The following is a 144179-nucleotide window of genomic DNA, read 5'->3' as shown; positions in this document are numbered from 1 at the left end:
CTGACCCAGGAACAACAGGATGCACTTGGTCTTGTTGAATCTCATGACATTCCCATGGGCACAATTCTCAAGACTGGCCAGATCCCTCTGGATGGCATCTCCTGCCTGAGGCGCAGAAACTGCACCCCTCAACTTGGGGGTCATCTGAAAATTTGCTGAGGGTGAACTTTGTCTATGTCATTGATGGAGATATTAAATAACACTGGTCCCAACACACACCTGAGGGACACCTGTCGCCACTGACGTCCTATCTGGACTGAGCCATTGTAATCAATGTTTTGTATGGATGTGCACCAAGTTAGTATTTGCAGTTGATACATGGAGTCTTTTGCTTCTTTGCCTTTTTTTTTTTTTTTTTTTTCTTCACCAAAGTCTTTAGAAGCAGCTCAGAGAGAGGATAGTTCAGAGCAAGCAGAACAGAGATATTGCAGTAAAGACTCCCTTGCTGACCTCCACTCTAACCAACAAGCAATCTCCATTTAAGGGAAAACTATTTTGTCAAGGGGAGACTGTCAACAAATTCATTAAATCTAGCAATGATTCACGTCAGGTTGCCAATCAAGATGAGGAAGAGGAACAGCAAAAAGGACTGGAAATGGACTTGTTTGATTGTCAGTCATGTTCAACAGTTAAGGCTGAGGAACACCATCTGCATCCAGAAGAGGGCTGGGGAAGGATCCTTAGAACAGTCACAACACCAGTGTGCACACTGTTGAGCATGAAGCCCTTTGTCCTTGAAGGATTCTTGCATTTTTGCCATCGGGTGAAACAGAATAAACGTGTTCCTCACTAGCAGCCCTTCAAATGGTTATTGCAAGACACTCCACCATATTTACCCTGCTAGTCTTGTCTCTTTATTCGTTAGGTTTCCAGGTAATACTAGGTAGTTGTTTGGTTTGGATCAAAGATAGTGATGCTAGGTGCTGTTGGAAATATTTTATAATTGTCCATTTCTGGCTGCCTTAAGATGCTGCTTTCTTTGCTCTAATTCTTACACATAATTTATGTTTTCCCACGTATTTCCTATCCCATCAAGCAGCTCCTTTTGTTTTTAGTTTTCCCTCTCTATCTCCTTGATAGACTTCCTTTAAGTGCAGGATCGTTAGATCAGTGTGCACCAAACACAACATTAACTGAATGAGTGCAAGCCATGTCCATCCTGGAATAATATTCTGATGGTTCATAAATAGTGGTATTGCCAGAAAAAGTGCAATTTGCATTGATTTGTCATATAGTGAGTGGTTAAATTGAGTGTATAATAAGTGAGCAAGAGATGTTTTCTCAGGAAATGCAGCTGACAGGAGGAGGTGAAATAATCTTCGGAAGGAAGTGCTAATTTTTTACACACTTATCTCAATTTTTCCATCATCTGCAACTCTAGGATCCAATTTATAGCTGACATTACTGTTTGCCATCCAAGTTTTACTAAAAAAATAAGCAATTTCCATTTTTTCTTAGCTGCTATATTAGATCAACATTAAATTCAAATGTTTTGTGGACCCGTGGAAATATGAAAGACACAACTTTTTCTACACTGATCCCCAAGCCTTTTTCTTCCTTTTAATGTACAGATGTAGCATATTGCTTTTATGTACATGAGCTGTTTAATTTAGTTTAATCCCAGTGATAAATTTTTAGATATAATAGAGACACTTGCCATTGATGATTGTAGGTTTAAACCATACAAAATTTTCAGTTGAAGTTAAAGATACAGTAAATATATGTTTAAAAAAGAGTGATAAAACTATAAGTTCTAATTTTTCCTGATTCTCATCTGAGTAGTGAGTTGAACCTGGCTAGTGGCCAAACACCCTTACCACCTCCTGATCATTCTCCTCTCCATTGGGCTGGGATAAAAATCAAAGGAAAGGGTGAGGTCATGGATTGAGAAAATGACAGCTTAATAAAGAATGAAAAATCTGTGTTTGCAAGCAAAACAAAATAAGAAATTGATTCACTATTTCCTATCAGAAGGCAGATGTCCAGCCACTTCTGGGAAGAAGGGATTCTGCACCTCTTAACGTTTCTTGGGAAAAGAGCAGAGCTTTGAAAGTCCTGCCTTCCTCCCCCTTTCCCTGAGCTCTTGCTGCTGAGCACAACATTTTATAGTTTAGAATATCCCTTTAGACAATTTGGATCAGCTGTCCTGCCTCTGTCCCTTCCTGACCTCTTGTGCCCGAGTCTGTTTGCTTTTGGTCAAAAAGTGGAAAGGCAGAAAGCTTTGATTCTGTGTAAAGACCACTGACCCAAAATACTGGTGTGTTATCAACAGTTTTAGCCACAAAGCACAGCACCATGTGGGCTGCTGTGAAGAACCTTAATGCCATCACAGCCAGACCCAGTACAGAGCACATTTTTCTGATGAAATTCTGTAGCTATATACTTACTCTGTAGTCTGTGTCCATGATGACAAAAACGAGCATATTTTTTTGCTGAAATTCTTAGCTATATACTCTGTAGTCTTTGTCCATGATGACCAAAACAAGATGATGGTGTTTAAAGGCAGCAGGGACAAGTGCGAATTGTTTACTCCTTCCAAGTAAAGTATTCAGTAATTTCATGTAAATATGATTTGAATGTATTAATCATACTCTTGCTATGTGTTTTGCAATGCAGGATTAGATTTTGTAAATCACAGTGGCATTTATTACATAGCTCTCACAGTGGCATTTATTACATGCATTTCCCAGTGCATGTTATGTTCATTTGACCTTGCTAGGTATGTTATTATTTGCCTGCCAGTTAATGTATGAATTGCTCAGGAATTAATTTATATTTTGAGATTAAAGCATTTGTCTTATGTTCTTGATTTCCAATTATTATTTTTTATCACTTTTTATCTATATCAAATATATGAGAAACAACATTTTAACTGCCTTTCTTAAAGACCATAACTACTTAGCTAATACTGTATGACAGTAATCCCCTTATTAAATTGACAGTTTCATTCTATATTAACATCATCTCATTTGAAACTCTACCTATTTTACCACCATCTTCTAAAAGCAGTCAGGATAACAGTATTATTTCACAGAAATGTTTCTTTTACTCTGTTGTTTTTGTAAACTTGTGAGTGCAAATTTGTTTTTCTAAGAAAAATCACATACTGAACATTGTTCTCATGCTCTATGGTGGGGGGGAGGTGGGTTTCTTAAATTTGTACTTCCACTGCAAGTAAAAATAGGCATATTAAGAAAAAAACCTCCTTAAGTGGAGCAGGACGGTGTATTATAGAAACACAGTCTAATTTTAATGTATTCCAGGAATACAGGAATAATTTTACCTAATAAATATTCTATTTTTTTTAAGTCAGCCATAATTGCCTATAACTAGCTTTTGTGATGCTTATTTACATTTTTCAACTTTTACTGCCATTAAAGATACTCTCACTGAAAATATTCAGCTTTTACATAAAATAGCTTTCAATAACATACCATTCTCCCTCCTTCCCTTTCATGTTTAAGTCACCAGCACTTTATATACTAGGCCTCATAAACTGGGTATGACTGGACCTGATTGAACAGGAACAGATAGCGGGTGAAAGGAATTTTCAATATCAACTCTGTTGCCAAAGAAAATATATAATTTAACAAGCTCCACAGAAATATTATATCCAGATAATATTTTCAAAATGCTTAATTTCAGTTATTTCTTTCTTGAAAACTTAGTATTTTTATTACATGATATTTTAATTTCCTTTATACATGAAAGATATATCAGAGTGCTATATATCTGTTACATGACAGAAGACAATATAAGTCAGCTCAGAGAAACTTCAGGCAATTATGAGGACTGTGATAGGGCCATAACAGGCAGTATTCAAATAGATGTTGATGTCTGTTTCTTTTTTCACTACTATGTATTTTTCACCATTCTCTCTATGACTCTGAGTATGAGCTATGATAACAATACAGGTTTTTAAAGCTGGATTCTTGTTCTTTTTATTTATAGGTTCATAAATATACTGATCTATGCATATGTTTTTATAGGTATATATATATACATATGTGCATAAATACATACAGAAACTATTTATAAGTAAATATATATGTATAGATGTATACATATATATCTGTATTTTATTTATATATATATATATTTTTATATATATATATATATATATATATATATATATATAAAAAAGATAACATTGGAATATTTTGGCTAATAATTATATATGTATATTATAAAGACCAATTTTGGGAAAAGCATAAAGTTGTTCTTCTAAAGAAAGCAAAATGAAAATTATTTTTTACATCAATTTCTTAAAATTAAAATTACAGAGTTGTTAGGGACACTATCTATTTGCTATGCATTTATTAGTTTAATCAGGATTTGTACAAAAGGCCAAAATCAAAGTTATCCCTGAAATATGGTTTAGGTGCCTGAAAGTACCATAATCGATACTCACCATTTTGATTCAACCATCTCTAGATATTCATGTCAGTTTTCTGTAGTAGCAGTAGTAGTAAGACTGAACATTATTTAGTAATAATTTAGTAAGTAATTATATGTTGGTTAAGTTATACTTTGGGAGAGATGTTATTTCGTAGGAAGAAGGATCAAAGTTCAGAAATCGAAACAGGGTGAGCTCTTGTAAGCCACTGTAACCCACTGTTCCACAGGGGATGTATACTCAGATGGGGCAGATGGGAACACTCCTAGAAACATCTGTTGTCCATCATTCTTCTGCTCAGCCACCCAGATGCTGTTGACAAGTTGTATGTAAATCGTGCTGACAATTTGTTCAATGTCTTTCCTGCTGTGACTGAGGTTGTTCTGGTGATACCATCTATCAGATATACAGAACATTGCGGTCCTGCGACAATGGCTCCAACTGTTTTGTTGGTCAATGAGAAATGGTAGTCATTAAATCAGTGAAAAATTTTCCCTACCTAGAATATGTCTCTCTCTTTCAGAAGGAATAGTTACATCTTTCCCCCATTCTATGTGAAATTGAACAATAGTTGCTGAATATTATGCACACTAGAAAATTTTAAATTACTTTCTATGCCTTTTTCCTCTACTTTTTTAGTGAAATTGGCAGATATTTCTCTACTCTTGTGTTTTAAAATTATTTACATCTCAAGCATGTGACATACAAGTGGGAAATTATGCATACATTATTGTATAAATGTCAGACTTTTTAGTTTGGAAATGGTGCTATAAAGTCTTTACACCGATATAAACGGGATTTATATATACCGCTTATCAGGCTTAAATTTACATCTTCTTAATTTTTTACCCTGAATGAATCAAAAAGATTTTGATGTTTTGATTTTGATTTTGATACTTGTGTTAGGGGTAGGGGAGGAAAGAATGTTATTTTTTTATTATTTTATTTTTTATTTTAGGTTCCCCAAATAAAGAGCTAAATCACTGGATTTTAATAGGTCAATATAGAACTTCTATAGATTGTTTAAAATCCCCTCCATTGTGAATGAAAAAAAAAAGTGTATAATGTTATCCTACTTAAAGACACGGGAATATATTTATGGACTTTTTATGAGATGGATAATGCATAGAGTTCTTGTGTGACAAATAAAGCCTTGCAGATTAGTTATGATTGGGTTTAGTATACTGGCATTAATGGATTGGTGGTAGGACTCCCATGGTCAAATGTGAATGAATACAAGTTTCATAAAAAGGCCAGAAGAATCACAGAAAAAAATACATAATGATCTCTGAGTGCTCCCTGAGAAGTACTGAATATACTGCTAAAATTATGTAACCCTTAATGCATAATATTCCAATAAACTTGCAGGAAGCTGTAGAATAAGAAAGACAGAAAATACTGCATAACTGCAGACAGTGTCTCTATATTGAATGAAATCTATTCTTTATAATTAAGTTAAATTTATGTCAATTGGACTATACTTTGATTAATGTAAATTTGCAATGCTTCCCATTTAATGATATTAAAAAAAAAATTGCTCCATTCAGAAAGATATTCAGAAAGCCAGAAAAAATAATCAAAATGGTAGCATAGACCCTAAAACTTCACAACAACATCCTTAAAGAATGCACATATACGGGACTAACATATTTTTTTAAAAATGCCCTGTACTTTACAAACTTTATTTCAGTTTGTTAAAATCTTTTAAAAAGTTAAAATTGGCTGGTTTTAGTCCAAATTTCTCTAGTTTTATTTCCCCTTATGTACTTTTGTTACTAAAAATCTTTTTATCATCAATAACAGATGTATTATTTCTAAATAAAAATTAATCCATTCTAAAGTAATTCTTACTAGAAAGGTAGAAAATAATGGTACTTATTCTGAAGTGCCACAATTTATTGGTTTTCACCATGATTGTAATGGATTTAAAATGTCACTAAAATTATTTATTTTGCAAATAAAAAATCAATAATGATTTGGAATCCAGCTTGCAAGAAAATTAGAGGTAAAAAATCAGGCACTTTATACTTTGTGACAGATCTTTTTCATAAATTTATCCTTTTAATAGAGTATTTCATCACACTGAATAATAATATGTACTTGTAACAAGATACACAACAGAAATAGCTCTTGAGATGGAAGATTAATGCATCAATATGGTTCTACATCTTAGTTCTAAGTCTGAATGACATGCATTATCAGGAAACAAGTAAAGAGGTCTGCATTCTGAAAACTTCTGAAATTAGGAAACCATGTCTTCCTATGTTTTCAGCTCCAATCAGAAATAATATTTAAATTGCAATAATACAATAATAATAACAATAATTACAATAATAATAATAATAAAATTGCAAAGGAGATTGAAAATAAACTGCATGGAGCAGTGAAACTCTGGTTTATTAAATGTATGTATATCATATGGTGTACTTAATTTCTGTTAAATGATGCAGAATACCATGCAATAAAAACATTCATTCATTGAAGAAAATAGAAAGTTCAGTAGGCACACAACAACTTGTAAACTTCTGTCCAGTAATATACCTAAAAATAATATGCTAGTTATGTCTGGGAAGATAAAAGCCCAAACAACAAAAGCCTAACCAACAAAAACAAAACCAAAAATACAATAACAAAACCACAAACAAACAAACAAACAAAAACAAGCCAGAAAAACATCCGAAAATTAGAGTTTATTTCTGTGTGCTTCTAATTAATGAAAGATTTCACAGTTTATTACTTTCATTTTTTTTTCTGTTCCAAAAACTGGAGTTGGCACATTTTATTTCTCTACTGCCACTCATCTGACCTCTTCAAATGACAAAGGCTAAGGTATTTTTACAGTCTTTTTAAGAAACCAGCAAGTACCTTATGTGTGTATTTTGGGTTTGTGTGGCTGCATTTTGGTAGTGGAGGGACTACACGAGTGGCTTCTCTGAGAAGCTGCCGGAAGCTTCCCCTGCATTCAGTAGAGACAAAGCCAGAGGGCTCCAAGGCAGACCTGCCTCTGTGATAACATCTTTAAGAAGGGAAAAAAGTTACTGCATCAGAACAGCTGGAGCCAGAGAGGAGATGAATGAGAATATGTGAGAGAAACAACTGCAGACACCAATATGTTAAAAGAGCAAAGCATGAAACAGAGCTCTTTCAAAGGTGCTTCTGTCACTTCTGTATTCTGGTGAAAGGGTGTTCAACCAATGTTATCAACTGCATATACAGCAGCTATAGACTCTCTTGTAAATTGGACTAAGTAAAACATTGTGATTTTATTTACCTTCAAACTTCTGTTAACATTTAAACATGGCCATGAACTGTTACTTGCTGAGCTGAACAGCTCCAGTGCAGGCACATCCTGCAGCTGAGCAGAGAAGAATTTCACAGCAAGCACAGCAACCTTCTGGAGCCAGGGAATCTGCAGGAGATCACTGAGGCCCCCATGGAGACAGCAGCTTGCCCTAAGGTGGTGTCAATGAGAGCAGAGCCAGCACTGACAGTGGCTGCTCCCACTCTGTCATACAGGGCCCACAGGGAGTGCTAGTGACCAGGAATGTGGTGAATGGAGCAGGCAAACAGGGCATGGCACAGCAGCTTGCTCAAGTTTGTGCAACAGGAAGGGCTCACCTTTCACCATCTGGGAGCATGTAACAGAGGCAGCAACCAGACCTAGAATTCTGTGACAGAGCAGTCTTTTCATCACCAGTCTCATTCCTGTATACTTTCTCAGCTCTGGTTTTGGCAGGCTGAAGAGTTCATTCTCCTGTTCACTGCACATGCCGTATCAGAGGCCTCCAGCCAGATCTTCTGATGGTAGATGTAGCTCTCTAGATCTCAGGCTGCCCAGCATGCCTGATGTCTCTCTGGGCTGAAAATCATTCCTTTTTGCAGAAGGTGTGCTGCTGTTGCTGAGCTGTGTTGTCACATGAAGGAGCAACAGAAGGAAGTGATCAGGCTGAGAAGCATTCCTGAGAATGAGTGAGAGACAGGTAGGCTCTCCAGGGAAATACTGCAGTCTCAGGAGTCTCAGACTGCCACTGAAGCAGAGACACAGAAGGACTGATAACCCTGACAAGTAAGTAGTCAAGGGTCTTTTTGAACATGAAGGCTGGAAGCTGGCTGCTGCCCATACGAGGAAGAGGACTCCTACGGCTGAAAACTTAGAATCATATATTCAGTTCCTTGGTATCTGCACAGAAGTTAGGAAGTGCATGTAATTTTTATTTGGAAACTGAAAAAAACCCACTGGGATCAGGGTCTAAAATATACGTCTTCCCATCAAGGTGATCAGTTAGTAACAAACTAAAATCCTTTAAGTCATGTAAATCTTGCATTTGTCTCTGTACCATGATCAATTTCCACTAGGCAAGGAGAAGAAGGAATGTAATCTATTGTAGCCTCTCTCCCACAGCCACGGGGGCTGTACGGGAGCTCGGCTAGGTGCCCCCGGCCCGGCTGAAGATGGCCACATGAAGTGCCACTCCCGGATTCCCTCCGGAACCCTGGCAGTGGTTACCGCCTGCGGCGTGGGTGGCGCAGGCGGGATCTCGGCTTCGAGGTACCAAAGCAAAGAAAGGAGGAGGGACACCTGTATAAGTACCAAGGATCTTTTAATCTTCGTTCTTGGTGGGGTCAGGGACAGGCGACAAAGACACAGTCCCGGGGGGATGCTGATAAAGGGAGTGGGTGTGATAGGAGGATGTTGGGATGTGATCCTGTCCCTCAGGTGTGCCAACTTCCTTCCCCTCCCCCTGCCCCCTTGCCTTCTTTCTAAGTGCTATCTGTCAAGTTCCACATTCCAGTAAGGGCATCGTGTGATTGGCAGAAGTTCAAAAGATGCTTCTCAGACCTGGGGTCATTGGCCAGTCCTGGTGTCATTGTCCCCTGAGACCCTCCCCCTCCCACCTGGTTGGTGGCTCACCTATCCTCTCCCTCCCCCCGCCCTGTGAGCTTAAAAGGCACTGAAACCATGCTGTCGGGATTCTGTTGGAGCTGTTACCGAGATTCAGGACTCTGTCACCCTGGAATAAATTCTGGATTTAACCCTCTGGCGGAATCTGCTCTCTTTCTCTTCACCATCGCCTGAACTTTTTCCACTAGAGGTAAACTGAGTTTCTACTTTGCTTGGAGTCATTCTGAGTGCCTGGCTGCCAGCCAGCCAAGGGTGTCTCTGAAGTGAAACATCCACAGCTGCTGCCTTTGAGCACTAGGGCTGTACGAGCCCAGGCACACTCCACTTGGCAATATTGGGATTTTTTTATTCCAATAGGAGCAGACACAAAGCTTACCAATAACGAGGACTCAGGGAGGAGCGTGAGTTACAGCTAAGCCACTGAGGACCACACAAGGGAGGGGAAAAACCCCAGGGGCAAATCATACATCAAATTAAGGAATGACTGACACAGAGAATTCTCGAGATAAGGGGGGTGGTTACCGTGACAGACAGGGGAGGGGGGGCAGCTCCAATATGGAGGAAATGAGGAGAAACCATTGTGAGGGAAGTACATGGGGGGAACCGAGGACCAAACCATTATTGAGTTACAAAAGGAATAACCGATTCTAAAAACACACAATGCCACAATCTATGACTGGTTCAAAACCAAATTATTCTTTTTATACTTTTGCATTTTGAAGACTTTATGTATTCTGAGCAAATTCACTCAGTGTTGAGGACTTGCTGCAGTTCTAAGATATATTATTGCTATTTCTCTATAACAGGAAAGGTAATTAAAATAAATCACTGTTTGAACTATAAAATCAACTAAATTTTGTTTGGAGGCTTCAGATGACTTATTTCAATGATATTATCTAATTGTTGCCCAACTCTATGGCAATATCTATGCTACTTCCTCAGAAAGACTGAAAGCCTCCTATAAGTACCCAGTCTGGGATGTGCTTGTGGAGCAGGTCAGTACTCAGGTTATTTCCAAAATAAACACATGGATCTTAAAATGGATTAATCTGCATATTTTATGCCATGTTGAAAGTATTTTTGTTTCAGAAAGTAAAAAAAAAGGAAACTGAAAAATGTTAATATACTACTTAATATTTTTGCAAAGCAATGAAGATTTCCATTTTCCTCACCCCAAAATGTAGGGCAGTTGAATCAAGAAAACTTATCAGACATCTTAATGTCTGAAAAAAACATACTAATGCTGATATAAGCTACAACGTCAGCAAGTTTATAAAGATAATGACTGGCATGAAATAGTTCCGAATAGTTATTTAATATTCAACTTTTTGGCTCATGGTTTTTTGCTAAATTCCTAACATCCCCTTTTTGAAATAGCTTTCACATAGAAGTCAGAGCAATTTTGTAATCTCACACTTTAATTTCACGTTTTTAGGATAGTGATGTTAGTTCATGATTCGTTTCTTCAATATAGCCAATGCCAAGAATCTTGGTAGAAGTGAGAAGCATTGCTTGCTTTTTTAAAAGTCTTTTTTCTTTTGTCCTATCTTTTTATAGTTCTTGCTGTAATCTGTGAATGCCTTTAATTATTCAATTCTTTATATGACACAGTAACAACAAAACTATGCTGCAAAGGAAAAAAATATGGGAAACAATGTGTATCTATGGAAAATTTCATCTATGGATGAAATAAGGTTACTTTAGTTTTTTAAACTATTATTTCTCTACTGATATACACCAAAGCTTTAGAGTACATTCCAGACTTGATTTTGGTATGTATTTTATTTGGCTTACTTGTTTCCTTCACAGTCCTTTACCTATTAAAATATTCTTACTATAATGCCATTTAGTATTTAGGGAATTGGTCTTGCAACTAAATTTGAACCCAGAGTGCTTCTTACTCTGCAAACCATTTATGCCTGGATTTAAATATGATAGGTTTGAATTTGTTTTCTAGTTTAGACCAGGTCCATTACATTCAGATTACTTCATATTTCTGCTGTGACATTAAATTCTTTGCTGTAATGGTGCTCATTACTTCAAACAATTTATATAAGTATCATTTCAACAACGCTGTTTTTAATTTCAGTAATGTATTTTTTTTTCCTAAAGATGAATGCCAAAGTCTTTATTTCAGTTTGTTTTATTGTACCTGTTAAGGAAATGAAAGCATTTGGGAAATTATAACACGTAGCCAGATATTTGTCGTAATAGTGTGAACAGTTAGGTTTCCATCACTTGTTCTCTTTCTAAAATATTTAGAAGAGTTTTGGGGGGACGGTAATATTTTTAGCCCAATTTAGGACATAAATGATATAAGGCTAGTTAGGAAACACAAAATTGAGGTTATAGATCAGTACTGATGACAGTAATAGGATTCACAAGAGTGAATTTTCCAGCTTTGGATATATAAATGGGGTAAAAAAAAGGGTATTTTTAGAGGCTTAAATCTATGTCCACATTTAGTAGGTACTAGAACATGAATACTTCCTATTTCAGTTTGGCATGGGGTTTTTTAAAAGCTTTCCTCTGAAAAGTTTGGTAAAAAGGATGCTCCAAATGAGTTACAGTCAGATTGTCACAACTGTTCCTATCGGGAAATGTACAGTGGAAACTATTTCATGCAGATCTTCTTTCTATTAAACTTAATTTTTTTCAGGAATAACTCTGAAGGTGAGAAACAGATGGAAATGTCAAATTGGCTGGAAGTCCATGGATGGATTTAGTTCTGCAAGTGTTAATGCTTGATATACTGAAGCATGATTTACAATACCAAAGTTCTATAGAAACTTGTAATATTTCTTGTTGCCCTCATGATGGGGAAGGGAATCCCTGCAGTCACATGTAATTCAAATTGAGTGAACCTCCCACCAAACAAGTCACAAGGTCAACAGCTCTCTTAATAAAGATAACATTTTTGTTTTGTGTTTTTTTTATATTTTACTTCGGAAAGCACAATTATTATTTTAAAATGTTAAAGGCAGAAGCATGTTCTTTGTGAAATGTTCTCTGAAAGATAAGCAGAGCAACTTGAATCCAGAAAATGAATAGTTAAAACTTAGAGATAATTAAACTTACAGTATTTGTTCTAAGTTCTGTTTAGAATGGTTTCAAATTAACTTTTGGTGGGAGGCTGCTATTATCAGAAATTTTTGATGATTTTCTAAAGCAACAAGAATTAATAGATCAGTGTCAGCCTTCTACCTTTCAGTTCCCATTACAGATTTTTAACCCCTGAACACTTAGAACCAAATGTTCTAAAGATGCAGGAGTCATAGAATTAACTTCATGTAAGTTATACAGTTGGAAGACAGGTAAAAAAGGAGAAAGCTTCTGTGACTTCCAGAGCAATGCCTGGCCTGTTACTTGGCTTCTGTTGATCAGGAATGAAAAAGGTGGATACTTTGATAGAAATGGGTGGACGAGGTATTGGAAGAAATACAGGAAATACAAGTAAGAGGGACAAGGTCCCTGCAAAAATGAAGAAGAGAAATATGAGTAATTTTTTCATCTCTAGGAAATAAGACAATTATTTCATGTGCCCTTGCAACAGCTTCTTTATTGTTAGGAAAAAGAAGTACTGGAGCTGCTCTGGAAAGTGAAGTCAGTTACGAGAAAGATTAAATAAGACAGGTACCTTCCATTTCATGAGAATCATTTTATGACCCTGGGCATCCAACCATGATTTTCAGCAGTGATTATTCATGTTATTATCTTTATTCTTCTAATAGCCAATATGAGATGCAAAGGACCTAATGGTCAGCAATTACTAAACACAGCCTTTGAAATGTAGAACCCTTTTTTTTTTTTTAACTGAGAGATTATAGGTAGAATGCTCCTTCCTTTTAGCCATTGTCATGAGAAAATTAAAAAGGCTGGTTGCTGTCAAATGAACCATGTGGTGCTTTTATGTTCATTCTACAACTGTCTTGTTTAGTAATTAGGATTCTTTAATTGGTGAAATATTCCCCAGAGACGTGGTTGTATATTATACTACCTACAGCTACACTTAACAGTTATCTTCCCTGTGTTTTCTTCCTGATTATTTATTTTTAATTTCTATAATAAATAATTAAGTAGTGCTCAGATTGCCAGTGTAAGGGCTTAATAGTGTAAGCTAAAAGATATAAATTTGAAATGCTGTTTGTAATATAAATGGAAAGAGAAAATAAATTACCTGGGACTTCAATATGCAAAAAATTAACAGACTGTAAACATTAGTAGGGTGATAGTATCTAGTCACTTAATTATCGATCAGTCTATAAAGCTGCATCATAATTTTCAAAAATCTCATTAAGAAAAAAAAAAAAAACAAAGCCATATCAAAAGTAATTCATTATTAAATGAAGTTCAGTACTGTCCTAGTTTTAGCCAGAACACGGTCCATTTTTTCAGTAGCCAGTAAGGATGCATGGTCAGACCCAAGCATCATTTAATGCCATATCATGGATGAGATGCAAGGGGCAGGAGTAGGGGACTTAATCCAGGTGGGAGAAAGCAGGATGTGGTGGGGAAGAGCCAGTCAGTATTTTGCCACAGTTTTTCTATGTAAATAGTGTTTTACTCTTATACATTTTTAATACTGTTGCTGTTATTGTTATCTTATTGCTGTTTCCAGTAAACTGTTCCTATCTCAAACCCTAATTCTCACATTTTAGACCCTCCAGTTCTCAACTCCATTCCTGGAGTGGGAAGGTGGGGGAGAATGGGTGGGGAATGTGCAAGCAGCATCTCTTTTGAGAGGGCCTTGATTGCAGGGGGCACTAAGACGAAAAATGCCATTCCTGAACCATGACAAGTACAAACACTGGAAGTGTTGTCTTACAAGTACTGGAAGTCTAAGGTTCATGTCTGCTAGTGCCTTTTGTGTCTGTAGCCATAAATAATGAGGAAGGTTGCTAAAATGTGCTACTGCCATCTAGTCTCACTCACTTGTCTTCTTGAAGTGTCAGAAAAAGTTGTCATGGAACTTCAATATTTCTATAGCCTGAGTTTTGTGTATTATTTTATATAATATTTCATATATATGTATATTTTATTTCTTCATACTTACAGGTTAATACAGAGAGAAAAAAATACTATATAAGTAGGTAGAAAATGAAATTAAAATTTTAAAAAAACCATTAAGATGCTAAGACTGATTGTGCTTTTATTAGTTATTAGACTTTGATCATAATTATGATGAAGCCAAACTGTTCCATATATGTTGTTCAAGAAGGTATACCCACAAGATACTTCAGGATGTTCTGAATATCTCTATTTTATTCTTAGTCTGGTGATTGTGCTTTAATTGTCAAGTAATTTCATTTCAGTATGTCACTGTTGTATATTTGTTAAAACTGCGCTTAGGAAATAAATATATTTCCATCAATTTTTGCAAACGATTACTGGAGAAAAGGATTTTTTTGGAGGATAGCTTTTAATGGAACTTTATGCCCTGAATACAGATCAAGTGCTTTGGCCAAACTAAGTGAAGGGTATGTGCTATTCTTAGGAGAATCCCTCTGTTCCCATCTTTATAAAAGGAACCTTAGAAAGAAACACACCTAAGATGTGTGATGTGGAAATCTGTGTAATAACAAGCCTTGTAATTATGTAGCCATTATTCAATCATGCATTTTGCCTCTAGAGGCACAGGAAATGGGTTCCTATGCATCCATCCAGGAAGGATAAGGTTGCCAGGAAGACTTTTGCACTATATGACACTATATTATCATTTTCTACAAAGAAATATTGCAAAAGATAGGCTTAATTCTTAGAAATCTGGAATCTAAATACTTCTAATCTGTAATAAACTAGTAGGCTTTCTATAACTGTGAAATGTTTCCCAACATTTTATTTTTTGATTGCTCACGCTTAATAACAAGATTTTGTGCAATTGCAATTTTTGTTGCTCTTATTTTCTTCTCGTTCATTGCTCTCCTTGAGTCTTGTTTTTAAAAGCCTGTTAGGGTGTTAGTTATGGATGTTTGTTTTACATTGGGCCCTTCTGGGGGCTCCCTGGATGGGGAAAACTCTCCTGTAGCAGTTCTGTGCCAGGAAAAAGACTTTTTCAGTCTTCAGCTTCTTGTTTATTGTTATCTTAAGTTTTGCACGCTGTCCACACCAGGCTCAGCGCGCTGCAAAAGCACAGCAAAATGGCCCCAAAATGTATAGTTTCAAGGTCTTTTAAAGTTGTCTCATCCAATTAATTCTTTCAAGATACATTATTTCTACTTACCTACCAATGACTCATACCTTGACTGTCCACATAACCTTTGCACTGAGCTTTCTTTGACCAATCACCCTGTGCCACCAACACTGAAGAAAATGGAGTAGATGAAGAAAAAGAGTACTACACCCAAATTCCTCCATCTTTCTTCTTATCTATGCCATACTAAAAATCCCAAAACCAAGTGACATACTATACTACTCTCTATTATCTATTTCACACTTTGGTAGACTCTAGTCTATCTCAAGGTCTTAGAAGCCCTCTCCATGGGTGAAGGTTAAAGCCAATGTTTCTCAGAGGGGGTCAGAAGCCCTCAGAGCAGACAGATAAATATTCCCTGTGCCCCAGATTCCCACAAAAGACTGCTTTTTCCCTTGTTGTTTTTTTATTTTTATTTAAAGCCTGATTTCTTTACTTTGCCTTTTTTTAAATTAAAGGTATATTCTATCATATTACTTTTTTATAGAAAAGAAGTTAGAACTGTATTTGAGACTGGAGAAAATGTTAAATTATTTTCTTGTTATTATGAATAAAACATGCATGAAAAAAATTCTTTAAAAATTCATAACCTAAGCAATCTTGTAGTACAAATATTCAACAACTATAAGAATGCTGTATGGCTCTCATTTATTATACATAATCACTAACATCTCTATGCTATGCTATACAGTGTTCATTGGAACAACCTATTATGTAGTCAGAAAAGTTCATACTACCTTTCCATCATTTAAACATCTTCTATATTGTCTTGGTCACCCTAGGACATATATATTTTATTTAAATGCAGTAACCATTACAGAAATTTTGTAAATATATTATTAATATTGTGATAATAATTTAAAAGATTTTTTCTATTATAGGTATATAATTAATATGTCCATAATAACGAAAATATTTTAATATTAAGAATAATGCACAAAAATGCCATGGTAATATAGAGTCCTAGCATCTAGTTCTTACATTCATATGATATGTATATATTATATATATATAGTATAATTACTACAATGTACAAATAAAAGAAAAATTTTGTTCCATAAATATAGTAGACACATTTTTATGTAAAATGAAGAACAGTTTGAAAGAATTCCTACTATCCAACAAAATTTAAAAGCTCCATGTATAAAGATCCATGCTATATTTAGGTACATATTCTTCACATCTAGATTTCTTCATCAGTGACAAAATTTCTTAATAAATAGATTTGTTTAGGTTGGAAAAGGTTGGAAAAGATCTTCATGCTAAACAGTTAAGCCAGTACTGACATGTCCACCACTAAATCATGTCCCTGGGTGTCACGTCTGAATGTCTTTTAAATGCCTTAGCTTCTCCAGTCCTTGCCTTGAGGTCCTTCTGCTCATTAGATGTGGGAAGAGAGGTTGCCAATGAAGACTGAGGCAAAAGTGTTGTTAAGTACTTCACTCTTCTCCTTGTCGATTGTCTTTGACCTTCATTTTCTGGCTGACATACCTCTAGAATCCTTTTGTTTATTATTATTATTAGTAGTAGTAGTAGTAGTGGTGGTGGTGGTGGTGGTGGTGGTGATATCCTTTCCTGAGCTCTAGCTGTGCCTTGAACTTCCTGGCTTTATTCAGCCATGCCAACGTTTTACCTTCCTTTTCAAATTTCCTGCACAGGGGCATCAAGGGCTCTTCACACTATGGAAAGGATCCTTAAATATCTGCCTTCTCCTGCTCTTCTTTCTAGTCTCTCAGGCAGTTTCCCTAGGAGTCCTATTGACTAACTCTATGAACTCTTTGAACAGCTGGAAGTCTGCTTTCCTAAAATTCAGGGTCCTGACTTTACCCTTTGCCCACCCTATAACCCACAGGTCTATGAACACCACAAGTGCATGATCATTGCAGCTCAAGATCACCCACAAATCATTGATCAACTCACTTGCATTGGTGGCCATCAGGTCCAGTATTGCATCCACTCTTGTAGGGTAGTCTACTACCTGGCATAAGAAGTTATCTTCAATTCACTTCAGGAATCTCTCGGATTGCCTACAGCTTATTGTGCTATTTTCCCAGCAGATGTCAGAATGGTTGAAGTTCCTCACCAGGACAAGAGGCTGCAAATGTGACGCCTCCCACAGCTGGAGCAAGAAGGCCTTGTTAATTGGCTTTTTGTGACCTTTAGTAGACACAAACAACAATGTTCCCTTTCTTGCCTCAGTCTCTAGTTCTTCCTCACAAGCTTTCAATCTGCTCATGGCTGTTCTTCTGAGACAGTTTTTTGTATTTCTGTTCATTTCTGGATGTAGAGGACAGCCCCTCCACCTTCCCTTCCTTTCCTATCCCTTCTAAACAGCCTGCAGCCACTAGTAGCCAGACTCTCAGCTTTGTATTCATACCATCAAGTTTCAATTATGGTAACTAGATTGCAGCTTTCCAGCAGCACGGTGGTTTCCAGCTCCTGTTTGCTGACGATGCTGCGTGTGTAACTCTGGGGGCACTTCAGCTGTCACCTTCTTAGAGGAATGCGTCTTAATTCCTTTGAGGTATTTCAGCAGTATTTCCCTGTTGGTTCCCATTGCTCCGTGAGCCCCTTGCCCATCTATGTAAGATGCCAAGTGTGCTCCAGCATGACTCAGAGCAGTAGATGCTAAGAGTCTTCAAAGCAGCATGTCCCTCTACCCCTTAAAGAAGGTGATTCTCAAAACTGCACATCCAGTACCCAAAAATATTTCACAGACATGAAGGTACTTGTAATATCTTAACTTTACATAGCGTAAAGACCTATTTTTTGAATCTTTTTTAGATTTTACCAATAAAAGAAAACATGAAAGGAAATATGGAATGTGAAAGCTGGAATACTGGAATAGAATGGATTATCCCATTTGAAAGGAACCTACAATGATCATCTAGTCAAAGTACCTGACCACTTCAGGACTGACCATAGGCTAAACCATGTTATTGAGGACAGTGTCCACATGCCTCTTAAACATAGATAGGCTTGGTGCATCAACCACATCTCTAGAAAGTATTTAAGTGTTTGACTGCCCTCATGGTAAAGAAATGCTTTATAAAGTCCAGTCTAAATATCCCCTAGTGCATCTTTTTTTTTTCCCTCCACACCCGATCAGGGAGAAGAAATCAGTTCCTTTCTTTCTCTCTACTTCCCTTCCTCAGGAAAATGTAGATAATTGATGTCAGTCGTCAGCTTCCTTTTCTCCAAGCTAGGCAAGCCCAAAATATCCAGCAGAGAGAAGTGCTCTACATAGCCAAATTTTGTTGATTGGTGGAAATTTTTATGGATAACATGCCATATTTTACCAGTTTGGATAGCCCTCCAGTGATGCTTATCCAGAAGCCAATGTAACATATAACCTTCCTGAAGCAGCAGGGAGGTTTGGCCATGGACAGTCCTTCCCCTAAGAGATGGCTGCTAAGAAGACTGGCACCTGTTCAGGTGTCCTGCAATTAGCATAACTTTAGTAGCTGTTACATATCCAACATCTTCTGTACAGGCAGTTTTGCACGTGGACTGTCAATTCAAAGATTTCCTTGATGTAAAGTTTTTGAAAATGCACTGAAGTGGTGATAAGTGGAAAAGTATATCCCACACAGTGGAAGAATAAGTAATATTTTGTCCTGACTTCATACTTCTACAGGTTGACAGAATATAAAGATGTATTGAAAAGTGCTTGCAGGCAACTGAGAACTACCTGACAGTACTGAGGAGATTAGGTCAGTGAATATTTGATTTTTAATCTAAAATATGAATTTTTGTAATAATACTAAGGAAGCTGTAATCTTCCCACTCATATATACTAATATTCTGACGCTGGCATACTGTGTGAATTATATTTTTGTCAGACAAGGGATAGTGGAGATTCTATGAATGGATAGTTGCAGAAACTTCCTTAGAAGATAATAAATGAATCTAATTTTAAAGAGAAGCTGAGATGATCCTAAGTAAGGTACAAGCTTAGCCTACTTTTTCTCTCACATTTTACTTAGAATGTTTTGTGCTAGCTAATCAACTGATATTAATCATTCAGGTACCATGAAATACGTACAAGCCCTAGGGGCAGTACTGTTACATTTATCTTATTGTGACAGAACTGGTGCAGAACTGCCTTAAGATATCTGTATTCCTACAGTGTGTGTAATGTCACCTGGAGCTACCCCATGAACATGTGGCAGACTAATCAATTCTGTGAGCTTGCTCCTTCTCTCCTTGCTGGTGAAGAGAATGTAGAATGGAGGCAGAAAGAGAGGAAAAATTATGACTTTAAAGTAAATGTCTCTGGAAGGGTGGAAAAACATGGAGAACTCTCATTTGTGCAGGAACTGTCATATTTCTACCCTATGTCATAAATGAAAAGCGAGAGGTATTTCTTTCTTTCTTTCTTTCTTTCTTTCTTTCTTTCTTTCTTTCTTTCTTTCTTTCTTTCTTTCTTTCTTTCTTTCTTTCTCTTCTATTGATCATCAAGCACTTCTTAAAATAATTGTTCTTTTTCACTTACTGCTTGATGTTTTTCTTGTGAAGAACAGGCATGTGAGAGGGGTTGTATTTACTGAGTTAGGTTTACAACAAAAGCTTTTCATTTCCTGGATAATCCATTTAGTATTTTAATGCATTCTTTTGCAGTCTCTTCCTTCTAATATATTGAAGGGGCCAAAGTACATGGAAACCTTTCCTTAACTACCATGTGTCAAAGTGAAAAACATAGCTTGAAATAAGGCACATGAAAACTCAAATGTTAGTGATGTTTTTATATTTGGCTTGTTTGACTGTTTGCTCCATTTCATTATTATTCACAATAAAAAATGCAAGTGTGTGGTATTTCCCAGGCTTTTGCCAGATGAAAAGCTGTGGCCTTGTTCATATCAATTCTAGGTCAATATTATTCTGCTTGGGGCCTGGCAAAATATTATTTGATGTGATTTGATCTTCATGGGTTAGAACAGTGTTCTGACCCCTTGTGAAGGTTGTATATTTATTTTGTTCTTCTAGTACAATTTCTTGTTTCTAAATGTGTTTGTTCATAGACACACAATAAATTTGCCAACTTTTTCAATTCTCAATAACATTGGAAAACTGAAGATGGATTAATCTAGAGTCTGATTTTAACACTCTTTTTTCCTTTAAATGGGACTTGAAAATCAAATGACAAGTTCTGTAGTCCTCCTTTTATTTATTTGTTTGTTGGTCATAACAATATGCACTTATTGCAGAAAATTATAAGTCAAGAGAAATATTCAGACTTGCAGCTCTAGAAATTGCTTTGTACAATGGTAGAAAAATCTTAGTGAAGAAAAAATTCAGGATTTAGTTCACAAGAATGAAACACATAGAAAAAACTGAGAGAAACAAGAAACTGATTTCCCTTGCAACATGTTTATACTACTCTTTTGATCCTTTTTTTTTTTTTTTAAGCTTTAGCAGAATTAATCCTGATATGTAGTAACTCAAGGGTAAACAAAAATCATATCATATGATAACCTTTCAGAGAATAGCCTGATAAAGGTATACTCTGGCACTCTTAGCTTCAAGCAAGTAAAGATTTGGAAACAAAAGTATCAAATTCCTTTAAAAATTACGTCTATTTAATAGGGAAACCAGAATTCCTTCTTATTCAAACAGTGTGTATTAATCGTATGAAAATTCAAAACTCTTTTGATTGTTCTAGCTACATATACTGTTCATATTCAGATTAATGCTTCAAGGGAATATTTAGGTGGTTCTGATTTTAAACGACTGGAATTAAGCAAAAACTGAAGGTTCTTTGCCATATAACAATCTCATTGCTACTCTTGGATCTACACTGCATGGGAAGGAATGGTATGGTTTAGTAAAGACCTGCAGTCAGTGGAGTGGAAAGTGCATTAGACCAGAAATAGTAGCCTCTAAAGGAATCATGCCATCAACACAAAAAGTATAAATGTTATATACAGCAGAGTATTTGAATTTCTCTTGTACATTTTGTACATACAAACATACAAACCTGAAATATTGTGAATGCACATATATAAAAACAGAGTTTAAAATAGAATATAGCTGTTCATTAAGCGATGCTTAAAATAAATTGCATCCAAATAGCTAACGTGTGCTACTTTTCCACATAGCAAAATGAAAGTTTTCCCTGCCAGACTTAAAATGGGTAATGGCTTGTTTTCTAACGGTTGATGGAGATAGATTAACCATCCAAAAATTTCTCTTAATTCTTGTGATGGACCTTAGTCTAAGTCAGAGCATCCTAATCCTGTCCGCCACCTTTTTTGTTGTAATTTCAATTCACCTAGTTTCTTCATGCTTAAATATTTCTTCAAAGTTTTGCTTTACCTACACTTGCTTTACCTACACTAAGAAAGAAAAATACTCAAAAACACACATCAAGCTCAAGACTAATTTTGAGATTCTTGTTGTAAAGTCAGCTTCTCCTCCAAGTAAGTCTCTTTCTATTATACACATCTCAAACATTAACTGGGTATTTTTGCATTGCATTACATCTTATGTGAGCTACCAGATCAGATCCTGAGTTCATCTTAATCTTCATATAACTGTTCTCAGACAGAAGCTTGCAGCCATTAAAGTTACCTTCCAACAAACAAAAGCTGAGCATGTTTGCTTCTACTTGCTACCTTTCCAATTGTTCTGTTGATCCTATGATTTTTTTCTGACACAAATAGGAAAGAAAAGGTTCTGCAGGGTTGCTGCAATTAATTTACTCTCTGTTTGTTCCATTCCTCAATACTTGGGTTCAAGTGTCAGAGTTGGCATGTAGGAGTTGCCATGTAGGTTGTAGAATGTTGCAGAATTTAAGGAAATGCACAAAAGAACCTTGTGAAGAATAAAACCTCTGGTTTTGGTGTCAGGAAGCTACTAAAAGGACTCACCTCTATATTTGAGCCATAATCCATTTCCCTGTTTGCTAGGCAATGATTTCAATAGTCTTACATAAATAAACATTTGTGGTGTGGTTTAGACTTTTCGTTTGTTCTACCTGTGAGTTTAAAAGGCTCTCATAAATACATCTATGATTTCATCAGACAGAAGAAAACCACACACCAAATAATTCAGTACCTTGCCTGTCTTGATAACACAATTAAGATATTTATATTGACATATTTCCTAAGTTCATTATCACTGTTATTCTCCTGAAAGATTAATGTCTTCACAAACTCATTTGGACTCATTTAACACACAAAAAAAGTATTTTTTACTTCCATCTGTGCAATCTGAATAAATTAAATCATAATATACTCAAATTATAAGGTCTGTGTTAAAACAAACAAACAAAAAACCCAACAAACCAAAACTTAAAAAAAAACCCCAAAAACCCACAACTAATTTCCATTGTTTTTCAGAGTTCTGATTTCCATTTGTGTCTGGCCATCTCCTCCAGAGTAAGACTAAAAACAGACATGTTAAGGGGAAAAAGAGGAGTAGAAGCTATTCCTATCCAAAATCCAAACAAGAATATGCTTGGGTTCCAAGCCAGGGTTCCACATGATGAGTAAAAGCATTGTTTGCATTGTTTAAATAAAAGACGTGGCAAAGTATTTAAGAGAACAGTCTTATTGTGGTAGCTGGATCTGTGTGCTTTAATTCACCACCTTAAGGACTCTTCTGGTCCAGTTATTCATTTGTCAAAGGGATGCAACAAAGAATGTACCAAAAAAAAAGTGTTTATCACCCATCATGTAAAGCTGCCTGACATAGTTGTTAGCTAGTGAAAAAATGATATATATGTAAATATAAATATATATATATTTATACAGAGGTGCCTGTATATAAGGAAAAAGTAAAAAATCAGCCAATATAATAATGCCCATCATCCATCCAAAAGGCTTTAGACTGACACATTATTTCTAAGTTTTAGACATCTAATAATGCTTTATTTCACATTTTTAAGTGTGTTAAGTTGGCATTTGGACAATTTTGAGGATACTTCTTGTATGCCTCTCATTAAGAGGTACTTTCCAAGGGTAAACACAAAAGCTGACAAAATTGACAATAGAAGCAGTGCATAATGAGCTAAGAAAATTCATAGGGAATGTTGGGATTGTCTCTAGGACCCTTGAGTAAGATGTTGTCAGCTGAAAATGAGCTAAGACAATTCTTGTAATTGCTGAAGAGATACTTGGGAGAGTTGCAAGTTATCACCATAATTTATTTTTTAATCTATGCAAAATGCATGTGTGAAGTGGCACATGCACATTAACTTGCCATAGCTAACGGGAATACCATCACCATATGGCAGTTTTCCATTACTTCTAGCCATAAGTAGGTAAGTACAATTCTACCCCTCCCTGCTGAAAGACTGCTCACAGTTGGAAAAGCAGAATGATGTGAAAAGAATGGCTGGAGAGACAGGACTCACAGCTGGAACTTGAAGAGTTTGAAGAAAACCAGGTTGAACCCGGTCAGTTTAATTACTGAGTTACCTATGTTTCATACTCGTAGAAGGTATCTTTATATCAAGAGTGATCAATGACTTTTTATTCAGTAATAAAACCCAGAAAAAAAATCAAGAAAGATGGAGCATTTTTTCCATATTACAAAAAACAAATCATAGAATCATAGAACCCTTAAGTTTAGAAAAGACCTCCAGGATCACTGAGTTCGACCTTTGACTGAACACCGTAATGTCAGCTGAACCACAATGAATGTCTTGAACACCTCCCTTGATGGTGGCTCTACCACTTCCCCAGGAAGCCTGTTCCAATGCTTAGCCACCCTTTCACTGAAGAAATTCTTCCTGATGTCTAAACTGAACCTCCCCCTGTCACATCTTGGGATCTTTTACTCTTGTCCTGTTCCTAGCTGCAACTGAAAAATGGCAACTCCCACCTGGCTATGGCCTCCTTTCAGGTAGTTGTAGAGAGTGGCAGGGTCTCTCCTGAGCTTCTTTTACTCCAGGCTGAGCAATCTCAGCTCCCTCAGCTGCTCCTCATAGGACTTCGTCTCCAGACCCTTCATCGCCTCCATTGCTCTTCTCTGGACATGCTCCAGCACCTCAATGTCTTTCTTTGTGAAGGACCCAGAACTGGACATAGGACTTGAGATGCAGCTTTAGCAGTGCTGAGTACATGGGGATAATCACTGCCCTGGTGCTGCTGGCCACATTGCTGCTGACACAGGCCAGGATGCTATTGGCCTTCCTGGCCACCTGGGAACTTGCTGGATCATGTTCAGCCAGCTGTTGACCAGCACCCCGAGATTCTCTTCTGCTGGGCCACTTTTCAGACACTCTGCTCACAGCCTGTAGTGTTTCATGGGGTCATTGTGAATCAAGTGTTGGACCCGGCACTTTCCTTATTGAGCTACATACAATTGGCCTTGGCCCGTGAATCCCGTGTGTCCATATCCCTCTGGAAAGCCCTCCTACCTTACAGCATGTTGTAAATGATCAAATCAGCAGCCAAATTTATAAAAAAAAAATTTATAAATTTATTAGATCGACAACCAGATAGAATATTATGAAATCGCCACAGCCAAGACAGCGTCTACCCCGGATTTTGATGCTGGGTGAACCCTGGGTCAGACCAACGTAGTGTCAGCATCTGCTCAGAGTGTCACCCCAACTGCTCCAGGTAGCCAGCTTATATACAGTTTATTCTGCCTGGAGCAGAAATGACCTAAGATTTTTGTAAGTCCCTACATATGTATAATGGGAACTATACAGATTCAGTCCAGTACAAAAGTCAGTCCATAGGTTTGGATGGCTGTCTGGGCTCCTCAAAATGGTCTTCTTTTCAATTGTAGCCAGGACGTCACTGTTCCTTGATGTAATCTCTTCCAGGTGCAGTTCCTTGAATGTTCTTGACATTCCTGGGAAATGGCGGCTGATTGCCCAGGAAGGACTCATTCATTCATTAATAGTCATGATTTTATCTGGGCGAGTCCCGGAAATCTTTGAATAGAAAGAAGGCCCTGCTTCTGGCCATGGGGGTCAGAGGCATGGTTGGATCTTATAATTTTTATACAGTTACAAAGCATGAATTATCTCTATCATATACTACACAGCAGATTAACAGTCCCACCAATTTAGTGCCGTCCTGCCTGGATGTGCTCGATCACATCAGACAGATCATTGACTGGCCCCAATCCTGAGACCTGGGGAATGCCACTTTTGACTGGTAGCCAGCTATGGATAACTTCATTCACCAGGTAGACTAAATCCACAACTTTTCCTTTACCCACTAGCCAGGTCATGAAGTTTTGTTTACTTAAAATCTTCCAAATCTCTATTCCAAACTTTGTCAGTTGCAAACAATATGTTGCAACATATACTCGTTTTATTGTTTTGGTTTGCATTTAAAAAAAAAAAAACAACCTACAACAAAAACCCCCCCAAACCTGTTTACAGTTTAGTGTCTCAGAACATATTTTATGCGTAAATAACAATGACCCAATTTTCACATTCCTATCTGGAAAGGTTTTTCCACGCTCACCTTGGCAATAGAGCAAAAAAGTTAATGTGAATCCCACAGAATAACAGATATGAGACCTCTGGTCACCAGCATTCCTTGTCCATACATTTAGGAGACATGTGTTTAATCACAAGCTAAACAAAATCTCTCACAAAAGTATTGTGATCTGATAAAAACAAGTTTCTAGGAAACATTTCATATGTGCATTTCATTTTTTTCTCCATGCTAGCGCTGTATGTTGGTAGATTCCACATGCAGTTGATCACAACTGTCTAATTCTCAGCCAAAATCTCAGAAATTATCTAGAGGAAAGAAAACAGCATGCAGACAGTCAAGCCCTGCATGACAACATGCACAGCAGTGGGTGTTCCAGAGAGTCAGAATTCAGGTTTTGACTTTTATAGAGAAGTCCTACCTCACAAGATTATGCCATTCACTTTATAGTGCATACCCTCTCACAGTCCCTGACAAATAAAGACCTGTGAAAAATGTGTGAAATAACTAATTAGCATGAAAGTAAGGAGCAGTTCAGAAGGTATAACATCTGCAGAAATGAGGTGTGAAACTCTTTTTCAGAAGGGTTAAATGAAATAACAATCAGTGGTTTTCAAAGAAAATTCCTGGCTATTTTCCCCCTAATTTGAATTTGGTCAACAAAGGATATTTTAAGGAAAAAAAAACAACACTCAAGGTTTATCTGAAAAAAGTATGCCAAAATTTGATTATTTCCTGTTAAAAACCTAAAGAAATTAATTGAAATGTGCTTGCTTTCTTTCAAAATTTGCATGGGGGCAAATTAGATCAGTTTCACTGCTGTAAATGTTATAAAGACAGAAGCTGAGTTGGCGAAATCAGGTGTTTTATTGCCATGAGTTAGAAAGCATTTTAGAAAAGATGAGATGCTATACAAAATTATATTTTTTCTGAACCTGAAAAATATGTGTTCCATAGCCTGCAAAAGCTGATGTAGCTTCCTTAGAGAAATAATATATCCCGACTTTAATACTGCAAGTGTCATAGTAAAGAATGCTTCACATTTAATGAGAAAGGAATAAGACTTCAGAAAAGCTTTGAACACCATTGCATCTTCATACTTTGTTGTTTAAAAAAACAGTACAGGTCCTTTACACATGAAATGAACCTTCCCGAGGGCTTAACATGAAAGAATGAATAGTTATAGCCTCTGGCATCAGACATTGGATTTGGCTAACCAAGACTGAGCAGCCAAGTCTTGAGTGGGATAACATGGCTGGCTGAAAAAGAGCTAAAACAGTTCTGAGACTTCAACCCAGAAGAGATGCTGTGGAGCCACAATTATTTTTGCCATATATACTATTTATGTAAAATATATTGAGAGGTTCCTAATAGAACATCATTCAAAGTTGTAGCATGGGATTGGGACATGAGATTTCTTTACTATATGTAATTTCTTTACTATTATGTAATATGAACAACAAAAAGAAAAAATGAAGATCATTCTAACAGATATTTCTCTAGTATGTAAAACCACTAAACAAACACCTGGAGTCACCTTTTTCTAATTCTTCCTAATGTTTTACATTTTGCATTGATAACATTACTACAGGACATCTAGTCTTGAGTATACTCTAAATAAAAGTCTTAAAATAATAGAGTTGAAAAAACAATTATTACAGCAATATAAATCTTCCATGCAGGGTCAGTTTAGGCCATCATTATGTGATTGAGTCCAAAACAGTAAGGTGAAAGCAGTTTGGCAGCATTTTTGCATAATATGCCTCTGCTTGAAGCATCAGTCCGGTTGAAAAGAGATAATGTCTGAAGGGGGGGGGGAGTGGGAAATGGGGAAAGGCAGATGACAGACACATAAATTGGAATAGGAGGATTTGTTGTCCATTAAAATAAAAAAGCTTTCCATTTCGAAATATACAGCATCAGATTTGTTGTGATTTTACTTCTTTTGTTGTGATTTTACTTCTTTTTCAGTAGGCACATCAGTTATACTGAAAAGCACTAAAAATGTTTCACTATGTACTGATGCATTAACCTAAAGCAAAACCTCACTAAATTTATAAAACATACAATAACACTTTTGAATATGCGAACATAACATATTTTAATTATCAATGTAACTCACTTTTTTCTCACACAAAACATTGTTGAAGTAAAATTTTATATGTGGGATGTTGTTCACTTGGTCATGAGGATTAATTGCCATTAATTCAAATAATGGTTAATTTTGTATTTGTAAAACGAGTTTGTCTAGAGACGAAATTTCAAATGCTCTAATTTATACTTTGTGAGCCATTTCCTATCTATCCATTAGTGAGATAATAATATGCATGTCCTATGTAGTCAGAAATCTACATGACATGTTTCTTGAGCTATTCCATCTTTGTGAAATGGATAGCTCTAATGATGTGCTGAAAAGTGTCAGATATGTTTCAACAGAGCAGCATAATCAGAGCTATCATCAGAGAGGGATGATACACCTTTATTGTGAAAATGTTATGAAATATACTAATACTTGTGAAAAATGATTTCTTTTATTCCTGTACAATTTTAAAATATGTCTTAATTAAGCAAAATGTGCGGTTAATATGGGAGTCAGGAGTTCAGTTTATACAAGCTCTTGGCAATAACAAAAAACCTAATTTTAAGTAGCTTTTTTTTTTTTCATGTTGTAAAAATATCATTGTTGCTTGCTGAATAGTTGTCTTTCTATTTTAGTATACTCAAGATGATATAACTGAAATATGCTGATATTTGCATATCATCAAGAAAACAGATGATAACTTGCAGAGACATTAGAAATATTTGGTCGTATAAAATATATTTTAGATGGCTGCATCTTGAATCCCTCCTGAATGGCTTAGGTGATACTTTTGAAATGTATACATTTCAGCAGAAGCACCAGCAAAGATCAAAAAAATGGAGGAGGTTTGTATAATACTTGCCATTCTTCGTAAGTCTTCTGGTTAAGAACCTGTAACCAAATATGTTAGAATCAAGTAATAGCTGTGCTCTGCTATTAACATATATATCTGATTGTCAAACTAATTGTGAAATATTAACAATGGAATTTCCCTGAAATATAGTAATAACAGGAAGAGATATGGGTCATCTTCTGTCACAGTAATGCCAAGCAGAGATATAGATAATTTTAGGTCTTAGTTTTCTGAAAGTAGTAAGTAAAAAAAAAAAAAAAAAAAAATCTTTATATTGCTTTTAGTTGTTTTTACGAATCAGGGAAGGGTCACAGACTTTGGACTTAAAATTATCTTTTCCCTGGTCTCATTTGGCTCCTCATCCATCTGGAACTGGTGCCTTTAAAGGAAATGAATGGTGCTTCTCTCCAGAACTGCACCAGGATATAGTGGTAGAATCTACTACACCTTCTTTTCAAATGTTATCCCCCTCATGCTCAGTACACAGCTTAGTTTATGCCAGGCTCTAATGCAGAAGAGAGTTAAAAAATCAATAGCTCATTGTTTTTCTTTTTTAAAAATCGGTGACTGTTCTTCTTTACTGAAGGACTAATGAGGGAAAAGTAGACTATCAGAATGAATAAACAAGCTGATTTTACCAGTACATACCGGTTTCTCAAAACAAATTTATTTTAATAGAAGGTTTTATTTATTCATATGTTTTTATCTTTGCAAGTTCTACTTCCTCGATTGTGCATGAAAAATCCCACTATAGTTATGAAAGTGAAGAAACACTCAGAATTCATAAAGTAAATGGTCCTGACTAACTCAAACTGGATCCTGCTGAAATTACATTAAAGTTTCTTATTACTTTAGGATTCTACTTTCTTTAGCATCAGCAGAGGAATATCAAGGTGCCAACAGGGACAATGGCCTAAAAATATTCAGTTAGGCTGTGAATGGCTCGTTTGTGCTTATCTGAACTGAACTGAAGCTGACTGAGGTACATCCACTGGAAGAAATAAAGCTGAAGTAAGGAAACATTGGCCATTTTTTCAAGTTATACAAGAAAATTTTATTGCTGCATTATTTTAATACTTTTTTTCCTGTAATAACACTGCAAAAAAACCCCACCAAGACCAAAACATTATTTAGCTTTCACTACTTTAAAAATAAAAATTAATTTGTATTCAACTTCCAGTGTCAGCATGAATTACTGTTAATTCATTTCACAGCATTTGGGTGGTAAAAAAAACTGGACCGCTCCCCTCTCCTGACATTTTACTTTAATATCTTATGTAAGATAATTGTGCATTAACTGGCTTAGACAGTTGACAGTGGCCAGGAGTAGTTATTTTCAGTGGGCTTAAAGAGATTTTATCTGCACATACGAATGTTGATTGCTATTGCTTTTACTTACATTAATTAAATTAAGGGATGTAATCACAGAAATATTTTGTTTTCATTGAAATGGACAGACCTAACAAATAGCTACAAAGCTGAATCTTAACTGTGCCGATTCCTGTAAGCTCTGTAGGTTGATTTGGTTTTCCTTATATAAAAAGTTTGAGAAAGGTTTCCTCTGTTTTTCAGTCACAGGTATTCAAACTTACTCTCCATTCTGGTGTTAGGCACCTTCAATGAAGCCTACTGGCATTCATTTTAACAGTGTTAAGGCATTCTTTGTGTGGTTTGTAACATGATGTACTTGATGCTGAAAGACATAGCATCCTTCTGTAACGAGCATAATCAGGCAGGTTTGTAGCTCTGGAACTACAAAGATTTGAATTTAGAAAGCAGATACACAGAACTGTTTGCATGCTGTCTCAGTCAAAAACCAGTTTCAGTTTGCAAGCGTGTTTTACATCGGCAAAAATGTGTACTGAACCAAAGGTAGAAGACTAAAGCACTTTATAAGAGCAATTTCACATTAAGTATTTGATTTTATTCTGACAGTTCTTAAGAGTAAGGGTAAGGCCTATGGTATTATTCAGAACATGCCTGTGAATAAACATGACAGCACTAAGTCATATTCTTTTTGAAGGTTTCTTAATGTGTTATCCAAAAGGAATAAATACTGAAAAGATTGCTAAATCTACTTTTAAAAATATTTACAATTTATTATTCAATCATGTTTTTACCCGATGAACTGGAATTTTAGGGAAATAGAATTTGCTTTTATGTCTCTGCTGATAAAAAGGCCTTTTTTAAAGTGTTTTATAGTTGAAGGTTTGAGGTATATTTTTTCTATTTTCTTATATGACTGATAAGAACTCTGAAGTTTTACTAATATTAATAGAAGATTCTATTTTTTTCAGGAAACAATAATCTGGCAGGCCCTTATTTATGCTAAACAAACAAAATCCCAAATTTGCCTTGCATTTTAAATTATATAAAACTACAAGGGAATCTTAGACCAGTCACATTTTCAAATTTTATGTATGAAATGGCTCCTTACACATTACAGTACTGGTATAACTGAATTTGTAAGGAAAAATCTGATTAACTTTATCATATACTAATGGAAATAATACTCAAACTTATTATTAGTTAACAAAATTAAAGCTGTAAAGGCAACTCCGAAAATACTGTTATTGAGGCTGTGCGTATTTCTTTATTTTATGTGTGTGTTATAGGTGAGTTTTAATCATGTGGTGGTTTTGTCAGGTTTCTTTTTCTCTGCTGAAGAAAAGCTTGCCTGCACTTCATAAGTAACTATTGACTTTGTCCAATGAGTAGCCAAATATTTAATTTGCCTTATTCTCCTTAGAAGGGGCTATCAAGTATTTTGCTTTGCTTTGACTGTTTTTTGTTTGTTTTTTTGGGGGGATTTGTTTGTTTTGTTTGTTTGTTTGTTTTGGCACTTCTATTGTTCTTGACACTATAGAAGACCAGCGTTTGACAATTAATTGAACAATAAAAATCCTCACCGTCTAAAAGGCTTATTTATATGTCTTTTACAAATAAGCCTTGAGGAATAACTACTAAAGTAAGAAAATACCTCCCAGCTGAGATATGTAGCTGTGAATTCTTGGTTTGAAGGACTGACAGTTTTGCCACAAGCTTGGAACTCAGAAATTCAAAACTATATAGGTTATGGTTCTAGATATTTATTTTATTTTAAGACTGTCCAGTAGAAGAAGAAATAGAAGACTGCTTTCTTGGGAAGTGGTATTTTGTTGGAATATTTTTACTACAAATTACTATCTCTGTATGAAATGAGGCAAATCTCCACAGAAAATGGTCATTTTACAGTAGCCTCTAACTATTCCCAAAACAAATTTACCCAGTGTGGAACTGAGGAAAATAGAGCAAGCAGAACTAAAATAGGGGAGCACAAGAGTAGCCATAATACTTGGAGTACATGGAAATTTGCAATACAGAAGAACATTTTTCTCTCTGTCTAAGTGCACTGGTATGGAAGAAGGCCAGACTGAGGCCTTAGCTACAAAGGAACACTTTTTTACAAGGACTGTTTTTTAGATTATATAATTAAAGGTCAGAAGACAACCCTAATGATATTCTTTTTTTCTGTCATCCAGCCTCATTTGTGCCAAGGCTGCTCAGGTCACTGTTTTGAGCTGGTGATGCAGGAAGGTTTATATATCTTTGGTATAATTGTGCAGAGCAGTTTCCTAAAGTTTCTCTGCTGGGAGTGTCATTCAAAAAGGTTACTGTGACATTTCCAAAACTGTGTCTTATTAATAGGAATGAAACATGTTTTTTTCCCTTTTCATGCATCAATATTTTATACACATTTATCTATGTTGTGATATGTTTATCTAGAACATTAATTCATACTTGTATGTATATATACATATACATATATATATATGGAATATTGATGTTAGAAATAGTATTTTCTTTGGGTTATATTTTTCTTTGAATGTAACATAAAGAGTAGTAAGTAAAACTACTTCTCAAACATGAATAATTTGGAGGAGAGAAAGAAGTTGGGCAACAATTTCCTGCCAATAATAGTTTTCAGCAGTCTCTTGAGTTACGAACAAGGTTTACCAACTTCCATTACTAAATAAAGTGATGCTTATGGCAGCTAAATTAAATATAATATCCTTGACTATGTCTGATGGAATTTCATGTCGAGGGAAATATTTTAAACTGCAATTTATATATCATCTCATTAAACCTAGTGTTGGCTAGCTGTTATGCCAGCCATGTTTTAGAAAAGTATCCACTAAATTTTCTTTGAAGAAATTTACATTCTGGCCCCACTTATATTAAAGTTCAACTGTAGTGAAGGGAAGGTGAGTTTAGTGGAGTAAAGGTAAAAGAGAGCTTTTCTGTCAATGCTATCTAACATTTTCCTGGTCTACTTGTCTTCTGCATAATGTTAAAACACTCTCTAGCATGACAATTTAGAAACAGTTAGAGATATATTGAAAGAATGTCAAGCAATTTTGATCCATTGAGAATTATATGGTGGAATTTGTTTCTGGAGACAGAGGGAAGGTCATAAAAATGAGAATATATTAATCATTGTAACAGAAATCCAAAAGTCTAGGTCATCAAAGCCTGTTTTTGATGGTGGCCAGCTGTGGGTGGTTAGGAAGAGTGTGGTAAGCAGGTAGTGATAATTACATATAGCAGTTTCTTCTATGATCACCAGCAGTGTAAAATTGAGGGGTATCTAGATGGATTACGTGGAGGGGCTTTTGAAACATTTCCTTCAACAGTTTTGTAATCCATTTAAGCAGCTGGCATCTACAAAATCTTGCAGCAAGGAAATCCACAGTCTAAAGTGTGTTTGGTATCTGAAAAATAACCTCTTTTTCTTTTTGAACCTGGTAAATTGTTTTTTATTATAAAATTCCTGATTCTGTTATTGAAAAACACAGTGAATATTAGATATTGTATGTAATTCATGTTTTCATAGACATCTATTTCCTATCAGCTGGAATATCCCAGCCTGCTTTGTTTTTTATAGAGAAATAATTTTCTGACTTTGATCATCTCTTGTCCTCTTTATTTTTTTAGATGGAGAATACCTTGTCTCAGGGAAGATCTGATCTTTTGATGACAACAACAAAACCTTCACTATAAGGACATGACAGTGAGTAGTATAGCATTTTTTTCTTCTTTTCCTAATAATTCTTAACATATTATTTCCTTTATTTACTTAACACTGAGGTTTCTAGATCAAAAGTTTAGATCTAGAAGAATTCAACTTTTGTCCATCCTCTATTAGGATTATTGAATATTTAATTAATTTTTCTGTATTTTGTTGAGGAGAAGATTTTTATAGCTTAATTTCTTTAGAAATGTTGATGATAGACCTTGTCAAATACCTTCTGGAAAGCTCAGCAGATTATGAAATCTGAAGCTTCCTCTTCAGATGTAAGAAGTGTAATTGATTCATAGCTTGCAAATGAAATTCCTATCAGTGGTTAAATCTTAATTTTTGACCTTGTGAGCAAGAAGGATTCCGCACTATCCAGAAACCAGCCAAAATTAAAAAAAGTTCATTGATTCTGTAATGTTTTATAATTCTGAAATGAGCAGGATGAGACAAACAGTAGCAACATGCAATATGATGGAGATATTTCTTATGCACCTATGTTAAATACACTGAAGTTCCTCAGTAAATAAAGTTTTTCAAAGTGTAATGACTTTCAAATCTTTTCAGGTATTACTGATTATTTAATTTGTATTTTCTGTACTTTCTGTGACTGAAAAGTTGCAAGTCATGCTACCTGTTTGAAACATAAAAGATACTTTCTAGATTCAGCTACTGACATTCCTCTGACATTCTAGTGAATATAATAAATTAGAATTTGTTCTCCTTCCCTCAAAAAGTTTTGATATAAGTTTCCACACACAGTAGCTAGACATGTGTGCAAAAATATTTATACAGTGCTTACCTTCCAAAACTTAATATTCAAACAAAATACCATTTAACAAACATTAATGGAAATGTACAAAATTCTTTTGCCAAATATAAGTTCAAAATATATATGATTTCTGCTTTGTAGTCAAAAAATAAAGGAATATTTCATTTTTCTTTTCAAATATATTTTCAGTTTGTCCTTGTTGACTAGGGTTTACATCAATTTAAAGACAATGAATTTTGTCAAATATTAAATGATTCTTTTGATTTTTGGGGGGGGGGGACGGACTCAAGAGAAACTGACATTCTGAAAAAAATATTGGTTTAAAAACTGTCATTTTGATTTAATAGTTGATTATATTCTTTTAAAATGGAAAGAAGGGTAGCCGTGAAGAAGGGAAAACAAAAGAATTTTAAAAATTCTGTCTGGCTTATTGTATTTGTGAATTCCCATGTATCTTCTGTCATGTAGAAAGTGACTTTTCATCCAGCTTAACCATATTAGAATATAGTTTAAATAAGCCTCTGAAAAACTGGAGAGACAATAGAGAAGCCCAGAATACTTTGTTGGAAAAATAAAAGTTGTATTCACATGTCTCCTTGTATTTCCAATTATCTCCTTATGTTTACTATTTATAGGATGGCTTTGAACATAATAGATAACATTGTTGTGAATAAGTGAAATTGTTTTAGATTGAACATCTATTTGTGCATCTTGCTATGAACAGATTACAGCTGAGTGATTTCTGTGCTGTTCAAGTGAGCCTGATAATGATAACATAGTGTTTGAAGGCTTCTGGTAACTTTTATTTCCTGGTCTCTAGTTCAACTTATTTGACATGAAGTAAGGAAACCTAAACTCTTTATATTCTTATATAACATGTATGTTACTAAGTGTAACATGTAATGTTTCTTTTGTTTTGTTTTGGTTTTTTTTTTTTTTTTTTTGTTTTGTTTTTTTATGTTGAGTAGTTAGTGATGGGCCAAAAGAGTGTTTGCTTTTTATTCAATATTGGATAAGCTTAGAGGAACACTGTCAAAAATTTTAATTCTGATAGAATAAGGGCAAACGAGTCTGAAGCAACCTGGAGAAATGATTGAGTTTAATTTTCTCCATCATTCATGATGATTCTTGTGAGTCCCTTCCAAATCAGAATATTCTGTTATTAGCATAATGAGCAGCCCTGTAGCCATTAACTAGTATTTATGTAGTTTACTCAGTAGGAGCAAATTATAGTAACAAGTTTGAAGGGAAATAATGTAGCAAAATTGCTTCTCTTTCTTCCAACTTCGTGTGACAGGTAGCACAGGAAGCATTTAAGAAGTAATACGAGCATGTAACTCAAAGGCAACAGAATCACACTGGACAATGAGTGAGAGGAATGAAGGGTAAACTCGACAGACAGTAATGCAATTGATAATAGTTTGGCCTGGAAATGTTATTACATATGATTGAAGGAGAAATGATGGTAATATGATATTCTGTAAGAGTGAATGAGAGAAAAACCACTGCATATATAGACATGGAAGCTGGTGGATATTACTTGATCTTTGCAACGTGAGGATTTTGTTGGTTTAAGTGCTTGTTTTGTACTCTGGGTATTTTTTACTCTCCTTAGACTGTTCCTGCTATCAACCACTTTCCTGAAGGCCCTATGAAATACTACCCTTTACATTGTTGTCACTAACATAAGATCTTGTGCACGTCTGCTTCCATAAAATCCCTTTAAATATACTTTTTTTTTTTTTTGCAACAGAGTCTAAGAATTCACTGTCAATTGCATGTCCAGTGGCTACAATTGTTTTTATATGCTTCTCACTTTTTAAGCATTCATAAGGTGTCTTGTAAATAACTTGTAAGTTCCAACTGAAACACAATATTAATGCAGTTTCTTTGTTTCTGTGGTCCTGTGGCAATTTTGTCTTAAGAACATTCAGAAAATTCATTCAGACTAAAGACTTGCATGATTTTGTTTACTAGATGTTGGTATGTTTTGTTCATTTTCATCAGATTTCATGTGGCTAAACTTAGCAAGTACTACTTGGGAAGCAGATATCCTGTTTGACAATGTTTCCACTTGGAGTTGTCTAGGAGTTTCACTTTCCAATGCCTCACTATTTTAAGGGTGTAAGAAGATATTGAAATAGTGCCCTTGATTCCTAAAATGTACTGAGAAATAAATGTGCAAGGATATGGCAACAAATAATAATGTAGTAGTATGTTTATATGTGGTTATATACTTTCACAATGTATACTCATATTTTATTTAATAATACGCACAGGATTAAATTTTAAACACCAGATTCAGATTCTGCTGATCAGTTATAAAATAACTTCCTCCAACACAGTGATAGAAAAATATTTCCTTATAGTTATTATTTGGAAATTAGTACTGTAATGCAAATCAAAGTCATAGAGTCTTGATGTTTGCTGATAGAGATAAATAGTGAAGGAGCTGTGTGTATCTGTTTTTTCCTCCTGGAAACAAGCAAGAGATTTTTACTGAGTTACATGTAGCAGTGTTATATGTAGAAGTATGGACCTGTTCAACCACTTTTTTCTTTTTTTTTTCTTTATTTTTTTTTTTAGCAAAGAGGTAAAGAACCCAGATATTTTACAGCCTATTTCATCTTCTGTCCTAGTATGTACTCAGTTAAATACATTGCATGTCACTGATCTCAGTGTTGCAGTAGACAAAATTTGTTTTAGAAGACTGTCTTTTGTCCATTTATATAGTTAATGGCTGGATATTATTTGTTTGTTTCTTCTTATTGAATGCTCTTGAAGGACTAATGGGGATTTGAAAGAAAAAAATTAGGTCCTGTTCACGAAGTGTTCATAAAGAAGATAAACTGTTTGCATCACCTGTAAGACTTTTAAAAAGCTTTGTAATGCTGACTTTGTAAGACATGTCTTAATATTCTTAGATCCATATTCTAGTAAGGAATATAAATAATCTTTAGTTCATAAAAGTACTATTGATTGCAATGAAGAAAAATCCATATTATTCACAGTTTGTTAATAGATCAAATAGTTAACTTGATATCAGGTCAATAAAAAATTTGGTCTCCATTGCACCAAAATAGATTGCTTAATGGTAGTGTATTCAGCTTTCAAATTCTCTGGGTTTTATCAGCCCATTAAGGAGAATAAATACTCAACTAAAAGAGAATGCAGCATTCCAATTTTCAAAGGACTAATATATTTCCAATATCTCTTGGTGTTATGCCAATAATTAGCTAAGAGAAAGTGAGGAGGAATAAACCCTCAGGTGTTTTTCTCTTACAGTAGCTAATACAGACCTTTTAACGTACTGCTTTGGCTCTGGAATTATTTAATCTCGGAAGCATTTCAAAATTGTCTTCAGTGCTTGTCTAGTACAAAACTTGCGTAACCTAAAGATTAAGGGAAAAGAAGAGGATTCCAAATTGTCTTTGCATACCTACTCTGTTTTGGGATAGATAATGTATAATTTTGGTTACAGTTGACTAGTTGCTCAGGTTTCTTTTTACCAGACTTGAGAAAACTCAGTAAATGGAGGGGAGGGGATGTTAGTTTTTGTGACACTTTCTCAGTCTTCAGATTGACAGCTTTAAAAGTGGTTGAAAAACAACACATAGTGCTTGTCAGCAAATGATTTGTCTTTGGAAAAATAGAGCTTAGGAAGGATTGAGCATCCTTTTACGCTTTATCTGTTGCTCTTAAAGATCACTTCTGATGATGTAAGTCTGATGATGATTCAAAATGGAGAACTATAGAATAAATAAACTGAGATTTTGAAACTAATGTTATGTGTTTGGATAAATATATTGTGCCAGCATGGTTTTAGAATAAGGCTATTCGAGGTGACACAAGATAATAATTCATCTTTCTAGACTAGAATATGATTAGTTTAGTTAAAAAATAAAACCAAAATAATTCTCACAAACATTGAACTGTAGAAAGTAGCACTTTTGAGCAAGCAAGTAATTGTATAACTTGCTCCTGTCTCAGTGAGCATAAGCACTTCAGACTGTGTTGTATGTATGGAGAATACTTCAGCACAGAAGTATTATCAGTTGGTTGTGATGTCACTGGAGAAATTCCATGATCTCTTATAGCTTGAAACTCATGGCCGGAACAAGCAGGCAAGCATTAACATAGTTGTAAAAACTGGTTTATTTTTTAAAAATAAATACAAAAATATAAATATAAAACATTGGCAGATAGAATTTGATGAAATGAAGTTGCACAAACTTTTTTTTAAACCAGCTGCATATTACACTTATTAACACCACGTGTACATTTTGTTTTATTTTAATGTACAGAACAGGACATATTGGATTTTTTTCTTCTTCGCCATCTTAAAAGCTGCACTTGCAGGAATAGGACATGTACCTAACAGAAGCGGCTTGTACATGAGGTTGCTTAAGGGATTATCACCCTGTTCAAATTTCTGAAGGTAAGATATTTTTTATTTTACTTACTAAAATGTACAACACAGAATTTCCATAGCTTTGGCTCTTGGAAGTTTGATTAAATAAAATGTTGTATATATTCCAAGTGGCATCCTACTAGAAAGAATGAATGACATTAATGGACAAGTTTAAAACAAATTTTAAAAGGAAACCATTGTGCTGAGTGGCAGGAAAATTTTCCTGAATGTTAAATACTGTTGAGTGCAGAAGGTGTCTGTAAAATTACTTCCGCTCAAAGGAAAAGAACAAAGTAGCCTACTGTAGGTTAAGAAGTGTCTTTATCACTTTCTCCTCCACCGTACATCTCAGCTAGCTTATTAAACCGAGGGCCCCACTCTCGGAGGTAATCATAGTTTTGGTCTCCTTCAGTAGTACCTGACTCCAAGGAGCTCAAGGATTCAGCTATGGAATCGTTTCCTTCATAGGCATAGGTCGCGAGCGAGTCATACGGCGGCGCGGAGGGATCGGTGTCGTGCTCTTTTAGCCTTTGGTTAATGAAATCTCGGACATCCGTGTTGTCTGGTGCCGAAGGAGTCCTCCGTGGCACAAATAACGTTTCAGGGAGAATGTCTCGCCGAAGCTTCTTATCCTCGATAGCCGCAGGATTCCTCAGTGTGCCGATATCAAAGGCTTGTGTGTCTTCCTCTCCACCGCCTTCGTCATTGTAACTCACAATGTTGTCTCTGATGTCCTCTTTAGAGAGGATCAAAGGCTCCTTCTTTCGTTGCCTCTTCAGAGCAGCAAACAGCACCACTATAACTTAAAGAGGGAAACAAAGAATGGGTAAAGATCTCTATTTAACAATTTCTTAGCAGCAAATCCACTGGGTGCAAGAACGACATTTCAGCTACATTTCACCAACTCATTTTTTTTGATAACTGGATAAACACCTCTATCTGTATAATGGTAGCACAATAGAGTATATCAAAAACCTATTTTGCACACATTGTGTGCTCTGCTTTACAGGACCATGAGCTTGTCTGCATGCTCCTTCTGTAGCTGTAATGAGCTTTAAAATAGCCAGTCTATTCTGAAGATATTTTTCCTTTTTCAAGCTCAAAGGATATTGTTAAAAAGTGGGTTTGAGTTGAATTATAGGTCATTAAGTGCTGTTCTGAAAACCACAAAATGGAGGTTTTACAAAATTTTCCTTTTTTTTTACTACAGCACTGAAACCACTGGATAGACAGGGCTTTGATGTAGTAAAATTGCTGCTTACTCTTATATGTGAAATATATACTGCATATTGATTTTTAGTAGTTATTTAAATGAAAAAAAGACTTTTCCTCAAAAAACTTAAATGAAAGACATGAAAGCAATTTTTGATTATACTGTTCATCCTCTCTGAACTTTCTTTTTTTGGGCAACTTAACGAAGAACATAAATGAGCTTCTGGTTGCACAGTGATAGTTTAACAGTCTGGGACTCAAAATCTTATTTACAGTGTTAAATTAGCAGATAACGAGGGTTTGCCTTTGTTTTTTCCTTTTTATTTTAAGCTGCAGTTATATTCTTCTCGCAAAATCCAGGATCATTAACTCTATCAACCTGCGTAATTTCGTGAAATGAGTCAGGCCTTGAATATTTGTTCCTGGGTAGGGGAGGACGCGTTTCTCTTCTTACCTAGCAGGATAATGATGCAGAGGAGAATGGCCACCAGTGCCCCCGTGCTGAGGCCGGCAGGGAGCAGCAGGGCCTCGGCGCTGCAGGACTGCATGTTCCCCCGGCTGTCGCAGGCACACACCCGGATGGTCAGCGTGCCCGTGCTGCTCTGGATCGGGTAGTCGTTGTCCGAGATCACCACTGGGAGAAGGTAAGTGCTTATTTCGTGTCGGCTAAAGCCATTCCTCCTCGTCAAAATCCTGGCAGTGTTATCTAGATTGATTAAAAGATACCATTGTAGGCTATACAAACAGAAACCATATCACTTATAGCAGATGCAAATTATCGTGTTTTAGATGACTTCAAAATAGATCCTGATATCAGAGTGATATCTCTGTTTTTCTAACAACATTCTCATTTGATCAGAAAGCTATTTATAAGTTTTTAGGTACATCTGGCCTGCTTCTCTGTGCCTCTGCACCACTTTGGCGTGTGATTTGAAAAGAGGATTTCTCAAAGCTTAAAATGTTTTATAGATTAATGCATGCAGTGCGTGACACAGTTACAGTTCAGGGCTGAAACCCTGAAATGCAGCAACCAACCAAGGAAAAAGAACCTTCCACTTTGTGCAGTTCAACAAGTACTCTGTTCTAGAAGATTCTTTCTATGGATCATCTGTGACAGCACCCACAGGAATGCTGTCAACTCAGTATGAGATTTGTTAAACCAAACCTCTTTCAACACACTCTAGAACAATGAATTATGTACCTTAGCACATGAAGTAGGGCTTTTTTTGGATAGAAATTGTCTTAGGAATTCAGAAAATGTGAAAGATGGTAAGTATTCCTGCACATTTTTGAGAAGTTAACTTACTAACTGTATCTGTAGCAGACAAATCATAGTTGTGTGCAGGACACTTCAGCACCAAAAGCTGTCCACAGAGTGGCCAGAGGGAAGGGAAGGAAGAGAAGGAATGAATAACAGAGAGAGACTATTTCTTCTACTGTTAGAGCCACAATGCTAGAGTGGCAACCAACACCAGAGTTGATACCTGTTTCATCCAAAAGACAGAAAATACAGGTTTAATGTGCACTAAAAGGAAAATTTATTTTCATCATATTTGTGGGTTGCCTGAACTATGTGGTTAGCTATCTTGATAGCTAACTTCAGGCACAACTAAAAGAACCCATGTGCAAAAAGAAAGAAAATAATTGAAAGAAAATAAGATAGTAAGTAAATATCAAGATCTATACCTCTCTGTACTCAGGACCTAGTCACCAAGATATAACCTTTGTTTAAAATATTAAATCATGTATTTCTTCATAGACTTCAAGATGTGAAACACAAAGTTTTTCTTTCTTGTTTCCCTTCACTGGTTCTATGTATGTTAATATTATTTGTTTTCACTCAACATCAAAAATTAAGTGTCTTACAGATCTTTAAATACCTCTACTGCAAAGGATTTTATAAGGTATGCAAAATATTTTATTTAATTACTTCATTTTCCCTATCATTAGAAGTTTTTTTTCTGCTGTTGTTTGTAGTCTACTACATCCTGTAATATTCATCAGGAACAGAGGATTATTCCCTTTGCCTTTATGCCTTTGACACATTTGAAGGCTGATACCACATCTCCTCTCATTTATGTCTTCTGTAATCTAGAGTCCTCTCAATTAGTCATACTAATAATGAAAGCCAAAATTCATAGTCTCACTTCACCGAACAGAAGCTTCTGAAAATTTTCTCTGATAAAGACAGATTGAGCAAGGATCAAAAGAAAAGCCAAAGTAGCTCTCAGAACCATTATTTTCATTAATGGTCAAAAGAAGCAAAACAGAAGGCCAAGGGAATCAGAACGATGTCACAAAAGGCTCAAGTGAAAAATCTCAACTTGTCAGCTAAAGGCATTTTTGAAAGCTTTCTTCTTTTGTAGTCAAGTATTTCATCTGTGTCTTACCCCAAGCCAACACTTTTGTGATTTTCTTTATAATTTTTTTTATGACATTTTTGCTTTACCTACACTTGTATCTACAAGCATAGAAGTCCTAAACCCCATTCAGGTAAAGTATTCTTGATAGCAGCAACCTTCACAACTTCTCTACATATTGATAGACATCAAAAGCAAATATATTTCAGGAATGTAGCCAGACAGAAAAGATAAGACTTCTTCTTTGGAACAGGCATGAATTTTACCTTCGTTATCCTGAACAGTGAAGTTAGGGTTAATGGCAGCTAAACTGAAGAAAAATTTTTGTCCACCAAGGGGGTCATCTTTGTCTACTGCACTTATGGTTTGAATAAGCTGCAGGAAAAAAAGCAAGCAAACAAACAAACAACAACAAAAAGACCAAATACACCTAGGTTTTTGATAGAGCTGTCTGATCAAAGAAGATGAAAAGCATTGGAATAACTTAGCATTCACACAAACAGAATATTTATTCTGTAAAATATAAAAACTAAACAAATGTTCAACAAGTGTCTTATATAAGTTTTTTTGAAAAAGAACATCTGTATTTTTCATGTGATAGTACATATGCACCTATATTTTTGTAGCTACATAGTGGACAAAACTTGCCAAAAATAGTTTTAGCTGTAGCTGGTAGTTTTTAAACTTCATCTTTGATTCATCATTTTAAATTCAAATCAACACCTAAGACAGTAATGCACATGAAATTTTCTTTTTTTGTGATAAAAACAGCATTTTCTCAAGCCGATTTTTTTGAAAGGGAAGTGAATGTTTCAAATTACATTTCAACATTAAAGCATTTTTTTCTTAAACATGATTTTTCTATTTATTACTATAGAACACACCAACATGATTCCTGAGATTAAAAATTCCAGTTATATTTTATACATATTTCTACTCTTGTAAAACATTGTAGCACACCCTGGAGTTGCACAAGTTTGGAGGGGGATGAGAATCAGGTGTCATAATTCTGAGAGTAAGATGCACCAGGTCAGTTCCATACTCAGACTCAGAGCTTTCTGCAATGCCTACCACAAATTTTGGCTATTTTTGGAGCCAGTAATGGCAACCCCTTTATCAGTACTTCTTTACCTGTCAGGCAAGTGAATATGTGGCTTTTTCAGTGAAATTTCTATACCTAAGAGTGGCTAAATATTGTTTCCCAAGCAAAATGATTTTTTTTATTTTTATTATTTACTTTATTGCCTAATTTCAGTCTGGAGTTTCTTTCATACTATGGCATATAAAGTGAATTTAAGTTTGGATTTTTGTGCATGCATGCTTGGAGGTTCAGTTATGTTCCTAAGTTTAACTTCCAAATATAGATTATCTTTAGTCTAGATCATTTTTATTCTTCATTTCTTATCCATCATTTTAAATTGCACTGCTCTTTCAACCATGGAATTACATCCAATTTTTAACACTATTCCTTCCCTGTGGTGTACTTGTTAAACCCTGTTTGTTTTTCCTCTTCCAGTTCTTCCAAATACAGCCATTTCTCTTCATATCACAGCTTTTGTCAGGTCTGATCATCTTTCACATCAACAACTGCAGTGCACTCCTGTTTGCCTTAAAAAACGCATGACTAACTCCCAACTTCTCTGTTGTCCATCCAGAAAACAGCAGTAACTATCTTGATGAGGCGAGGATGGGATTTCTTTTAACATAGCAGCTTCCTTGCTTTTTCAACAAGAGTTTTGTCTTTAAATCTGTTTTCTTACATAATCCTCCAATAATTTTCTATATGAATAAAACTGATATTGCAAGCATGGGATATTATTTGTTTTTGAAGAATGAATATTTTAATTATTTAGTAAGCAATTAGCGTATGAATTTTCATAGATATTTACAAAATGAAATTAAAAAAACCCACTAGTTTATTTTACTTGACAACTTGAGACCATGAATATGGTCAGCTGCAGGTGTTACGCTATTGAAAATCAACTGATTTGCTGAGGTTTCATTATCATTGTTTTTTTATAGACCTATCTGAAAAATAGGAAGGGAAAATTAAAATCTAGAAAAAAACATCAGGGATTTTAGTTTTTCAATAGATATGAATTTGAGCTGTTTTTAGAAAGACACTTGGTGGATACAACAAGGACATTTCTAGAAATATGAAGATCCCAAAAGCCATGTTTAAGTAAGATTACTGTGAGAAAAGGATATTGTTTTTCCTGATAAGGATTGTTATAGGGGTCAAATGAGCTGATAACATGAAGACCAGGATATAAATAATTGGTTCAAGAAACCTAGTGTGTTTATATAATCTATACTGAATTAACTTATCAGAAAAAAGAATATAGACCCCATGATTCATATTTTAAAATGTCTTTGAACGAGAATCCATTATGAGCTAGACCTATTTACATAACATTTGACCATGTGAAAAGGGATGTATGGATTAGGTAAAATGAAGGCTGGGAACAGCAAGATAATAACAAGCCATTTAAACACCACAGTGGACTTGAAAAAGGGGAGGCTGTCCCAGCGCTGGCCGTGCCGGGGCCGTGCCGGGGCTGTCCCAAGGCCGTGCCGGGGCCGTGCCGGCGCTGCCCGGGCCGGCCCCAGGCGGTGCCGGCGGCTGCAGCGGCCCCAGCGCAGGGTACGGCTGAGCCCCTGAGCGCCGGGGAAAGCCTGGGCAAGGGAGGGCAAAACGCTGCCCGGCAGCCAGGGCTGAGCCAGGGGAAGCGAGCGAGAAACAGCGCTGCGAGCCCCGAGGGGACAGCGGGAGCAGGGACGGGGCGGGACAGACCCGGCAGGGATGGCCCTGCGGCCTCTGGGAGAGCCCGGCCGGGCTGGGCTGTGCCTGCGGAGCTGAACGCGATCCCATGTGGCAGCAGATTTATTCTGGAGGAATGCAGTCCATGGGGAACTGCACCCTGGGGTAGGGAAAAGAGTGAGGAGGAAGGGGTTTCCGAGAAAAGAAAGTCGGTGGTGAAGGGGTGAAAGGTGAACCTGGGGAGAAGGGCGGTATTAAGGGAAGTTGTTTTATTTCTTTCTCTCTCTGTTTGTCATGATCCTACCCCATGTTTAATGGACAGCTTATTAAATTACTTTTCCCCAAATTGAGTCTGTTTTGCCAGTGATGGTAATTTGTAAGTTTTTCTTTTTCTCTTTTCATCTTTTCTCCCCCTATACTGTTGAGGGGAAAGGAAGTGGCTCGTTGGGCACTTGGCTGCAAACCAAGGTCAACTCCTGCCTTCTTTTCTTTTGGCAGATCATTTACAAATAGAGAAGAAGGGCCTCTCTTCTGACATCTACTATAAGGAAAATGAATATGTAGAAAAGTTATACTCAGCTTCCACGGAAGATCTCTCTAAAGCAGGGCTGACTTCTGCTTTCTAAGCTGATTCTTATCTTTTACATTAGAGGATCTTTGGAGGCTGGCAGCTGAGCTGCCAGACCTGTGACAGCTGGGAGCTGACAAAACCAGTGGGATTCCATCTGTCCAGATGCCCAGCTCCTGGCTCTTCTCACCTGGGGGCAGAGGACAGCTGAACTTCTTTGGTTGTAGGGCTGCAGCAGTCTGAGCATTTTGCTGCTTTATTTCCCTGAACTCCTTTTGAGTCAGCCTTGTGTAGGTCACATGAATGCCTGTGTCCTCTTTATGCCATCACACCAAGACTGTCCTCATTTTTTGGGGGGGGGTGGGTCAAAAGAACAGCAACCACCAAAATAGCATTCTGCCAGAGGTGCTGCTTGTGTATAGCTTGAGCTTTTTGAGATAGGGTATTTGCATAATTTGTAAGTTCATGGTACGATCTGAAATAGCAGTAATAGCAAGCAGGAAAACAATCACAGGCCCTTTGAGTCGTTAAGACTACAAAAGTCACATTTCTCTCTTGCTGTATATTTGCACATATGTGTCTGTTTGTCTACATGGATTTATGTGCACCTCCCTAGGTATCATATATAGTATGTGCATGTTTATATATATGTATGTATAAAATTTAGTAAGTAAATGGAAAAGTATAATATTCATTATAATATCTTTCTTTAGTAGATGGGAAATACTGAAATGAATACCACAGAATCTGTGACTGATGAAGCATCATCAGTTTCAGTTACCTAATAGATATAAATTTCATGGATCAAATGTAATTATGAAAACCTGAAAGGGAAGAAAAATAGCAGAAATGTGGGAGGAATCAAGCTCAGAGAACCATGTTCTGTTTGGATTGATTACATTCTCTCAGGACAGACTGAATTTGAAAAATAAAAAGTCTTATTTATGAGCTGCCAGTAAACAAGAAGAATATAATTACATTCAAATAGATTATTCATGTTATCCTGCATTACATTTTTTCTCTTCCTGTGAATTGTTTTCTTTATGCAATCATTTGCAACTCAGATTTCTTTAAAAATGTTTATATTTATGGCCTTCTCAATAACCTTGGCAGGTTTTTTCTGATAAAGACACTACTGAGCCCTATAACAATTTAAATAAGCGTTTGTGGATGTGTAAACTTATTTAGCATCTCATTTATTAGTTATAAGTTATTAGTGCTATTTTATTCAACTTTTAAACTGACAGCCTATTCTGATTGTAAGCAATAAAACAATGCAATGTCAAAACACTTTTATATTTACTTTTAAATTATACTGACCCTTATAGTCTAGATAGTCCAGAAAAAACTGTTCCTTAAAATACACTTACATAGAAATTTAACTGCTCTCTTAATATTTCGTGTGTGCTCTAGAACTAGTAACCTGCACAGAAAAAATTCTGAAACCTCAGATGAGTAAAATTTGTGGATTCATGAATTTTATTTTTTTTTTAAACACAGGATGGTTTTTTTGTGAAACTGGGAGAGGAAAATTCAATGTTCTTCTTCTACAAGTCTTAATCCTTATGTCATATTGAAAATTATTAAAACATTATTTTAGCATTTAGAGTAGACATTTCAGCTGTCCAAAATTCTACATTTTTAGCCAGTGATTTCTCTTTATCTAACACCTTGAATTCTCTTGCGACTGCCACAGCAGACAAATGCACTTGCTCAGTACCTTCAGATATTTTATGCACTATAAATTGGGGCCTCAAATTCCTTGTTGTAAGTTCAAGCTGATGCCACTTTGGGAGGAAGAATGGCAACCTGAATGCGAAATTTGCAACACAACCTGAATGTAATACCTATGGGACTCCAACTGTTAAGACAAGCTGGCACTTCTACCACATTCTATTCAAATGTACTGAAAGGGTTGCACTGAGGTACTACTGCTCCCATTTAAAAGGCTTTATTATTGGCTGATTATGCTCTGGGATGTGTAATAGGAAAAAAAATTAAACAATTCTAATAAATGACTGCCCATTGGACATTAGGAATTAAGCAGTACAGTCATTTCACTTAAATTGAAGTACATGTTGTGTAGCCTTGAAGAAGCAAAAGAAAAGGAAGATATTATGTTACCATTTAAAAAATGTATGTTTTCTTTACAGAAATTTTTGGTGTGATAATGAAAGATGAATCTAACAATTGAAAAAAAAAGTGTGACAGATTTTTGGTTTTAATCGCTGTTATCATGGATTGAAATATATCTGAATTTTGCTACTGGAGAATTACTAAAAAATGTAGATCAAACTTTTTAGTTGCATATAATGTTCTACTTTGTGAAATTAAGGGCAAAGTGAATCATGACCATGTTATGGATGTATCTCACTGGGATTTAAAAGCAGTACAAGGTTAGGTAAGGAAAAGTGGTGATGGAAAGACTGATGTGCTTGTAACATATTGACATTTCAGTGTAAGCCTCACTTACAGAGCTTCTTTGCTTTCATCTTTAACATTTCAAAATCTAATTTAGATGTGATTTTTCTTAAGGAATAGGTAGGAATGATCTACAATTGAGTTCTGTAGAAACACTGGATAGTGGGAAGTGTTTATCAAAGGCATACCTGTCCAGCTCTTGCATTTTCACAGACAAAAGTGTCGTAGAATACAGCAAACTGTGGGGCATTGTCATTCACATCCAAAATTCTTACATAGACAGGAACACGAGTAGTATCTTTGGGGTTGTCTGACAGTAGAAGAGAGAAGAAACATGAGATTATTTTCTTTTTAAGAGTTTTCTGTTTTCTCCCAAATTTCATGAGCAATACACATGCAAGATGAAGTTTGAATCTGGTCAGTATTTAGTGTACAAACCAGTAATAAGCCAGAATCAGGCCTTCTGAAAAATAAGGAAATTATTTTTGTAGAGTAAAAAAAAAAATGAAGTATTGGGATCTAGTGAGCAATTAAATTGTACATGAAGATAGGGGGCAGCAAATGCTAATAATAAATAAAAATATTGTATATGAAAAGTATGCCCGCTACTAGAGGGCATAAATAAATTTGATCACTTGTTGGGCTCAAGGTTTTGCATGGTTTTGATCTTTAATTTTAAAATTCTTTGTATATCTAGTTTGTTTTAGAGAAAAATATCAAGGACGTAATTTTTGCATTGTTTTGGTTTTGGCTGGGATAGAGCTAATTTAGTCTATGACATGCAAACATATTTTTAAAAATTTTCAAGTCAGGCTTTTCTCTCTTGCTCCTCAAAAGAAAATCCAACAAAACACATGAAAGTACTTCTCCAAAACATTCGGTAAAGAATTTATTAGAATAAGATTTTTTTAATGCTTAAATTGCCTTAAAAAATATGAATGTAGATTTTCAGACCTTAGGTTCAGAAACAAGAATAACCTCCCCCTTACCAAATGCCAAGATACTATGATTATTTAGAGTGCTCTTTTGTTAGTATAGGTTAATTCAGGAATACAAGTGTCCCTGTTCTCACTTGCTGATCTTGTTGCCATACCAAAAATAATAAATAATGCCTGGGTGTAAGAAGCGCAGATGTTTCTTGGAATTCTGCTGCGTGGCAGCTAAGCAGCGTATGATTTTTAAACATTAATAGAACTGGATAAGTAACAACAGTAAGAGATTGTTCCAAATTATTTATTTTCCCCCCTTTTCTTCTGCTTTAAATAAAACAAAAGACATTTAGGAGCAGCTGGAATTACACTGGCTTGTTGTCAGTAACACCTTTGCTAAAGAGCATGATGTGGATCTTTTTTAACATCCTGAATTATTTAAATTTCCAGGTTTAGGATTCAGTTTTTCGTAGACTTCTGTATATTTGTACTAACTTTCCAAATCAATTCTAACACTGCTTTCATTCTGTCATGCTTCACAGGTAGCGTTTTAAAATATGTAAAGATCTAAATCTCCCTCTTCACTTCTTTCTCCAAAATTAACATATCTCTGTGGAGAATGCTAGCTACTCCAGATATGCCCACAATGCAAATTTGCCTTAAGTTTCCTGTGAAGGAGATAAGTTTAGCAGTAAGATCTTGTCATACAAGGATGCTAAGTTTCATCAGAAACTTAGCAGAAAAAAAAAGATTTTTGAAAAAAAGCCCTACTTTTTTTTTTTTTTTTTTAAAACCCAGAATGTTTAATTTGACTAAATGTTCCATTTAGTCCTCTACAGTGTAGCTCTTGCCAGCCACGTTTCGCTGCTGGTCAGTATTTTTTCCTTTTTTTTTTTTTTTTTTAAACTGATACAGAATTAGCCCTAAAAAAATTAGTGACTTTGAGAGGAAGTGATTCTTAGATGCTGATTTCAAAGATCAGACCTTTGTCCCTTAGAAAATGTTCTGTCCATTGATTAAAGCTATTCTCAGTAATGTAGTAGGTTTAGGAGGATATTTGCTCTTCTCTTTAAACTCTTAACATGAAAATATCTACAGACAGTTGTTTTAAATGGTCCAAGAAATGCTACAGCTTTGGGATGAAACTGAATGGAACTTGTAAGATATATTGATTCTAAGAGCTGTAGGTGTAGATACCATAGGAAGAGATAATGAAAGCATTTTTAAGGAAGTGAAGAAAATAATAGAGACAAAAACATGGATTACTATGCTAATCTTGCCCATTTTATCAGCAAAATCATCCTATTGTCCTCCAAGAAAAGGAATAAAAATAATTACTCCAGTCTTATAATTCAATTGGCTAAGATTTCTAAAGTAATTTGGACATTAAAGGTCAGTGATGGAGGTAGGTCATGAAAAGAGCAATGAGGAGACAGCTGCTGCTAGTTACTCCCCAGTTCATTTTTCCAGAACATCTAGTATAAACGGACAGGGGGAAAATAAAGGAGGGATGTTTTCATCACAAAGTTTCAGCTGTAACTTTACAGGCTAAGGAAAACTGAAAGGTAAAAGAAAAACTAAATTAGCTTACTAATCTCAGCTGCTATAACACTAAGATTGTGCCATTGGGATATCTCACGGTCAAGTGGCTTAGACGTATAGATGGACCCATTTCCAGAATGAATGTTAAATATCCTGTCAAGGTCAGTGTGACGATCCAGAGAAAACCTAAATATGACAACAAAACAAAAAAGTATCATCAAAATTATAAAAAGTCAAAGGAAACATATATTTCACAAGTCACTACAAGTTTTATGTTTTATAGCACAAAGGTTAGTTTTGAAAAGACATATATTTAGTTTCTATAAATACTTCTGAAAATTCTGAATGTTAGTTCCATAGGACAAGGAATTAAAATTTGGATTTTAAGAATGTGGTACAATAGTGTAATATTTGATAACTGGAGCTTTTGCAAGAATATAGGAGAATTATTTTAAAAAATCAGAATTTCAATGTATAATTAAAGAAATAATTTAATTCTGAAAGGAAAATGGTCTTTGATATACTGTTTCTTCAGACTGACACTGATACCTAATTTACAAGCTCTTCAAAAGTATTGCTATAAGCTCAGCTTCTACTGTTTAGGATGTATTAATTCACTAGAGATCAAGATAAAAAAAACTTGCATAAAAATAAGTCCACATGCAGAATTTTCATGCATAGATGTTAAAGGACGTGCTATGGTAGTGTCAAACTAGTATCAGAAAATTTCTCTCTTTCCTCTTTTTTTTTTTTTTTTTTTTTTTTTAATATTTAACATTGCCTTCAAATTAGAATTGAGCTCTTGATTTGGAATTAAATGTAGGATTTTGCCAAATACAGAATGATTTTTAGAATGTGTGTCAGAATTGGGCCAAATTTTTTGAAAAGTTAAATAGTACACTCGTATAGTACAATAGAAGCAAATGTTTATGTTTCTATGAAAATTTATGGGTGATCTAAACTGTTCATCAAGTGCATCTGGTTTCATTTGCAGTACTTAACTAAATTGAGCCAAATAAACAAATGCTGTTATATGAAAATAGCATCTATATGGTTTTGGTGGCTGTTGTTTGCTCAATCCGCTACACACAATTGCAATAAATATGAAAGGCAAACAAATAAAACCCCAATAAACAAGTCAACACCAAAATGAACATAAAAACAACCAAAAAAAGGGAATTAGAACAGCCAATAAAAACTGCTGATAGTGCAATAAAGACTTACTCAAATGTTTTTGATTTTTTTATTACTAGCTTACTTTAATAACTCTTAACTAGAATAAAACAAAAATGTGCTATTTTCTAGAGAAATTATATTTAAGACTATTTGGCTTATATGATAAGCATTTCATTTTACTTCATACATGATGTTAGTTTTATTGAAGACTAGAACTTGTTTCATCAGCACTCTAAAAGCTTTTCACAGTGTGAAGTAAAAAGCAATCCTGATGGACCTAGTTGAAATCAAGTTTTTATGAATTGTGGCACTGGAAAATATTTTGTGTGTCTCTTGTGTGCAAGTAAATTGCTGTTGCCTGGCATATTTGTAGGTTTACAGCTAGCACCATTCTCAATTCTGTCTATCTCTGGGACACTAATAAATAATAGAAATAACCTCTATGTGAAATTAATTTTGTATTACTCTTTATTCTAATTTCTTTAGCAAATAATGTGTTAAAAGACACTGAAGTATTACCTTATTGGACTTGAGGCAGAATCAGGATCTCGTGCCATTACAGTTCCTATTATTGTCCCCAACTCAATATCTTCATGCACCTCAAAAAGGTAGGAAGACCTGCTGAAAACAGGAGGTTCATCTACATCTTCTACAGAGATTTTCACAATAATTGTGTCTTTGAAAGGCCCAAGGTAATAGAAACGGGGATCCACATGGGTATTTTCAGCTTCTACTTTCAAAGTATAAAGTCGTCTTGTCTCATAGTCCAGTGGCTAAAAAATGAAAATTGTGATAAATTTTATTAAATTAGATTTACATATTGGCAGATGTTGACCTATGTACATAATGGAAACTGAAGAGGGCTCAAGCCTTATCAGAACCTACCCCTGCATGCTGGGAACACCAACACAGTTAATATTTTCCCCACCACAGGAGTCACTTTGTCTAATAAGAAGTTACATTGTTTTTAGAAGTATCTTTTCCTGTATATTGGTTAAATTATCTCAGCATGAATGATAAAAAGATTTTCAGTGCAAATTAACCAATTATTCAGGGAATTTTGCAGCTGTTTCACAATAATATGGATTTGAAACAATCATATAAGCTTTTAAAAAGCTTGAGATACTGACTGGAAATACAAACATTCCAAAATAAGGTATTTAACACTAATGTTTCATAGGAAATTCTGTAAACTCCTGGATAATCAAAATGACCAAAGTATTCTTATTGGCAAGCCTATATAGGGGGCCTTAAATATCAGGAATGTTTTCGGTGTCTTTTGAGGAAGGTGTGTGTGTCAAAGCTCTCTATATTTAGAGAAACAGTGGGGTTTAATCTTGTTCCTTTTCATTTAGTTTAATGAATCCGACATCAGAAGGGTTTTTTTTTTTTTGAAAATATATTTGACATTTTTGTCAGCAGTTCCTTTTTAAAATGGGAGGAGGAGCGGTTCACAGTTATAATTAGAAATCATTTTGGATAGAAAATAATTCTATTCCTTCAAATTTTTCTAGCTGTCATAGATCAAAAGTGTTAGCTAATTAATGATTCTAAGGAAATGAGCAAGCTGAAAATCTACCTTTCTGACACAAAGAAGACTTTATTAACTCCCACAGATTCTTAGAGAGATATAGAACTGGTGGTTTTCATTCATCAAAATGGGTGGTTGATGGCTTATTTTTTTCTGCCTAGCTGCTTTTAAATATTAATTAATGTTCACTAAAGATGCCAAAGTGACAGGTTAGATATTTAAATAAACTATTCAAAAGCAGAAAGATGCAGTCCAGTGCATGAGAAAGAATGAGTTTCCCCACTGCCCCAGACTTATTTTAAAAAAGTAGTCAGAGCAGATGGGAGAGTACCTGTGAATACAAATGAGAAAAACAACTATTTAACCTAGATCTGAGGCTATTGCTGTGTCTGTAAAGTGTATCGTTCAGCTGTTAAGGGACACTGGCTTCAATCCTGAAAGCAAAGAAGACATGCTAGTCCTGATTTATTCTAATTGGTTTAATCTGGCAGAATGTGCACCATGAATATGTAAACTTGCTACTACAACATTCACATGCAATTTGGACATCTTGTCTACCTACAGTGCAAAACATGGATATGAAACCTGTGGATTATACAGGCATTCCAGCACATCCACAGTAATGAAGAAAAGTCTTGCCCAAATATATGAAATTGTGGAAAATCAATTATTTTGTCTGTGAGAAATTGTATAGAAAAATTTGTTTAGAAAAAGTTCTTTTACAGCACATAATAAATTCAGACTTAATAACTTGCAGGCTTTGTAAAGGAACACAAGCTATTTGTAGTTATTCACCACTGAAAACAGAAATTACAATCAAAGTGGATAAATAACAACAAAAAAAAGAGACTATTTTAATGAATCAATGAACTCAGCATTCTCATCTCCTTCCTTGCTTGTTAGTGCTGTTGTCTGTGGTATTGAATAAACTATTTATTCATGACTGAGAGAGCATCCTGAAAAATGCAAATTCTGTCAGACTGTTAATAACAAAATCAGAAGATCTTGTTCATTAGTATTTGACATTTTTGGAACTGCTGTATTAAAATTTAGGAAATTTCTTGTGCTTGATTCAGCTACTAGACATTTTTCAAGATGCTATTGATTTAGTGTAATTGTGTGAAAATCTGAAGCAAGCAAGAAAAGAGCATCTCAAGAGAAGCCTTCACAAACTAGGAAAAGAAGTAATATATGACCTCAAACTTTGGTTTTTTTTAGTTTTTTTTCCCCCAGATAAACAACTACACTGACTATGAACACAATAAAACACAGAAATTAAAAAGGAACACTCTGCAGAACTTCTCTTTTCCTTGGTTGCCATTATCAAGAGATGTGAAGGTATCTTTTGTATCACTGTTTATTTCATTATTTTATGCTTAAGGACATTTGTTTGGAAAGCTAATATAAACAATGTTTTATCTTAAAAATGGTGCCTGAGCTCTTTGAGGTTCATCTCAAAGTCCCAAGGACAAGGACCAAGGGACTTCTGGAAGGGAAAATTTTGAGGAGTAGGAGAGTGGCATTTCTGGTTGCGAGATAGACTTAGAAGGCAAGCATCTGAAAGTGCTCTGACAATGCAAGACAGAGGGCAGAACTAAAGCTGGCTCTGGACCAGGAACAACACCTTCACTACAGACACACTCTTCGTGTGACAGCCCTCTCACACACTGGAACCAGGAACAAAACCATATAGTTTGCAACTCATGTCTTTGTTCTGGCACACAGATCTCATCTTACCCAAGTAGATGAGAATCTCACAGAGGAGGAATCTGTGTCTCTTATTAGTGAGTGAGCTGCTGATTGCTTGCTGAAGAAAACAGGTTATAGAAATACTTAAGAAGTCTGCATTTGAAATCACAGAGACATTTAGTGTTTACACATTGGGGCTGGTCCATTTTTTCATACTTTGCTACAACAATGCTTTGAACCTATGCTGCATCTTAGATATGGTCACCACCTTTTATTTCCAGTTCATCTTAAAAGGAAATAGTACCTTTCAGTCACCGATGGGGGATGCTTGCAAATGTTAAGCAATTAGCATATGTTATCACATAATGTAAGCAGTGAACACTTGTGACATCAAAATAATTTAGTGAATGCTGTTAACAGGCACCTTTCGCACAGTGATGATGCCTTCCTGTGTGTCCTTCTGTGTCACAATATCAAACATATCAGTCCCATCACCATCTATAATTCTGTACTCTACTTCTGCATTTTTTCCAGTGTCCGCATCTGTGGCTTTAACGCTGCCAATGGCCGTCCCAACTGGGGAGGACTCAGGAATGCGGAGATGGATGGTACCTGTCAAAGAGACAAAGAGCCATTCAGGACCCCTGCAAGCTGGTACACATGCATGAAGTAACACTGTGTGCCACAAAAAATGATAACATAATTTTGGGTATTTTTTTATTCTAGACAACTTGCCATTTAATGCCGAGACAATGGACAAAAAATGAGGTAGAGAACTATCCAAAGGAAAGTTTTATATAGAAGACTAAAAACAAAATAATAGAAAAAAAATTCATAGAAAGTAGGGTTGAGAAAGACCTTTAATCTATCTCAGAGAAGAATCAACTATATCTGCACTCTTCTTGCCTTTCTTTTCCTTGTAAGTTTTTTGTCCTCTTTTTTCTCTCCTTCCTGAAATATCATCTGGAAAGACTGCCTTGTGTTCTTGCCAGGTTTCACTCTTCTTTTCTACCCCTTAATATCTAAGGGCAATATTTGAGATATATATATAACATGTATTTTATCTTGGAAACAATAACAAGAATAGAATTCCTTGATTTTGCTGGCTAGTTCTATGCAACAGACTGACATTTCAGCTTTTAGATAGCAAGATATCATATTAAATAAATTTGAATAACACATTAATGCAGGGGGAGGTGTTCTAAAAATCTGCCAGCAGAAATTGTGCCTATACTTGTTAAAGCAGTTAATTCATACTTAAATAGGCTTATGAATATTACAGTTCTTGGTCTGTGCTACTTTTCTTATCTCAGTTATATCCCTTTATGGTAGTGTCATACAGCTGATAAAATGCATAGAATAAAACTATCGTCATTCTGCATGCTGAAGTAAATTGAAATAAGTACCTTACCATATATTTTAGCATTCTATGTCCTAGCCTTAGTGTGAAAACTGTAAATAAGCATTGAGATATTTGATCCCATCTGTTGGAACATACGCTACAAAAACACGTGGGGGACATAATGCGCTATGAAGAATTCTCAGAAAAAATATTTTCAAATTAATGCATCTACAGTTGTCATTTCAAAGATGAAAGTGAATTCATCAAATCTTTCTTGGAAAACATTTTCTTCTATGGCCTTTGTTAAGTTTACCAAGATTTTCTGTTCTACTTAGAGAGTACCTAAGTTAAAGGACTTAGAGATATGCTTGAAATAACAGAAAAATGGGAATGGTAAAGGGCAGCAACCACAACAGTAAAAAGCTGGACAGGCTACATAAAAAGCAACACATAAATACATTGTCCAAATAAGTAGTACAGAAAAGTCCATCAAGGGCATATTAGTTTTGTGCAATCAAGAAGAATCATGGGGAGAGAGTGGCATGGCTATATGGGAAGGTCACTCGCAATGTGATTTTATCGTAACTCAGGAAAGCATGAGTCATTTGAGGATTGTTGGTGTGTTACAAGCCAGCTACAGAGTGACACTTACTACAAAAAAAACTCTATTATTTATTGGTCATTAGAGATTTTTTCTGCTTCTATAGATTTTTTTTTTCTGTTTTATTATGTCATTATGTTCCCATTTGACAGACCCAAAAAAGCAAAAATGCAAAAATTGAAAAATAAATACTTTCACGTTTAGTTTGCAATTAAACATTGAATGAAAAATATTGAAATATTTAATTTCTTCATATAATTTTACTTAAGCATATTTTAATATGAAATGGACATGTAGCAAAAGAATGAATACTTTATGACCATGTACACCCCATATTCTATTTGTATGTGTTTGTTTTTGCTCAGTCATATTTTGACGTTAAATTGAGAATTTTATCATACATTTTCTCTTATATTTTCATTACCTTTCTCCGATATCTAAACCTGTATAACTTCACTAGTAGAGAATCTCTCTCTAATCACCCAATGGTAAAAAAAGAAGCAAAAGAAAAATGATCCCCAGTTTAGTACTTAAGCAGTACTATAGGAGACTATGGTGAAAGACTGCTTTTTTTTTTATTCCCAAAAAATATTTATATGTTATAATTATTTTTATGAGGTGTCAACTACTCCCCACATTTTTTTTTCAGTGCTTGAAACCATATCCCTATGCCTTGTGGACACTACTTTGACTCCCAGTACAATACCCAAGTCATTATTTAGTCTACAAAATGGTAAGAGCTCATATCATGAATTGCTAATAAGGTAGTGGAAACAGAGAGGGAAAATAACCAGAAACTTATCATCTGAAAGATAATTTTTTTTCTAGCCTATCCATTTCTAGAAATCTCCACCATAGTATGAGATGCTTCATTTTATTCCTTTTGTCACTGAATACATTTAATGTATTGACTAAGTATGGGATGCAGTGCAGCTTTGGACACTGTATCAGAATACAAAGTACACCAAAGTAGACTCATCCTTGCAAAACTCTGCTGTCAATCTTATTTCTTTCTTCTCAAGGAAAGTAGTTTACTCTTTGCATTTACTCCAGTGAATGATGTCCTTTCATTTGTCTGTCAGGAAAAGAAATGGGAGGTTCAAGGAAAGGAATACTTTTCCAAATACTAAGGAGAGCAAAAATCAGCTTGAGGATTAAAGTCTACACACTTGGGATTGCAAATACTTCAATCAGTCATAAAGAATAAAAAACCAATCTCATTTTTCCATTTACCCTTCTTCCCATTCACTCTTGAATAGGCGTATAATGTAAGGGCAAATATTGTAAAGAACTACAGGTTATACTCTCACAGGATACATGGGCTGCCATTATTCAGGTGCACTGAGTTTCATTCAGACTCAGGCTTCTAAGTCAATACATCACATTTTCCATTTATCACTGATCAACACCATCTCCTTACTTCTGAGAACACCTGGAAATATTATAGTTGAAACAAAGATCCAAGGTCTGAGGTCTTTGAAGACCTTTCTGTAGCGCCTTGAAAAAGTTTTCAATCTCATCACCACTGTTATCTATGTGGGTTTTAGTATATTTTTAAGAAGAGAAAAATATTCTGAAGAATCCTTGTTTCATAATGTAAAAAACAGAGGAATTAAGGGTTCTTCTATATTTATTTTTTTAGAATGTATGATACAATACATTATGTCAAATTTTCCCCAATTTTAATATGAGTTTCTTGTGGGTGACATATAAGCTGATATTAAACATTTTATTGAAACATATAGCTGTAATATGCCGAGTCCTGTGGAAACATAATGGGAATTCTAATACTTAGCATGATAATTTATAAATCTGATATTAATATTATTGTTTCATTAACCTAATACATCTGGGTTTTACATTATTGGAATAGAATAAGTATAATTTAATCAGTTTCAATTCCAGCAGTCTCATTAAACTCTGTTAAAATCATGAATCATTAAAATATTATTTCCATTTTGAGGTTAAATATATATTTTTTTAAAAGTCAATAGCTATTTTTACTTTCATATATCTAGTAAAATATGTCATCTTTATAAATGTTTTAGTTTTCATCTCCAATGAAACGTGCATTTATATCTAACAAAGAAATTGACAGAGAGAAAGTAGAGAGAGAAATCAAACAACAACAACAAAAGCCCATGAGAGCAAAATTAAGTTCCTTTAAAGCAAATGACACATCTGATTTAAAGTGACATTAAAGAAAAATGCAGAGATGCTACATCAAATCCTTCTCTATCTCAAATATTGTGTTGGAATCCCAGATAAGTCATGTTAAAATGGTCTGGAAAGTTGATTCCATCATTCTAACTTCTAATTTACCACACTGCTCAGGAAACAAGAAAAAAGAGAAAAAGAAAAGTATAAATATGCACTTTTGAAGCTTCTATGCTGACTTAAGTTTAACTGTTTTTTTTTTTTTCATGAAAGGCTTTGAACATGACACCTCTTTGAATAGTCTTCTTCAGTGTATCCAGAGAGGAGTAATACAGCATTCCTGTCCTACACAACAATGGAAATACTATAATCTTCTATATACAAAAGGAAAAAATAAAAATATTTCTTAAAAAATTGTGGGAAAATGAAAAAAAATTATAAATTAACAATAAATTCTGTTCAGAATATGACCTTTGTAGAAATGCACAAATTCTACTTACTCAATGGTGCATGACTTTTTTTTATTTCAAGTGTGATGAAATTACATGCTGATAAACATCTTAGCTGAACACATATATATTAACTTCAATATAAAATTGAACATAATTATGTACTCTAGTTCTGCCATAAGGAGCATAATTTGAAGCTGATTCTGGTATTTTGATCAAGAAGAGTGAGTGCATCAGTAACTACTGGATTGAGTAGAATTATACAGTGTATAAAATGTGTGGTGAGGATACTCTAAATCCTTTACGTATTAAGTAAATCTAAATCATCGTGCAAATATTGCTACTTCAATTTATGCAAAAGGCTTCAAATGTATTTAAAATGCTTGACTGTTACAAGTTCAATGTTACATAGTTTAACATTTTCATATCAGACAGAGACCAAGAATATTTTTACATTTTGGTTTGAGGATACAAAGGCTTGACAGCGTTATTATCAAAAGGCAAAAAGCATTATAAAAACCTTCACTAAAGCTGTAAAAAACCCCAAAAAAGAGTTAAATGTAATTTGCTTTAATTTGGAAATTTTCTATGTTGTATTGTAGCTCTATAGCTGAAAAAGTACAAATCTGTCTGATTCCCTTTGAGTAATTTCTTTTCCACATTCTTCATGATTAAATATTTAAGCAGATACCTCAATTCAAACATTTCTGCATATCTAGAATTACAACTTGTTTTATTCTCCAGTGGGAGAGCATGTAGGATTTAAGCATAAGGTAAGGAAAGCAAAAGCATTGTTCTAATGCTCTTACAAGTCCACCTACTATTTTTCTCCATATTCCTGGGAGGAATTCCCGGTTTACTGCAGTTATATTTCATCATGTAACTGTTTCTTAACAAAAAAAAAATGCTTTAACATTTAATATACTGCTTTAATAATAATAATCAGCACATAAGCCTTTTGTTTATGTGTGCCCCATAATCTAGATTTACTCTAAATTAAACCAGATGGTGATTGCTTAACTCTTACAGCACAAGTCAACTATTAAATGCAGCTTACTCTGGGGGAAGCGAGGTGGATTGTCGTTGACATCAGTCAGTGTGATGTTCACGGTGGTGGTCCCTGATAATCCTCCCATCTGGCCTCCCATGTCCTTTGCCTGGATAACTACTTGGTATTGCTCCCTGTTTTCTCTGTTCATGTTCGGCAATGCAGTCCTGATGATGCCTAAAAGAAATGAATTGGAAAACAGAATTGCTAATAATTATGTGCAGCAATCTGCTGCATTTTTTTTTATATTAGTCTTGAAATAAATCTCTAAAATATTCATTTAATGTTCAAAGAACAAATTTCTGTCCATAAGTTTTATTGTAGTCTTATAATTATAGTAGTCTTTAGTACAGGCTGTGTCTTGTTGAGTACTTTTTCTACATCACAGATACTTTTCCATTTTCATGCTAAAAAAGCTTTGAGATATTTGTGCCAAAGGTTTAGGAGAAAGAACACCTTTTATTAATAGAAAAGTAGAATCATTAGGGAAAAAAAGAACAGTATTTTCTAAGGAAAAAGCCTTTATGCCTGCCTTTATCAGAAATGTTGTTGTTTAAATCTTAAAGCAATAAATAGACCTACTGTGAAATTACTTATACTTCATAATTTCAGATGTCTTGAGTTTTTATATGTATTATAAAAGTTATAAATCATGAGAAAAAGCAAGAAATGATCTTTCATTTCAGTTTTTAATTACATTTTTCATGTGATCTAAGGTCTTTTAAATGAAGGAAAAAGTTTAAAGTTTATGGTAAATGAAAATAATGAAAATTTTCCTTACCTGTTTCTGGTTCCACAGAGAAATATGGCTGCCCTTGAAGTATGCTGTAAATTATTCTGGCACTGTTTCCATATGAAGGGTCATCAGCATCAGTAGCTGTAACTTGGACCACAGAAGTACCTGAAACATCCAAAGCCAACTTAGTTGCATATGACACTACAAAGAGGTGTCAGAGCATCAATTTCCATTCCAACTGACACCAAAGAAAATTTCAGCTAATACTAATTGGATTTTCCAAATATATATGTGATCTTCTAGTCATCATTAGGTACATTCTTCCTTATTCCAGGTCTCCTTCTACATAAATTGAAAATAAACTTCCGTAATCCCACAAGTGTGATTAAGATTTAATTAGAAAACATAAACAATAGCTATGTCTGAGCTGAATTCTTATCTTTACCTAGCTACAATAATTTCATGTATTCACATCCTCTTTGCAGAAGACACTTTTTTAATTGGAATAAATACCTTCATTCCATTGCCTAGAATGGGTTTGGGGTGTTTTGTGGTTTGTTTTCTTTTTCTTTTCTTTTCTTTTGTTCAATGATATCAGGATGATATGAAACTACACAAGCAGGAACATGACAAAAAAAGATTAATAAACTGGTCATTGAAACTTGTGAAAAACAAGTCATCCGTTCTCCTGGCTTTTTAAGTGTTACTATTGATATATATTACCAGAAGAAACACTGTCATATGAACTTTGAAATCTGCTGATTATTTAGATTACAGAAAATTTCCTAACCTTAAAGACTTTCTCTAAATTTTAATAGAATATACAAATCCTTTAAAACATCAAATGTTTGCCATTACCACTGACAGTTTTTCCACAATCACAATATTTTCTACATCTTGTTAAACTCTTTCACCACAGAAATAAAGTGTGAACAAGGACCCCCCCCTATTGTGCATCCATAAAGTGCAGACACTATTTTAAGTATATAGGAAAGAATTGAGAAAAAAAAAGGAAAAACGATCATCATAAGCACATGACTGTCTAGCCATGGGCTATTCTAATCTGAGGATCAGAAGAATTCAAAACTATTTTCTTCTTTTATCCCAATTCCTTCAAAATTATTCCCACACCAAATATGAAAAAAAGGCACCTGTAAATCCAGGACCTTTGGCACAATTCTTTACTCCCTCACATTATCTGCACTGTCTGTCTATATTACATAGTTATTCTAACATACATAGAGAAACAAGTAAAAGTAAATGCTGTTTCTCCATTTGTCTGGGATTTTATGACATGACAACAAACCCACCTTTTACAAGTAAATTGTTCAATCGTAGCACCAATATCAAGGGAATGAGCATGTGCCTAACTGTTGAAACAGAGATAAGTTCTCCAAAATGTTCAGTTTTCAACTGCTAGAGAATTGAAATACTTGTTTCAGTGAGTCCCTAAAAGCACTGGCTTCTCATAAAGAAGGCAAAATGGGCATATTGCTGATTTTATTATTCCTATTAAAATGGAGTAAATCATGAATTTAACAGAGAAAAGACCCAAACACAAAATAGAATTTAAAAGATAAAAATTGCTGCACAATTATAAAGAAATTAAGAGAAAATAACTTTCTATTGTATTAAAGATTGCTTTGGTAATGATCTAGAATATGGCTGAACCTGAAATTCTGAACTTTTTAAAAAAAAATAAGAATTTGGGGACGATAGGTCTGTTCTAAAAGCTTTGTCTCTATGATTCACGTCTCATGTCTTCAGCCACTCTAAACTCCATGTGTAGATATATGTCCATATACCTATTCTGCTAAAAGGTGAATAGGCCTTTATGATTAATATATTTAAGTTCTGAAGAGTGTGGTCTTGATTCTGAAATGCATTTTTTTGACCATCCTACTACTACAGAGAAACTGCAGTGTTAGAATGTATACTTGTTCCTAAAGAATGCCTTCTCTGAAATAGCAGTTGTGTAAAAGAAGGATAAGACAAATCATGTTCAATAACTGAAGTGCTGTAAGTTAAAAAAAGGCAAAAAACCCCCAAGCCACTGAATACACTGACCAACATGGAATTGTGCAATAAAGTTTACAAGTCCTCCATTTCATATCCAAAACAACAGAGAGCAGTCATAATCAAGATATCTGTCACAACAGCCTGATGTTTTAATCAGAAACTTCTACCTTGTAAATACATGAAAATAAATACTTTCTCTCTAATACATGTAACTGAGTAATTTATTTTTTCTAATTTTCACATTTCCTTCATTTGGGATACTAGACGTATCTATTAATAGGTCAATTCTATGAGACTTTCATTTCATTTTAGTTTAAAAATATAAGGAAAATCAATTTTGAATAATAATTTGGAAGGAAACTGAAGAAAATGTTTAATAACTTTAAAATATATTTAAAACAATTATATTTTAAATGTAATAATATGTGTCTAACAGTTACTGCTGTCTTATTTGGGTCTCATAATGAATATATTAATTAATACTCTCAGTGCACATGCACATGAAACAGAGCAAATTATATCATCTATGCTTCTCTCCAGCTGGAATGACCATGGCTGCATATATTCATACCCCCAAAAAAAAAAACAATCAGAAACTTCTGAAAACTGTAGATTTGTACCTATTCCCGTTAAACTCTGTGGAAAGAGACTTGTTCTCCTTAATTTCATCACAATCACACCGTGCAATTGGTGGGTTATGTTCAGGACAATGTACATTCTATTACCCAAATGCAGTAAGGATGAACTTTACTTTTTAATGTTACCTCAGCTCTTTGATTTTTATGGGTCAGGTACCTGGGAGAAGTGCAAGGGCACTACTACACTTCCAAGTGCCATTCAGGATGCAGAACTCCCCTTTGATCTCGGCCCTTGCTATGAGAGAAAAAAAGATGTGTTCCCTAGGCTTCCACGGGGAGATTAGCAATTCCTTTAAAAAGGAAAGAAGCCACATCAAGAAGTGAACAGGAGTAGTGCCATCAGTGTATCAATTACATTCTGCACATCACCTGTCAAAGCACCAGCTGGTTTTGCTTTGCTTCAGTACACTGAAGACCACTGATGCTCAATAAAACAAATGTATTGTTTGTTCTGGTTTGAAACCTGGATCAGAAATCCAAAGGCTTTGAAGATGATCAGTTATGCCAGGGCTTAAAAACTGCAGTGCACAGATCACTTAGTAATCATCACTTGGTCTAGATCTTGCTCTGTCTTTTACATAGTCACAGGTTGCTTCTGATGAAGCTGGTCTTTGACCTTCAGAATTTAAAGCCTAATCTGAACTCTGTAGCAATGCATAAAGGAGACAGTGATTACATACAGCAGAGATGGAGATGTGCATTTTATAAGGGCATAGGACGAGGGGGAATGGCTTCAAACTGAAAGACACCAGGTTTAGATTAGATATAAAGAACAAATGCTTTACTGTGAGGGTGGTGAGGCACTGGAACAGGTTTCCCAGAGAAGCTTTAGCTGTCCCATCCTTGGCAGTGCTCAAGGCCTGGTTGGATGGCATTCAGAACAACGAGGTCAGTAGGTTACATCCCTGCCATGGCAGGGGGGTTGTAACTAGAAGATCTTTAAGGTCCCTTCCAGCTCAAACCATTCTATAAATCTATGAATAAGGCACCATCTATGTTATTATTAACACACCAGTGCATTCTGTTATTTTCTGCCTATTTTACATACCATGAACTAGAATTCAACAGTGGTAAACTTGGCCCAGAAACAAACAGTCTTTTGGCAGATTGTTGTAGTCCTCAGAAGGCATATTTTAACATAACTTTAATTATAGTGTTTGACTCTCCCTAGAGTTTAGGACTATAACGGTAATTAATATATTTGGCCCTTGCTGCTGTTTTCTGCAAGCATCTTCAAACACAATACAAGTATTAATGACTTTGACCTCACAATTCACTTATGATGCATACATATTAGATAAAAATCACTGGAAATAATTATCTAGGAAAAGGAATCCACAAAATATCCACTGTAGAGCTGGATTCTAAACTTAGGTTTTGTTTTCTTTACTCCCAGCTGAGTTATGTGATACTTAACTAGAGCAAGTACCCTCTATAGTAAATTATCCATACAAATAACAAGCCAAATTAATAGAAATTTTCTGCTGTTTTTAGTGGAGAAGACAGGAAATAATGACACCTATTTTCCCCAGAAATAATGACACATGTTTTCCTCTGAAATAATCTATTTCTAGCTGCAGAATACAGAAAAGAGCTGAAAAGGGCTGCATGTTCAGAGAACTCAATGTCAGAAAGATCTTTGACTACAAAGTAGTCCTGTAACTTAGAAAACAATAAGGTGCAAATAAGCACAGGAGTGGATGATTTCAATTCTTTTAAGATGTCCTTTTTAAGGAAAAATGTTTTAGCTTGGTGGGTTTTTGTTTTGGTTTTTTTTTTTTTAAGCTTTTTGTTTCATTTCCTAATGGCAGGATTTGTGTGCAGAGTGAAATAAAATCCTTTAAGAAAACTAAAAAATCCCAATTTGGGTTTTTGAAATGTCCTAAGTCAGAAGATGGAAAAGGGTTTGTTGAGAGAACTTCATATGAAAAAAAAAGATGTTGAAATATCTTTGTTAGTAGGAAACCAGAAGGAAGTGTTGTAAGATGAATTCCACAGCACAGAGGACTAAGCATTGGGAACTGGTGAATAGCACTAATGAGAGAGTATAGAAGAAGCTAGGGTAAAAAGTTAAGCAGCTCTAACTGCTGTCTAAAAAGAAAGAAAAACATCTAACAAGAGGTAGAGATGACAGACCAACAGGCCACCCTGTACATCACATGTAAACCCAGAAGGAGGTCACTTCTTCTGAATCATATATCGATATCCCAAATTTAGAAGCAGAAAAGTTACAAGATGCAATAAGGATAAGGAATGATTATAGAATATATAGGCTGTGAAAATATATAGGTATATAAAAAGAGGTCTAAATAGAAAGTTCTGAAAACTTTTCTAAAATACACTAATAGGCAAATTCCACAGGAAAATCCATCTAGAGGAAAATAGACTATCTGCAGTGCTGAAAAGAAATCTCCAAATGAGCAGAAAGAGATAGGTAAAAAATATGATGGACAGAGCAGAAGACTGTAGTCAAAACCGTAAGAATATTCTGGGTCACAAACTCTGAAAGTAAGGAAAGGAAAAAGTGAAAGAAGATGAAAATCCAGTAATCAGTACAAAGACTTCAGGAGAATAAGTTGTCTTCTCGGATATCGACCCAGCTGCGAGATCCTGAAGTCGGCCCATTTATGTCTGCCTTTTCAATGTTTAATAAGCAACAAAAGAAAGATGAACAAGACAACAAAGAATTTATGGGCCTTTGTCAAGACATTGTATTTGATAATAGCAATGGCCATATCCTCCGGTGTATGTCTGGTTAGTACCACAGCCGGAGGAAGAAATCAAAACTGCTCTTGTGGTCTGAAAGAGGCTGCTGTATGGCTACATCATGCTTGATAAGGTTTATGGATGGAGGCATATGGAGTAGATAAAGACTAAATAGTGTTTTTCTGACTTCCTGATCACCATATTGTTCCTTCTAGTACAGAAACTGCAGGATGGAGCAAACCCTGTGTTCCAACGGTGCACACATTTCAATCACTTCAAGTTTTTGGTATATAAGCATTTCATTATTCTCTTGGTATGATATGATACCATGTTTGTCTTCTTTCTGGTATCCAGATAAGCACATACAACGTTCATATGAACACCTCACCATTGTAGCTGCAGTACAGATGTGTAGAAATAGACAACACAGTGGCAAAACTGCAGAATAGTTGACTTTTTTGGGGTTTTTTGACATATCTTAAAGTAGAGATAAGATTAAGCCCATTTGAAACATTGATATTCAGTACCAGGACAGAGAATGCAGCCCCCAGGTGATGGCCAAGGTTTTGAGAACAGTCACAGCACAACATTAATACAAGGCACGGGTACAAGTTGAGAGATATTGCTGGAACCACACCCTGCCCTTCCTGGGTCATATTAATGACTGATATGGATTTAAAGTATAACAAAGAAAAAAAGAGAGTAAATATTTATTATCTATGAAACATCACTTTTGTGGTGAAAATAAATATAAAAGATTATGACAACTTCCACAGGAATTGGAAACAATGAACAAAGAGAATTGTTCCAGAGTTCTGTCCTCCAATAAGAGGCATGACATTAAATCTCTATCTGCACCATCTATGTGCACAAGGTCATCTTTCACCTTTGATAGTTAAAGTGTCATGTATTTTATTTTTCTTTTCACCCCATTTTACTATACTATACAATTCTACTTTTATATATAAGGATCTTTCCCTGTGCAGTTGGTTTGAATAAACTGGTATCTTAGAAAACATTGTTTGGGTACGTTTATGTGTCTGTCTAGTGGTCCAGCCTTTAGAACTGATTGATAGTAATCTACTGAACTTAGATGTACCAATAGTAGCAGGAGTGCAAGTCATCCTATAAAAATATTGATGTATTTTTGGTGGATAATGCTATCATGGAATCATATCATATACTGGGTTGGAAAGGACCCATAAAGATCACAAGTCCAACTTCCTGCTTCTCATAGGACTACCCAAAACTAAACCATATGACTAAGAGAAGCATTCAAGACACTCTGACACTTTCCTGGGGAAAGTGCTCCAGTGTTCCAGTGACCAATCTCTCGATGAAGAACCTTTTCCTAATGTCTGATCGGAGCTTCCCTTCACACAGTTCCATTCCATTTTCTTGTGTCCTATTGCAAATCAGCAGAGAGGGGAGATCAGCACTGCCCCTGCAAGGACACCTGTGACAGTGAGGTAGTCATGGAACAGATGCACCTGCAGGACTGGGCAGGAACTTGTCACCATTCTCCCCTATCCCTGACGTCACGGCATTCAGCGAAGTGTAACAGGGTGAGGACCAGGAATCCATCACATGGCGTTCTGTCTGCTTGGCAGGTCTGACCCAGGAAGGGCAGGGTGTGGTTCCAGCAATATCTCTCTTTCTCAGACTCCCAATATAGAGCATAATGCCACACCATGTTGACTCTCCTGGGTTAGATAATGAAAATATTACAGTCCTGATAGTACCACACTTTTTATAGAGCCATATAACTCATCTCTATTCAGGTAAGGGCCATAGTAATTTAGCTTTGTAATTTCTCTTTCTGGTACCTATCACTGTGAAAATAATAAACTCATAAACTCATCTTATGTTTGCAGACATTTATAGAAAAATTAACTGTTTCTACTTTCTCACAGAAGTGACTACTGCAGGGGACATTCAACGGAATGTGCAATTACATGCAAGACTGCAATTTCTATCTGCATTCCTTACATCAAGCCTGACAGTTTCTTAGCCCATGGTCAACAGTACTGGACAAGTAATGGGCTGCTCACAATTCTATAACTAAAATAAAAAAAAATAATCCAGAGAGAGAAAAATAGAGAAATGTAGGAATTTCTTCCTATTTTCCTTTGAATGGGGAAGTGAAATTGTAAAAAAAAAAGTTAATTCTTCCTTTTTTCATAAATTTCTCATGTAAGTTGCTGTACTAAAAATTCTTGAATTGTATGATGCCAGAAAAAATACTAATTTAAAAATATTTTGTAATAATAATGTGACAATATATAACTGTGGTACCAAAATGAGAAGAATTTTAAGATAATGACTTCACAATTTCTGATTAGTTCTGTTTTTCTCAAAAGTGTTATGCAGCTCATTCTTTTAGAAGATTTCTCCTCTTCTTTGCTTGGCTATTAGTTTTCAGATTACTGAGTAGATTTTTTTAAATTGGAGAATTAAATTAGTGTTATGAAGAAATGAATCAACTTTGATGAATACTTTATAAAATCACGTCATTCTCTCATGGACCACAGATGAATATAAACCTATAGGGAGCAGACATAAAGCTAAAAGTAATAAAGCTAAAAGAAATGCTACCTATCAGGTAGACAGTCAGTCACTCTAGAAGCTGAATGACTGCATTTATAAAATCCAGGAACATGATAGTTTTGAACTGGTTATAATTCTCCTAATTATTATAATTCTATTGACAAAATGAAGTCCATTTGTTTCTGCACAGCTATTTATGCAAGATACAAGGTTAACACCCAAGCTGGTGTTTTTGTTGCTCTTTTTTTTTTTCTATAAATTATTGTTTTCTAAATATTTTTCTTTTCATGTTATCTCAATTTTTTGTTGTTTTAATGCTGACATTTTGCAGTTTCAAAATTTTATGGTCTATGTACAGCTGTGCAGATACACTGGAACCTTGTAATCTGAATACTTTAGAAGCACTGAAAGAATGCCTTGAATGTTTGAGAATACCTGAAGAAAAAAAATGTTCTTTATGGAATTGAGACTGATGAAATGAAGAAACAATAGTTTACAACTTAGTATTATATAATAACATAATTTTTAATGAAAACACTGAGTAATTTTCTTATATCTTTCTAATCATGTTTTAAGCAATGAATTTTGGAATTTACAGAAAACACATGAGAAATAAAATTGAAACTCTGAGACATACTTTTTCAACCCTCCTGTAATCTTGCCAAATGCTTCTCTAGAAAATGCTCCAGAAATGTTCTTTCAGGATGCACTTTCAAGATGCTCTGCCTAAAGCTGTATATATTTATGGAAATTTAGAAAACTGACCAGGATGTTAGTAAATTTGTATTACACTTTGTTAGATTTTGGAACAGAAAGGTGGAAGACTTTTCAGTTCTCCTCTTTATGTGGGCTGATTTTATGAGATTTCAGTACAGGCCTACACAATCATCTGTCAGATTTCGTTATCTTTCTTTTTAAAATTTATTTTCCTTTACAATAAAAACCACTTGATGAATGCTGGAATTTTAAAAACTGATTCAATCACAAACTGAAAGCAGATTGAAATATTAAGAACAAAAAGCTATTAGTATCATGCTTCCATACATTGCTGCACAGATTTGCTGAGGCCATTCTCTTTCAATTATGTATTTTTTTCTCTTTTAGCATTTTCCAAGGTCCTGGAAATTAAATACTAAATCATCAATACCTGTATATATAAAACATCTTAAAAATTTACCATCGCAACGGGCTAATCTAGTAATCTAAAATACCTGTTTGACCTATTCAGGCAGTAGAAGTGATTAAAATGGTAATCATAGCCTAAAATTATATTGAATGCGCTGTTTGTTTTCTTAATTTTGCACTTATACAATGAATTAATAATTATTAATTTTAAAAAGAAATGTTGAGAAACATTTATGGTTTTAAAAATTATTCTTCATGAATTGTATGTACTGATATCAATAATAGCTCATATTCCAAAATGTTATTGGTTATAAAATTCACCACCTGGCATGATCCAGGCCACAACTTTGTATTTAAGATAGGAACTGAAAATACATTGCAAAGAGAAAAAAGATTAACTCAAACAGCTGTTTAACATTCATGAAGGTGTCATTCGTGAATGGAGTTAAGGGGGGAAGTGACAGCACAAGAGGATTTGTCTATACAGTAAAAAAGTGAAAGAAAAGAATGTAAAAGGGTGTCTACCTTCAGACAGTGCATCAACAATGCATGAGTCAATATATAATTCTCCTCACCCACAGAGGGAGTGGAGACAGCTCTCCATTCAGTGCTTATCACCACTGCGAACCTCCAGTGAAAATGAAAGAAAAAAAATTGAGCTTTCAAAAGGTTAATTTAGTCATCTTATTCTAACAGTACCTAAGGAGAGGATGATTCACCATTGCCTACTATCTATAATATTTATATTCCAAAGAATTGAAAAGCCAATAATTTGGATAATACAAGTAGAAACAGATCTTAGATCATAAAAATCTGGTTCTGAATGCCATTTCAGTATCTGAACAAATATGTCAAAATGAAAAATACTTAACTCATCAGGTAAAATTCTGCACATGACTGACTTGAAAAGATGGGGAAATAATTTGTTAAGTAATGAAGAAAAGGCATTTGTGCCTCAGTACAGAGAACTCACCTACTACTGACATTTCAGGAACACTAGCAGTGTAAACTTCTTCTGGAAATGTTGGTTCATTGTCATTGATGTCATGGATCTTGATGACAAACTCAGACTCAGGTTCCACTGGTCTCAAAGTTCTTCTGTTGATAGCTTGGGCACGCAGGGTGTAAAAGGCTTTCTCTTCCCTGTCAATTCTCCGAGTTGCGTGAATATCTCCTGTTTTCTCATCAATTATAAAAAGAGTACCAGCCCCATCTCCTGACAAAATGTATTTGAGAGATCCATCTCCTTTATCCTGGTCAGAATGAAGCTGAAATGGAAAAAGACAGTCCTTTGTTTAGAAGCAATGAAAAGAATGGTTGTTTTTAAATACCATTTTTATATTTTAAGTTATTCTGTATGCAACATATGTGGTTGATACCATTAAGAAAGTAATTTTTATTCACCACTGACTGACAGCCAGTTTCCTAACTTAGTTCCAAGAATCTTTCAACTTGGCTGCTCTGGAAGATTTTGCTTTTGCAGCAACACCTGTTCTCTGCTAAGAAACCTCTGCACCACAATCTTCAAGAAGATTTTTATGTTAATTCTGACCTTTTCTTTCCTTGAAGAGATCCTATTAAAAATTCACAACTGCTGTGCTAGTTGTAAATTCACTAAGCAGATAAAGAACATGGCTAAATACAAGACAATTAAGGGAAACAGAACCAGTGGTTTCATGAAATAATTTTTTTTTTTAAATTTCATTTCATATTATTTATACTCCTCCCAAGTTGGGGACCATTTAATTTTAAGTCATTATCACTTGCACTTCATCAACTAAGGTAAACAGACTAAAGGAAAAACACTCAAATTTATTAAGCATTTTGTATTGATTTAACACCCATTATTTAAGTTGTATAAAGCTTAACTTTACATATAGAACTTGCAGTCCTGACTGCCTTTATATGGAAAATTATTCAACTATGCTTTGTTGTTCAGCACAGCCACATGGATGATGGCTCATTAGATCTTTTGGATACATTTAGCATCATTTCTCTAAACACCTTGTTGAAAAGGTCCTTCCAATCTCATTGGTTCCATAATTAACTGAAAGAATCTGGCACTCAGATTTATTTTCACCATGAAATATATTCTTTTTAGTAAACTCAGTTTTGAGTTCAGCAGAAGGATCAAATAAAGTAGAAGCTCCTATAACAAAACTGAAATGCAAATACTTTTTTTTTAACTCACACCCAAGAAATATTCCAGTTTAAGAACTGGTGCATTATTTTCTTCTAAAAATAGCTATTTGCACATGTAATAACAGCATTGATTAGATCCACAGGAAGATTATATTTAGTCATGTGAAGAGTTTTTGTTAATTTAAGCCTCCATTTCAGATCATGAAAAATGTTATACATGTAGCACAGTATAAATACCCGCCTTGCTATGCAGCCATGAAAATATTTCTCTTTTTCATCTATGATGCCCTCATATTGTCTTCCATAGCATCTGTTTCAAGTATTAGAAGTAAAAATATTTAATTATTCTGGTTTTGAATTTGTCTTTCCTTGTCTTTTGTGCTGAAACCAAACATACAGAGTGGACTGGTGGGATAAGCCAAAGTCAAACAGTAGACTTCTATGTTGTGAAAAATTTTCAAACACTGAATTTTTCCCACAGACTTGATGTTGTGAAAAATTTTCAAACACTGAATATTTCCCACAGACTTGATATATGTGGAACAGACAGAACTCACCAGGCATCTTGGATCAAAGCCTTGATGGTAGAAATTTGAATACTATCATGTTCTGAACTTTGATTTTCTACATGAAAGTATTTAGACCTATTAAACTTTGCTTACACTACACACGTGCATGTTTACTTTACAAAGTGAGTATTTTCTTACTGTTTCTTTTCATTCTACAACAAATAAAAAAATATGAAACTCCACCAAACACAAAGAGTAGGAAGACAGATGTTAAGAAAAATCCTTTGCAAATAAATATTTTTCTTTTCCTTCTGTTTCTCTTGATGACTTCAAACTGAAGGTTGCAAGCCATTCTCACACCTTTTTTGAGGAATGAATTTTTAAAGTGAACTTTAATCCCTCCCCTGATGGCCCACAAAAATTGTGACCTTTCATGCCTCCAATTAACCCTTTCACCCTTCTTTGTAAGGGACTTGACAGTATCTTCCAAGTTGTGTTCCATTTTATAAAGTCATCTAGTCTAAGTAGTCCTTGAGTGCTTTCTTTTCCATGTCTTCCTGGAATATAATTTCATTTCAAAAACATTTTGGTCCTAGGAACTCACTGCTGGTCCATGACCACTCTATGAAATGTTTTCATGGCAGAATGATGAAGAGCACGATAAAAGCCTGCTCTTCCTTAGACCTGTGACAGAAATATAAAATAGGGTCCTGTTTGAGTGGGATCTTTAAATGGGCACATTGCAGTTTTCCCAGATGCTTTCCTAACCCAGGTCTGGTATTATTAATTCTTGCAAAAGTTTACAATAGCGTATTGGTGCTGCAGTGCCTGTCCTTTGACTCAGAAACCAGTAAGCAGCCTGGCAAAATCCATTCTAATACATAATCTCCAGAACAGAATAACTCCATGTAAACAGTTCCCAGCAAGAGTGTCTGGCCAAATTTAACATACACATGATGCATGGAAATTGTTCTGGAAAGTGATATTTAGCAAAACCATGCCAGGAACTTTTAAAATAATTTAGAAATCCCAATAATCATATTCTGGTGCCTTAAAATATTGCTGGGCACTTGAAGCCTTAACAGTGTGGTGAAGAAAACTAAATCAGAAAACTAAGAAAATCCCTGCACTAAAAATATGAAGTTTTTGAACAACTATATTTAGATCCAATCTAGCATGCAAAGATCTTTTACAGTAGTTATTTGTCTAATATGTAAGGCACTGTCATTGTTGATGATTTTCCATTTCCTGCCCTGTAGCTATGCGTAAGTCTTAGTAAGGTGATTTAAAAATGGTTTTTATGCCCACAAAATCATTAACTTATTACCTCTGCCAAATTCAAACTTCCTACTTGTGTGGTTTTTTTTTTTTTTTTTTGTCTGTGTGATTTGGGGACTTTTTTTTTGTTTGTTTTTCCCCACACATATATTAGCCAAAAGTCTGGAAAGGAAGCTGAATATAGGACTTTGAGACATCCACATAAAGACTTGTAGGGAGCCAAGGGTTGCACTTCACAGTAACATAAAAGGAATACAAACCTACACAGTTAGAAGAACACTTTAAGCTATGAAACTATGTTCTTAAAAAAAATAATAATAATGCCTTTGGTTTGGTAATACAATTAAAATTATATGTATATACATAAGAGTCCAGGGTTATGGTAGAAAAACTTCAAATTCAGAATAACCTTTCAAGTCTTTTGAGTAATCAGGAAACACAAAGCTATAGATAAAATGAGCACATCTTCCAGACATAATTCAAGGGGTGAAAATGTGTAGTATAGTTAAACAACAAGAGACAATACCTCCCATTTTGTTTTTTCAGTTCTTATTTCAGTCCAGATGTTACTAAAGTCTGCCCAAGGTGCTTCACAGCCCTGTATGGTGAATCATTACCTGACTCCAAAATGCCCTTCGTCAATCAGTGCTGCAGAGTATTTTTTTTCATTTTACTCAAATACTAAAAAAATGTTCTGTGAAATATTTCTCTGCTACTTTTAGCATAAAGTGTTTCCTATAGTTATTTTAGCTAATGGGCATCTGTGATTCATGTCAGCCAAGCTGAGAAATGGAAAGACATCTGTTTCGTTTAGCAATTTCATTGCACAAAATGATCAGCTGTGAAGATGTGGTTTTGTTTTCATATCTGTCACTGATATTTTGCAAACTCCTGAATTTCTTGCTGTTCTTCCACAGAAATACCTCCCTTTTCAGCTGCACTGATATGTGTATTTTATGCATATTTTTTCTCACTTTATAGGAAATCAAAATGTCAGTTGGTATTATTTTATATAGCCCTGTTTCATCATACAGTAATTTCAATTACCATGAAAGACATTTTTGCATATCTTCTATCTAAATTGGTTGAACAAACTCTTTAAACCAGAAGGATTTCATATAAATAAAAAAGGAAGATCTTTTTAAATGGAAGATAATAATTACAGAGGACAACAAAATGGATTGTTATGTGAATACTTAAAAATGAAACTTAATTAGCAATCCAAGACAGACACAAAAACAGGTTTTAAGAGATAGATTTACTTTTTCTTCATTTGTGGGAAAAACACAGGGTTAATGAACATATTACATTCTTCTTTAGGGTAAATGAAACCATAAAATGAGGTCATGAAAAGATGCCCCAATCAAATTCAGCTCAAGAACTTTTTAGATCTGTAAAAGATGATTGTAAAAATACTTTCAGAAGACTTTAGTTGAACAACATAGTAATTTTGCTTCAAAAATTACAACACAGGAAATCCGTGTTAATTAAAATCTAATTATTCAAATAAAACCTGTCCACTCAGGATTTTGGGATTTCTCCCCATCTTCCCCCATGAAATCCATGCAATTCTGAAGCTCTCAAAATGAGTATAAAGTTGATGGACTTTTTTTTTCTGATAGCATACAAAGTGTTAATCCTATTCTCACCAAAAAGCAACAAGACACTACTGTGAAAACCAGAGGGAAGATTGGGCTAGTCAGATCTATTTTATCATACAAGCTACTTCTGGAATTCAAAATTATTCATGACAATGAGAGATAAAGACTTTAAGATTTGTCGCACATATTTCTATTTCAATTTCTGATTCAGAACTCTTTCTATGATTTTTCAGTGATTGGTATTCAAAGAAATAGACACCAGATATGAGTGCTTTAAGAAACTTCCCTCTAGTTAGAAAACTCACTGTAGGCATTAATGCAGTTCAAGTTATTTCTCATCTTAATTTAATATACTGTAATTATAGAACACTTTCCAATACAGTTTAAAATTTGTTGTAGTGTTTGCAAAATAACAGACTATTTTAATATTAACTTATTAAATGTACTCTTAATCTCTTACATTATAGTAGTCATTTTTAATTGTATAATGCAGAAATTTTTTTCTCCTTTCTTTGGCAATGTGTCAATATTTCAATTTAATCTTAGTATCATAGAAATAATGAGATCTCAGTACACTCTTGAATTACTCTATCTCTTAGATTTTATACAAACAAGTCCAGAATCTCCTAATTCTTAGGCTAAATTTCAAGGCAAATTGTAACCTAATAGCATTTTTCTAAGTGATTATATTAGCAATGTGAAGCCAAAATACACCATAGAAGCACTTGCCATTTCATTCAGTGTTCTAGTGTGCATTTAATATTAGCAACTTGACTGGATACTTAGTTGAATAATAATGATTGTGTCTCTAATCATAATCACAACAGTGGGAAGATTTGACATGAAGTCAACAGAAAATAATTGATACAGAATTCCCACAATATTTATTTTAATATTAATAATTTAATATTTATTTTAAGCATCACAAACTGAACTATTAAATGATGCAGTGGTTTAACAGGAGCTGCACTTTCTGTTGAAGATTTTCAGACCATCTCATATCCCGTGTGGTATTCTCACAGTTGACAGATGTAACAGTCCTGGCTTTAAACCACATTTTATTCGCCAAAGAAGTTAGCTTATTCAAATGTATCTAAAAAGTAACATTTTAAGCAACTCTTTTCAGTGATTCTGTAATTTGCACCAAGTTTTATTCAGACATGTCACGCATTAAATTTTCTCACTCAGTTATATTGTCAGTTTGCCAGGACTGTGCTATTGTGTATTATTTAAGAGAAGACAGGCAGAAAGGAAAAAGGCAGATTTCAAAAAGAATGCTTCAGGAGACTGGGAAAGATAAGGGATCAGCAAACTAAACTGGAAGCACAACAAGTAATGTAAGATGAGGAGTACTCTGAAATTCTTTTGCAAGAAACAGAAATGAAAACTTCAGTCTGCAGTGCAGGCTATTTTCAGACTGTGTTTGCTTAACTTGATTCATTATCAAAAGGAAAGATAAAAATATTTTCCACCATTTTTAGTGATAAATTTAATAGTAGTTCCTTGGTGTTCAAAACATTTGTTTGTTCTCAACAATGCTTTAAAATGGTAAGACATAAATTAAAATTAATATACTTTTTTAGCATTTCTTTCAACATCCCTGAATGAAATATCTATCACATAGATAGAATTATAATTTTCACAGCTCCCTACAATCTTCATTACTGATATAATCTGGAGGATTCTCAATTTCCAGAAAATAACCATACAACAATCACTAGATTTGTATCCTTTTCCTCTTATTGTAGATTATTTTTAAGGGAAGAGTCAAGTCCAGAGAAGGTAAATAGTCTTGTCACTGACAAAACATTGTAGGATTTCAGGTGAGAAAGGCTGGACTTTTTTTTAAGACACATCATATGAGCAGCAGCAGCAAAAGGTCTTTCAGAGATGCACTAAGTCAATATGCCAATAGCCAATCTCCCTCCTCAAGCCAAGGTCTTTAGCTGATGTTCAGAGAGTTAGAACAAAAAAGTTTCAGCTTCATTAGGTTGTTGTAGCTTCCACTCCAGAAGACACACAATCATTGCACTAAGTTGAGAGACTAATTGAATTTAATACACCAAAAAGTTCTTGCATAAGGCAATATGCATATTGTCTTCCATTTTTTATGTAATAAATAAAGTCTGTATATCTGGTAAAGACAGAAAGCAGAGAAGTGCCAGTAGACTTGAAGTGCCCTTATTTCCCGGCAACTCCAATACCTGTCTGGGTATGAGTAAGCAGAAGGGGATTCTTGTGTTAAAGAGATGAAAAAAGTCCTGACCCATGGCAGTTGTTCAGGTCCCCATTCATTAAAACACTGGACTGAATGAAGAAACATTGGCTCTCCTCCTACTGAAATCAATATGGCACAAGCCTACATTCCATCTTCTACGAGTAGTCTCTGTCCTGTGGTCTCAGAATAAAAAAATACCTGGTAAGCTTTTCCTCAGACTTGGTTGGAGGTTTTTGTTAATATCCATGGTTTGTATGTGCTGTGTTTTTTGCCTGTTTTTTGACTAAAATGAAAATTGGTACTAAATATTGTATAAAGGAATAAGTAACTTCCAGAACAATCTCTCTATTCCACCAAGGAACAGCCTAGGAAGGCAAATATGCTAAAACATATTTTTCTTTCACTGAATTCATGATAGCTTCATGTATTTTAAAACATAGGGGTTTGTCTGTTTAGGTTGAAGGTGTTTTAAAGGAAAAATCACCATTTATTCCTATGCTCTCTGCATCAATCACAAAAGCGTGGTTGTAAGAACAAATTGTACATTTGGGGTTATTAATAAACAAAAATTATTTTATTATAAATAAATTTTTCCATCAAGTTTTTCTCTTCTTTTAGTAAATTCTGAAATCTGTTATTCTAGGGAACACTATTCTGAAGAAAAATCCTATGTACATACCAGTTAGTAAGTAAAGTAGTTGTAATTTAAATCATTACATAAAATAACATTGCAGAATGATTGTGCCAGTGCTATCACCCTCACAGGACAAAAGTGTTTCCTGATGTTCAGAGGAACCTCTTGCCTTTTGGTTTGTGCCCATTGCCTCTGGTCTTGTCACTGGGCATCTCAGGAAAGAGCCCGGCTCTGTTCTCTTTGTCCCCTCCCTGCAGATGTTCGCGTACATTGATAAGAGCTCCAAGCCCTCTCTCCTCTGGTGCAGACTGCTGCTGCTCTCTCAACCTTTCCTCATAGGTGAGATGCTCCAATGCCTTAAACATTCTTTGCTGTGTGTCCATTTCTTGTCCTTGGATGCTTAGAACTGGACACGGCACTCCAGGCATGGCCCTCCCAGTGTGGAGCAAAGAGGAAAGATCTCCCCTCTTGGCTTGCTGTGAATGTGAGGCCACTTCTATCTGTTTCTAGAGAGCCTCATCCACTTGTTCTTCTTGGTCAAGTGGCCTGTAGCAAGCACCCATTATAATGTAACCTTTGCCTGCCCTCCCTTTAATCGTAATCCATAAACTCCCCATTGGCTCCTCTCCCATCCCCAAGCAGAGCTTCATGTGCTCTAGCTGCTCTGTCACACATAGGGCAACTCCCTCTCTTTATCTTCCCTTCCCATCCTTCCTAAAGAGTCTGTATACCTCCATTTCAGTGCTTCAGTCAAGCAAGTAATTCCACCAAATATCCATGTTCCCAACAAAATCAGAGTACTGCAGCTGCATGCAGGTCTTTAACTCATTGTGTTTATTACCCACACCTCATGCTTTACCATACAGTATTTAGGAGTGGAATCCTAGCATGCTAAGTTCCTGGAGACAGTTTGGGGATTTATCCACAATGATTCCTTGTAGACACCTTGTAGGCACCCCGATTGTGTAGGGAATTACAAGCACATAAGGAAATTTAATTGAATTTAATAATGTTTCTATTAATACTAGCTATACTAGCTGTGTACATAGCCATAATTACAATTAAAACTTTTTCCACCAAAGCAGCATATTTTATTCCACTATCAGAGTGCAAAATACCAAAATAATCAGATTTGGGTGTAAATCTTGGCACAAATCATACAGAGAATTACATGTTATGGTGTGTACAAAAGGACAGCATCATCAGCCCCAGTGAATTCTATTCCTCAAATACTTTTACTGGAGACAAAAAGCCCATCATGATCTTGAGTGATACAAATTAAGAACTGTATTCCATAGTAATTATTTTCCCCTGCCATGTTAATTGTTGGTTTCAAAAAATGTGTTCTGTGGACTACATCACTGATGAAAAATTATTTCTAACTTAGGTGAACTCTGGTAATCAGCTGATAGGCCTAGCCAGTATTTTCATAAAGCTTCTGTGACATTTGCTGACATTTGTAAGACATCAAAAGCACCCTTTACTTAATCTCCTTTTTCCTAATTACAAATAAAGTACACTATATTAGTTATGCCTGCTGGTGTTTGATTTTCTTTGTGTGGGGTTTTATGTTTTGTCTGTAGAACAAAAGAAATCCTTTACATTCTCTTTTTTTCCCCCCAGAATTAGTTCATTTCCATGAAGCTTTAGCTCTTGCCTTGTGTATTATTTGCTCCTACTTTCTTCTTTCGATAGTAAAAAGAATTCTAAACTATCCCTAGAAAACTTCTTAATTCTCTTTTATGATACACAGACTTTTACATGGCACTTGAAATAGTACTCCTTATTCTTTTAATGACTTTGTTTTCTATAGCATGTCATTATCCTTTCCTAGGAAATACATCAGTATTACTGAAATCTCTTCCATTATTCTTAAATGACAAGCCTTGATTAATCCTGTGCAGCTCTTTCCAGTGTCACAGCCATCAGCAGTCCTCTAGCTCTTCCATTTATTTTACTTGGCTTTTTGTAGACAACATGCCACTCCTGACACATAGAGAATGGTCTGTCACATACCCTGACCTAACTAAATAGGTAATGAAGCAGTTTCCTTATATTCCAACTGTATTATTTATATAGCAGTCTCCTTATCCTTTTTGAATGACCTAAGACATCCTGCTGATTGCTAGAGGTATTTCTAAGTCCTGTATGGCATCTTCAGTAGCAAAAATATGTGAAAATGTGGCTGTATTTCTGCACAGTAGTTCTAACATGGGACAGGTATTTTAAAAGTACAAAAGTGTTCTGTAAAAGATTTAAATATAAAAAAAAAATATATAAATTAACAGAAGTTGTTTTTTTCTGTCCCCTCATAGGTGTATTTATTTGCTGTATGGCTCTACCCATGTGGCTTCTCCTGAAGCTCATATATTCTACTTACCTCATTAATTTCACTTTTTACAACAACTTTCACTTCATTAAAACTTTTCTTAAATTTTAGTAACATGACTTGGAACACTGCCTTACTCTATGTATTTTTCCTGTTTCCTTTCTCAAAATGGATTTTCATGACATTTCTTTAAATTCCTACTTGTTAAAACAAAATTTAAAAAATAGAACTCTCTTTTTCTCCCCCCATTTACTTCACCTTTCACAGAGCGGCATTAATCAATCTTCCCACTGCCAAAACTTAAAATATCAACTCATTTTAATAATTTAGTATTAAGATAGATAATTTCTATCCAAGATTGCCTAGGTACTAATAGTTGTTAATTATTATATTCACTCTAAAATAATATTTCTTAAATATTTCTAATTCATAAAGATACCATTTATAATGGAATTTACAATCATCATCATAGAGATTTAGAAATTTGAATTTATGCATACTTCACAGCAAATGTCATGCATCAAAATGGATATGCAAATGCTGTCAATTAGAAAATGGAGTTCTTAATATAGAAAGAAGAAATCTGTAATACTACTTAATGTTTCTGCATATCAAGTGTAATTTATTCTATTAATTCCAATATTGTAACATATGTACTTCTAAATTACATATAATTACTAAAAAAACTATTAAAACATTTTAGGAATAAAACAAAGAAAAGCGCTTTTGTAACATAAACCAAAGGGTCAGAAAGAGTAGTTGCATCTTTTCTCAGCTGTTCTTGAGTGTGAAAGAGACAAAGTATCCCATATTATCATTTCTAATGCATCATGCAGTCTTCCAAACTTTTCTAAAAAAAGAAGGGTTTTTTGTGGGTTTCTGTTTGTTTGTCTTTGTGCTTCTTTTTGCCACCAGTTTCACCCAGGCATTTTCCAAATCATCATTCCAACCTCTGTTTACTCTTGTGTTAATAAATGTAGTTTGCTTGAGAATTAACAAAGTACAAACATTCTGAAAAACAAAAAAGAAAAAAAAAAGAAAAAAAAGAAAAAACAACCCAACAGGAACCTCAAAAAAACCTCAGATTACCAAAACACTGGCAGTGAAGTATGATTACTCCTAACTTTATAACAAGAGTAAGTTGATTTGCTTATGTCTTCTCCCCCAACTGCTTTCAGATACATACTTAGGCAAGTATGAAAGGAAAGTCAGAACTGAAGGAATATAATTTCAGAGGAAGGGAGAGCAGCTACACTACTTAATAAAAATGTCACCAGAAAAGTTAATTTGATATAGGTTTGCCTTGTGTGTAAGACAATAATTCTAAATCCAGGTAGCATAACTGGACTTTAGACCACAGACCTAGGACACAGATGAAAGGCACAGCCAATATGAAGAAGCAAGGCTTTTCTACAAGCTTGACAAGGGGAACAGAAGAGATGATCAGAATTGCTGTTGAGCACCAAGGTTTTCTTCAGCTGCTACATGTTCTTGCAAGTATGCAGTCTTTTCCCACTCAGATTTTGCATTCCCAGTCATCTGAGTATACAGTGCAGGCAGCAATCTTTGCAACTTAGTTTTAAAACTACAATACCATGAATATCCCAGAACATTATCTTTCTTTGTTCAGCACATATTTTCCACCTAGCTCTTTGCATAAATCTGTTTATGCATGCCTTTTTAGGATGCCAAACCTCCTAACTATTCACTAATAATTTTCTAATCTCTAAAATGTGTTCACATGTGTACGGTACCTTTGTACCTGCCTTTCAAGCATTTGGGTGATTTGTGAATTCAATCTTTGAAACAAAAACAAGACAGCTTCTGTTCTCAGGCTTGAAAATATTAAGAACTCATCTAGGGTTATATATTTAAAATTACTGAAGACCAAAATATCATAAAATTAAAGGATATTTTTTTCCTTAGTGGTCCTGTCCTCCTTTACTGCTCTGAAGTAAAGAGCTATTAAAAAAACTCAAGAATTAGAAATTCCTGAGAAAGTAACAGTGATGAGTTGGACAATGATGTTTGTTTAGTCCTGCGAGCAAATCCTACTCTGTCTTCAAGGACTTCAGATACTTACTGCCTCAAAACAAAAGGTATTAGAGACTTTGGAAGAACTTACCATTACAGTCTTTTTGCTTCAGCTTATTTTAATTATCTTCAAAGACAAAACCACTCATAAATATAAGAAAAACCTTACAGCAGAAAGACATTTTAAAAGGGTAAACATCAACTTTTAACTTCTTAGAACTCTCTCCCTCATGGGTATTTTGTTGCAAGTCACCAATTTTTCCACAGTATTACTCCCAGATCTTCCTTGCTATCTGTGTATACAGGATATTTAAAAGGTCATCTGCATCTGATTTAACAAAAAAAAAATCAAGAGAAGGAAAAAAAAAAAGCCCCTAAGGAGAATCAGCCTTTGAATTGCTGCTGTAACTATTGGTTATTTACACATTTATAATTTCAAATAAGGTATAGGTCAAACATTTGTCAGGCTCTCTTTTATATTATGTTTTTTAATTCCTTGAGTGAATGAATGTACTGTGATGAAGCGGACTCTACTTTTCCTGAGCTGTGGCTTTGAATATAAATAATTTGAGTTTTATCAGTTCTTTCCCTTTTGGACTATCTTTTTCATGACAAGCAGATAAAATTCTAAAACCAATAGATAAATTGAGCTGGAAAGAACTAGAGAGTTCAGATTAATCTATTTCCCAGTTTCTTATACTATTTCGAAACATGATGTTGTTTTAAGTACAATGCATAATCAGATACAAACTCTAAATAAAACCACTCAAGAGAGCTATAGGTGCTCTTCATAAAGGTAGTAAAATGTATCCTATTGGTGATTTTACACCTGCTAGAAGTATGCTCGTAATTTAGACTATCTTCCTTCTAAATATTCCTGACAACTGACAGATGTTATTTCACTATGTGCTTACACAGATGAGAATTATCTATTTTAGAAATTATTTTCAAAATGGTAGACTACTGATACTAGGATTACTAGAATAAAAATTAAAATCTACAATTTAAAAATAATTTTGTCAGATACTGAGAAAAGCAGCATCAGGAAACCTACCTCTGTGACTATCAGAAGTGTATTGACCCCTCAGTCTCATTTACCAGATCTCATCAAATTGATAAATGGCTTGGACTCAAGTACAAATGTGCAGAAGAAAAATGGAGAAGTCTAATAACATTATTCATTCTTGTATCAAATCTAGATAGTTTTCATTAAATTATTTAGGTAAAGCTAGCCTGCCAGAATTCAAGAAGCACTGGACAATGCTCTCAGGCACATGGGGTTCTGTGCAGGGCCAGGAGTTGAACTCAAGCCTTGTGGGTCCTTTCCAGCTCAGGAGATTCTGTGGTTCTATGATTCATACATTCCCAGTGTTTTGCATTTACCATGCTACTTCAAACACCTCAATACCATTAGAGATGTAGCTTCCATTTACTTGACAGAAGAGGAGGAAAAAATATTCAGCTACTTGTCCCTACTCATATTTGCATTAGTTTATGAGTAGACTTGCAAAGTATTTGCATAAGGGTAAAGCACTTGAAAGCAATTAGATGGATGGACTTGGATGTACATGAAGTGAAACACCTACACTGTTTTGAAAGTGGTATTTGTGAAGCACTCATAGCAGATGAAGTATGAACATAGCATGTAATTCTGCATTACTGAGAACTACTGACGCATGGACAAGGAAATAATAAAAAGCTATTTTAATATACCTGAGCTAAGCCTGCTATCATATATAGGGCAGTGGCAGCGGCAGCACTAGGAACTCTGCCCTGCGTTCCCTGTGCGGAGCCGGAGTCATGCCAAGGCCGTGCCGGGGCCGTGCCGGGGCTGTGCCAGCGCTGCCCGCCCGGCCCCAGGCGGTGCCAGCGCCTGCAGCGGCCCCAGCGCAGGGCACGGCTGAGCCCCTCAGGGAGCGGCAAAACACTCCTCCTGACATATGACAACAAACAAGAAATACTTTTTAGCGCTTTACCTCAAAAGTTCAACATACCAGTTTTAGTATGCAAGAGCTGTGCTTGAAACAGAAAGCTTTAAAATGCCTTCAAAGGGTCATTTTAGTCAGGAAGAACAATTAAGTTCATTTAAGTTTCAATCTATCCATAACTTTGTTCAGTAGAACTTTAAATTTCCATTAGTATCTTCCTCTACTTTGCACCTCCTACATTCAGTTTTAGTTTGTTTTCCTTAGGAGGGGAAAAAAAATTAAAACCACCTTGTTTTTTGTAAAGATCTATTGCAGATTCCAGTTAAAAACCACTAAAATTGTTAAACTTGATAAGTAAAATATTTAAAGTCCTATAGAGGCCAAAGAGATACAAGAACAGATTATAAAATTAGTATTTACTTGAAAGATGAGCAAATATAATTTTAGAGATGATATCTCACTTCTTTCACTGTAACTCCTTCAGTTATCCTGACCTCTAAAACTATGCAAAGTATGCTTAAAACTACCCACTGAAGTGAAAAAGGTCCTCTACCATGCTTAGTGTTTAACTTTATTCAATAAAAGGACATTTACATGTGTCTACCTGAGATATAGATATGTCTACCTAAGCAATTTAGTGTCTTACTGTTCTTTTTCTATGTATTTTGCTTTGCTTCTCTTTTTGGAATTGCAAGGAGTTGAAGAGCACAGTTGCCTGTCTTGAACAGTGCTCAGCCCACGGAAGGACTTTGCCATGAGATAAGAACAGAATGGAGCAACAGGATGGCATGAATCCCAGGCCTCACAGAGGTGAGGTCTGGAGGACTCATCCTGGTTAATGCATCCAGGCAAAACTTATTCCTGTGGCATACTGTGTAAGGAAGCAACTGCTTGTACACATATCACTGGCCAAACAAAGACCACCCCAAGTTATGGGAGAGATGGCATCTGTGACCACTAATGAACACCTAGGCCCACCCAAATATCCTTCCATGGATACCCAGTTCTTGGACTGCAAGAGAAGGTCCCACAGCAGGAACTTGGGATAAGATAAAGGTCGTACTATTTTCTGGGCATTACCTCAGATGCATGGGGAGGTTAAAAAAGAGCACATCACTGATATTGGACACAAAGAATACAGAATTTATAGACTACAAGGAAAGCCAAAGCGGCAACTGTGCTGAATCAGCTCTGATTGGGTAAAAGGTCTTTCTGGCCAGGGGTCATCATGACCCACCAACTAAAATAACTCAATGGCTCAAAAGAAAGGAAAGTCTTAAAAGGCTACTGGGAGTGCTCACTTAGGTCTTTCATTTAAAGTGTGAGCACATCTGAGCAAAAATATCATCAGATAATTTGGACATTGGGAATCATCCCCTTAAGCAGATGGGTTAAGTATGCCCTCAGTATGCCCTACTCAAGTGCCTACACCTCTCTTTTCTTCTGAGCAGACAACACTTTAAAGAAACTTACACACACATCTGTCCAAGGCTGTGAAGCCACAGTCTTTGAGCAAATTTATCTGGCTTCAAATTCAGGCACACAGCAACTGTGGTCCTTTTGGTCATCACTAAAAACTTGTAGATACTAAAAAGCCTTTGCATTCTTCAACAGTTGCAAATAGCATTCTTTGTCATCCAGCAAAACCCAGTGACTTGTAGGGGTACATCCAGAACAGTAGCTAACAAACAATTCATTATTAATGAGAATAAAACCTTAGTATTCAGCCTCGTTAGCTCTTTGCCACCAGCACCTTCAGATGCTGTTTCCTGAAGCAAGAAATCAGAGCCTCCAGCAGACACTGAGGTTTCCAAAGGAATAACCCTTTTGCAAACAAAAAATATCAACCCTCTGCACACTTTACAATTTAGAGTAGTGATGAATCTCAGCAGTTATAGTCATAAACTTACACTAAGCTGAGACTCAACAGACTTTGAGAATGAATCTTTCCCAGAGTCACTGAGAATCAATCAGCCTTCAGGACAATCCTACAGAAAGCTTTTGATGTCTCTGATGTTATGGGAAAACAATATTACACTCTGACACTGCTGACCTGTTCTTAAATTTCTAGGACGCCTCACATGTACCCCCAAAAGCAATTTTTCATATGCTTGAAATGAATTGGTGCCTTAAATAACCCTCTTCACATTCAATATTTTAAGTCTTGCTGAGAAAGAAATAAATTTCTAAATGTTCTTGTTTCTCAAATGTCAATTCCATCACACTGCAGTATCTTCAATAAGGTTTTTGAAGATACACAGCAGTGAATAACTTGGGCTTTGCTTCCAGTGGAATTATACCAAAACCACCTCACATGGAAACTGTTAAAGGACTAGCTGCCCTCTTTCACCTTGACAGATCACTATTCATTTATTCAGTTTGCAGACTATCTTCCATCCCTTTCCATTCTTTTTTATTGATCTCTGTCATGAGAATCTGCTCTAGCTGAAAATTCAACCTCTACAGAACTTCAGTGCCACAGAGCTGATTACCGTCACCAGAAAGAAAAGGCATTTTATATCTCTCAGTCAGATCTTCACACCAAATATTAAGCCTGCACATGAGCACTTGCAATTCAAAACCCTACTCTTCAGTCTCTCATAGCTACAAAGGTCTTAAAAAAAAAAAAAAAAAAAAAAGAAATATGGTAGAAATCCTTTTCAGAAATCAAAATGCCGAGATTTTTAAAAGGGTTTGGTAAGTTTTACCTTACCACTACAATAACATCACTTCATTGGGACCTTTTATTGTATATGTCACACCTGATGATGAATCCTTTGAAATCAAAACACGATATTTTGTGCTACCCTCTTCCAACCAGTACTTTTGGTAGCTGCTTCATCAGAAAGAAAAATACAAGCAACATCCCAGGCTTCACTGCTTTATGTCTTTCTGACTGTTATGTGGTACATCATCCACAGTGTCAATAGACAGTTACTGGAACTGGAACTGCTGCTCTTGAAAATGTGCCATGCACACACAGCTTGCTGAGACTTTCCCTCAGAATCACATCTGGGTTGGGATTCTTGAAGTGAAAGGAACTAAGTGAGGTTGACATGTTCTGCTCTTTACACCATCAAACGTAATGACTACACTTACAAGCAGGTGAAAGTGAATACTGCCAGGATAATCCTTTCTGGTAACAGTTCTAATATGACACACACAAATGCTACATACAGTTATGTGCAAATATATGATAAATTATCCCTTGAGATACTGAAAGGCACTGCAGTGTTACTAAGAACCTCAGTCTCTCAAAGTGCTGAAAGATTTGTGTCAGTTGGTTGTTTATGCAATAGAACTACCGTAATGGATATTGCTAGAAAAGTTAATATCTACCTCAGAAAGCTAAGTTGGGAGAATATCTGGAAAAATAAACAATTGGCAAGATCTGTTGAGATAATAAAGAGGGGAAATAAACTTTAACATGTATAAAGAATTTATTTGAAAATTTATTTTTAAATGGCCCTGTACTAAGATATTGTTGGTACATAGTAGTGTTTCTTTTAGGTGACAAATATTAGAAAATAAAGTTTTGTTTTAAAAGCTTTTTTTTTTCTGGATATACTCAAAGTAAATTGAAGTTTTTTAGAACAGGTTTGAAAATGCATCATATTTTATAATTTCAGCACTTAATCTGAAAAACAATAAATGGGCCTTGAAACTGTATACTAAGAAAAGAAATAGAAATAATCAACTTTCCATAATATTAATAAAGTGGTTTTCTGACATGAGGTTTACACTTCTTTTAGAACATTCCTGCATTGTTTAGCTGCAACTGGGAGGATTACTTTTACTCAGCTTTTCTTCTAGTAAGAAATTTTTTCTAAATTTCTTCAGATTTTCTTCTTTCTTTTGTTAAGATACCTCAAAGACAAATAGTATTTTTTTTATATATATATATATATATATATATATATATATATATATATATATATATATATATATATAGTGAGAGAGGGAGAGGTTTCTTTTTCCACATGGCTCTTTATGATTTCAGCCTTTAGTAGAAATACAGCTGGAACCATTATTTGAGGTTCTGCATCTACAAAAATCACTCTACATAATTTTGATATCTGTTCTAAGGATGCTCTGTATTACATAAAGGAAAGGATGATCATCCTCTTTCTTGTGATAATAATAAATACTGATCTAAAGAAACATGGGAATGTCCACAACCAGCCAATATGTACTCTGCCACTATTTCACACAGATTAAAGAAGGCATGCTGCTGTTGCTATGGGACTTTTTATCCTAATAATTCAGTGAGCACCATTTCCATCATATTATTGTAGTTGAACATTCTCAAGGTGACCAAAATAGTGAATAAATGAGTGCATAAATTGCATTGTGAATTGTAGACACTTGTTTCACATTCACCAGTTATTAAGTTTCTCTGACAGATGTTTAGATGCAGGTTATGAAATTAGAAAAATTATATCAGTCATGAGATCAGAAAGCAAAAGATGTAAACCATAAATCCAGATGAATCAGCTTTGGAAGTTCTGCTGATTCGTGCACTGGCATTGCACAAAAATTATCTCACAGTCATTGGCCATGAATCACTGAGTTCTCTTATTATCTCCCAAAATTTCCAAACACACTGCAGAGAAATTATCATGAAAGTGGCATTTCATGTCATCCACCTATCAAAATAGTTTTGTCTCTGGATAAAATCAGGTAAAAGGAAAAATCTGGAAATATTTTGAGCAAGGAACTGAGATGGCCACTGGAAAGGTAAGTGCAAAACCAAGAGAAAGGAGCTAGATACTACAAAAATTTATATAGAAAAATTTTCACAGAAAAATTTTCATCAGTAATTCTTTATTTACCTAATCATTTGAGATTTTGGACTATCAGAAAAAATCATAATTAATGTAACAATCAATTTTTTTATTCCACATATAATTATATCTCTTTCCATTAGCTTCCTTTGTGTAAAACTCTCCCTGAACAAGTACTATGCTATGATACTCTTGATTTTACATGTGTTTTCAACCCTTTTCCCAAACATGTCACAAAATTACTACTGGGCAATTTTACTGTTTAATTTTAAATTTGCTTTTGAAAATTAACAACTCTTTTATTCTAAGCAGAAGAAACTAGCTGAAAGGGCTGTCTTAACAGCTAATCAGGTTTCTTCTCAGTGCTGTATTCTTAATCCGTCATTTTACTTATCTCTACTTATCACTTCACTTTTGCAAACATTTATTTTCTCTCAGACAAAGTAGTTCAATGTTTATCAGCAGCTTTTCTAATAGAGGCGAGTTAGTCTAAAAAATATTAAGCTTTTATCTCTCTAAAGAATTTTCCTTCAATTATTTTTGATTGGAAGAAAAATTTTAAGTAACAGCACTCCCTCTTCATGATTTGAAATCAGAAATATTAAAAAAAATACAATAGGAAAAAAGTAATCAGTATGCTTCTGAAGGTCCTTAAATATGAAGTTCTGGGTGCTCTGTAAAGCTATTTATTTCCTAGGACTGTCGTAAGCAATATACTTTCAAGATAATAATGAAGTGTTTTGATACAGTGACCCTTCTTGTTTTGTGGGCAAGGTTAATTTTCATAAGCTATGAACCTGAACCAGACTGAGGAACTGGCCTACTTGCTTAGGAACACGTGGGAGTCATGACTTTACACTTGAGAACTGGATGGAATAAATTTAGGGACTATTTACAAGACTCTCAACATGCTTTGGAAATGGCTGCAGTATTTAAATGCTAGTGCTAATATTATAGACTCAAGGCAACAAATAGAAAATGGCTTAGTAATTCATAAGCCTGCACTCCTAAATTTTTACTTAGTGTTTAAATTTCATAAGTTTTAATAAGCATTTCCTTTCACAAATCCTCCAGTGTCCTTAATTCTTCCAATAAATGTTCTATAATATAATGCTGCCATACACCAATACATGCTGGGGCCCGGCTGGCTGGATAGCAGTTTTGCAGAGTGACCTTGGGGTCCTCTTGAGCAGCAGCCAGAAATGTGCCCTTGCAGCAGAGGTCATCAGAACCCTGGGCTCCATTTGGAAGAGATCACCAGTGGAGAGATGATCAAGAGAGATAATCCTTCCTCTCTCCTCTGCCCCGGTGTGACACATCTGTACTTCTGTGTCAAGGTCTGGGCTCCAAATGTGAAGAGAGGTACAGAACTACTGGAGTGGAGTCCAGGAAATAGCCAGAAAGCTGAGCAGAGAAGTAGGGCATTTTTCATATGAGGAGAGCTGAGATTGTTCGGCCTGGAGAAGAGAAGGCTCAGCACAGACCTTAGTAATGTATACAAATACTTGTTGGGAAGAAGTAAGGGAGACAGGCCCAGTTTCTTTTCAGTGGTGCTCAGTGACAAGAGACAATAGGCACAATGTGATATACAAGAAACTCCCTTTAAATATAGGAACAAATCTTTTACTGAGTGGGTGGTCAAACACTTCAATAGTTTGTCTGGTGAGATTGTGGAGTCTCTACCTTTGGAGCTATTTAAAATCTGACAGGACATGGTCGTGAAAAAAATCAAACTTACCCTGCTTTGAGCATAGGGTTTGGACTAGTTGATTTCCAAACATGCCTTAAAATCTTAGCTGCCATGTGATTCAATGATTCTAAAAAAGTCAGTATTTCACTGTGAATTTTTTCAGGTTCAAAACCATGTAAATATTGAAAATCTGCTTTATAGAAAATTGAATTTCTTTGCTGTGTTGTACCCATTACTGCTGACACTAAATTTCATTTTCAAGAAAATTACCACTTTGAATTAACATCTCGTACCTGTTTGAATGTTATTGTTGCATTATACATTATGTATTTTTCAATAAATTATTTGGGAAAACCTAAACATCAAGAAAAAATTATTTAAAGGATGCTTCCAGTATCATTTGTGTATACCTCTAGTAAGCCACACAGTCACATGTATCAGTCTGCTGTCTTCTATTGAAGTTCAATTCCTAACCACATGATTTCTATCACATGCTTTGCAAATAAACTGTACTCCCTGCAGTTAATTGATTTTCAGGGAGAGATAAAGAGGAAGAAAATTTTTTCTTCAAAAAAGGTTTCATTCGTCAAACATAAGCATAGAAAAAAATACAATATCTTGTATGAAACATGAAATATTCAGAGACAGAGTTGGAAAATTATTTTATAATGATTTATATAATAATATGTTTTGATGATGAAGGCATACTGAGTGGGCTGCTGATAGGTATGATGTCCTTAAACAAACATATCTGTGAAAAATATTTTCATTTGTTTCCTTCAAGTAATTCTCAGTAGTTTTAACTAGCAACATTAAGTTACTGATTCTAGTAGGAGAAACATTATTTCTTGGAAATATGCTTCTTACACATTAGAATAAAACACAGAAATTAAGACTGTGGAAAGATAAGAACACTTGAAAATTATACAGAAAACCTTATGAGAAACCTACCTTGCCTACATACTGATAATCAGATCCTGTGTATTCCTCTAAAAGAAAAAACTGATTCCACATCCAGCCTCGCTTCTGGCGGTGAATTGCTTTCCCATCATTCCCTAAAGCACGTCCTCCAAAGTTTCTGGGTCTGAGATCAGGAGTCCTTCTGAAGAGCATTTCTGTATGGCAGGGATGTGGCAGCCACATCCAGAGCAGCAGAAGTAATAGGACTTGCTGTATTGTCATAGTTCTCCACTGCTGATGCTCTTCAAGCCGGTCGGCAGTGGAGCGTAAAGTTTTGTTTTTCTTGGCTTGTTTTTTTATGTATCTAGTTTCTGATGCAGCCAAGCAGCTTCCAGTAGCTCATCTCTGAACTGTATACAGTAACCAAATCCTGAAACTAAACAGAGAAGAGACAACGTAAGTTGAAATGCATTCACTCAGCGTCCAACATCACTGCTATTGTACCCTTCATATACAAAACGTGGTGACAGAAAGCAGTCTGGTCAGAAACAGAAAGGTTATCCATATAGGGGGAACACTGAATATATCAGGTAGCTGTCGTAAGGATACTTCCTTAAAAAAAAGTAAGAGTGCCATTTAAAAAAAAGTTTCAATTTAGAAACTTCTAAGAGTGTTCTTTATTTAGACTGGTGGATAAATATTGCTGAAACTTACACATTAAATACTGCTGCCTTTGCTTCAAATGTTTTCCACCCAATTTCATTTACAAGAATTTCAGTGTTTTATTAATCTTAGTATCAAGAGACATGAAACTCTAACACAAAGTAGTTTTAGAAATTACGAATGGTAAAACACCAGTTCTCCAGGGTATTTTAAATGGTAAAAGGAAATATCATATGCATCAGAAGAACTACAACATGATACGAAGCAAACTTTTAAACAGAAAAATTTCTTGAGATGGTCTTGCAATATGGAGTGATGCGAGCTTAGCCTTAAAATGTAAGAAAAGTTTTTCAAAATATGACAGCCTGTTTTCCAAGTATCTTGAAATACTGAATTTAATCTCATTATGGGAAATGATATTGCAGGGAGAGGGCAAGGCTCTCTCAACTCACCATTTTTTGTCTCTACTTTTTTTTTTTACTTTGCTTTATTTTATTTCTTTCTTTATCTAGCAGAACCATGAGATGTTTTTTCAGCAAGAGAAATTCAGTCAAGTTCTCTTTATTTTACTTCTATGCCCTTTTTTTTTTTTTTACTACTCTTCCTAGCATACCCATAAAAAACAATGATGGTTGTTGCACTTCCTTGAATATTCTTCCACATGTGGCAAAAAAGTAGTAATAAGCTTGGGTTGATTTTTCTCTTCTTTGCTGATTTTAATAGGCAAGTAATGTTCTTTTCTTTCAATAATTTTACACTATATTTCACTATTCTTAAATATTTTGATTTTTCTAAGAGCTATGTAAACATTTCAGAAATTCTTCCTGTATTTCAATTTGATATTGATGTGTTACTCAAGCTATTTCCAGTAAGCCTGTGTTGATTAAAGGAGCTTATCATAAAATGTCAGGATTTTCAAAGTGGGTACACTATGAAATATAGTGACATAGTTTAAAAACTGTGTCTGTGGGCAGGCATGTTAATAACTGAACAGATACTTTTCAGGAACCAGTTACTGCCTTCAAGTTAAATTTACTCAGGGAACATTGTCCCCTCTCTCCCAGCATTTGGAAGTCCAAACAACTTCTCAAAGCCACTGCTATTAACGATTTTGGCCCCAACCCTGTTCTCATTAACTCACAGATACCCATTTCCACTGGTCAAAACAAACACCAAATTATGTATAATTTCAATTACCCCTTTTCCCTTTCTCCTAAAATTTTGACATTTACCTCATTTGTGAACTTTGATTAATATACAGAACAATCTGTTCTAATATAAGCTACAGAACAATCAGTTCTAATATAAGCTAATGATGAATATGATACATATGCTGAATTATATCAGCATGTGCAAGCTGGAGATGTGGTACTGCACCTTGGAAATAATTTATCACAACTCATACTTGTGTTCAGACAAAGGTATACTAACTGAGAGAAGAGGGCAAAAGATTTATTCTACGATAATTAGAAATATGTCTTCTTAAAGACCATAAGAAAGTCAAAGTTGAAATTCTCTCTCTCAATTTCCCTAAAACTTTGAAAACTATTTCCGTAAAATTTTGAAAAATATTGGGGTTTTTGTAAAGGGTATATAGAATTTTCTTCTCTTGCTCTCTTTTCCTTTGTGTGTGTGTGTGTGTGTGTGTATGTGTGTGTGTGTGTGTGTATGGGGGGGAGTGTTTCCTTTCTTTTTTCCCCTTTTTTCACTTTCTTGTTGCCCTCAGTATATATATTCCATTATCCACACATTATTATTTGATGCAGAAGTGTTGTTAAATGCCTCTTGGGAAATAATGCTTCAATATTAGGGGTTGTTATTGAATTTCCTTCTTGTTAAATTAGGTCAGCAGAATGAAAGCTCAGATGAAATTTGTTAAACTCACAAAAGTAGCTAATGTACTTGGCAAGCACAGCTGCTTAATGGATGTACATACCAGCAAGGACTTTTCTCTCCTTTGAGAGTCCTGTTGGCATTCAGCTTCCTGCATTAAATGTGATGAGTTTGATAGTAGTCTACTCTAAAGTAATAACATTTACCTTTAAAAATGAGCTAGCAAAAAAGAAAAAAACATACTAAACTAATAAAAAGCATTGTATAAAGGAAAAAATTGAAGACAATTAGATGAAGGAAACCTTTTAATCCATAACTACAGAAAGTAAACCGAAATCTGAGTTCTGTATTAGATTGCATATCTGGATTCTGTGCTGGAAGAGTGAATGGAGGAATAAACATTTTTCATCTGTTTGCTTTTTTGGTGTTTAGGGTTTTTTGGTGGTTTTGTTCGTTGTTTGTTGTTTGTGTGGCTGTTTTTTGTTTCTTTTTAATTCCCTGGAAAATAAGTTGGAAAACTCAAACTTTGGAAAAAAAGTTTATCTTAGCAGAGAGAACTCAGAAGAGTTTAAATAGCTTTGCTGGCTTAAAGTATTTTTTTTTAAAGAATTTAAAGAGTTTAAAATAGTTATAAATAGTTTTAAATTAAACTGTTTCACCAATCTTTCTCATCAAATCTCTCTCTACTTATTTTTACAGAAGATCGCTTCTTGAATTTTTTTCACAATAGAAAAGAAACAAAGGAAAAAAAATTAAAGCTTTTTAAAATCTATCAGATATGTCTAATTTCTGTGTAATATTCTCCTGTGTAATTCCCATAGTTTTGTGTTATATCCTTCTAAATTACATTAAAATTACTACAGAAGAACATTGTGCCCAACTGTGCTCTTTTTTATACAGGTTTGTGTAATTGTATTATTTCTAATGAGTTTTCTTGGAACAATTTCTAGTATGCAAGACATGGATCAATCATCACTGAAGCTGTTAAATCACCATTAGCTTTCAGGTAACAGTTTTAAAACCATTAGGCAGTACTTTCCACAGGCTGATCACTTCTATAGCTCTCAGAATTTAGAAGAAAATGTTTTAATGCTGTTCAAAATGTATTCATGTGATTTTCAGCTTCTACAAAATTTGAAAAATACTATATATTGCTTCTCATTCATGCAAACCCTCCCTCCAATACTAAAGCAGACTTCATGCCATTTGAAACTTTTAAGATTTAACATCTGTATAAGATGGGCCATGAATGCTTTCAACTGATGCATGTGTCCAAGTGCCACTTACTGGTTCAGAAGACAGAAGTTTACACTAGGGATTTTATTTCTATATTAAGTTATGTCCTCTTTTTGTTTTTTTTATGGCATTCATATATAGTTGCTTTCGGAATTCAGCAGAACCTAATTTAAAATAGAAAATTTAATACAGATCAAAAGACTGTGGTTTTTTATTTTTTTTAATAAAGAAATTGTAGAAAATTTCTCTTGTGAGGAGCAAATTTGAACAACAAAAATTTTACTTGGGATACCTACCATTTAAGGATTTTGTTCTGTATTTGACCTTGGTCAAACTTGAACTGAATTTTAATTATGTGACATTTCAAAAAGCTTGTTTAAGGAAAGATATTTATGCAATGCTGGTCCTGTTTTCTCCATTTCTCTTTCAGCTGGGAGCTATTCACAGCTCTAATCTTGTCTTTCAATCCTTTTTGCTATGTTTGTACAAAAGAAAGAAATTTTTGGAACTGAAGATGCTTTCTGAAAAATTAGATTAAACTGTGTTGGAATCTCATGAGGAGAATAATATTTAATTTTATTATACTGGAAGCAAGCAGAGCATATTTTGTTCTTGTTTTTTTCTTACTCTGCAAAGCTGATGTCAACAGTGCTATTCTTATATACAGCCACAGTGAGAAACTTTTATTACTTTCTGTCTTCTCCAAATTTTTTGACTCTCTAGCCACTGGTTGAGAGTTACCAATATAGTCTCCAGACCTTCTATCATAGTTCCTCCACCCTTCAGCCTACTGCAAAAGGTCCTATGGCCATCAGCCATGAGCCATAATTCCTACCATTTTGGTTCTTCCTTGAATTATGCAACTTTCTAAGGTGCCTGTATTTCATTAGAACTCTGGCTCCTGACTTATTCCATGGTGTCAGGAATGAAATTCAAACCTCTGGCTAGGATTTGAAGAAATAGGGACTATTTAAAAAGCTAGTAAAAGTAGAAGTAATAGGACAGGTAAGTGCAGAAAAAGATGTATTTTCACTGAGCCTCACAAGAGCCTCCAGCTCAGGTAATTTAGTTGTGTTCATTTATTTGCCATCCCTATAAAAACCAGAAATTCTAATGCTTTAGAGCATAGTGCGATGAAGCAAGTACTTTAAAAAGACAGCTTTGCAAGAACCTGTAACTCAAAACACAGCAAATCTTTCTCTCTGTATGTGTAACCCATTGGTGTAAGATATCCCTTAAGGGAAAAGAAGACTATACATTTTTATAAAGAATTTTAAGAGTATTTGAAACAGACAAATTAGGTCTGCCAAATGATCAATTTGTAATGGATTCTAATCTCATCATTCCTTGTATTATAGATTTATGTTCATTACTTTATGTATTATATCCCAATGAAGTCAACTGAAGTAATTCATAATTTAATTGCTTAAATCTGAACTAAGAAGATAATTGGTAAATTGTCAATAAGCTGCTTATTTCACAGCTTGTAGCAGAACCCTTGCACACACAGTGACCACACTTCAAGTTATTAAATTACAATAGGAATTTGCAAAGTAGTCAGTTATACCTTTGAACCTTAAAATTCGGTCTTCTTTATGAAGTCCTGCAAGAATTAATCTGCTTAGGAATTTGAATTGAATATACATAGTTCAGTGCTAAACTAAAAAAAAAACCCCAACAACTAACATTTCAGAGATGAGATATTATAATTTTTAATACTAATAATATTTCCTAATCATCAAAACAACTTCATTCAAAGGAGTATTTTGGGGAGAAAGGTACTGAAAAACAAGCAGAGAAAACAAAGCAAAAGGAAATATTAAACTTTACAACTTTTGCTAGAGAAGTTGATTTTTTGGCCTGCAGGAGATTATATATAAGCATACCATATTTTAAGTATATTTATGTATTAAAAATTCTAACTGTAAAAAAAAAACCATACAAGTAAACATGCACTATACTAAATTCAAAGTGGTTAGGGATGCAATCTATGTTCCACTGGTAGTTCAGTAATTGGATATCCACAACTATAGTTAAGTGAACAGAAATCCAAAACATGGAAAATATAACTCCAAGTTGATGTTAAACTGAAGAGCAAAAAGGAATTGAAACACACTCCTCTCAGTTCCCCTGCTGTGAAGGACACAGTCCTCTACCCTCTAAAAATCTCTGGATGCCTCACCAAAACTTCTCCCTTTTCTTCTTACAGAAGAGTGAAACCTTTAGGCTTAAGATAGAGTGGGACATTCAAAGGGTGAACAGAAGACCAGAGAAAAGGCAGAAGATATTAGTAAGTTGTCTTTCATAACAATTTTGACTGTTTATTAATGAGGATTTTTTGTGTTAATTAGATTATCTGGATAGCTAAAATATAATCTCTTAGCTCTCTACATACACTGAATATACCTTTTCTGACAGTAAGACACTGAGAGTGCCACACTATTATAGCAGTTTTCTACATAGATTCTTAAATTTACCGCTGTCGCTGAAGTTTTGTCTGAGAAGTTATACATGCAGCAGTGACTAAATGGTGGGTGACTTGTGAACATGCAAACATTATTTGAATCTTTATAATTTCTGTAAATTGGGGGGTACCCACAGCATTTCATTACATGGGGCAACCTGCTCTCCCTTCTAGATGACTCTTTCTTATCTGATTGTATTTACTGAGTTAAAGTCCCACAGGGTGGCCACCCAGTACTCTTCTGCATAAGGATGAAAAAGTATAGAGTTAATTTAGTAAATTTATAGAGTGTATAAGCCCTCCCTGCTGAATTAAAGAAAAAAAAACCCAAAGTATTAAAAAAAAAAAAAATAAAGACACTATCTGAAATTTGCAGGATGTAGCAAAACAGTGGAAAGATCATAATAGGTTGCACAGCATAACAATAAACTACTGTGTTGAGTTGACACAGGCAGGCAGCCAGAACAACCCCAAACCCATGTCTGAAATAAAAAGAGTAAAATCATTTTGTTACTTACTAAGCAGAGGATCCTGAAGCAACTCTCAAGAGGGAATGCAGGCACCATCAGGCTCAGTCCACCCTGATGGACAGTGGCCCTGCTGTTTGCACACATTTGTCAAGGGCCTGTGTACATGTAGTTTACCACCATGCTCTGATCTCCTCTGTGGCTTTTATGATCTTTGCTTTGATCTCTCCTAAAGCAGGGAGCTCATGCACGACTGTGAGACTGCCTCCAAATTTTGAAAACACCGACATCACCAGCAGTAGGTGCAATATGTGAGGTTTCCTGCACTGTTATTATCCAGGCCTTGGCATTCCCAGATGCAAGGTCACCTGAGAGATTCTACCATCCCCCCCTTGCCATTCTTCTGCTTTTAATGCTGTCCTCCCAACAACTCCCTAGTTCTGGAGAAAATAATGCAGAAGTATAATAGTTCTGAACAATCTCAATATAGTGGATTTTTTATTCTTATCTTAAAAAAAAAAAAAGAAGAAAAAGAAAACTGGAAAGAAGATATGTGGACAGGAATATTATTTTTAAGAAGTATGAAATAGTCCTTCCTCTCTACACAGCCTCGTTGTAAATTCAGCATTCAGTTTTGAGCACACATCTAATTATTTATAACATGTAAATTATTAGACATCAGGCTAGGAACAAAACATTTAGGAAAAAAAATTATTTTTATGGAAAGAACAACTACACCTGGTTATCCAGTCTACAGAAAGAAAACAAAATGAAGAAAGGGCTATGGTTGTAGTTTTTAGAACCACTCCTTGAAATTAAGAAATTATTTTCAATGCACACCACAGATAGTCCAAGCAATTTACTTCATTCACATCCACGGTGATTTAGGTTAAGTGTTAACTAAAGCTTCCTATATATTTGCAGGCATAGTTGGCAGCTGAAATGAGATGTGACTAAAGCATTTGAAGGACAGTCTGAGTAAACTGCTTTCTGAAATGGGCTGCCTGCAGCTGGTGTGACCAGAGTATTCCTTGAGATATTTTCAAGCTCCATCCCATTGAATTCTATCCCTTCTTTTTCAATGCCATTATTTCTTTTCATTATGTCTTTCTATGTCTGGTGGAACTGCTACTAGTGACCACTGCAACCACTGGTCACCCTATTCTCCTGTAGGAGTATGGATTGCTCATTCCAGATCAACTACATCCTTTTACATTTATCTGATTTAATCTCTAAAGTGGCTTTAAATTTGCTTTTGTGGGTTCAAAGCAACTGAAGTTCTCTTGCTTGCCAGCCAGCATAACACACATTTCCACAACAAATGATACAGTCCTAGACACATGGTTTAGAGGAGGTCTTGACAGTCCTCTGAATTTCCCTCCATAAGATTTTGTAGTTGTATTTATCCCATGAATTGTCTGCTGTACTCTCCTTGATAGTGAATTTGGCTCTTTCTTCCTCCAATGAGAATTCATCCCATGTATATCTTCCTAAATTGATTATCCTCTTTGTGTTTAGCCTATAGCCATGCTGTCTTCTAAAACATCCATATTTACTATTGGAAGAGATTTTCTTTACAAAAAAGGGTAGTCTTGTGCCTCATGTATTATAAAACCTAACTGAAATCCCAAAGCAGTTATAGCTTTTTAGTATTTGATCCTTCCTTCCTTCCTTCCTTCCTTCCTTCCTTCCTTCCTTCCTTCCTTCCTTCCTTCCTTCCTTCCTTCCGCCACTTCCGCCACTTCCGCCACTTCCGCCACTTCCTTCCGCCACTTCCTTCCGCCACTTCCTTCCGCCACTTCCTTCCGCCACTTCCTTCCTTCCTTCCGCCACTTCCTTCCTCCTCCTTCCCTCCCTCCCTCCCTCCCCAATCCCTATTTTTTTTTCTTATCCCTTACATTTCATCTTTGACAGATCATAGCTTCTCTGGAAATAAAAATATCAGAAAGTTCCATATTAATTTTGCCAAAAATGAAACCTGAGAGATCATTGAATATCTAGATCTGGTGACTATTCCTTCTCTCTCTCTATAAAGTGTTTGCCTGAGCAGAATGAATTATAATGAATAATGCTGAACAGTTAAGAGAAAGACATTCTTTTCCTTCAGGGCAGGTGGAATTTTAAATATCCTAGCCTTTGCTATCCAATGCTTTCACCTGCCAGCAAACTCTAAGCCTTATTAGGGAAATAGAATAAGCACAGAAGCGTGCCAAATATCTAAAAACTCACTCTAATCTCATCAGGAGTTTATATCTTCAGCTCAGGCTGAAACCTTACAGCTTTAGAGAGCAGAGGCAGTTCACTAAAGCGTAAAGAATTGGGGCATTGAGAGACTGTGCCTGCTTAGAAAACTGTGTAATTTAATAAAGTGTTCATTGATGTCTACACAGTGGCTCCTCAAACTTGTGTTAGTGCCTGTGCCTGCAGCATGGATAGTCACATTCCTGCTAATTAGATGATAGCAGAAGGATTACATTCTTTTTTAGTGGTCAGGAAGAAATGGAAGCAACCATTTCTCATGAAAAATCACAGTTGAAATTAACAAGAGGATAAAATTTTAAGAAAGTTTGAAAAATACATGATTTTATTTCCCAAGCTTATTTGAATAAAAGTGTATGTATTGCAAAATTCATTCAGTTATTGACAAATTTCATAAAGCTCATATTTGGAAGAAAAATAACATCTTTAATGACAAGAAGGTACGTTTGCACTGCATTTGGATTTTTTTCCTAAAAATGTTTCTTAAAGTGCCTGAAGCTTCATCTTGTTCTTAATTACTTTATAATTATTTTAGCATGCTAAAATTGTGCTATGGCTTGTTGCATTGTTCTCAGTTAATCTAGTAAAGCAAAAGTCTCCTCATGGTGTAACTGCAGTTTGTTGGACCATGATGATCTGATATCATGGAAAAAAAAAAGTAGGGAGTGTTAATATTCATTATACTAGTTTGCTGTGGCTGGATGAAATTATCAAAATTTCTTCACTTTCAGTGAGTCAGAATTATGGATCCTCTTTTATAAGCTTATTCATAAGCTGTTACAAATGTCAAGCCATGACAAGAAATCTCTTAATATACCAGATACATGTATAGTGTATAACAGTCTGTAGCTTTTTGTGCCTTCCATTAGACAATCTGCAGTACATTGCAGCACAATGAAGTGTTTTCAATTTGAGCAATATAATATTTGCTGTTGCCTATGCAATGTGAAACGGTCTGTTGTATGAGGTATGCAAGAAGAGCTCCTTCTTCCAAAATGGTTCTTGCTTTAAACCAGTACAGAGCCAGCTGCATCTGACATTTTTCAAAATTAATTTTCAGAGGGATTAAATGCAAAAACCTGCAAATCATATAATCAAATATACCATTTTTTGCATATATCAGTAATGAAAAGGATCTGCCTTGACTGGTATTGTGAAAGGATATCTGCTCTTAAGTAGAACATAAGCATGGGCGTGATAAACAGATGGACATTAGAAACTTTGGAGGCAAGGAAATTTTCACTTAAGAATGTTTCTGTGTACTGAAAAGCTGTACTATAGTTACACTGGCATTTAAGAGTGCTTTTCATGCTCAGAAAACATAATTTATACATCTACTAAAACTGCTGGATAAGAAAAGAGAGGTGGACATTGATAAGATAAATTAAGATAAATTAAATTATGCACAGTGTGACCTTGGTTTCCACACTTGGATCAAGTGTGTTCTGAATGCCTTCTGTAGTCTCCGTATAGTTCTATGCTTTATACAATCTCTGTTTGTGTCTCAGCTTTCAAGGTACAATGCAATAGATTCTCATGGACTACCAAGCTGAGCTGGAAAAGCCAGTTAAACCTGTGGATTTCAGAAATATTCACTGGACAAATCTGTTGACATTTAAGAACACAATTGTATGATACAACTTCTTTTGATACATCTGTCAGGTTTGATGGTTATACAGAGATATATTTGTTAGTTTGCTGGCCTTCTATATGTTGTCATTTTTTGATGTTGACCATAGCATCTGAGGAGACAGTAACAATATTGGACTATTGCAGAGATAGCCTGAAGAGAGCCACTAAATTTGTGATGAAAGCCAAGTAAGGACATGCCTACTTTTTCCTGTCCAGTTATCATCTACGTGAAACACTTCCTGAAAAAACAAATACTTGAAATTTATTTCAGGAAAAAAATCAATGTGCTGAAAAACACTTGTAAGACCCACATCAATAATGTGAGGAGAAACTTTTCCCAACAAGAACACTTCTCTGGAGAACTAAATTACTAAATTCTACTTTTCTTTTTTTTTCCTCCCCATAATGTTACACATTGCACACTCTTTGCTTTGTGCTTTTCTGAGAAATAGGTAAGTGGAAATCAGCAATCACTTGCACTGGAAATGACCTTGCATGGGTAATTGGTAAGGGCTACATCTAGCTGCCACTAGAGAGATTTTATTCAAAACAGTCATTTCATCTCTGATCTTTCTCTCCTGATTTTCAAGGGTAACCAACAAAACACCTTTCAAAGATAAACCTGAAACAGAACTTCAAAACTCATCCAGGAGACAAAAACAATGAACTCAAGTGAGTTTATCATTTTACTGTGCATCATATTCACTCTCCCTTCCCTTTTAACCTCTGTATGTCTGCAGGTTATAAACTAACTAAATCTCTGTCCCTTGAGAGCTAAAGGAACATATCTCTTGTTATTCTCTACAACATTATTTTCATACCAGTCTATTTCATTCGTGGCAAATATATGTATGTATATACATTTTTTTCTTTACAGAATTAATGCAATTGATAGCTATCTAATTAAAACTAGAGAAATTTCTTCAACTTCTGTATAAACTCCACCTTTTCTTTTTCAGATAGAAAGGGTTTCTACTCCTGAAAGAATATTTTGGATTATGGTTTTCTTTTCTTCCAAATACATCCAGATAGGCTAGCAAAATATTTTGACATTTTTAAAAATTATATCTCATCTGTAATATCTTGGGTCATTAGTTACAGCAACACTAGCAATCTTTATGGCATTCACTACTGCTTCATCTATGATACAGAAAAGGAATATACTCCTTTCTATTGACTCTACAGAATAATTGACTCTACAATAATAAAATATTATTCTGATTTCTAGATCACCTGAGATTGCAGAGAAAGTATGTGATAGGCAAGAAGGCAAATTGCACCTTTTGAAGTCTCAGCATACAATACTGAGTGGTCTTTCATTTAACTTCTTCTGAGAGGCTTTTATTCTGTATCCTGTACTTTTGTGCCCTGTTCCAAGCCTTCTTGGTGAGGTCATTATTATATGACTAGCAATAGATTTACTATTAGTCAAGTGAAATCATTTGCCTTCTCATTAAGTAGGATGTGTGGTAGACAAGAAAACAACAGTAAGCTCCTACCTGTAGGATAAAGCTATGGAGAGTTATAAATACACTGAAGTTATTTTAGCTGAATAAATCAAGTAGTAGAATATTACGTTTAAAATCCACATGTTTTGTGGGTTCACTGGTTGGAGACAGGGACAACACATACACCCCAAAGCTCCATGTGACAAACAGCCTCGAGTTTATTCCTCCAGCTGATTTTATAGGAGCTCCAATTGCACATGTGATTGATTGAGGCCTTAGCCCATCCAGCTCTCTGGCCAGAGATACATCTGCATTTAGAACTGGATGACATTGGCTGAGAGTCCCTGTGTAAATTGAATCCAGCCTATCCTTGCTCACCCAGGGACTCCAGTGCCACAACACAACATTGACATAATTGAGTGTGGACTACAGAGCAACTGCAAAATGGAATAACAAGTAGAATCTCCTGAGTCCACAGGGAAAATATCTGCTTTGCTGCATCAAATGAAGAAACAAACCTGTGTGTCAATGGAGTATTAAGTGATGTGGGTAAGCATAAGCAGCCCTTTTCTTCAAAACATGCAAGAAATAGGGCAAACTCAGGACAACATTTGTAACTTCTACATGAGGGGTTGCAACTTGAAGGTTTGTTTCACAGTTTCAGTGTCTGGAGAATCAGTAGCTCCACAGTGCTCATACTGACAAACAGGACAAAGTGGAGAGTGAGAAGAAAAATAAAGACTGAAGCGAATCAGCACCCTGCATCTCCTTTCCTACACCCAAATCTTGCTTAGCAGCAAGTAACGAAGTAGCAACATCCACAGTGTAAGGCATAAAGACATTCCAAAGTAATGATTTTGCAAGAAGAGGGACTAAGCAGCAACCAAAAAAGTCTGACTCATGGTGTAAATTAAAAGGAATGATTAGCCCATAGTGGTGTGTGTGTAGATATATTTGCTTGAACTCGGAATTAGAGATCTTCCAGAAAAACTGAAAATGAATGGACACAGTGATTTGACTTAAGAAAGCCTGGAATAATCAACCCCATCTAATTACAGATGAACTTGTTCTTAAAAGAGCTGTAAAGGGAAGAAAACTGGAGAATGCCTGGGAAACTTCCCAGACCTTGGCATTCATCCAAGATGTTTTCTTGTGGTGGTATGCAGACATTGCCTGAAGGAGTATAGAAGCCAGACCACCAATAAAAGTAACTTTCTGCTATTTTTGGTTTGGTGGTTGTTTTTTTTTTCCTTTTGTTTTGGTTGGGGTTTTTGGTTTTTTGTTTGTTTTGGTTTAGTTTGGTTTGTTGTTGGTTTTGGTTGGTTGGAAGGTTGGTTTTTTGTTTTGGTACTCATAAAGTAATGATTTGGAGGTGAGAACTTATATAAGGTTTACTATGACAACATGTTACTTTTTTGAAGCATAACAGTCTTTGGCCACCCAGTCTTCTAAGTTAGAACACTGGAATAGAGTGAACTGGCAATTGGCAGGTAATATACAGCACCTACAGTGTTTATTGTTGTATTATTTAAAATGAGCATCAGATGGAGGGTTTTCATCCTTTTCAGCCAAGAGAAATGAGAAATTCTGATACTGGATAAAAGATGAATGAAGTAAATAGTCATACAAGCAAATTAATGGTCTAATTATTTGTTAAAATAATCAGGAACTAGGAGTAACAATAGCAAGATAAAAAAAAGTTTGAGGAGTATGAAGAGAATTAGACTTTTGGATAGATTTTTAGTGTTAGATGGTTTCTTTTTCATCTGAATTCTGTCAGATAATTCCATGAATGGCTTTGGAATGGGGATTACAATACTGGAGCTTTATTGTAAGTGCCATCTGAGAGGTGGTAGGATAGCTTATAAAGTTTAAAGTTTCTAGTTCTGGGTACAGAGTCTTATTTGTTTTGTTTCTGTGTATGTAAGAGAAAACAAGCAAAAACTAACAAGACTTTGTTTTGCTTTTACTTTCTATTTTATTGCTCATTCTTTTCAATATTGTGTTTAAAGGAAACTCACTTCTGTTTCTCTGATGAGTGCCCTCCAATAACCTCTGCTAATTTTTTCTGTTTATTTTTCTTCCTTTATTTTTTTTTCCCTTATCACTACAGCTTCCTTTTACATGGCTGCTGGACACTCATAAAACCACAACCAGTATTAGCTGTTCAACCAATACTGGCCAGCCCAGCACATCCCATGTAACATCAAGCAAGACTATTTTTTACCTAACACCTCTTTTTAGTCTAAACTGAAAATACAAACCTGCAAGAGGCTCTGCTACGCAGAGTCTTGGCCTGTCCACACCATATCTAAAGTGACAATGAGTCTTCATATTTTGGTCCAATAATTCTCCAACTGCACTGACAACAAAAACAAAAATCCAGAAAACAAAATCCAAACAGTGCATATGTTGTCACATTTAGCTAGCAAGCTCACAAGAAGCTGTCTGGTAGTTCAGGAATACTGTATTAGAATAGCAAGGCAACTTTCATGGTCAAAGGGAAGATGGATTCATACTTTATAGGTTTATCCAATTACCTCCTTGTTAAACAACAAACAGTCCTAATTAAAATGATACATTTCCCCAAAGAGTCAGCTAGACAATCAATATTTTTCCTAACAGATTCCTGTAGGATTACATTTATCCCAGTAAAACTCAATGATTTATAGTAATATACCTTTTGTACTGTGAATTCTGTGCTTTTAAGTAAGTAATTGATGCGTGCAGTATTTACAACACTTTCTAATTACTTCTCTTTTTTTTTTTTTCTCTTTTGGATCTAAGATAAATAAAATACTATTATAATTGTAAAACAAATGTTTATGGTTTAATTACAATTGGAAATCAATTAGAATTAAAAACATATTTATATGCAAAAAAATATTTTTTATTTGTATTTAATGTGACTGAATAAAAATTGTACAAGAGAAATACAAGGAATTTAGTATATAGGAATAACTTATGCCTGTCAATTTCTATCTGGTCTCTGAGGTTTGGGTTTTTTGAGATTTTTTTTTTTTTAGAACAAGAGACTGTTTCACAAAAATATGGACAGCTAATTATTTAACTTTAGGGTTTTTTTAAACAACAGTCTATTTTTTTTACGGAAAGAAATTGCAAGTGAATAATGATATCTTGATCTTTGCAGTTAAAGACTTTGTAAAGAGTTACAATGTGTTGCAGAGTCTTATTCCTACCTTGTGCTACATTATATACAATATTTTGATATCATTTTTGAATGAGTGATGCTGTCTTAGGCATTATCTACACATTTTTTCTAAATAATAGTCTTCTGTAAATATGCCAAATCTCAAGAACAGCAAGTGAAATCTCTCTTGTAGAGATCACAAATGAGTAAGCAGAAGAGGACTGCAAAAAAAAAAAAAATCTCTAATTCAAATTCTTAGAATTAGAAATATTCTCAAAAGTGTCTGTTCAGTTATAAATATATTTCCATCCCAGCCTCATGACTGAATTGATAATGATGTATATATCACCCAGACAAATAAGAAAACTATCTGGGGAAAAAAAAAAAAATCTGTTCTTTATGAGACAACAGAAATTTGATAATTCTGTGTATTTGAAGGCAAACCCTTTCAAAATATAAAACATATAGAGATATATGCAGCATATACCTGAGATATTTTAAATATAGTTTCTTGTCATTATAAAGTAATAGTTTGGACAAACACAAAGTATTTTTGTAAAATACTTAAAAATTTTATTCAACTAAGGCAAAAAGAAATCTCACCACTTAATCCCACTGGGTGCATAACATACTAGAATCCCTTGATTCATTTCCTCATTGTACTGATTTTGTCTATGGCAGAATTAATTTTCTTTACAGTATCTTTTATTGTGCTGTGTTTGGGATTTTTTTTGGGAACAGTGTGGATACCACAGGGATGTTTCCCTTATTGTTAAGCAGCACTTGCCTGGTATCGAAGCCTTTTTCTGGTCCTTACCCCACCCCTCCAGTGAGTAGACTGAGGGTGCACAAGAAGATGGGAGGGGACATAACCAGGACGGGCCACCCTGACTAATCAGAGGGATGTCCCATATCATGTGACATCATGCTCAGCAATTAATTTGGGAGAAAAAAAAAAGGAAGTGGTGGATATCAGGAGCAATAGAGTTTGTCTTCCCGCATCCCCTTTGCCACATGTGATGGATCCCTGCTTTCCTGGCAATGGTTGAACACCTGCCTGCCCATGAGAAATGGTGAATTAATTGCCTTCCTTTCCTTTGCTAGTGTGAGCAGCTTTTGCTTTTCCTATTAAACTGTCTTTATGAGTTTTCTCACTTTTATCCTTCCCTTTCTCACCCTTTTCCCACAGGAGGGGGAGTGATGGAGCAGCTGTGTGGTGCTTGCTCCCTACCAGATTTAAGTCAGAAAATCCATGCTTTTCTTTCTCTTCCCTTACAGAACGTTATTTTCGATAAAGTTACTCTTTTTGGATATCAAGAACCAGATGATCTGTGCATTTTTATCAGCAGATTTCTTCAAATCACTTACAGAGAGGAAAACACCATAAAAGATCACAAAATTTGATGGACACATCTCTGTGTGATAGACTCTCCTTACAATTATTGCGTTACAAAGTCATGAGAAAAATCTGAATCTCCCATCTTCTATTAATACTAATGTCTAAAAGCTGGCTAATAAATAAATCCATAAAGATACAGCTACAAGAGTACACATATATATTCAGACACTTTCTGCACAACAAAATTCTAGAATTTGTCAATATGGGAAATGTTGACCATCTGTTATCAAAATCACTCCAGGGGAAGCAAATCCATTTCCATCTAATGCATACCATGACTTAACTAGTAGATAAACAATTAGTATTTTATACAATCTGCCTTGATATTTTTATAGGGTGGCATCCAGCTTCTCACTTCTGAGAAGTTTATGTCAGACTGGATCTCTGTCATATCACTAAAAACATCATTTTTTGCACCTGGCAAGAAAAAAACCACATTGACCCAATGCTACTGTCAACATGGAAGAAGCAATGCTGAACACTTTAGATTTCCTATTTTCATTTATATCTTGCATTACAGTACAAAAAGCAATTACAAGAAGGTTAGGACTTTAGATAAATATAGGAAGAATATTACTGGAGGTCCTACATCAATTTATTATAATCCAGTGGATCAATGGCTCTAAATAGAAAGTAAAGGTGATTCTTAGGAGGCTGTAAAGGTCACATAAATTACATGGTAATACATCCCATCGAATGTTTTTATTCTTATGACTCATTGTGTTCACTTTTCCAATATCCATCCAGTGTCACTCAGAAGTTACTTGCTCTAGCCTATATTTTGAAAATGGATTTTCACTGGCATGTTGACAACTATCCTTTCTTTTCTCCACAGCTTCTTTTTTATCTCTGGTGTTTCTTTTATTCCTCTTCCAAATACCTATTTGAGAAAGGCAGACTAGCATAAAAATCTGATGTCAGTGACGGTGTTATCCTTATGTTACTACAAGAATGTCAAGGATTTGTTCTCAGTTTCAACAACAAAAAGCCATGTACTTCAGTGACTGAAGTGTACTTGCTAAAGATGTTCATTGATGCTACTCAAAGGAAAATGTGATATGTAATTAAAGTGTATATTATGATTGTGAAAGAAAATATGGGATTTTTTTCCTCAGTGTTGAGAAGCAAAGAACTACAATATTATGAAATATATATACATACACATTTGCAAAGCTTAGTGAAAATGCCAAGCAATGATTTCCTCCCTCTTCTTAAAATATTATTTTAGAGTAAAACAGATATCTTGTCTCTAATAACTGTTATGTGAGTGAGGATTTGAAGAACTCAAGTGTAGCTTCTTCCAGTGCCTGTAAGCAAACCTTCCAATTTGCAATCCCTCCTTCACGTTACTTAGTGGAACTCTTTAAGACAGACAGCTCTGTGACAGTGAAGAAAATAAATACCAAACCCACAAAAAGTACACCTGTTTTGAGAGAGAAAGGTTTTAAAAACTGTCCATGCACTGACTATGATAGAAAGTCACTCTCGCACTGTTGCAAATTTTGTGCCTTTCTGGAAACTGGTGAGGTAAGATGTTAAACACCATTGACAGACAATGAGGTCAGCGAGACGTCACGTCACAGAGCAACCAGATCAGCAGCAGCACTGCTGCTGTCATTTCTATCCTCAGTCCTGACAGGTGCTGCATGTGAGTCCCTTCTGCTCTGCAACTGGACAGAAGCTTCTTCAATGTCTCTGTGTCTTGGGGTTTTTCCAAATCCTGTTCCATAACCTTTTCCAATTTAATTTCCCCTCCAAAAGCTTTATTTATGCAAATTGCTGAGGTCTGCTACAAATGCTTATCCATGCCAAGGTTTGCAAGCTTTTTCCACAGTATCAACATTTGTAAAAACCCCTTACTATTTCCATTAACAAACTCTTTTTTATTCATTACCTCATAGAGAACCTTCTCATAAGAAAACCCTCCAGTTGTATAGAACAATATTCTGGAAACAAATCTGTGACTGCTTGTGTCATCTAAACTTGTCTTCCTCACTTAGGGGACATTTTTCAGTTATTACATAAAGATGATTTTTTTTTTTTTTAGGGGACGTGGAAGGGAATAAGGAAGAAAAAATCATGTACAAGCTTTGTAAAAAGGATTCTAGAGATGAAACATGGGTATGCTAACACATGTTAGTTAGGTATGGATAGGAAAAAAGAATAAAGGACAGAATAAATAAGAGTTGAGGGCCAAGAAGGATTAAAAAAACCAGATAATAGCAAGTCAGGGTTAAGAAGATACCACATTAGGCATCTAATCAGATGTCTTTGACATCTGTGCATTAATACAAAAATGAGCAAACCTAGAAAATTGCACCATTTTTTGTTTTGAAAGTTCAAAACCATATAATAAGAATCTTAGAGAGCTGGTGCAGTATCCCAAAAGACTGGAAGATTATGACAATATTATGTGCGGGAAAGACAAGAAGACCAAAGGAGGAGTAACTTTTGAAAGAAACTATATGGCATAAACAAAAGCTTTTGTAGTGCAAAAGTGGAATAGAAAATGCAGTAAAGAATAGATTTTGGCTAAGACACTGTAATTTCATTCAAAACATAGTGAAAGAAACACCTCAAAAATATAAAATACATTGCGTTTTTAAATATGACTATAAAGGAATAACAGGGAAAGAAGGAGGTAAAATAGACAAAGTCAAGACGCAAAAAAGAAAAGTCAGAGATGTCTAGGATGAAAAAATTCTGTAAGAGAATTAGGAACAGAAGCAAGATTGAAAATTTTGATTCAATACTCATTGGAGGAGCAGTGGTTTACAGATAAATTGAAGGAAGCTGGAGAATGCTGTCTTAGCACAGCAGCAGTCTTTCTACAAATAAGTGTAGGACAGGTAGATAATTCAATTTACATTGGCAGCAAGATGTTATGATTTGTGCATTAAACAGGAAAGAGTAATTAAAGAACTTAGATGTGAATAGCCACCTTTTGCAATCCTATTAGCTGAGTTACAATACGTTTTACAACTGTTGTGGTTTGAGACATACTGAAAAAAACCACAAACACTTTCTAGGTGAGAAGTGATGTAAACTCCCCCTGAAGGGGATGGAACAACACTGGACAAGGTGTGCAGCTGTAAGCAAGGCAACTGCTAAGCCATGGGATGACTCAGTTATAAGACATTTAGAAAACCCAGCCACCCGGCAGCAGCACATTCACATGTTGATAAAATAAAACCAGCTCAGCAGGAGAATCAGGGATTCTCAAGGACCACACACTGTTCACTGCAATTTGCAGGTTTTCAAAGCATGGGTTTAATGAATTCACTGCTAGTATAGAACATGAATTGGCTGAAGCAGCTTCAGAATAATTAGTCATTCTCTGATTAAAAGTATACATTTTCCACTCCAGTTCCTCTCTTAATTCTTCCTATGATTGAATAATTATCATGCCTGGTGGACAGAGAAAAATTACTAAATGTCAACCATCTTAATGCTTGTGAGGCAAAGATCACTGAATATGATTTAACGGCAGGCATCATCTGGATTCAAAAAAAATTAACTGATATAGAAGGAGGATTATTACCTATGAGAAAAATAAAGTATATCTTCTCTACTCAAGCAATGATGGGAAGGGCTCAGCTAAAGTAATAAATTCATTTTGAACACCACATTTTAAGAGAGGTGTGGAGGAGAGGAAGTCTCATGACTGTCATGGCACATGGAATAAACTGGTGCTGCTACACTATAGAAAAGAAAGCATGTGAGAGGGAAGAACAAGTTACAACTTAGAAATATGAAAGACTTGGAAAGAGGTTATACCTTAATAATAGGTTAATCTCTTATCCCTATCTACTAAATGTGCAAGAAGTAATGTTTAAAATTATTTGTAGCTGAGAATAACAACTACAAAAAACAAACCACAAACCCCAGCCCAGTGATTTTTTTTCTTGTATTTTTTATGATAATCACATCTACAGACAGAACTAGCACACATTAACATAGTACAATTAATCTCTTAAGACTGTCTTGGAGATTAACTTCCTTCTCCTCCTCTATCCATCCTTAATTTTGTAAGTGCTATACCCAAAAGACCAGCCCTGAACTTCATTTTATTTAGACTGAAAAAAGTAATAAAAGGCTATTATATAATGTATACTTCCAGATATGTTTCCCATCCACACAATAACTGAACAAAGGAGAACCAAGCTTTTTGAACCAATCTTAATCATACTGGCCCTATTTTGTGAAATCAAAAATAACCAAGTGTTCCATTAATATAGATTCCACATAAAATGGGTTGTATTTGCAGGCTGGCTTTCACAGCTGTTTAGGGATTAAACCTAATTTGAAAAACTAAATGCTTACTCATATTTTGTTGACTCGTGTCTCACCTTATGTTTGTTTTTTTACAGTTGTCCCTTTAGACTACTGGATTTTCAGAAGTACTTCATAACCTCATTGGAAACAAGAAACAGCCCAAGGGCCTGAACACAAAATGGTGAATGCTTATGTACCCACAGTGTCTTCAAGGAAAGAAAGATGGAATGATTCTAAGCATGCAGAAGAAATGCTGTCTGAAAGAGGAAAAATCCTGTGAAAACTGTAATCACATTGCGATTAAGAACGACCTGCCTCCAATATAACATTCCATTGTTTTAGCTATTTCAGCTCTTTCAAATCACACTAAACTCTAATGTGACACATCATTCGGCATTAAACATAAAATGTTGTGTTTCCAAAGAGACTGTGGAAAGAAGCAGAGGAAATAAATCAATATTGTTTACAGAAAACTTCTTAAAAAAAAAATCAACTTTTTATTAAATTGTCAAATGACTTCATCAGACTTGAAAGTTCCCAGATTTATTTTATTATATATTGCTACATTATTTTACTTAAGCATACAAATGCAATCCATATCCAGTGGACAGGGATAAACCTGAGTTACGTCAAGTTATTTCCAAACTCTGTGAGCTATTCCCCAGTCTTAGTTTTACAAATGTCTTATCTTTGTGACAATCTCTAACAGGCCACAATATTCCCATCCAAAGGATCCTGTAGAAGGACTTCCAAAAGTACAAGAAAATCCAAGCACCTAAACTTGGCAGTTTACATAGGTCTGTCTTCATGCTGGAAACCCAACACCAAGACACTGTAGAAAGATTTTGTTTGCTTTTCACTCCTTTGTAGTGAAAAATGGGTAAAGCTGCATATCTTCAGAGAACTCTATATCCTATGTACCCTGGGTTATGTTTTACCTCCCAATACACAGCTCAGACATCCGGGTTCTTCTCTCCCCCATGAACATTTTTTTCTCAACGCTTACACAAGCATTATGGCACAGGACCTCAAGGAAATGGAAGGCTTTTGAAGAGGATGAGCAAATCCCATCAGGATGTGTTGACAAAGAAGGAGCCCCAGAGATTATATGCAAAGCAGCCCAATTATTAGAAAAAAATCCCAAGATGAAACTGATATAGAATGCTGTTTTCAACACCTACACACTCATAACTCTATTCCATACCTTTTGATAATCTCAAATGATTAAGAAGGCTTGATTTTAAGTTTTATTTGCTATGCAATGGTAATTGCAGTGCTCCCTCTCTAGGCTAAATACTGATTGTTAGTTTTGTTTGAGTTCAAAAGAAAAAGAAGCCTCACCAATTATGGAATTGTAATTTAATTCAAATTTCACTAAATAATGCTAATGTGCTGCCCAAGCATCTACATAACATTTCTAGGAGGTAACAGGACTACAGACTAAGCAGAGTGGATATAGTCTGGGGGTGGCAGTGGCTGTATTCTTTAATTATAATATATTGAATGGACAAAAAGCAGCCTAAAGCTCTTCAGCAATTCTGAAGCCTTTGCTGTTTTGCAAACAACCAGGCAGTGCACAAATAGATAGATAAGAGGTCCATGCCTATGCACAAACACTGTTGCAGCCCAATAACCCCCATTACTTCACACACCAATTAGTAGCTAATAACTAAGACATGATAAAACCAGGCTTTTCTTTATCTCTAATTAAATCTTTATAAATAATAACCTTTATACACTGAAAATTATTTAGGAATTCTAGCTGTACATCATGAATACCCTTGAGAGCATTGAATACTTTTAAAAGCATTGAATACACCATAAAATCAATGTTTAAAAACTAGCAGAAGGCGGAAGAAACATTAGAAAAAATATATTTGTAAGCATATGCAAAGTATCTTAGTGTCTCCAAGAATAATCTGTATGTGTGTGCTGATACCTAGAGATAGTATTTTCTTATGGATAGATGTAAAGGGACTTATCACATGATTGTTGATGTCTGAACAATTTCTTAATTTTTCTCCTTGCTCCTGTGCCATATGGTCTCTTACATGGTTTCAGGGCATTGCTGCACCAATTAGGTCTGTTCAAGTTTAACCAATTTTTGTGGATCCTGGTGATACAGCCCAGGAAGGGCGTACCTGGAAGAGGTATGACATTACTTAGCAGCCCACTACAATAGAAGTTTGGTATGCCCAAATAAATATATTTTGATGCTAAAAAACCCAGTGTTCTATGTTTTAGCTACATAATAAAGTTTATCACACGGGACTTCAGACTCCTTTTAACCTGTCACAGTTAACCTTTTGTTCACAAGCACCAGTTGTTTTGAAACACTCAATTGTTAACTGAATTTAAAATCATTTAGTGGTTAATTTGCTATATTACATCACACAGATGAAAGATAAACATCTATGATTGACAGGAAATGTGAAGTGAGAAGCAATGAACATAAGGAGTATGTCCTAGGCAAAGAAGATGACACATAAAAGAAACTTTGAAATACCAGTAGCACACAGCACAGAAAGAAAGCCAGAGATCAAGAACTGAATAAGAGCTGGGCCACATTGGAATAAAAGTAATATTGCAAATACATTGCTTATAATTTTGAAAATTTTATGAACAGAAATACATAAAGGATGATGCAACAATCATTAAAATTCTAGTAGTAAAATATGTGTATTAAAAAGTCTTGTAATTTAATTTCCCTAATAATTTTATATTAAAGTCTTATGTGGAAGATGTAATAATTCTAAAATACTTGGCAGTGTTTGATTTACCACACTGTAGTATTTCAGTGAGGTAACTTATTAGTATTCTATTAAATATATAATTCCCTATATTGCTTTGAATGTGAAAATTTCTGCTCAATGTACCCTGAAGCAAAAGTGCAATTGAGCACTTCCTAGGCAATAAGAATGTTCAGCTCAGTGAAAGTTCTCATTTTGCACTTCTCTTCCAGGACAAGCTCTGATCATGTGAATTCTCTATAAAATGTAATCATTCCAACTGTCCTCTTCATTTCAATACTAAAGCAGGCTGCTCATTGTGGTCCTTAAATCAATTAAATCAACTTCCTGACGAATACTGATTGGACATCATTGAAAGGCTATGAAAAAAGTCACTGCCTTCTAAGAATTATGTGAGCAATTAAAATTACCCTTTTATTAATATGAAGGTGGAAATCAATTGAAGAGTCTGAAAAATTATAAATTCTGAACGTAGTACTACTAAGCACTAGCTGAGACAAATGTGCAAGGTTGATGGTTAACTGGAAGTTAGAAAAAGTTAACCTCAGAAATACAGAGTTGTTTTGTTCTTATTTTCTGCTAGAAAATTAGTCTCAGAACAAGGCACAGCTTTGTTTAAGGGTGAAGTTGCCCAAAGCACAGTTGTGTACATATCTGGACAGAATTAAAAAAACCCAATATGCTGAACTTTGTATATCTGATCAAATTCTGTCAACAGTATTGGAAATTAAATGCAAGCTAAAATAAATTTTGAACTGCTGGGGTCTACCCTGCACAGAAGCACATGAGTTTATCAACATAACCTGGCCTCAAACTTCTGTGGTTTTCTGCATACAAACTCCAGGTTTTAAATACATAGTAGGAGGTGGCTTTCAGTCCTTCCTGGAGGCAAACTCCTTCCCTGTTGTTACAAAGAGGGCATCAGAAACCCACTGACAATGAGGAGCTTCTGCAGTGCTGTCCAGCCCTGAGTCTCCTGGTTCTTCACATGCATGACTCTTCCACCTGAGCAAGCCCCAGTACTTCAAGCGTGGCCTAATTGACCAGAGCACCTGACTGTTGCTGTTAACCAAAATGCCTTTCAGAGAAGTACCAAAACACACAGAAAGAGGCAGATTAATTCTTACTTAATCTCCTGCAGGATATTTTTTTAAGGAGTGGCAAGCCAGACTAGTATGGTCTTTTCAAAGTGCAAAATCTGTGAAGTCCTTGTGGGCTAACAAAAAAGAAGCAGGAGAGGTGATCCGTGTCATCATTCCTTTCCCATGTAAACCAGTTGTCACAGACATCTAAGGAGCTAGAAAAGAGCTGTAGCCTGGTCTAAAACTATCATAAAGACTTCTGGAATATCTGCACATAAAGATGTTTTTTTTCCTTAGCTGGAGGAGAACTTAATTGAATGCTGTGAGAGAGACACTTGTAGAGAAAAAAGGTTTAGTTTCTCTGAAAATGTTTCTATCCTGCACAAGATATTGTGAGGCTATTGAAAATTATGGTTAAATCAGGGAAAAATAAGTTTTAAAATTTCTTAAGGCTGGAAATTTCTGTCCCACTTTTAAGGAATTACAATTCCTTTTGCCTTTTGCTTCCTGAATTCTCTTAACACTAAAAAGTGACAGCTATCCCCATGACAGTCTGTCATAGTGCTTTACATCAGAGCAGATGGATATAAAACCATTGCAGGAAAACACACTTTTATTTCTGAAGCATGTTGATTTCATCCCATCAGTCCAATAAGAGATAATTTTTTTTCTTGTTTCTATATTCATACCTCATGAAAATTTATTAATACTACTACTAATATTATCATTGTTATTATTAAAATAATGATAATAATAATAATAATAATATTTTAAGATATTTCTATGCTGTAAAAGGTAGGGAAAAAAAAAAGTGCTTAATTTGCAGATAATACAAATCTAGGCTTCTCTGTTTATCTTCACAAGAAACAACCAAGTTTACTTTAAAAAAGGTAAGTTTAACCAAATGCCAAAAATTACATATCAGTGTCACTACTTTTAATTTTGCTGTTCTCTTCTCTATTGAAAAAGCCCTTCCAGTTTGTCCTAAGAATTGCAATCTTCCAAGGAGAAAGTCATAGCTACAAACTCATTCGACTGTTTCTGCAGGAGTCTGAAAAGATGGCACAGCTACATTGTGCATGTAATAACAGCACCCGTGATTGTCAGGAATCTGTGCTTTTGTGACCTTTATGTCTTTTTTAAAATTTCTGTAGGCTTGTGGGCCCTGAAACATGTCAGTTATTTACTACTGCTGTTGTACAGCAGGATGAATTTTTTTCTTTCACTGCCACAGCTTAGGTATGTGTTGCTTAGACTAACTGGTCGTCACACTAGATATAAATAATTTTGACAGTCAGGAGAACACACTAAATACACAAGTTCCACAGCTCAGCGATCACCCTTATCTGACAAACCCCAGAAACAGTTTTAAAAAGCATTTTTTCCTTTTGATCATCTAGACAAGTTCAGTGACAGACACTTTTCAGTCTCCCCTTTATATACAGGAGCCAACAGTTTCCAGCATAAATAATGTATTTACTTACCTAAAATTCTAACTAAATTATGCGCACTGGGATTGAAAGAGCAAAATCTACTGTTCAACAGGTACCATTTGAAGAAAAGGAATACAAAGAATTTTACAGTAAAAATAAGGAGATGCAAGCATTTTTTTTCAAAAACATATTCTGAAATTGTGCTATGCATATTTCCAAGCTTTTCTGAAGATAATCACAAAATCATTAACTTTTCACCTCCAGAAGCTCTACAAATAGGAAGAATCACTTAAATTGACCATGTTTCCTCTTCCCTCCCTAACTCAAAGAAGACATTGATAGATGGAATTATTTCATCTTTCTAATACATTTTCCTATCTACATATTCCTTTTATCCCTTAAACTGATTTTACCTTCCTCTTATCCACATAACACTGTCTGCAAATTTTCTTAATCTCATCTCACTGGAGACTTTCTCTTTGGTGACTTATGGCATGCTTCATCATCTTTCTGTACCTCTGCTTGCTCTTTTGCCCATCTCATTCCATGTTTCAGGTGAAGCATACTGCCTGCCTTTGCTGAAGATTTTAGAAGAAAGTACATTTTAAAAATGCCTTAAACTTAAAGAAAAAAAAAAAAACCTGTCCAAAACATATAACAGAATTTTACTTTCTTCCTCTTTAATAATCTTTAAAATATTCGGTACTAAGATGTATTAAAAGTAACAGAAAGAAATTAACACTGACGTGCCTAAACAAATGTGTATTAATCCAGAATAAGAAGTTAGGAAGATAAAATATTGGAAAATGTCTTTCTAGAAAACTTTTTAAGATTTAGTTTGTGAGGCCTTAAGCTTCACACTTTTCTGTCTGTGTTTCTATCAAAACTATAACACATATTTAGATTTGTCATTCTTGTAAGTGAATCTGATCAACTCACTGGAATGAGCAATTGCAATTCTCTCTTAAGTCACCACTTTAATTTTTTAGTCTATAACAGGAGGCAGATATAGGAAGAGAGAGAATATTCAATACTTAACTGTTAGGGGAGTTTTTACTGGGATGAGGAGGAGAAAAACACATCATCACATTCCTGTATAAAACTGTCGAAATTCTGTATCTTACTACATTAATATTATGATTCTTCTCTTCCTTCTAGCTGAAGGGCAAGGGAGTTTTATACCTAGCTAACCCTAATCAGAGAAATCACACAATCTCTAACCAACAAAAGTGATTGCTTCACCTGTTGACTTATCATAGCACACTGAACTTATCACAGTGGTACCTCAGCTAGTGATTGATTATTAAAAATCACATTCTACTGACTAGCATTTTAATACTTACCATATAATTGCTAGAAAATATATCTTGAATTTTTATCCTTCTAATATTATTTTCTGTACAAATATAGGAAGCATATAGAACAGAGACAGTAATGGTCATATGTACAGAAAGTAATGGAATCATCTGACATGAAAAGAAGGGATCTTATAACAGTGTGGGATCTTAAAACAGTGTTCTCATTTGGTACTAATTTTGATTGATAGTATTTTCTTCTTCAGCTGGGAGGATATTATAATAACTCACAGAGCAATAACCTGACATCTATTTTCAATAACTACAGAATATTTGGATGTTACTTGAACAAGACTATAATTTCTTTCTTAAAATTATTTTTAAGAATAAACACATCCTTACTTTTAAAAGAATGAGAACCCCCCACCATAAGTAAAAGCAGGACAGACATCTCAATTCTCTTTCCAGCTCTTTAAAGAGAATAGTATATTTGCATCTAGAAACTTTCATCAGACTGAATGTTAGAGATAAGTAAGCAAGTATGGACTATTGTATAGAAAATTCCTTCAGAAACTGAGCAAGAATGTGATCTTTACTGATTGCAGATACCTGCAAGCATTATCTTTAAAGCCTCCCTGTATTAAGCTAGTATTTATTTAGCACAGAACCAAAGCTACTCATTTTTCTGAATCCCAATGAAAATACCAGAAAAATATACAGCATTCCTGTGCTATTCTTGCTCTTTTTTTGGATGCAGGCTGGTATGAATTTTCCCAAGCCAAAACCAGAAAATAAAATGAAACACAAGAATGCTATCACAGACCTTGGCTTCCTATTAAACATTACAGGATGCTGAAGTGAATATTGCCTTGAGCTAGCTAAGTATTAAAGTATTCTACAGAGATGTAATGCACTGCTACAATAAAAATATATTGACAATTGCCTTGAACCAGTTAAGTATGCTACAGAGATCTAATGCAGCAGACTAAAAATCTATTTCTATGTGCTAATGACAGTCAATTTTTGTGAGATTTCTCAAATCAATACTTAGAGGCTCTTGAAAAGGAAGAAAACCAAAAACCAAAGAAAGTTTTGTCCTATGCATGAGTTAGTTTGCTATTTTACAGTCACTATTAAAATTCATACATACATATCTATCACCAAAGCAAGGTACATTTTAGCTAAGCTTAGAAAATACCTGCTGAAAAGGCTACCACTTTGTTTCATATAATTATGTTCTTGCCACGAGATGGCACCAAAAGATTAAAAATATCTGCATTCCTAAGGCTCCCATCTGAAAAATGAAACACTTTTCAGAGAATTGCACAAGAAATGGCTCCAATATTTGACTTTCAATTTGGTTAGCAAGTTATGAATATCATTTTGCCTACGTTGACAACCTATAAAAATGTAGAGACTGACCATAGAGTTAAAGGAAAAAAAAAGTTATAATAAAGCTTGGGTTTCCTACGAATTGCAAAGAGCTAGCTGTGGACATTTAGGATTATAGTATTCCCCTATAGGACAGGGAAGTAAAAACATATATTGTATATTAATAAAAACTGAACAGACACAAAAAAACCCTCCAAAAGCATCAACAATGTATAATTATCCTTAAAGAAAATGTATGGAACTTCAGCAGTTTATGCATTATGAATTATTCCTTTACTCTGCTCAATTGCAATTAAAAAAAAAAGTTTATCTCAAATTTTTTGAGCTCTTTAAAAAGCTGTTTGATATATAACATGAACAGTGAAGAAACTGTTTCTAGCTTGTTGGATATCATATTGTCAAATGAATGCTTTTCTCTTCCCCCAGCAAAACCTCATCCCATCTGAAAGGCATTACTATGTGACATGAACAGCTTGGAGTGGACGAACTGCATAAAACCAACACAAAACCAGATCCCATAGTCCCATGTAGGACAAAAAAATTCAAACCATAATCACTTCACTGGCAATTACTTCATGTAACACATGTGCTTATAAAATTCCAGCAAAACTACTATTAGAAAGTGGTTCATAACCTCCAACCAGAAAGAAAGCAAGCATCTCAGAAAATAAAACTACAAATTCCACAGCTAATTTCAAGTCACTATAGAAACTTTTTCCTTTAAACAAAAAATTTATTTTATAAAAGAAATATGCTTGTGTCAGTATTGTCCTGAGCTTCATACCCAGTATTTCTGATTGTACAGAAACCCTTCAAACATTTTTTCTGCACATCACTTCATTTTAGCTCATATATTTTAAAACATTAATGAATTACCCTTGAGAAGTCATCACTTGACTTAAACATTAGAATCATTGAGATGATTTCTGTTTACTTAGATAGAATTGAATACTTATTTTGTTGTCATCATGCCATTATGACATCATATTTTTTTATCTTCCTCATAACTAATATCCCAGTTTGAATCCATTGTAATGATAACTAAATAGCTTCTAAACATGTCCAGGAATTAATCTTTTAGTGGCATCAAGATATTTTTGGGGTGGTTTTTTTCTTTTATTTTTTTCCCCTGAGAAAAGAAGGATTTTAATGTACTAGAAGTAGAAATCTACTCCAACCAGCATGCCCAGAGTAAGAAGGAATCAGTTGCATCACTAAAATGACCCGATAGCCGTGGATACCTCTAAGGCAAAACTGCCTGGGTGCTCTTCCAGAGATGCAGCAGGAGCTGTGTAACTGGCAGCTGTGGGACTGAACCACCTAGGCTGCTTTTACCCCATTAGCCCTGACATTCACAGCCTGTCCAAGTGGCAAAACAACCTCAGACCCCACATGCACAAGCACTTACTGCTTGGATCTTGACGGCTGCAGCCATGGAGAAAGGAAATGGCAGGTATTTTCTCTCCTGAATGTACATAACCTGAAATTTAACAAGAACTCACTGCTCTGTTAACACAGGGGGCCTGGTCCTGTAATTTAGAAGGCTGAACTACTTTAAGCTTTACCACTGGTTTGTAACTCCAGCTAAGTGAATGATGCTCGAAGTAAAAACTTAAAAGCTCATTTTTAAGTTCTGTTCTAAAGCACAATATAGCAAATACCATTTAAACCCCTGAAAGCTGAGAAATGTATTTATACTAGTATTAAAAAAAAAAAAAAACAACTTCTGATTTCATAGCTCAAATAATTGGTTTCTCCTTCATTGTCACAAAATTTTAGGCATCCAGTTTAGAATATCTCAAGCCTAGTGACCTTTTTTAGTCACATTATAGATTCTCAGATTCTCTAGAAGATCTATGCTCATCAAAACTTTAATGGGATTATTAATACAATGCACTTTGTCTTAGTTCTTTTTCCTTTCCTAATTCTCATTATTCTGGCCTCAAAAAAAAAAAAAAAATGGAGAAAACCAACCAGAGTTAGGATATATTCACTAATAGCACATGTGTTTCTGAGGGATTCAGATGCTTTGTTAGTCAAGGATAGAAAGAATAAATGTATGATTTTGACTTAATTTCCCATCCTAGACAAATATTCCAGATACATGCTTTAATTTTAGAGGAGATCAGTTTTTTCTGGTGATCAGAATGATTATAGACTCTTCAAATAGTATAAGCTATGAATGATTATAGACTCTCTAAATAGTATAAACAGATAAACAAACAAAAAAATTTATACATTTCTACCTTAAGAAAGGTTTTCTCAAATTAATTAGAGTAATCAGGATACTATTTGGTTTAAAACCACTTAAGAAGTAAAATTTGAAGGAACAGTATAAGTAATTTTATAAAATAGTACAATTAGGAGGAAAATCCATCTATCTCTATCTGTTCACATTCCATTCTGTTGTGACTACCAGAAAACAAAGTAGTTCCAGTAACACATAGCACAATTGCTTTTAACTTCTTAATCAGAAACTTAATAAAATGCCCCTATGGGATGAAGAGAACCAAATGTACCTAACATGCCTGGGACTCTGTTCACCCATTTTAATCAAGATTCCAGCTTCAGTGGTATCTTCAACATGAGGACCACACTCTCACTCAAGGGAAAGAGCACATCTCAGCAGGTTAATGTCAGAAAATAATCTTTGTCCAGTAGAGGGGGAAAAAAATCACACTTCCCTAAAATGGTTCTCACGATAGTGAGATCCCACTCTTTTATTGACACTAGAAATTTCTGCCAAAAGACTGTGGAAACTATCCCTGAGAGAAACAGAATTAGAAGACTATTTATTTAAAGCTATACTATTTAAAACTTGGCCATGGGAAGTGGAAAGCAGAAGTATATTTAGGGAACTTGGATGTAATATGCTTAAGTAGATATTAAAATATATTTCATGTCCTAATGAAATGTCTTACTTCTGCAGTCTCAGAAAGAAGGAAATTTTTGATTTGGCTGCAAAGTAATTAGGTGTACCCCATTAACACATTCATAAATCGAGGCCTACACTATTACTTACTGCTTAATACAAGACTATTCTGATTAACAGTGCTTTTATTTTTTAGCAGAAAGTCAGGAGAGCGGGGTAGTAGCTCTGCATGGCTTATGCCACAGAATCAAACCTTTAATACACGAAAAAATAATATAGCATGAAACGGTATCAACATGTAAAAACCATGTCCCATATTAAATACAAGAAACCAAAAATCAGAAGGTATCTGTACTCTTAATGAAAATATGATCTCTAGCATGATGTAAACTTTTTGTAAAAGATTATTTGCATAATTTGTTATTAAAATTTATTTTTATAGGTGGAAAGGAAGCAAGAACTGAAATATTGTCATTCTCTTGCTTCAATTGGATGTTTGGTGTTTTTTTGTGTTAAAGATATTCAGTTGGGTATTTTTCTTTCTATTTTCCTTGGGTCTTGTTTTGCAATTATTTCTAAAAACTGAAAGTCCAGATCATCTTCTGAATAATCTCAACATTTAAAAAACAAACAAGCAAATATACACCCAACATTAGCTTAAGAATTAAATCTTATTAATCTAATTAGCCCATGTAAACTTTTAGTAGATGTATTACCTATAACTTTAATGATGTATAGAATCAATGACACTTTATCATAGAGTCATAGGAAGGGTGGGGTTGGAAGGGACCTGAAAGATCTTCAACATCATGTAGTTCCAAGCCCCTCCTACCATGAGCTGAGATGCCACCCACTAGTGTGGATAGGATATTTACAGCTTCCCTGGACTTCCTGTTCCAGTGCCCCACTACCCTACCAGTAAAGAATATATTCCCAATATCTAATCTAAACGTCAACTTTTAACTAATTTTCTGGTGACACAGAGATAAAATGGATGTACATTTACGGTTCCCAGTTCCATACACCATGGGAAAGGCATCAGGGAAATGGCAGCTCACTAGGTCAAAGAGAAAGGAATTGATACATTTATGGGATAATTTTTCTTGGAATTCTTAGAATCAGAATAAACCTGATCACCCTCCGTCTATTCTCAATATTAACTCCAAATAATTACACAGGCTTTGGGTTCGTGTAACTTTTCCCACTCTCATTTAAAATCTCATAGATTTACTCCATGTATTTCGTCTTTTGTGTAAGATACGAAATGTTTGAAACTCTCTTGATTAAGGCTGTGATACTTAGAGGAACTGATGACAGAATGCACAGCTTCTAAGTTTTCCAGACACAGATATATCTCTGTTTTATTTGTGCTTACTATTAGGAGAGTATGAAAATTAGTAAGATAATTTTTGCATGCATTAAACAGATGGAAAGTGTGGTAGATGCATGCACTAAAAAGTTCAGTTCTATATATTTATTTTATGTTAGTTTGGGGGACAAAAATTAACAGTGTCCTCTAGGACACTGTATTTTGAGTCTTGCTAATAATGCTGCAAATTACATTGGTATACATTTTTCATGTTCATAAAATCTGGATATTATAGCACTGCAGAGCTCATGAGGATTGCAGTCATCTTTATGGATCATGTTCTGGTCTGGATAAGTGGTGGTATATCATGTTCTTTATGTTGTAATGCAAAACATTGCACTAGGGTGATACTATAAATGCAATCTGTAATGTGGTAGGTGATGGAATATTAACAGTAAAATATACAGGTACATGCATTCATATATATGATACTATATAGAGTTGATAATGAGAAAATAATTGAAGAGGGTTTTTTTTGTTTTCTTAGAAAACAGAAGAATACAGTTGTAGCTTTGAAGCAACAGAATTCTGGAAACATCTATCTTCTAGTAATTTTTTGAATCATTACCTTTACATAAACAGACATACATGAACTCTTCATTACATGATTCCCTCCTGTTTTAAATATGGTTCAACATTCACCTTGAGTTACAATTAAGAGATGCCATAATAAGTTACAAATAAAAACATCATGTGAAGAATGATGTACATGTGGGAATAATATTAAAAAGGACACCTCCCATGTTGCTTTTCATTATATCCAATTAACTTCCTAAATCTTTGTATTTCCCTGATGCAGCCTGTTGGTACAAGGTACACACTTCCGGATACAGACTTTGTATCCCAGAGCAGGTGCCCTGTGACAAGGTAGGAAGTACCTCTGAGATGCTACTAGAGCTTTATGCCTCCTGCTGGACACACTCCTTGAACAAAAAAATTATAAACATAATCTATCTTATCAAAGTTAATAAAGACAAGAAACAGCAGTGGGACTTGCAGAAAAAGTCAAGTAATAAAAGGCTGAATTCAATTAAGAAAGGAATTTTACAGTATTCTACTAACTAGAATGCAAGCCCTGTTTAAGATAAAGGTTGTCCCTGTTTTACCTCTACTGTAAACACACATACACATTTGAGGTAATAGTCTCTGACACTGAATAATCAGGAAGACTGCATGTAAAAAGAAATGTGTATCAGTCTTCAACTGGCAATTTTTTGCCAGATCACCCACATACTAAAAATTAGACTGATAGGCCAGTAGAGAGAACATAAAAGCTCAGTAGCCTTTGATTGGGTGTTCTGGCTTCCCTCCAGATGAAAACAGAACAAAAGTAAAAAAGTGTTCAGGTTAAGCTGATACTTTTTTTTTTTCCCTGTGTGCAGTAATGCAGTCTGGTCACTGTAATATACACAGCTCCCAGAGATGATGATTTTTTTTCTATCACTCTCGTAGAGTCATTAACCCACAGAAAAAGGCATGTTAGGGAAGTCATCATGCCAGTGATTCAGAGCTGAAGATATGTAAATCCAGGGAGCAAAACACAAGCAACTTTTGATATAGGAGTTCCTCTTGGCCTAAAGAAAGATTTGGAGAACATTTAGAGCTCAGAATACCATTGCTGCTTCTTTTCTTTCTTTTTGCTTTTAAGTTTTTTCCAGAAGTTAGACAATAGAGGCACTAAGGCCTTTTTTCTCAATAAAGCAAGTGTTCACATTAGTAGGTTTGAAAGTGCAGGATGTGTGGCATGTGTGCTTTTTAATCACTTAATGTTTCAGTGAACTGCACCTTTAGTCTCTATGAGCTTTCATTGATAGTTACATACTATTCAGAGCAAACGAAAGTGTGCTATGGTGTGGCATTCTTATGTGCAGTGAAGTCACCCTTCATAATGTTTTACTCATATTTAAACTGCTCATGATGGCTCTTACTTTTCTAATTTCAGTTCTTCCTCCTTTACAAAAACCAATGTATCATATAGTATGTTAGTAAAAAGCCCATAGCAAATTCAGTGGTAATACAGAATGAATATTCATGTGGTTCACTGAAGTCACTCACAAAATGTTCCTTACACCCTTATATTCTGCCCAAATAATCAGTGGTTTTCTTCTATTTCTGTCAATCACATAATTAATAATAATGTCAAAGAATTAAAAATAGAGCAGGTTTTTTTCAAATCTCTGAAGGACATTTTGTGAAGTCCAGTTAAAACACCTTGGTGTTCACAAACATGATTTCAGGTGATAATAATGAATAAAGTAAAAATAATATTATCATAACCCCATATTCACCCCATTACTACTATTCAGCAATAGTTCAATCTTACTTTGACCCCCTGTACCAGTGCTGCAACCTAGTGGTACAAAATTACACTCCTTTTCAATCAGCCTGTAAGTATGGTTAGCAGACCTAAAAAAAAAGAAAAATCACTTGCACAGAATTATCCAGATGAGACAGGCTCTATTTCATTCATTTCTTTCCTTGGGAAATCACGTTGAGATCAGGAAATTACTCTCTCAGAATCAGAGGCAGATATTATCTTCAAATTAACCTTTTCTGACTTTTACATTTAATTATTCAACAAGGAAAAAAACTTACATCACTTAACTGAAATTTGTATACTGCTTTGTGTGTCCAGATGTGTATTTTCTGTAATCTCTCTCTACATTTAATCAATTCTATGCTCATTTTCCTTCATCTATAACATTTTTCTGCATTTTTAACTACTGCTAAGCACAGAAAAGAACAGTAGACACAGTGTCTACTGTGAGCACATTTCAGTATTTCATCATTTTTCACAGACCCTTTGTCTATTGAGAACATGCAAGTGTGAAGTTTTAGTGTATCTATACTCATTTATTCTAATGAAAAGCCAAAAAGATAATTTAGGAATATGTAAGATTCTACATACAGTCTTCCTAAGTTATATTTTGCTATTTTCTTTCCCACAAACTGTTTAAAATATTATAAATATAAATGGTTTTCAAGGCAAGTAGCCAAGACATATTTTCCAATTCTACTCAAAGTAACAAAAAAATCAAATAATCAGGATCAATTTTCAGCTTAAATATATGCATTATGATCAGCACTCTTCAGACATTTCAGTGTTCCTATTTAAGTGTACATCATTGTCTTGACACCACACATAAAAAACCACAGACATAAATCTAAATTAAAATTAACAGAAACTGCTGCAGAAATTATTACCTATTCATTCAAACTTTTATATAAAAAAGTGTATAAAAATATGAGCCCTCAGGCCCAAACTAGATTAAGAGTTGATAACACAAGAAGTATTCTTCTCTTGACATAGACCCATATTGACTCTAAATAGCTGGTTTTCAACTCTTGAGGAAGATTAACTGTTTCCTTCTTGCTTTCCTTAGTTCCCTAAGTTCCTTCTTTCTTTTCCTCCTCTAAAAGAGCATGGACTGCTATTACATTTAGAAGGTAAGCGATTAATAAAAAAGTTTGTGTAGCTGTAAAAATCTCAATAAATCTTAGTACCAGACTAATAATATTCCTAGTAAACGCCATATGTGAAAAGGATTTAGAGATCCAGAAGTGTGTTCCAGTCTCCCACTCTCTGCCTTTCTCCTCCAGCAACATCACCATGTAAATTGAAAGCCTGCTACCTTGAAAAGAAGAAAAAAAAAAGAAAAAAGCCCCACAGAAATTTTACAGCCCTGCTTCCTCACCCTGTGCACATACTCACACACTCACATATGCATCCACACATACATGCACAACAAGTTGTGTAATTAAAAAATACCTTCAAAGCAACGGCAGTGCTGTTGGGGGAATACTGAGGCTTTTACTGAAATGAAAGACGAAGATTATAGGCAACAGCTCCATTTGCGTGGAAGCAACAGAGATGATAGGTCCGTTTCAAAATGCTGGTTGCTATTTGTCACTGATTGCACGTGTAGATGCATTCTCCTAAGCTGAAGGGCTGTTAGATTTTTACAGCTGCAACTAGTATCATGTACAGTAGGAGCCTATTGAAAATTTCTTATGCAGCTGACAATGCCATCAATAGTTAGTAGTTGGGAGCGTGGATTTAGATTTGTATTGTGCTGAATTAATTTAACACCACATCAAATATGGATTTTATTGCAGCATTGACAATAAATGCTCACACAGGTGCAGACTGAATTTTTCCTCCCTCCACCTTTTCCCTTCTAACCCCTGTTTTTTCTTTCTCCCTCCACTCTCCCTTTACTGAAATGTCAAACCAGGCAATTTTATCCCTGTCTGTGTGCATGTAGCTCTGTACAGATATTTGAAATATTGCTAGTATCCACTTTGCTATCCTTCTCCACAGGGATTTCCTTCATAAGAAACATTTTCTGTGAGTGTAGGTAATTATTCTGAAATTCATTCCAGGGCAGAATGATTAACAGCGAAAGCTGCAACAGTCTTGCACAGGTATACAGAAAGTGGGGGCACATATGTGTATGTTTCATGCTATGTTCATAACTGTTACACTGGGAAACATTGTGCTTTTTTCAATTCAATTAGACTTGCTCACCCCATACTGAATTTTCAAGAACTGGCTGTAGATGGAAACTGCTGCTCAAAAGACAGCTTGCTTACTAGGAGAACAAAAAATATATAAAATGCTTAGTGTTTCAATCCAGAATGCATATGATGATATCGGTTTACTTTGAGGAGAGAATGCACAGCAGTTATTCCCTATCCCTTGTCTCATTACTCCTGACGCATATTTATAAAATGCAGAAAGTTGTATACAGTAGAACAAATACAGGAATCGCATTAAACAACATACTGCTCTAATATAATAACTGTAATAATACGAAGAGAAAGAAAATGAGAAAGGTTCCTACCTTTTATTCTGCTGAGAAAGTGGTGTCCACCCCAACCAAACTGAAAAACGAGCTGTTAGAGTCCTTTTCTTGGTCAGTTTTCTCCTGTTATTTTTTAAGACTGATTCTACTTGGATCTAACTCAGGCTTTTTCTCCCAGCATCACTTAACTCTGGACAGTCCGGAACCAAAGCTAAGGGGGAGCTCTGCCTCCGACTGGCTTTCATTCAGAGCTTCTGATTTACGAGGGGGAAAAAAAAAAAAAAGACAAAAAAAAAAAGACAAAAAAAAAAGACAAAAAAAAAAAACCACCACCAAAAACGAAGACGCACCGCCGCAGACACACACACGCGCAGCGTGCACAGACACACAGACACACACACGCCTCTCGCTCTCCCTCCTCCGAGGGGAGCGGGAGAGAGGCGCTGCTGCTGGAGCCGCAGCACTTACCCTGGGAAGGTTGGAGCCCGGGGAAGTGCAGGCTTCCCGAGCACACAGTGATTTGCAAGTGAATGCGGTGGGAGGGTACAGCAAACGGAAAGCTTTTTTTTGTGAAAGCCTGTCGCCCTCCCTTCGCTGCCAGAATGGTTCTCTGGTTTTGAAGCTTAAGCCTCATCTGCTTAGCTCGTCGTGATAATGAATACTGAAAACACCTCCACTTTTTGTGGTGTGTTTTTCTTCATTAGATGTAACCACTTCATTATATCAGCAGTGGTCTTACAGCAGTGTTTATATAAGATATATCTATTTTAAAAAACAGCATGCTGCCAAGTTAAAGGAAAATCTTTGAGGGATGAGATGAAACCAGAGAGTAATTATTTTCTTAATTGAACTGCTTTTTCTATTAGATTAGCAATTTTTCCTCACACCTCACTATTTTGCCTTATGATTAATACCAAACAAGACAGGTTCATATAAAATTAGGTATTTTCACATTACAGATGTTCTAAAAAAAAAAAAAATCACTATAACTACTAATTCCCCATAAATATTTTTTCCCCAGTTGCTACTTGTGATGCCTGCTTTTACTTTAGTCATTGTATTTGGACTTCACATTCTGCAGTGTGTTTCTTTGCATCGAGTAATCTGTGTTGGTTTCATGTTTCTAATACAGCAAATTGGACTTAGCACAATCCTCCTTGGATCATATCAAATTCAATCCTTTCATTGTGATACTGTAAAGAGTTATGTGTACATTAGTTAGAAGAGATTTAACAAATAGTCACGTAAGATAAAACCAATGGATGTCAGTATTGCTCTATTTAAGAAGTGTCATAAGAGGCTTTCTCTGGTTGCAAAAAAAAGTCTTCAAAAAAAAAAAAAAAAGGGAAAGCCAAATTATCTTAAAACAGGAGTTGAAAAATGTGTTTGGGAGTGAAGAAGAAAGTAACAATGAAAACTATTTCACTATTAGGAAATTGAATACAGAAGTATGTGGTTCACTGGGTGCTATTAGGCTACTCAGTTTTAACCGTTCTCCTTGTTTTCAGAGGCTTTCAGGAGAAAGGACAATTAAAAAAAAAAAAAAGGCAAGATCATTACCACAACTTACCATCATTTCCTAATTTAACCACCTGCTGTTTCTTCCCCTTATTTGTAATCATCAGTAGGAACAGAAATGACCCATCACCTAAGTACAACCTTTTGGCAGATGAGCAAGTCAGCATTTCAGTAACACACTATACTAGCATGTGAAGATATCATCTGGAGATAGAAACAAGTAAAGCAGCAAAATGCCAAGTTGTGGGGGCAGAGGGAATCTCTTTTTACTGCCATATATGAAATGATTTTGTTTTGAAAAATTCATCTACCCTGACAGATTTTTAATCTTTCAAGGAAAGCAATTAAATTTATTGGCTTTCGTTGTACTTGGGCTCGTAAATACACAGCGCCATGTATAAAACCTCTGTAGAAAAAAAAAGTATTCTTTCCTTCTCCCCTTCCCATTCTTTTATCAATATAAAAATCAGAACTGCCGTGTTCCCCTTTGCTCCTGGTTTCCAAAGACTTTCCTTCACAGATCCCTGTCTTCTCCTTTCCTGTCAAAGGACTAACTCAAGTTTCCTAGTCTCTACCACACTATGTAAAGCTACATTCACAGTTCCCATTAATCCATGTGGAACTGGCAATATTATTGAGGCACCTGTGCTGTTTTCCAAGTTTACACATTTATTTGTGCTAAACAGGAAGAACAAGATTCTTTTATTTTAGGCAAATCCTCTCATATCTATCTGAAGGTGAAGTTCATGGAACTTCCTTTTCGGACTGTACCACCTGTGCTTCTGTCTCCTAACATATTAGATTTAGGCTTTGATCCCATAGCAGAGTGCTAGGGATTATGTTACAATAAAAGTTGTGCTTTCAATTTAGTAATACTAACAAATTAAATTATGATGAAGGGAGACACAAATATGTGCAAATGTATATATATGGATGCAAAATATCTTTTTAAAGCTGGACTGCTTTTTGGATGATGAACAGAATATTCAGTGTTGAATATTAAGGTAAAGACGTCATCCCTTTTTAACATTTTTCTCATTTGCAACCATGCAGTTGGTAATAAATGACAATTTGTTTAAATGCACAAAAATCTATTCTACACATGCATACACACATACAGAGATCTATGCCAAATTTTAAAATCAAGAAAATAAATTGAATAATTCAGGAAAAAGGAGGTCAGAGACCCTGACTGTGTGCTTACTCTCTTTTCTGAGAAGTATTTTGGTACATTTCTTCTAGGGTTTTATTCAGCTGAAGTGAACCCATCTTACCCTTGCGAGATATTAATTTATTCAGGCATAGTTACTGCAAGTCACACTTGTACCCTTAAACTGGACTGACTTTGGGAGTTGAGGTTTAACTCTAGAAAAGGCCATACATTGTCTCACACTACTGCTTCTCTTTGTGTGGTCAGCTGCTTAAAATCCAGTGTCTATGAATACTGATAGCGTATGGTCATCTAAAGAAAAACATTTATTCAACCATATACTTATTCATACACATGACAGTAACTTTAAAACAAGGTGGCATGATAACCTATTTTTAACACTGCCTAATACTTCCCATTAGAACAGTCCATTTTTAATTACTTATAAATTTACCAAATTAATTATTTAGGATTAAATTTTCTACACTGATGGTCTGCCTTGGGCAGAAATCTTTTAAAAACATTTTGGCCAAAATGACACCGAAATTTCAGAGAATCGGAAAAAATTATACGGCTGAAATTTTATCACAGGAGTGAAACAACCTTCATGTTTTGAAGGCAGAATGTGAAACTCCACAGGGTACAGCTGGCCTTTGAGTCACAGAAGCTTAACAATGGGGACAGATTAGGTCAAGGAGCATGAAAATAAAGGGTGATAGAAGCAGGAGTGGAGGCCGGAGGACTCATTCTTCTTGGACAGCAAAGGGAAAGAAAAACAACAATGTGTTTCTGATAAAGAAGCAAGAATGAAGAAGTAGTGGCAGAATAGGGGCAAAGAAATAAATTCCAGAAACTGAACAAGGAAGACTGAGGTAGGGAAAAAAAAAAAAAAAAAAAAAAAGAAGCACACGAGATGAAAAGCCAGACAGATAAAGATCTTACCAGAGACTATGGGGTTGCTTTTTGCCATCTCTGTCTTAAAGGTAAGCAGGTTTATCATCTGAAATAATATATCTACTACCATGCTATAGTGGAGATGCTCTCCTTTATTTTCATTTCTGGTTACAATAGTGGCAGAGATACCATAGGCCAACATTTTTTTTGCATTTTTAGGAAGATGAAAAGGTATAAGAAAGAAGAGAATGAGAAAGAAATATCTGGAATTAGACCCCATTCTCCTAAACATTTCTACTGGCAAATGTCTGTCCTATCCACTGGAATTCTCTCCATTCAGTGTTGGCCCACATGGAGCATGACAGCACATTAGTAGCCTCATGAGCCCTTGAAATATTGGTCAGTGCGGTGCTTGTAAAGACTCCAAACCTAGCAATGGCTTGTATGGAATCTAATGATCCTATTTCTCCATGGTTTTATTCCACCTTTGATACATTTTTTATCTCTGTAATATTATATACAGAAACCTAATGATAAAAGTCAAGTGCTGCAAAATTAACAAAAGCCAGATTTTTTTGTTATAAATAAAGAAAACTAAACTAAAATATTGTAGTGCATATATGAAATCAATTTATTACATATATCCTAATTATTTTCCATCTCTCTTCACACAATCCAGAAAGTAGACTTCCTTGCTGCACATGATGGACTGGTTTATGGGTAAGTCACAGTCTGGCAACATTTATCTAGAAAAAATTGTCTTTTATGGTGGCCAGAAAATTTTTAGAGAATGGAACCAAATGGATAGGAAAATAGAAGTTTTCACAATAAAAACATTTTTCTTTGAATAAGACCATATCTAATCCTCTGCCACTTACTCCTGCTTGATGCTGAACACATTACTTGAACCAGATATCTTTAATGGTTGCTTTCCTGTTATGTCTGATTATTTCCAAGTTTCTGACTGAAGTGCTAGGTCTGATATAAAGAAATGCTGAATGCTCAGTTTCATGTGCTGAAGTGACAGCAAAAATGGTGAAAGTGAAGTCTGTGTGTTTTCACTGAGTCTGCCCGTACTTCTGGTCATGGTTTCTCTCTATGTCTTAAATGCTGTTTTTTTGGAAAAGGTTAAATATCATGGCCCAAAGTCAGACACTTAGTAAGAGAACAAGCTACTGTTTGAAAAAAATTAATGCTAAGGACTACAGAAGTCCTTAAGAATTATGTAAAAAAGCAGGATTTGAAAAGCGTGCCCCAAACAAAGTCAAACTGCATTGAATAATCTCAATGAAGCAGAATTTTTTAAAAGAGAATATGTGCCTTTAAGACAATCATCTAAAATATTAAAAATATAATGATCATTATGCACCACATCGTAGCTGCAGGATAAGCACATAATTTTAATATTTCCCAAATTTCTGTAAGTTTGAGTCTAAAGTCTTAGCTGTTTTCTTCTACAATGACTACATGCACATCCGTAATGTTGATTATTTCTTCATGAAATGCCCATGAACATCCTGGATACTTAGGTATGGAGTCCAGTTGGAGGCCACTCGTTAGCAGCTGTTAGCACCCAAGGATGGGTATCAGGGACAATACTGTTGAACATTTTCATTAATTATCTGGATGACGGGGCAGAGTATGGCCTCAGACAGTTTGCTGCTGACACCAAACTGGGAAGAGTGGCTGATGGGCCATGCTGCCATCCAGAGGCACCTCAACAGGCTGGAGAAACAGCTGATAGGAACCTCATGAAGTTCAACAAGGTGAAGAGTAAAGTCCTGCATCTGGGAAGGAACAACCCCACACACCAGAATATTCCAGAAACTGACCAATTGGAAAGCAGCTTGGCAGAAAAGGACCTGGTTCTGCTGGACACCAGGCTGAACAGGAGCCAGCAACATGCCCTTTCTGCAAAGCAGACTGATGGCTGCATTAGGCAAAATACTGCCAGCAGGTCAAAGGAGGGGATCCTTCTCCCTGCTCAACACTGGGAATGCCATGCTTGGTGTCCTTTATCCAGTTCTAGGCATTCTAGTACAACAGAGACATGGACACACTGGAGACAATGCAGCAAAGAGCATCTCTCATATGAGGAAAGGCTGGGAGAGCTGCAGCTCTTTGCACCAGAAGAGAGAAGAAGAGAGAAGAGAGAAGAGAGAAGAGAGAAGAGAGAAGAGAGAAGAGAGAAGAGAGAAGAGAGAAGAGAGAAGAGAGAAGAGAGAAGAGAGAAGAGAGAAGAGAGAAGAGAGAAGAGAGAAGAGAGAAGGCTCAGGGAGATCTTATCAGTGTACATGAACGCCTGAGGGGAGGTTGCAAAAAGAACAGAGCCAGGCTCTTTTCTGAGTTGCCCTGTGATAGGACCAGAGGCAATGGGCACAAATCATAAACGCAAGAGGTTCCTCTAAACATCAGGAAACACTTTTGTCCTATGGGGATGACTGAGCACTGGCACAGGTTGTCCAGATGGTTGTGGAGTTCCCTCCTTGGAGATATTCAAAAGCTGTTTAGACATGGTCCTGGGCAACCAGCTAAGATGGCCTTTTGTGAGAAGGGCTTTTGTGGGTTGGACAAGACAACCTCCAAAGGTCTCTTAGAACCATAAAAGTATAACAATAAATAGTAGAGAGAGTTGATAGCAATAAAGGAGCAGAGGATCCAATGTCAAACAGTCTAAATACTCTGGAGGAACACATTGGTAGTACTAGGAACAAAAAGAAGGAGGAGCAAAATATCTCCCAGTGCATGCATTAAGAAAAAAAATCCAACACCGCAGTACCCTATTACTCTTCTAAAAGTAGCATCACCTCTCCGTTCCATCCTGCAGTGTTCATACCAGCTGCTGCTCTGACAATACCACCATTTCCTTTAACTCTCCATGCAGTCTCAGCAATGTCTTACAATGCCCTGACTTCTGTTATAAATTCCCCTTGATCTATTCTTATAGTAAAAAAAAAAAAACAACAACAAAAAAATTGTTTGACTTTGGGTTTCTGGCATCTTATTTTAACCAAAACAGCAGGGTATTTTTGCTATTTTTGAAAGCTAAAGTCAAGTAGCTGGCTCCAAAGAATCAGTCCAACATCCAGTCTTTCATTAATTGCAGTTATTTCAGAATGTGCACATCCTGATATCTGCTAAAACTCTTTTGCTTTTATAAATCATCTGCTTTCCTACTCCTCTATCTTAGAGTACAGATGTTCTGATGCTACAAGTGAATTTTAGTACAATGAACTAAAAAAGTTTATACTTACATGAAAACATCTACAAACATGGGATCATGTGCCATTTAAAAATGAAACATAATTTGTACAGAAGTCTACACACAGAAAAGATTAAATTACTAAGAAAGGTGTCAAAAAATCTATATTGCATAAAAACTTGTCTTTAGTTTACTTAATAATTATGGAAAAATGTTTATAGCAACCAGCAGGGCAAATCTTTATGGATTATTGGTAGCAGTCTTCAAATAGCATTTAATTTCTTTAGCAGTTAGAATAGACAGTGCTTTTATAAAATAATGCTGTATTAATACAAGCAAGCAGAAGTCTCTTGATAGAGCAGCTATCCTCTGATTTGGAAAAAATTATTTCTGTATAATACTATGAAAATAAATATGAAAAAAAGACATCTTTACTTGATTTCACTAAAATTACTCTGTGGATTCCCCTTTTTCAAGTCAGCCAGTTGTTCATTATTTTTTTGTTAATACTAGTTCAAGCCTTGTTAAAGTTAATTTGTAGGTATAAGATCACACAGTGTAAAAGACCCACTGTACACCAAAGTGTTCTTAGTAATAGTTATGAGAAGGTTGCCAGATTTCTCTTTTCCTTGATCTTTCAATTTCTTAGTTTTCATTCAGTGATAACTGCACCAGAAATGTTACAAACAATTACAAAAACTTGTTCTTTGATTCCCATTAATATGTCTCTCTGCATTCCTAAGTAAATGGTATTTTCTATACTTCAGGCTTATTGACATGTTTGCTTTAGATGCATGGTCTTGATTTAATATCATAAAACAATGCTGGTACACATAAATCTGTCTCTGCAGGTTTATAAGGAGGTTTAGTGTCATTTCATTCCATTCCATTTAAATAAGAATGTGCATGCAAGTGCAATTGAAAATAAATTAACAAATACACAAGAAATCCTTCCTCCCTTGATAACATAACATATCTGGAAGAACACAGATTAAATGTATCAATTTTTCATTTGGCAAGTGTGATGGTGATACATTAAGAACAGCTAAACTGCTAACCATCTTTAGATCAATTGCTCACAATTGAAAGAAACTATATTCCCTCAGAGAACAAAATCAAATTCAGCATACATTTTCAGTCTAAATAATACCAGGAATTGTATTTATAGACAAAAGCAGACAGTAAATCAAAACCCGGCTCAGTAGAAAAGACAAAAATACAAAAAAAAAAAAAAAAAAAAGCTACATTTCAACATGTGTATAATGTTTTTGCTACATTACATTTGAATTCAGAGACTTAGGGACATTTTAAGCTCTTTAGTCATTGAACGGTTTATATGCAATTAGCAGGATCCACATTGACTCTTCTCAGCTTTAACACATTATGAAAAGTGCTACTTTTGTGCTATCATCTACTTGTCAAGAGGTACACCTTCAAGTTAGTCTAGCATATAAGAAGTGAAATAAGAAGTGAAATAAAGAAGGGATCTGTTATTTCTTATGCTGTCCCTGTTATGGGTCAAGCTGCCATTGTAAAAAGCAGTACACCTGAGGAGATGTTTTTTTCACAGAACCTATCTCATAGAGAATGACATATAGAGGGCACAAGTCAGACAAAGAAAAAAGATTTAAAAAAACAACCACCAAAAAAAAAAATCCCCCAATTCTTTTTTAGCACATCTTAGGCGATTTGCAAGTCAAGCTGCAAAAAGCAGGTCTGGAAGTCCCATTTGTAGTCTTTCCTATTCCTTCTAAATTTTACCTGTAGATTCTCCTACAGGAGTTAGCCACGTGCTTGTACTTCAGCTTTACTTTCAAACACCTCCTTAGGAGAGATTTTACTAGGGACTGGATAAGAATTCGTGTTCTGACTAAGAATACAAAACTATGTAAAAGCGGAGGTTGTAAAATATTTTATATTTTCTTATTAGAATTGATTCAGAGATCTGTTCTTTTACAGGTTCTATTCACAAAAGCACAGGACGAGGGGAAATGACTTCAAACTGAATGAAGGCAGGTTTATATTAGATAGTAGGAAAAGATTCTGTACTGTGAGGATGGTGATGCACTGGAACATGTTGTCCAGAGAGTCTGTGAATGATCCATCCTGGAAGTGTACAATAACAGGTTGGATGGAACTCTTTGCAACCTGGTCTAGTGAAAGGTGTCCCTGCCCATGGGAGGGGGTTGGAACAAGATGTTATTTAAGGTCCCTTCCAACCTAAACTATTCTATGACTCTGTGATTCTTGATTAGCAAGCCTAAGCATGTTCAGTCTCTTCTATCTATAACTGGAGAAGGATAAACTCATTGGTTAGAGAGGGGGAAGTTGTCTAGCAGCAGAAAAGTGATGTGGTGTTTAACGTTTCACACCCTACCAAAACTAATGGTAATGATAAGTCCCCTATTAAATATCAACCTGGTGTCTTCCAAACAGTTCAGACAATATTTATTTTGATTCCAGATAGTCTGAACAATAATCCAGCCTTCCCTTGACGATAGGTGGAGGGAAACTTCTCTATAATTTCTTACTCAGTACCAAAACTCAGATAGAAAACCAGGAGTTCATATGCTTAAAATACATGCATTTAAATACTACAGAGGTTATAAGACAGAGCCTAAGATTTTTACCAAAAAGCAAATCAGATTAAAAACATGCAAATCATATACTTCCAGATACTGGTTATAGTTGTTTTATACAAAATTTTTTAGGGGCATCAAAGACAAACCAGCAACTTATCTATACATCTAAAATACTTTGTATATATAAACTGACCAAGATGTAGTCAAATATGCAGATATAGGAAGTGAGCTTCAGTGTTAATGACATATTTTTGACTAGAAGTAAAGAAAAATAAATGGTGAGGAAAAATTAAGGTGCTTTTGTAAAACAAAAAAAAAAAATTATAACTTGTATAAGTGGATTTTAAAAGAAGTGTTCCAAGCAGCAGAAGGTAGTCATTATTCTACTAACAAAGGAACAAGACATTGAAATAACAAATGTTAGCACCTTTTCTTAGCATCAGAGTTTACCCTGTTTACAAAAGTTTACAAAGTTGAATATCTTATCTGTATGTTTTCCATTGAATTAAGGGAAAAAAAACCCAAAACAGGCTCCCATAAAATAGAAGGATTTCACTTGGAAACAAACAAACAAACAAACAAAAAGCTGATAATTGACTGAAACTCTGCATCTGTGCTTAAACAATGTAGCTGTTGCATAATGTTGCACATGACATATTTTTCTTTTTTTAACCCCTCCCCGTATGCCTAACTGTCTTGCCTTAAACTTTCCTGACTGCTACAGGAATAGCAGTATCTTTCTCTGAGGAAGGAATAAAAACACAAGGAGTAGAAATACAAGGAGCCAAAATTTGACAAGGAGGTCAAACAACTCATTGGAGTTTGCAAAACTATCATCAATATCTGCTAGCAGAACTGCTTGTTTTCTAATCTCTGTATTCATGTGTTTCAGATTTTTTTTTTTCTGGAAAATTTAGTGAAAACATCAGCTTCCCTATTCCAGCTACAATACCAGAAACTTACCAGTCAGGACACTTGTAGGGATTTAAGTCTTAAATAGCACCTTTGATTAGAATTCATGCTCTTTATATTTCAGTGGGGTGCCAAACAGACACAGAACTCACAGACTGCATAAAAAGGACTGTCCTGATCTGACAGGAAAGACTTCAGAGTGCAGAGTGCTCAACTCTAACACCAGGGGCAAGTTACGTGAAGTCAACAAATGCTCCTATCCATCTTTGCATGACACAGTTGTTCCTCCTTGAACCTTAATGTGATCTTTCTGTATTGAGAAAAGAATCCTACTGAAGTGTCACTGAAAGAATGTCTCATTTCCAAGTCAGGCTGTCCTTTACCGATTCCTGCAAAACTATCAGCACTTACATTGTGTGCAGAGCTATCATCATTAAGCTTTCTGAAAAGAGACATGTTAATTGTCAAACGGAAAATTTTAGCCAAATAGCAACACACTAAATTGCAATTCAAAATCATCTGATAGCTACAGACAAGTCTCTTTTTTAGAAGTGGATGTTTCCAGAGTAGACAAATATATATGTAACCAAAGACATGACTATGCACATACCTTATATGAAAATTTAGTCTGTAGTTAATATAAGAAGTCATCATCATTTAATGTCCAGTTAGTGGTTTAAATAAAATCACTTTATTGCTTGGACGACCGCCCAAGGAATAAGGACCCACATCATAAGTATGCACAAGTAAAAATAGCCATCAGTACTCATTAAAGTAGCAGCCTTGTTGGCAGACTCAATGAAAATGGAAAGGAGATTTGCTTAGGTGGCAGCATAACATCTGATGCCAAAAATAAAACTGGATGGACAAACACGGAAAGCACAAGCAAAGAAAACTGCCTACGAAGTCAGATGAGTTTTAAATGAGTGAATGAATGAATGAATCAATAACATTTGATTGAATCAAAATCAACAGAAACTAATACATAGAGGGGGTTGCTTTGTTGTTGGTTTTCATGGCTTAGTCAAAATAAGGCAAGGGAAAATTCTAGCAAATAGTACAACAAAACACAGTCAAACCAATACATGCAAGGTATTATATAGTACTCTTGTGTATAACCTTATGTTTCTTTTTGTAATATTGCACACTTCCTGGCATAAACAAGAATTAAAATGTTATTTCTGTGTTTTGTTAGGTATTTTAATAGCGATAGATATGATTTTCTTCACTACCTGAAATTTAGAAATTGTTACATTTATATTACTTTAAATGTAAATGTAATACTTTTCTGAAGGTTTATATACGTATTTGTTACCACAATAATATTACCAATTTTTTCTTATCTTCTGAAAAATACAGTGATACATAAAGGCAATATACTGGATAAATTTTAATAGATACCATTCTAGAAAAGCATTCTTCTGTGACAAGGTATTTCTATGCAGGAGTCAGGAAGTGACCTAAAAAATGTTACCAAAAAAGTAATTTACCTTCAAACTCTGACTCTTCATCATTTTAGCAAAATATGGCTTTTAATAACATAGTAACATAATAATAAAATAAATCTCTAAACAATGATTCACCATTCAGTCATTTAATACTTTCTGCTTTTCAAAAATGTCACAACACAGCACAAAATTAATTTCACATACAGCTTTCTAAAAGACAATAACATTTTTGCCTCAGGAAAATAGCTTTAAAAAAGAAAAAAAATTCAAACAAACTTGAACCAAACAAACTAAGAACAAAAACAACTCAGTCAAAGAGGACACAAATGAGCCAACACCATTTTATAGCTTATATCCAAAGTGAACATCAGATTAGAATGCTCTCTTCTTAGGCCATTTATTGTGCTACATTCCTAATTCTGATCCCAAAAAAGCAAGTATTCAAGAGTTCCGACTTCTGGCATTTTTTAATTATGCTTCTGTGCAGTATAACATGAAGTTATAAGGTATAATGAAGGCCTACGGGAGACTATTAGCACAGTTTTTTTGGGACCTAGAAAATAATTTTTAATATTTATTTTGTCATAAATGCCATACGCAGATTTAGTAATTAAGAGATGCAGCCAAAAGAACAGTACCCTGAAAACCAGACTATCATTGTTTAACATTTTTCACTTAATATTGCCCTTGTTTAGTTTTCGATTTTAAGTAAAAACAGTTAATTAAAAAATCTTTAAAAGGTAACTGGTCTCTTAGGTCTCAAGACAGTTAAATTGTATAGAAAATACAATGCACAGTGTGCTCAGAGAGAACATCATGACAGCCTCCTAGGTTTCATCATGAAGCAAAGAACATTCTTGAGTTTTTGAAAAACTGACATAACCTATATGAATCAAAAATTATAAAAGTTAACACTAAACTATGAAAGCTGTAAGATGATGCATGGAACATAACTCACTATTAATGGGTACTAGGAAGAAGATGATAACTGCAGAAAATCCTTTCTATGAGTATTATAGAATAGCTTATAAACTATAAATGCTGTCTAGTCTAACTGTAACGACACATGTGAATTTCTTGAGATAGTAACCTGTATTATAATGTCTCTCATAAATTCGTCTTGTGAATTTTGGCCAATCACTTATCTGTGTTCATCACTACAATGGAGATATTATTTAAAGAATTAATATATTTCACCTTAAATTTGCAAATTGCTCATACAAAGCTTACAGTTTCCTTGCATTTCTTCTGCATAAATAATCATTTAATTCTCATATGACAATGGTTTTTTTCCACTGAAACTTACGGGATGCTGGGTAATTGTTCTTTAAATATATGTGATACTGTGTTTCTTCCTAATTGTGTAAGTCTAAACTTTAGCCAATTAAAATTCTGTTACCAGCCACAAAATATTGGTGACATATATTGGGAAAGAGGGTCTCAGTTGTCATTAAAGAACATGAAATAAATTCAGTAGAAACTACCAAAAAATAATTGCATTTATTAATTTTTATTCATTGGCTTTCCCTAGAGCTGTAAGAGGTATCATACTAATGTTCACACAATGTTAGAAAGCAATTGAATATTAACAATAATGGCAATGAACAATAATTATTTACATGTTTTCTACAAAGGGTATTAAAACACATTATATTTTATTTAAGAATATTTGAGAATACTTGTTTTATTTTGATCCAGAAGAACAATTGTCAGGCTTGCAGTAAATCTAACAAATTTAGAAGGTCACCATTCCCACTGAAACATCAAAAGATTTTCCCCAGAACCTAGCAATGTTTCTGGAATATTCTTTTACTCCACAGTGAGTTTACTAAACAGAGAGAGATGGAAATAGTATGTGCAGATAGGTGCAGTTAAAGTTTCGCTATGACAAGTAGCATTTGGGTAGAAAATGCTGGTCAAAAGAAAAGAAATATCAACCTAAAACATTCTAACCTACAGAGCTGAGGTCACTGCAAAGCT

General features: G+C 35.1%; 1 protein-coding gene across 1 annotated transcript; it reads right to left on the bottom strand.

Moving 5' to 3' along the window:
• Positions 1-38790: 38790 nt before the first annotated feature.
• On the bottom strand, positions 38791-130751 carry CDH10 (cadherin 10). The gene is made up of 12 exons (XM_059854363.1): positions 130533-130751; positions 92720-93104; positions 71595-71889; positions 61632-61751; positions 60860-61027; positions 55678-55865; positions 52553-52806; positions 50907-51043; positions 48575-48696; positions 42903-43011; positions 40731-40982; positions 38791-39866 (listed from the first exon to the last, which is right to left on the bottom strand). Exons 2-12 carry the CDS (start codon positions 92948-92950, stop codon positions 39373-39375), a joined length of 2370 nt encoding a protein of 789 aa, XP_059710346.1. The 5' UTR covers positions 92951-93104; positions 130533-130751; the 3' UTR covers positions 38791-39372.
• Positions 130752-144179: the final 13428 nt, after the last annotated feature.

The sequence above is a fragment of the Haemorhous mexicanus genome, chromosome 1, assembly GCF_027477595.1.
Source record: "Haemorhous mexicanus isolate bHaeMex1 chromosome 1, bHaeMex1.pri, whole genome shotgun sequence".
NCBI lineage: Eukaryota > Metazoa > Chordata > Aves > Passeriformes > Fringillidae > Haemorhous > Haemorhous mexicanus.
The sequence above is the reverse complement of the archived record's forward strand: the minus strand, read 5'-3'. Positions and strand labels throughout refer to the sequence as shown.

Coding starts and splice junctions, on each gene's coding strand:
- CDH10 (XM_059854363.1), bottom strand. CDS start 92,950: ATGACAATACAGCAAGTCCTATTACTTCTGCTGCTCTGGATGTGGCTG. Junction 71,890..92,719: donor ATTATCAGTATGTAGGCAAG/GTAGGTTTCTCA, acceptor TTTCCATTTCAG/CTTCATTCTGACCAGGATAA. Junction 55,866..60,859: donor TCCACCTCGCTTCCCCCAGA/GTAAGCTGCATT, acceptor TCTCTTTGACAG/GTACCATCCATCTCCGCATT.